This window comes from Diadema antillarum, unplaced genomic scaffold, assembly GCF_040938485.1.
Source record: "Diadema antillarum isolate AM-2024a unplaced genomic scaffold, OU_Dant_1.0 scf00000048, whole genome shotgun sequence".
NCBI lineage: Eukaryota > Metazoa > Echinodermata > Echinoidea > Diadematoida > Diadematidae > Diadema > Diadema antillarum.
The window spans coordinates 2,395-146,573 of NW_027270937.1; the positions used below are offsets into that span (position 1 = coordinate 2,395).

At 39.0% G+C, this 144,179-nt stretch overlaps 2 protein-coding genes across 2 annotated transcripts; both read left to right on the forward strand.

Annotated features, from left to right (window-relative positions):
• Positions 1-6,738: 6,738 nt before the first annotated feature.
• Positions 6,739-75,141, forward strand: LOC139715385 (uncharacterized; the record flags this gene model as incomplete). The annotated part of the gene is made up of 11 exons (XM_071626959.1): positions 6,739-6,969; positions 18,192-18,353; positions 23,816-23,902; positions 36,998-37,222; positions 47,780-48,016; positions 52,497-52,562; positions 55,321-55,501; positions 56,682-56,695; positions 59,004-59,369; positions 62,688-62,775; positions 71,644-75,141. Coding segments are annotated over 11 exons (2,166 nt in total), but the record flags the coding sequence as incomplete, so codon positions are not given.
• A 20,407-nt stretch (positions 75,142-95,548) lies between these two features.
• LOC139715428 (mediator of RNA polymerase II transcription subunit 14-like) lies at positions 95,549-143,481 on the forward strand. The gene is made up of 38 exons (XM_071627003.1): positions 95,549-95,643; positions 99,999-100,370; positions 101,193-101,219; positions 101,432-101,537; positions 102,433-102,527; positions 103,547-103,755; positions 104,597-104,637; positions 105,067-105,154; positions 105,665-105,693; positions 106,481-106,559; positions 108,830-108,873; positions 109,347-109,435; positions 110,350-110,497; positions 111,072-111,140; positions 112,554-112,596; positions 113,129-113,254; positions 114,019-114,097; positions 114,685-114,847; positions 115,459-115,687; positions 116,281-116,312; positions 117,815-117,946; positions 121,005-121,193; positions 123,159-123,207; positions 124,381-124,554; positions 128,451-128,536; positions 130,007-130,156; positions 130,543-130,753; positions 133,030-133,097; positions 133,447-133,773; positions 134,200-134,293; positions 135,157-135,360; positions 135,842-136,053; positions 137,015-137,056; positions 137,996-138,116; positions 139,218-139,279; positions 140,622-140,849; positions 141,625-141,820; positions 142,534-143,481. Exons 2-38 carry the CDS (start codon positions 100,006-100,008, stop codon positions 142,593-142,595), a joined length of 4,668 nt encoding a protein of 1,555 aa, XP_071483104.1. The 5' UTR covers positions 95,549-95,643; positions 99,999-100,005; the 3' UTR covers positions 142,596-143,481.
• The last annotated feature ends 698 nt before the right edge of the window (positions 143,482-144,179 follow it).

A 144,179-nucleotide genomic window follows, 5' to 3' on the forward strand; every position in this document is an offset into this window, starting at 1 on the left:
CATGCAGTTCTAAGGGCATTGGCCTCTAGATCACAGCTTTCTTCCTCAAATGCCACATAGTGAAACAATATTCTCTTCACAACATTTATTTCTCCCCACCCTGTGAATGCATTCGATTTGTTTGGACAATTATTGATTCAAAGATGTGCAGTGCTGTTAAGCTCTTCATTTTTTTTTTCTGGAAAATGACGCAGTTTGGTAATTCTGCTGCTCACTTAAAAAAGGCTGAACATTTTTTTTTTCCTCCTGGCTCCCGGAGTCAAAGGACCTTTGCATGTTTACTGGAATGTGCAAACGAGAAAGAAGGTAGGGAGGAAACAGATATTGTGCGTCGGCAATGATTTCAGCGCTTGGTTTACCGCAGAGCGCCGATCAAATTGAAAGTGGATACTGAATACACCAGGAAGGTTAAGTCCAGCTTTCTTTTTTCCTTTCCTTACTGGTCGCTATTTTTTCTTTTCCTTTTTTTTTTTGTAGCTGAAAAGAAAGTACCGAGAAACAAATAACACACAGAGTAGGAGTATAAAGCTTCCCTGCACCAAGTAATGCTATATGTTGTTGACAGTTCGCGGCCGTTATTGCCATGTGAGATTCTGAGGGCAGATTGCCAATTTGGGGAGCACGGACCGAGAAGGTAGAGAGAGGAGTGCAAAGGTTGTCAGACTGGGCGAGTGAAAGATTGCAGATGTAGACGGAAATCAAGCCTCGACATTGAAAGATACGCTCTGTCAAAATGTGCTCAAGATCTGCAACATTTTTTTTTCTCCCCCCCCCCTTTTTAAAGTCTTGATGTAGAAGCAAGGGTCCGCACTATTATGAATCTTTTGCTTTGTTGCTAGATTTAAGAATCTATGTAAGAAGATATGCTGCACCATGCTAAATGCTCAGTTGGCACTATAATCTAAAAACTTCTGTCAGATTTCTCTTAAGTGGAGAAATGTGGCAGCATCATTTTTAATCATTATTCTGTAATGAAACCTGGTCCCAGAAAGAGAGTGAGAGAGAAAACTCGCGCAGCTGAACAAACAGTGAAGAAAATTGTGAGTCACTGGTGTAGTGACAGAGAGCTTCTGGTATGCACTCCTTTAAACTTCAACACTCAAAACTAATGCCATGTCAAGTTCAAGCATTTGGGCCTGCCCCCTCTAATTGTGAACAGTATGTAACCCACAAGTTCGCCCGCAAAGAAATTGCTCCCCCCTCTTTTGTCTTTATAAGAAAGGAGGAGGTAAATGCATTGTATTGACAGTGCGGTCTGGAGATATTTTGTTGCACGTGGCATCCCAGACACAACCTATGGTGTGGTTTGAATGTAAGCTGTTTCAGGAAGGGGGGGGGGGGGGTAAGATACACCCTGTTTAGATTTATAGAATGAAAGAAGCAGAGCTATGTCGGTTTTTATGGTAGCCTTCACTCTTTTATTTTTAATGATGGATTCCCCAGGAGATGCCTGCCAATAATTAATAATCATCCATCATTCGCTGCACTCCCTCATTTATTCTGTCTTTATACGATGTGCTGGAAAACATACGACCTCGGGGATGTTTCTTGCTCAAAATTAATCGCAGGTTAGGCTGTTATAGAACTGATGTCACAGCCATGCAACCAATGAAGCCAGCAGACATTTTGCTAATTAGTAAATGCCTTTTTTAAAGGCCTAAATAGCTGTGAAAGGGTCATAGCTTCCTACAAAATAATATCGTAGTTGTTGTGCTTTGCTCTATTCTGTGTACATCTTTTTCTTTTGCATGCTTCTTTTATTGAAAGACCAAGCAAACAAAATAAAACAGACACACTATACTTCAGTGAAATAGATTATTGGTTTTAGGTGCCTTCCAGTGGCCCAGGTCGGATCTGTGCAATTTTTCAAGCGAACGTGACGTTATTCTGTAAAGTTAATCTGATGTCACACTATGTTCACTATGTGATTCATCTTTGAGTTACAGTTGGCCTATTTCTGTCATAGTTTTCACCCCCCACAGGGCTGTGTAAATCGAACCTGTACTGCTAGACCCCGCTGGGCAGCATTTTTTAGTCGGCTTGTGATTTGCACCATCGGTTAAGTCGTGGCTGGTGGTTTGATAGTCGTTACAGTAGTCATCATGTTAGGCCTTAACTGTTCTTCAAATGTCTTCACAAGCATTTTACTTAGTCATGAGTTTAAAGTTTAAGATCTGTAGATTGTGTGACGGTGCAGAAAAGATTATTTCTGCAAAGTCCGTCGGAAGACATTGGCTTGTATTTGTCAAGATTAAAGTAAATTCCTTCTGTGGAATATTTGGTAGCCAGATTTCTATATTATGTTTCCATTTACAAATCACTCTTCTTTTAGATCTGTGTAAAGCTCCTTCTATCGCATCTGCTTACTCTTGTTCATGCAAAACATTGATAAGGCTTCATTTCTCTTTCGTGTGGATGCAACATTCAATACATTTCGTCAGCTATTTCTCAAATCCCACAACTTTCCAATTGGGAATGTGCAAAACTCTTGGTAGGTGCCTAGATGCTTTATGTACGTGTATGTAACTCTATATGCACACATCACTGTGAAAGTGAATACGCCTTGAAACTAAAAGCTTTATATTGTGTTTCAACCCATTGAAGGCTAGCCCTTAGGAGGCCTATATATACTTGGGCAGGTGTAAATGAGAAATGCCTGTTACAGCAACATCAGCTTATCCTCAGTGGGTTAAGTGGTCAAACCATAATGGAGCTCACAAATGCGCACTTGAGAATCAAGCGAAACATGTTTGAGAAACACGTATGTGCTATGATTGGCTGAGTGTGATTTGAGGAATGTATTTGAGAAAAGCATAATTCATATGTCTGTTTTCATGTTTGCTTTCCCAATCTGGTTTACTGATGAGTTCTTAGCCAATGTAGAAGTATTTTGGGGCTCATAGTCAATGCATGCATTGGCAATAATTTCATGTGGATGATAAAAGGTAATAAAATGTGGGTCGGTGGGAATATACCTGACTCTTTGCTAAATTCAAATTTGATAAAATGCTTTGTAGTGAAGTGGAGTGGGGATAGTTAAAGGAAGTGAGATGAACTTGAGGATATACCAAGAAATGTGCACAGTGGAGTGGAATTTTTTTTTTTCTTTTTTTTTTTGGGGGGGGGGGGTTTGGTTTTTTTTGAGAGTTCATGCCACTTGCCGTGGTATGCAGGCATAGTGTGCTGACAAGAATGTGTCGGGAGCAATGCGCACATCGCACGGTGACTCGAGTGCTGCCTGTATACCAGCCGCTCCCTATTAGAACCTGTAAACAGGTAGTTCTGCTCGCGGCAGCGATCGCTCATTTCCCGTTTTTTGACTAACAACATTCCTGTTTGCTCAGTCGCGTCTGAAAACGTGAATATGCCCAAAGATATCGGGACATATTCACCTTCCTGATCATGTGCAAACACGAGAACTCACAGTCGCAAGCTATTCTTGAATCCCCCTTCACTGTCCCATACCCCCCATTTGACGTACGTGATATGTCTATAATCATGGATTCATCTTCACTCTCCCTTTATTTTATCACCGATCCTTTCTCTAATTTCTATTCTCTGAATATTTTCTGACCCTCTTTTTGTTTTTGATTTGTTTTTGTCTTTTTTCCCTCCCTGCTGGTGCGTTATTCTTGTATTTACCAAGCTTGTTGAAATCCCCCCTTGTACACACCGTCCACCTGCGTATATGCAAATGCACTCTTCAATTCTCGTCTGGGTCAAAGTCCGACTTCTATTTATTGCAGGTGGAAGAGCACACAATACAACCACGAAACACATTGAATATACCGTTGAGTCTATACAGAGCTGGCTTCTTCTTTTATTACAATCGTGATAAAATTGTGTAAACTTCATTGGATTGCATGTGACTTGAAAAGGAAAGATTTCCAGAAATTTGTCAAGCAACACAATGCAGGCTCGCCATTTTACTATCGAAAGTGAGGGTTTTGATAGAAGTGGGCATGATTTTATCAAGCATACAATTACAGTAATGAAAACATGCAGTGACATGGAATCCTTCTGATTTGATACTAGGTTGTAGAAGGTATTGGATTTCCTTCAAAACTACTTTGGCTATATAGGCACAAGTTATGCCTATATAGCCAAATATGCTTCTGCGATTATGAACAGATCAGTTAACTGAGAATAGCAGCTGTACACAAGAATATATATAGGCCTATGATATAATGTGTATTAAAGTCTGTATGACCTCAGGCACTAATTGGTATAACTTGCCAGGCATTTTCATTGGCATCCAGTCATGCAGAGTGATCTACTTACAAATGTTGTGCCAAACAAAGGTTGTGGAAAACTGGAATGAGTCTCATTGGTATCAAGACTCAAGATAGGCCCTGTTCTCGTAGGGTGATATTCTGTTGTTGAGAAATTGTGATATTTGAGCTTTCCAAACACACCACAATGAATGTTTGCGAAGTTGATTTGTGGCGGGATGCTGCTGCTGCAGTACGCTTCTGCAATGTGAAGCTGCTGCTTGCAACTCCATCTAGGACTTAAAAATAGTATGAGCAGTATAGCTGCATATATCTTTTGGTGCAATAGGGAGTAACCGCACATCAAGTGTAATTCATCATTTCATAAAAATTATGATTTTTCTGTGGTGAGCATATCAAATTGTAGGGCATCACAGGCAAATTCTCTGTAAAGCTTAAAAAAGGGTCTCTCCAGTTGGCCTGTTTTTAAGTCCCCCCCCCCCCCCCCCCCCCCCCCACTCCGGCAGTGTTTTGCATGCATTTGACACAGGTGCCTGGCAAACTTTCACCGCAATGTCAAGATTTTGTCTGATCTTCATGATTTTTCACCATCAGTGTGAATGGTCCTGGTCATGTTCCTTCAAGTGGATGGTTGGGGGTGGGGGGGTGGGGGTGGGGGTGGGGGAGGGGCTGATACCATTGATGGGGAGGGCAGACAAGGAGAAGTCCTCTCCAAAGCAAGAAGATCACTATCACACATGGACAGAACAGAGGTGGAGATTCATTAGAGTTGCCAGTGGCACAATGCCGTGTGCTCGCATGTTCCGACAGCAATGCTGGGTAAACATGGACAAAGCGACAAGCCGTCTGCTGACATCGTGTATCGTATAAAAGCTGAGAGTTCGTCTCATCGAAGATTTATGAAACGGGACTTTAGAATTCGGCGGACAACACGCCTTTATCGTGTCAGACCGAAAGAAAGAGAGGAGGAGTAGAAAATGTGACGATCAGACCAGCAAACGGCCTGTGTGTGTGCTGTGAACGTTGGTGTGCAGTCGAGGCACTGCCGTTCTCTCGGTCTCGTGTGCTTGCACAAACACTGACACACACACATACACAGTCAGACAGCGAAGAAAATAGTGCAGGACCCCCACATAAATTCAAGTAGGTGGTGCTGTGAGGAAAATTGCAAACCCATGATGGATTTCCCACACACTGTGGATCTGTTTTTCAGCCAGTAACAGTATTAGTCTTTGTGCATAAGGAGGTTTTCTTGTCTCTCTTGCTGCCTGAAATTCAGTCCTTGCGTATGCTGTAATAGCCGCAAGATGATCTTTTTGTTCACGTTATGTTGAGACATCACAATTTTGACAATCTCCAGAGACACCATACAGACGTTTATGCATCTTTTATTTCCTAGTACAGACCTTCCTATGTTGCCTAGAAGGAAGTGAGAAAAGAAATTCTCACAGCTTTCATGGTTTTCTCTCTCTCTCTCTCATTGTTGGATTAGAACTTCCACATTTTGTCAGTATTTTGATACAAAAGAAAACTCTTTCTTTTTTTTAGTACAACATACCCTTGAGATGCCTTTGTTGATCCTTTTCTTCCTACAACCAGGAATGCTTCTTGCCATTTTTTTTAGCAGTTAATCTTGTTCCCCAGTGCACATTGCCATCGGTTTTGTTGATCGATGTCTGCATCAGACTAAAAAAGCACTTAATGCCACCATTTTAGTGTGCTTTGCTCATCACATTCTTTAGAATGCTTGCACAAGTACCTTGTATCAAAGAGATATATTGTGTTCCAAAAGAGGATACATTTTGTTCAGGTCCATCATTACTCGTCATAATTGCAGCATCGCCAGCTGTTACCGTAAATGGATGGATATTACATTTCATTTTTTATGTTCCTTTACAGGGTATATCTAGTGGGAGAGGTTCTACTGCAAATTGTCTATGAATCTAAGGAACTGAGAATCTCCCATTCTATATTTGTCCCTTTATGGATGATTTCTTAATTTGATTTAGCTGGATTCTGTTGAGAATAAAATCAAATTATCTTGTGTATGATGATGTGTCTCTTGATTGAACAGTGTTTTTGTCATCCTGTTATTTTCCCTCGTGTTTGATGTTCCCACTTAATTTAACTTTCTTTTCTATCTTCTTTTTATCTGAATATCTCATCCATTTCTCCCTCATGGATTTCAGCTTAGGTATACAAAGAAAAGCTGAGCATCTCATCCCATCTGAGAGACTCAAAATGTGTGTCTTTACCCATTAGAGACTATAACCCTGAGTAAAGTTTAGCAGGTGTCTGTGGGAAATGTGTGTTGTAGCAAGATCAGCTCTTACTCCATGGGTTGACGAAGTCTTTCTATTGTTGGTGTATGTGTGTCCACAGATATAGGTGTGTGTTTTGCTTTACAAGTTGAAATTGATGCAATAATGATTCATCACATGTGCAACAGATGAGTAAACTGCCATTGTGCTAAATATCTTCATATCGTTTGCTTCAATTTCTGCAGGGTCGGTGTACCAGGGAAAACTGTAAGTACCTGCATCCACCCCCACACCTCAAGACACAGCTCGAGATCAACGGCCGCAACACGCTGGCCACCCAGAAGATGCTGCAGAACCTCCAGAATCAACAGCTCCAGCAGGTGGTGGGCATGCACAACATGGCAAACTTACAGCTTCAGCCCTCCCCTGCCAGCACCCTACTCCAGGGCAGCCCCACCTTGCCCACCGGACCTGGGGTGAGTCCCGCTCGGTCACTCACCTACCCACCACCACCACCCCTACCACTACACTACCACCATTGCCTCCACCACCACCACCACCCCCACCACCCATATTCCCTGTTGCCCACACCCACCCATAATGAGCAGCCCCACTTTTAGTTTTACCTGTCCCTGCCTAACCATACCATCCTAGGGGGCTCCCTGCTAAATATCGCCTTCCTTGGCTTGCCCATAAAAAATTCCCCTTTGGGTTCCGTCTATCTTTTCTGTTGGCTATATCCGTGTACAAAGTCCGTCTTTCTTTGACTCCCTGTGAATTGTGTTTATAATCCTCTTGTACTCAAAAGACAATACAAGTATCAGACACCTGTTCAGTGAAGGTTGAAAGGCATATCCAATCCTCGTCCAGCCCTCTGTAACCCTGCCCCCCATGCAACCTCCTCGTGGTGTGTCCTCCCTTACCCTCAGTCCTACTTATCGCTTTGCCCTTCATATCCAAACTCCATGAAAACATAGAACTTTTATTTTATATAGACCTGTATCTCTTTACCTCCCAGGAACTAAAGTACGACTGAAAGATAATTTGTTGTATTCAAGTATTAATTGTGCATGGCTATGCATGCCCTGGAATAGTCTGCTTGTGATACAGACAAATTTGTTGGCATTGTCCTAACCCCTCCTCCCTGATTCATTTTTTATTTAAGTTCATCTCAATAATTTACCTTTCTCTCAGCCAATCTCACTCAACCTTCACCATTCTTATTTAAAGCTCTACTACTTCCCACTCTAGTATATCATGAAGAGATACTTATTTTCTGGTAGCATCAAGATACATTATCCAAATATATGTATTTCTTTTCCAACCCTTACTAGTGGCAGAATTCAAACATATATATGCTTGATTTGGAATCAAACTTGTTCGTGGTGTTGATATTTTTTTTTCCTCATATTTACCAAGATTATTATGTGCCTCTTACTGTATGTTACATACAGATTTTGTTGAACATGTCCTGTACAAGTCTTTCAGTGTAACACAACTTTAATATCTATCCCTTGAAATTAGTAAAAGGATATAATGGCCAAGAGATCAGCTTTCTCTTTCATTTCTACTTGACAAACATTCTCCACCAGTACTGACCTTTCCTTATCCATTAGTTAACTTTGACCTGTCCATACTATAGAAAAGTCATTGCCCCTCAAAGAGGCTCTGCATATGATGGGACAGAAAACAGGGCCTCCCCTTCGAACCTCCTATTCTTCCCTCCTCCCTGTCCCTTCCCCTTTCCCCCATCTTGTGCCCCTTTTGACACCCCCTTAATTTATCTGCCCCTCCTCCTCCTCCCCCTCCTCTCCCCCCTGCTCCATTCTTCATCCCTCCATTACCCTTTCCCCATCACTATAAAATGTACTTATCATCCACCCAGCTCGCATGTCTTTTTGATTAAAACCACTTCCCTGATTGATGCTTTTACGTGCATTAGCTTATCAAAACAAAAACGATATGCATCGGCAAATTGTATTTGTTCTATCCCTTATGCATATGGAGTGGAATTGTGGTAAAAAAAGGAAAGCATTATTATTGCATTCTGTATCCTGTTACAAGCAGGCAAGCAAACAAGCGAGCCGCATAGTTTCTCGTGACGTGTTCAATATAACATGCGCAAATGCATATCTTTTGAAAGCTCTGTACTGCATCATGTGCATTTTAGCATTATGTTCCCGTAAAAAGTTTGCTGCATTTTCTTACTTGCATAAGCTGAAGTGGCAATATATTCTTTCATTTGTATTTTGGTATAAAAGCATGCTCCCAAGGTAGTAGCACTTGTCATACACTTCTTTTGCGAGCCAACCAACCCCCACCCCCTCTCCACCGCCATTGCTGATAAAATTCATAGAAGCATAGCATTGATATGTGCATTGATTGATTTGAAATGCAGAAAATAGCTCTCCTTAAGTTTATGAAGAAGCAACTGGCCACACATGCACTTGAAAGAATGAAATAAAAACAAAACAACCCACAAAACAAAACGAAACAACTTTATGCACAAATACAGCAACTCAAGTGCAACTCAATCTGTTAAAAAAACAAAAACCAAAAAATTGGTAATGGCCGCTTTAAGAAGCATTGCCTTCAAGATACAATGTTCCCCCTTAAAGTTATGCTAGGGACACCTCATTGTCAGCTAGAATGGGTCAATGTCGTTAAGTGCAGCAATGGGCATATACAGTGTATATATGCAATGTGTAATAGTGGGTTTGTTGTCTGTTTATGTGTGAGTATGGGAGTTTGTGTGATTTTAAATTTCTTCAGTAGAAGCATTCCTGTTCAAAGTTCTCTATAGTACATGTGTGATCGTTTGTTTTTGTCTTGTTTACATGTTTGTGAGACCTGTGTTGTGCATGCAGTATGTTGTTTGTTTATGTCTTTGGTTGTTTTATGAGATGGACTGTTACATTACAGAAAATGAGCTCACAAGTCATCGTTTTGTTCTTGTCACATATGATTTGTGGAGACTTGAATTTATAAAATTGAAGATTCAGTGTGCGGTTTCACCCATGAGGACTGTGTAGACGAAGTGACGTTTGTGTCGTGGTCTATCACAGTGTATGCATTTTAATTCAGAATATATTTGATCTTTCAAATTCTATAAAACATTTTCTGTATCCTATACCATGAGTACAATATTATGTCGTTTTATCTGATCAATGCAAACAAAGGGAAACTGACCAGAAATGTATATGATGCAAATGAAAAACTTAGCAAAGAAAATGGGATTCCATTGGGATCAGGATTTTTTAATCTACTTTGATCCATAAGATGCGAGCTTAAAAGCATCCACTTTGCATCTTAAATTGAAATTTCTCAGCGGAACATTTTCCTTGTTGTAAAATGACATATGTAATCATAGGGAAACATACAGAAATTTCCCATGACCATGATAATACATGAGATTATAACAAGATTTGTTACGAAGCAAGCCTTTTGAGCGTTAAAGATATCGTGTGGTGTAACCAACAGGTGCCTATAACACAAGCCTGCAAGTGCAGTACTGGTGCCCAGAACGTAGACCTTTTGAAAAACATACCAAGGAAGTAGCGAAGGCCTATATAGCCATCCATCATATTATGCTAATTGGTGTCAATAATACAGGAGGCAACTCTGAACCAGAGTGCATGTGATGATGGATTAAATCCATCCGTCACTCTTATCGTCTTCCTAGCTTTTCCTGTCATCCTCCTGTTTGCCAATTTTTCGCTACCACCCTCTCCCCGCGATCTCCTTGCCTGGCCTGTATGATCGTGCATCAAATTGGCAATGGCGTGACATCTGCCATTTGGAAATTGCATGTAGCATATCAGTGGGGCTCTGTTACCCTTGTTTGATTGTAGAGGAAACATTCTATTATGGCAACCTTTCGTCCCCCGTCAACTGAAAGGATGGAAATGGTGACATACGAGTGCCCCAATCAACTGCCCGAAAGTGGCGCTTGGCGTCAGGATTTGATAGCTTTTCATCGTCCGCCCCATCCCAATGCCCCCTCCCCCTCCCGTCATAATTTCATCCACAAAATTATGGCCTTGATTTATCGATCACCGTTTATGCTGCATTCCGCTTCAACTAGCTTCCTCTCACTGGAGAAACTGACATTTCACTTATGGCTGTCGGAATTTTTGATAGCATTTATTGTTAGGGTGGGGGTAGGGGGAAGGAACCTTTGCGAATTGTGGTTGCATCGTATAAATGTTGAGAAGTATACGTCAGATGAAGAAATGCTCACACAGTCCCCCCAGGAGAGTTTTAGTGGCAGAATTCTAGGAAGGCTTTTGAATGTCAATGCCTATTCTAATGGTGATGTAATGCACCCTTCAGTTTGCGGAGAGTGGCCGACAGTATATACATTTTTAGCAGTGGCTGCGGATGTCTTTGCCCTTGTGGATTATGCGGACAGCCTCGCCTGTGGAGATTTATTGAAATTGTTGCTGACCATGCGACATTGGAAACAGGGAAAGGAGAGTGTATGATGTCATCATTTTGCTTTGTGTTGCAGGGGGATAGGGTGCCATTCCAAATATAAACAAGCATTGATATCCCGTTAACTGCATACCAAGGCCCTGACAGCATTTTATAGCACATACAGCATACTCCCGGTCGGTCGTTACAGACCTACGTGATTCTGCAGGGAAGGGCTCTGTCTCTCTGAAAAGTGGAAACATCTCGTCACGTCCTTGGAGAGACTTTGAACGTCTCCCCGATATGCATATAAATATAATGTTTGCCCATCGATATGTATGTAGGCCTATTTAAACACTAGTGTCTCTACGATTGCTCTCTGGAACCTTACCGACTTTGATGTGTGCATATGTTTGCTGCCAAACTGTTGTCATGACACACTTTTCCATGCTACATACTGTTTGTGAAGAATTTGAAAGGATTTAACTCTGTCCTTCTTAATTTGAGATATTTGCGAGTGACGCTGCTAAGAAAAGGAAAATATATATTATTATTTGACTTTAGCCTATCTTGATATATAGGGAAAAACACCAAATGCAAAGCAAATGATATTAAGACTGATTTCTACCAAAAGAAAGGGCAATATTGAAAATAGGCATAGATTTGAATGTGTGAGTGTATTTTGTGTGTATGTGTTTACCATATGCTGACACACACGCTTAATACACCCTCTCATTCTCACAAAGACACATACGGAGAGTCGGACATGGGGAGCAAATGCAGAACCCATGAAAACATTTCAGGAGAAATTGAGCAGGCAATAACTCTTGAGACATTGAGATGTAAGACTCCCAACTCCCATCCACCACACATTACCCTCTCTCCAAATAAAATTCCTGGCCGTTTCCTCTTCAGAAGTAGGAGAAAATATGGTGGGGGGGGGGGGGTGGGGGGTGAGGGAGGGAAGTGAAGGGGGGACTTTCAAATATCAAAGACCCTGACAAGTTTATGATGTAGCGGTTTAGAGTATGATGTACTCCTCCGGTGCTTAGCTTGAGATGGAGGGGGGGGGGGGGGGGGGGAGAGGGGATGAAATTTCCACGGCAGACAAAGCGTTTGCAAGAGGGAGGATGGACGTGATATGAACAGTCGAGTAATGAAGGCAAATGTCAACCTTGCCATTTATAGAATATGCCGTGCACTATTGCGTTTAAAGCCCCCTCTCACGTATCTTGTTCTTTGCTATAGCATTTAGAATCAGCAACCTCTTACGCCTACATGAAATATTCTGCTACTTTTCTTCACTCTGAGGCCTTTCAAGCAATACTGAGTGTAAAGAGCCAATCGTATTCACAGAATAGTTGCTCCTTGCATTATCCATTAGAAGAAATCATAGGTGAATATAAACAAATTCATCTCCTATAGATGATTAACATAATGTTCTCTTACAGGCAGAAATGAGAAGCAGAGTGTAGTCACAGTGTTTTGGTTCATCATTAGAAACATTTATTTGTCACAGAGAGATTCTCACTGGACAATATTCATGTAATATTGATATGGTCATAGCCCCATTAGACACCATGTCTTATGTTAATCCAATCTTCTAGATAAGAACTATTCTGCCGTAATCATCGGCAGTATCCCACACTTCAATGCCCATATGTTGACCTGACTGTTTGCCGGAGACGTCCCAAGCAAATAGATTTATGGACAGCAGTGTGGATTCGGGAGAAAGAAATGCAATGCCCCTTTGTGCACTTAGCAAAACACCTTAGCATGCCCTTCATGTAGTGAGTCCGTCTGTTGACCATTCCAGCTTGAACTGGGCATGTTATGTAATATTTGCATGCCCTAGTAATATTGCTCAAAGGTCAGTTGCAATTGATGGGGTCAGAGTATAAATGACTGCAAGCCACTAACCTGTGATGAACTACCAAAACCAGTGTATGCTAAACATCCTTTTTAAAGGTAACCAAAAACAAAATACAGAATGCAAACAAACAAACAAGTATTGCCCCTTCCCATTACAATGCCACCTTTTTTGTTGTATACAAACAGTGGATGAGCATGCAAACATGGATCTTGCTTTGCAGAAAAGCATTACTGGTGTACTTCAGAAATACTCAATGATGCTACGTAGTATAGTTCATTCTCTCAAAGTAACTCGATTCAAAATGCACGCAGTGAATAACCTACAGCAAACATCAAATTGTGGTTTGTTTACACATGACACTGTCTGCAGAGAAAACATGCAAATTTCTTTTGCAAAAAATGCCGCTGAGATTCTTATTCATCGAGGGTGTCTGCAACAAGATGATTGTACCTCAAAGATTAAAGATCTAAAAAAGGTTGTTTTTATCTCTGAGAAAGGAACTGATCTTTACAGAGAGTTGGAAGGACACGGTTGGCAAACATATAAAAGAAAAGAAGTATAGAGGTAGAAATCAGAGGTAGATGTTGAAGTAATATTTCCCTACATTCCTGCGAGGATTTACGGTAGCTATTTAGTGATCAGTAGCAGATCCAGAGGGGGGCGCAGCATTCACTTGTCAAAGATCATATGCATTTTGATATGGTCATCCATTTTAATGACACAGTTCTGCAAACGAAGTAGTCTATGTGCATATGTCAGGCTCATATTGTATGGAAACTGTTTTGTGTACATATAATATACCAAATACATACATTGTACATGTGTTTGTGTGTGCATGTGCATATGCATGTGTGATTTGAATGCAGTCAGCTGTTATTTTCCAAGATAACATCTGTTCTCATATAAACACAGTGCAGTATGAATTGATAGTAATAATAGTAAATTCTGAAGTGAAATCTATAGTAAACTCCAGCAGGCATCTTCATGGAAGAAATTTCTCAGTTCAAAAAGGAAAGAAAAATATGCTGCAGTTTACAGTAAAAACATTTTTTTTTTTAAATGAAATGCATTTCACATGAAGTTAGTGGTAAGTAGTTAATCAATCCAGTATGTGTCAATTTTCCATACAAAAATGAATAAATAAACAAACAAACAAACAAATAAATAAACTCTACAACCTGATCCATTCAAAAACCATTTAAAAAAAAGTATGATTTTTTTTTTTTGTCTGTGTGGGCGAGACTACGACACCTCATACACATTATGGTGTGCAGCATATGTATACACACACACATACACACATACATACACACACATACACACACACACACACACATATATATATGTATGGATCTGTGTGTATGTATAGAATACATACATAGGCCTACTGTATATATTTTTATATCATATGTATGTATGTATGTATAATTCAGGCACAGACTGCTGTGCTGAGGTCACCCATATAGCACGATGTAAATTTTTCAATATCTCGTAATGCATTCTGTACCGTTGCCACTCGATGCATGAGGCCTACGGAGTCTGAGTAAATTACATCTCTATAAATGTCTTTCGATGACTGCAAGCCCAAAAGAAATGCAGACTGTGTAGCTTAAAGGTACCGATCAATGCTGAAATATTCAAAGTCTGAGCATCAAACCATTTTTCCCCCCCTCCAATGTGTTGTGGCTTTCTGAGGCTATGCTGTTGCTAATGTATGATTTGGATGGAAAGTGATAATGTTTGCTTGTAGACCTGAGATCTTTCAGGGAGAAAATATTTTGATGCTTTATTCAGCCATGTGCTTCAATCAGAGACGTGAAATGCTATATGGACTTAACCCATTGAAGACGAGTCCCGAGTATACTCGGGCAGGTGTCTATAGGAAATGCATGTTGTATAGGAAAATCATTTCGTCCTCAATGGAATAGTAGTTGAAAGTACTCATTCTTTTATGAGATATAAAAGGAGTCGAAACCTGGGAGGCTGGTAGGAAATATGCCTTTAGTTAGAAACAAAGACTTGTGGCCATCCGTTGTTGAAGCGGATATCACAAATGTGAAAGGAATATCTTTGTGGTATTGAAATTATAAAACCATAAACCAGGAAGCTTCATAATATACATATACCTTGTGTTGGAGAAATTAAATGACGTTTTGCAATCTGTGATAATTGGCTCGTGGATGAGACATTTAACCCGTTGAGGACGAGTCCCGAGTATACTCAGGCATGTGTCTATGAGAAATGTGTGTTGTAGCAAAATCAGTCCGTCCCCAACGGGTTGAATGTGTAGTTTGCTTCTGTCCAAAATGTATAGGAATATTAGTTACTTCTAGGAAAAAGTGTTGATGGTCAGCAAAGAAAAAAATAGAGACCTGTTTACTGTGTATTACAAGACTGTGCGCACACACACACACACACACACACACACACACATGAAAACTGTGCAAGATTTTTTTTCCTTTTTACGATACACAGATGTTCAATTTCACTTCTGTCATTCCTGACTGCAGCAAGCCACATCCATGGGTGAAATATATAAAGAAGACTGTTCAAATATAGCAGATGGATTCGGGGGGGTGGAGAGGAGGATGCTTGATTTCCCCCTTTAAAGCATAATTTGGGATGTTGGGGAGATACCACTATGGGCTCATTGGAGTTGATTACTGTGGAGGAGCAAAGATTCCCACTGTCCCCATGACCTTGAGTTCTGTTTTTAACGCAGATGATGCTCCCAACCTCCTCCGCTTGTGCCATCAGAAAATAAAAGGGGCGACCCTTAACAAAGGCAATGAGAAAGGCACCGGGCCTCTGGGCTGCTAGATTTCATTGCTCCCCAAGGTCAAATGGCGATAAAGGTATCGAGTGGTAGCGTGAGGAACCTATAGTTAGAATAAAGGGATGCTGTCGTTAATGATGTGGGAGCATTTTGCGTCGTCGCAAAACAATGCGCATCTGCTTGAGAGCACAAACGCGGAGATCCATACAGGGGGAGAAGCATAATAGTGGGTGGTATTTGAAGCGGATATCTTTGCAGACTCATGGACACGTCCAATTTATGTGAATTTATTGTGAGAGAGAGAAAAAAAGGGAGTGACATAGGGAATACGATGGGAAAATACCAGAAAAGTACACAGTTGAGAAAAAACACTGATGTTCCTTAAGAATTGAAAGAGACATGAGGATATACATTAATACACAGATGTAATACCTTTATGTAGACATCTGTGTGTGAGAGTGCATAAATATAGATATATATTTATAGGTTTATGACTACACACATGCACACAAACATATACACACACATGCATAATAGGTATGTGTGTATACATACACACCATTGATATCAATAGTATGAAGAGAAAAATGGAATTAGATACAACTTATCTTTCATTATAAGCAACTATTCAGTTCATTTAAGTTTAATAGACATATGCATCGTAAACAACTGAAATGAATGAGTGTATGAAGCAATTCGAGATGTACTGTGTTCATGCCAGACGATGGGGACCAATGGTCACAGCACAAAGCTTGAGTCTGGCGTGAATGTCATGCTAGACGGCCTAGCAAAGGTCTAGCACAACCGCCTAAATTTCTGTCCCGTTGATGAAATGTTACACTTAAATGCGACCCCGTATTGCTACACTTGTCCTGGAAGGGCTTTGTTTGTTTGTTTGTTTGTTTGTTGTTTTTTCTAAGGTGCAGTTTCAGTAGGCATTGAAAAATGCAGTGACTGTACATGTGATAAACGCAGATATTGAATTGTTTTCTGTTATGTGGCTGTGATTAGGGAACTTGTGAGACCATTTTCTGTAATTGCAAGTGTAGTTGATTTGTCTTTGTGTATCTGTTTGTCTGTGTGTCTCGCTTTGTATTTGTTGTCCTTGTGTGATTGTTTTGTATCAATGGTGTACATTTTTGTGTGAGTGGTAGCAGAGATGTAGTGTTCTAAAGCAGAGGTGTGGGGGGGGGGGGGGGGGGGGGGGGAAGAGGATGGTCCCCAGAGGGGGTGGTCCTTAGAGGGGGCGGTCCCTGGAGAGGGCAGGATATTACATCATTTCATTCCATTACTCCCATTGGCGGAATACCTGTGAGCGACAGCAAGCCTTTCCTCATTGTCAGGACTGGGCCGAATAAAAATTCCCGTAAATCGAAATTTCAGAACTAATTCTTGACAGATCAGCATTACATGTTGTGAATAGGAGTAATTCATTTTTCCTGCCATCAGCTACCCATACTGATAGGAATTAACTGCGGCGATAACTCTTTGTTTCCATTCATAATTTTCATTGTTTTAGACCTTCAATAACATCACTCTGCTTTTTACATTGCGTTTTGGTTCCAGCTCTGCAAAAAAATAAAAAAATAAATAAAAAGATGGTGTACAGACTTTCTGCGCATTTTCACTTCTTTTCTGTTTTTTTTTTTTACTAATGTTTTACCCTCCATACAAGTATGCATCAATGTTTTACTTTGCTCTTTTGTTTATATTTATAATTTACTGTTGCCTTTTTGTTTGTGTTTTCAAGGCATGTTCATGGCAGGAGATATATACATATGTTTATGTATTTGTATGAGAGTGTTGCTTGTTTTATTATCTTCCTGTCTCCAGAAAAATCAACTATGAAAGACCAATGTTAGGTGTTTGGATGATTCAAACAGGCTTTCTAGCCAAGCATTCATTCAAATTTGAATGATTGCATTTGCGATATTGTTTTCCTCTTCAAAGGGAGATGGGGCATAACAAATCAATATCCCTAAATATCTGTCATTCTTCCAGCTACTCCAAAATTCAAAAGCTGAAAAATACCCTTCCTGATTTGGATACAGCACCTATGAATTTACATGGAATGGTAATTGTGCAGCGATCCATCTGCATCCCAACGAAGCAAGTATGTCGGGCATAGTAACATACTTGTCCTACATGCGATGAACTTCTCTTGCAAATTATAGGCCTACACAGCAGATATATTAGCCAATCAAAGCTTATGTACCTCAATGAAGCAGTCAAACTTAAGGGCCTTGTTCCTGGACAAAAATTATCCAATCACATCTGACAAATATATGCAATGCACTGGCAACAAGCTGATATTTTCAAAGACAATTGTGCATCACCAAAATGGGTGGTAGTATTGTATCTTACTCTCATAGTACATATTTTGTGCAGTACGGTCGAAGATTCTTTTAATACTCATCAAAATTTATTCTTCAAATTCATGAAATACACTGGAGATATGGAGTAGTTTAAAGCAAATACAGACACATGTATGTGTGTATATATTCTGCTGCCCTATCTATTTGTCATTGATATGTAAATAGACATATGTATATATTTATGTATGTATGTATGTATCTATATCATATGTAGTTATATATTGAATGGCGCCCCCTTGTGTTCTCCCGACTTGATTTCAGAGCAACCCGGTTGTCATTCCCACCTCCCAGGTCTCGGGGAAGGACACGAACAGCGTGCCCACGGCTTCCGCCGCCTCTTTTTACCAGCATGCATCCCCGCAAATGTACTCTGGGCTTCAGATATTGACGCAACCGTCCTACTCCCTGCCTACTGTAGGGCAGGTAAGGCGCTCATGAGACGGGGCGGCAAGACACTTTTCCCCTCACCCCCAAAATACGATAAGAGGGAAAACGTATTCCTGTCGAAAAATGAAAGCTTTCAATGAGTGTTTTGTTCTCCCAAAGCCAACTTTTTTTAATCCATGCTAAAGCGCCTAGTAACCGAGAAAAAATATGTATTCTGTGATTTCATTCTCCCTTGTCATTGAACTGAATTGTAGTCCCATGTGTTGTTTTTTGTGCTGTTTTCTTCCCTGCAACAGTGCTGCAAGCAGAAGGTCTTGCTGTTGATAAGTCAACAACAACAACAACAACAATAAAAACTAGAACATGCTGGATTGTTGTTTTATGAAATATATTTTCGGGGGGAGTCTAAATGTAGTTGAGTATTGTTTAGAGTGCTTGTCCTGTGGAATGCAACTGAAACACATCATGGAAGACTGTTTGCAAATACTGTTTATTTAACTAATCATTTTCAATGCTGCATTGTATTCTGTTTGTTTTTCCCCCTTTTTCTTCTTATTTGCCTTCTTTGTAGAGTGAATTAGATGCACAACTTTGCTCTAATGTAATCCCAGCACCTCATTGCTCATTTTTTGTTTTTGTTTCCTGCATCGTATATGTATTCATTTGCATTGTCATCTATTCCCCTACACAACATGCACCATATCGTCCAGGGAGAAAATATGAAAATTAAGAGCACTTTAGAAGTGAAGACACTGCAAAAACCCCCGTGACATTGCCAGCACATTCCTCGAGAGACAAACAAAATGCATTGTTTTGCCACAGACATGGCAAGCAATCCGAGTAAAAAACACTATGGTTACCTACTGCTACCTCCCACCCACCCCCATCCCATCCCTACAGCCTGCAATATGAAATGATTGCTTCAAAATGATTATGCACCCTGCAAATTGTGCATTTTTGTCAGCATTGTGGCGTTATGTGGCACATGGGACAAGGTCTGGAATGCTAACACCCTGCTCCCAGCACCAACAAACTACCATTTGCTCTCTGCCCACCCCCTTTTTTCTCAACCAACCCCCCCCCCCACCCTTTGTCATGTATAAACTGTTATTAAAAACCATATAATCCCCTTTCCTCATTGTTCATTAAATTGCAGTTAAACATGTTGCTCAACATCCAGGCTGCAGTTTATCCTAGCCCAGCTCTGTCTCACCCCAAAAGGAAAGCCACCCTTGTCAGCCACACCAAACCTTGCCTGAAAGAGGCCATTACATAGATGCTCTTGTTTTTGTTTTTGTTTTCTCAAAGTCTTCTTTTAAATATCTCTGTTTCTTGTTATTACTGGGAAGCAGTGAACGTTGAGAAATCGCGTCTGCTCTCTTTGCATAGTCTGTTAACACTGGAGGTGCCTTTTGTAAAACTGTGCCTTACATTAGAAAAAAGCAGAGAGAATCTAAATGAAAAAGAAAGAGAAAGAAAAAATATGCTGCAATATTATAAGCATGAGGAAGGAAGAATGGAAATGTGCCACAAATAGTGAAAAAATAAACACGGCAGGAACGAACAATTTGAGAGATGTGCCGTACAATAAACAGAACCAAGACTGTTGGTTGATTTTGACATGCACCATTAGTAACCACTGTAACTGTTGATGGCAATTTGATTCAAAAAAATAAAAAAAGGCAGCACATTTCACAGAAATGTCCGATAAGCGCATTTCCCAAAACGGATTAAGGAAGCCAAGGAAAAGGGAGTTGAGATGTTCAATTGGATTAGGACAACAAAAGTAATTCAGCAGGATTCCTTTGCGTGAATGTAAAGTAATCTAAGCCTTTCAGAGGAAACTGGATGAGCTTTCTGCAAAAACCAGTAGGTTCAACAGGGTAAAACAGATGACAAACTTGCATGATTACTGGAGAGAGAGGGAATAGCTATATGTGGCTTCCATCTTCTTGAATTTTGATGGAAAAGTCCCATTTTCAAAGCCATGCTGTTCCTAAGCCAACCAATATGCCCCAGAGCAAGCAGATTTTGAGCAGTTTAGAAAGCAAGATGGTGAAAAATTTGAAAGCAATGGTGGTTTGTTCAGCAACTCTACATCAGCCCAATGTAATTGTGCCATTGCTTGCAGCAGTCTTGCCTGTATTCTACTCTCGACTAATTTTCTCTTATTTGACTCTATTGTTTCACGAATAAGAGCTGTCCAGTTTGCAGAAAGAAAGGGGAAAAAAAAACCATAATAAAAGAGGACTGAACAGGGCTACAGATATTGCCACAAATTACTCGCGCCAATTTGTTCCCTCTCCCGACGGTTTAATTTGCTCTCGTGATTACACATACATCCTTGTGAGGAAAATTGAAGAAAGCAGCTTAAATTTACATCCTATTTCTGCTGCCAGCTCCGGCGTGCAGATTCTTTCTTCTATTTGTTCTGTGTCTCTCGGCACCCAAGCCTTTCCTCGGGCATCGAGCCTCAATTCTCGCAGCGGTTTCCGAAATCGAGTTACGTCCGGCAAGCTGCCGGGCTTGGTTGTGCAATTTAACTCTTTTCCTCGCAAGAGAAAACAAGCCTTTTCAAGTAGTTTCATTTATTACATTCATTGGAGTCGAAAAAGACAGAAAGTCAACGGAAAACAAAGAAGCAAAAGGAAACCACTTGATCGGTAGTCACATGATAAACCGTACTCTTTCACAAAGTAGTGTTTGATATTCACATGTTTCCAGTGGCGTGATTACTGCATTGTTGGGAAAATGAGTGGAGACTTTAGGCCATTGAATACTGATACCAATATTCATGCTTTGTAAAACATATGGAACTGGCAGCTCACATAGCTTGGATGGAACTCTGTGTACTCTGCAAGGAAAAGGAATCAATTATGTGCCAATTGACAAAAGGCCAAAATATTTTCTAATTTCAAAAAAAAAAAAAATTAAATGAATTGAAGTCAAAGGTATTCAAGTTTGACATACATTGGAAGTTAACTGAAAGTGGGAGGGCATTACAGGACTATTTTCCTTCCAGAGGCCTGACAAAACAGGTGAATGCAGGTGAAAGAGAGATCAGTGATTTGTAAAAATTCTGTATGAACAGATAAATATATCTTTCCTTCGATATGCGCTTTGTCATAGCAACATTCATCCATGTAGACCAACAGCGGCTGCAAAGTGAGCAGAACCAACATTTTTGGGGGGATGTGAATTTGAGTCTCTTTGCTGAAGAAGAGAGATAACCCTTTCCCCTTCCCAATTTTCCCCTCTTGGCAAGAGTTTGGTGTGATTTTCATTCTGCGCCAAAAGAATTTGTTTGCGCATGCTCTGCGAGACAATTGCCACTTAAACCCGCAATGTCCAAAGCATTTTGTACCCTTGCCAAACAATAAATTGCAAAGTTATGTCATTTTTCTTTCGGCATTTTACGTCTGCACCATTCAGCATGAGAATGATAGCGGCATTTTTTTTTTCCCGTTCTTGCTGTTATATGTGCCTGCCCTCTAAAGTAGTATACTTGCCTAAACACGAGCACAGTTATTTGGCTGAACTCTGCCTGTTTTAGCATTACCCTTGCTCACTACAGTTAGGTTGCACTTCATCAGAATCATATGTACCATACATGTATGCATTTCATATCACATGGCTTTATGTCCATTTCCCTTCCATTGACTAGAAATCATTAAACTCTCAAGAATATCTCTTCTCTGCAGGTTTTTTTTTTTTTCATATGATTTATGTACATCACTTTCATCTGGTCACAATCCAAACAATAGTCCCAGGCCATGGTACAAAGTGAAAGGGCTTCAAGTGATGGTACCAACCAGTTTGACATTCAGTCTACTTGGATGAGATATATACACAGGAAACCCAACACCCAGCAACCCACTTCAGTGTGAAGTATGCATGGTATCTTCTTTTAAAAAGAAATTACATGATGAAACTGAAAATGATGGCTTTCCAAAAATGGAGGGAGACTGATACCACGAACTCACGCCATTGAAGTGAGAATCCTTTTCACAGTGAACGTGATGAAAGGATTTCCTTCAAGTCAAATGATCAAAGACTTCAGCTTAATCATCGATTTCCCCCTTGAAACAAGTACCATGCATAATATAGATGCTGAAGTTAATAGTGTCAGTCGGCATAAAAGTGAATCGAGTTTTGCAGCACTTGCCCATGGATATATTTTCTTACTGTAGAACAGTCGCATACAGTTCAAATTTGCTTTAAAGCATTATGAAAGCTTGAAAGGATAGTCAGTTTAATGGAAGTCATTATGACATTATGACACGTACCAGATCTACACGACATCGTTGACGGTCTGAGAAATTTTCATCAAGAAGTTCTTTAGGGTATTATCATGATTGCCATTGTTTTATTATCAGTATCGTTCACAACATAATCAGGATCTTACAATCATCTTTTTTTCTATGAGCTTGTCTCACTATTTCAGATGTTTCACTTGTCATAGGTATGTCAATTTATCATACATCTTTACTGTCATCATCATTATTATCATTTTTATCGTAAACACAATCATCATCATCATAATTGTCATCAGTTAAAAATCATATTCTTAAACAATACTATTTCCATGCTACCATGTACACTACCTTCATCATTGTTATCATCATCAACTTCGCCATAACCATTGTCATTTTTGGCAACATCATCATCATCATCATTATATTATCATCATCATCATTATATCATCATCATCATCATTATATCATCATCATCATCATCATCATCAGTAATATCAGCACTGCTACTACTACAACTACAACCATGAGAAACTTCATCTTTTTTCCTCTTCCTCTCAACTGACTCCTTGTGTCCTCTTCCCCTTCTGCCACCTCCTCCTCCTCCTCTTCTTCTTCTCTTACTCCTTCACTTCTTCCTCCTGTTCTTCCTCCTCCACATCATCATTATTGCCATATCATCATCATCATCATGATCATTATCATCATCTTCGTCATCATCATCATCATCATCATCATCATCATCATTATCATCGTCTTCATCATCATCGTCATCATCGTCATCATTATCATCATCGTCATCGTCATCATCACGGATGCATACAATATTGTAGATTGTCATATCCGTTGCCCAAGGCGTCCACAAGCAGCACCAAAAAACAGGATGCTTTTCACGAATTCTTCTTTCTAATAGTGCACCCCTGCTTAACCAATCAATGTACCTATCGCCTGGCAACTAACACTGCAACACGCAAACACCTACGTTGCTTGCCACGACCAATTTCTGCATTGCAGTATCATTTTCTGCCGTCTGCCATACCCTGTTTATTTTACGCAATGTACTGTGTCATTTTTTTGTTCAATTTCACATCATTTATTATTTCTAGTTTGGTCATCCATGTGTAATTTTATGTTGAAAAAAAGAAAAGAAAACAACAACTGCCAAAGATTATGCATCACTTTGTAGTTGTGGGGCTGATATTTCGGTCTACATGAATGTCATTTTGTCTCCCATGTTATATTCAGGGTGCATCCCCTTATCACACCAGTCAGGCATCAACAGATACCAACGCGGTGTACAGTCCTTATATCTTTCCTGTTGCAGTTACCATGGTGCGTACATCAACTAAAAAAAGAAAAACAAAAGAAATAAAATTGTTCCACACAAATTCAAAATTTCACAAAATAGTTTGCCTTTTGTATATTCCAGCAACTAGAATGAAAATTGCTTTGATTTATGCTAAAGCTTTGTAATTTAGTTGAAATCCCTAACTTTTTGGATTTTTTTTTTTCATTTTTCGAACAATTTTTAAAGTACTGCAGAGAAACAGCAATGTTAAAGCTCACATTTTCCTCTCATTCAATACGCAGTTAATCAATTTGTAACATGCGTTTGCATCGATACGCTAACTTACAGGTTCGAAGACTAACACTCCACGCTTTTGCAAGGCACAGGTTATGCATTTTTGCCCCCCTCGTTGATCTTACATTGAAGTTTAAACGTCGCCTCTCGTAAGAGGGTTTTGGTGAGCCAGCAGTGCCATGCAGGTTTAATTCTATGGATTCACACGTAAGTGCAGTGCAGGGGGGAACAGGTCTAAAGAAATAGTAGCCATGTGAAGGTCCCGATATCTAGTTGTTTGTCTCAAAGGCATGAATAGTTTGGTGGTCTGTATCTTACTTATAGGAATACAGAGAGCAACTGACAAAGTGTACCAAAAGCTTTGTAAAAGTCTGTATTTTGTTTTTGCCCAATTGTTCAATACCATGGTTGATTAAGGTTTTCAGAAATTTTCTGCATATACCTCAATTTGTCATAGGTAATGATAGGCTGCTCACACAGATAGGTATTGTTGGGACCATGAAAGGCTGCTCACACAGATAGGTATAGTTGGGACTGTGATCTGCATAATAATAAGACAAATTTATCTCTTACATTCCACATTTCTTCTTTTTTGATAAAGTAACTAATGCAGCTCAGCGTCATTTTTGTGCACTCTGTACCAAAAATTTCTCAGAGAAAGTGTCACTAATCACGTTAGTGGTCTAACGGAGTTACGGCCTTATGCAAGCAGCCGACCTGTTGGTGAAGGTCAATATGACAAAATTGAAGCGATCTATTTGCACACTGGGCTTGAAATTGACCCCTCCTATGTAGTGTAATGAAGCACTGTTCACAAAGCAATGTGAATCCACTGAAATGAGCTAATAGCCATGTAGAGGAAACGTGTGAGCTTTTACACTACTAAGCTGAGATCGAACATGAGATCAAAACACTTCACCAAAGAGAAGTGCTTAACATGTTTAGAAATGAAAAAGAAAAAGAACAACTTTTTGATCATCGAGTGGGCTGTCACTCGTTTTTTTCCATTGTATGAATTATGAAATGTTTCATTCTTTGCCCGGTACTTGAATATTGTTTAATGTAGAGACTTACAAAGCAAGTTATGGTTTCCACCGCAGATTGAAGTGTTCATCTACCGGGTATATGTTTTAATTGTATTTTCTAGTATTCAATATTTTGTACAGTTATGATGAGATGATATTCTAAACCATTTGTTAAGGAACTGAAGTTATGTAAGGATGTAACGATTACCATATGGCTTATTCCCTCAATTCCTGGAGTGCTGGTGAAAATTTATCTGCCGCCCATTTTAATTCCTCACCCATATTTTTTTTAATCCATTTTCCCCTGCTCTCATTAGTTGAAAAAAAAAAGAATCTGCATTTCATCTTAGCTTCAAGAGTATTGGTGCTATTTGTCAAAGCATTTATTTTATCGATGTTAAAGTCCCTTGCTGTGATTTATTTTGTTGGATTGGAGATTATCCTTTGTGCGGCCTACCCCCTCACGAGTATTCCAAGGGATCTCCGAACTGCATACTATGAAATTGTGGTTTTTCTTGAGTGCATCGTATCTGTTTACAATGTTGCATGAAAAAGAAAAGAAACATTAGTCCTGGCTGTTTACTGAAAACTGTTTGACTGGCTTATGCTTGTCATTTTTTTTCTTTGTCAAGTTTGTTTTTAATAGAAGATGCATGAAACTCCTAAGCAAAAAAGAAATGTCTACTGCATTGGTCCAATCCATGTGGGTTTTTGTTTTCTTCCGTTCATATGTTTTTCGTGATGGTATTCATATATTTTTTTTTAATGTTCTATAAAATCTGTTTACTTTTTTTTTCACTTTTGCCATTCATGGACATGTTTACAATGTATGAGAACTTGGCAGGAATTTGGTCGCTGATTTTGTAGGAAGCTTGGAGGCATTCGAGTGTGAGGAGGTGTGACTTCTTTCGGACGAGGCAGGAACTCTAAAAAGTTCAGGTTATTGGGCTGGATACACAGCTGTGCAAATGATGTTTGAGATAGAATGCCTGTTGGTCTTCAAGTTTGTCTGATGATGCTTTTGTGTATTTTGGTGGTCAGATGGTGATATTTTCATCACCATGACGTCTTTGGAAGCAAGAGGTTTGATGGAAGATGGAGACGATGTATATATAATGGGAGTATGGACATTGATGTCTTCCCGACATCATCCAACCGTAACTCTTTTCATGTTAAGAATATATTAAGTTGCTTTCTTCCAATGTCAGCCTGCACTCACTGTATGATGTAGTGAATTTGACACTTTGCAATGGGCTCAGATGAAATGAATGTGTGTTTTTTTTTCACAGATAATTCTGCAGAATAAGGTTACAATATAATTCTGCAGAGTAAGGTTAAAATAGTGTGATATTTGTCAGGTGAAAAAGGGTGGGGGAAAGGGGACTCATTTTTACTCAACCCCACTCCTATGAGATCGGCTGCAGGGGTTGAGTAATTTGGAAAGAAAGGGTCCAGGAGCTGAAATTTCTGTAATACAATGCTGAAATTTTTGTAATATAGAGTTGTTTCTTCTTCCCTTTTCTTTCTTTTTTCTTTTTTTTTTATTTAGCTGCTCAGAATGTAGTAGATGCCCCTTAATCAAAACGTGGGGAGGGGTATGAATGAAATGCTATTTTTGGCATGATGAGCCATTAACATCGGTAAAAATAAACCTCCTTCTCTTTGTCATTCAAAGCAAACTCAAACTAAGAAGAAACAAACGACAAAGACAAAATGCGGATGATAATAAATTCTCGAAAATGACGCAGTTCCTGTCCTTGGCATGGACGTAGAAAGGAAAAAGAAAAGAAAAACAGGATGGAGAATGAAAAGAAGAAAAAAAAACAAGAAAAAGGATGGAGAATTAGAGCATGACAAAAGGCATCATATTGCTTCTTCATACCTTTGGGGAAATCTCGAGTTTGGGACCAGCATACTTCATCACTGGGGCTAGACTATTTCCTCTGGGTTGTATTGGACAGGAAATGGTATTGTGAAAAGTGTTCATGTACAGCCCACAAAGATGGAAGGAACACTTTAAATGTCATTAGCAGAACCACCTTTTTCTTGTTGGAGCTCAGATTTCACTGGTGGTTGTCTTCTACCGCCTCCTGAAAGCTAAGTAAGAAGATGTAACTTGGTGGGTTTCCTTTGTTCTTGTTTCATTTTAAGCCTTTCTCTCTTCTTCTCACTGCTGAGGCTAATCCTTTAATTCATTGTAATAATGATAATAGTAATAATGATAATAATGAGAATAATAATAATAATAATAATAGTAATGATAATAATAATAATAATGATAATGCTAATAATGATAATAATAATAATAATAATGATGATAATAATAGTAATAATAACAACAACAATAATAATTGTTATTATAATCGTTATTGTTATTATCATTATCATTATTATTATCATTATCATCGTTATTGTTATCATTATTATTGTTATTATCATTATTATTGTTATTGATATTATTATTGTTATTATTATTATTCATTTATTTATTTATTTATTTATTTGGCCATACAATTGCAGTATAACATACATATATGTATATATACGGGTACATAAAATGTCAGGGAGTGACACATGGGCCAGGGCTCACAAAAGTAAAATTCTTTACTATTACCCGGGGGCATGTGAGCCCTCATGTATTGGTTAAAAACAAAACAAAAGGTAAATAAGTTGTTTAGTACATCATGGCGTAGAAGAGATCAATTTTGTAATTTTGATAAAATGTTCCCCCCCCAAAAAAAAAAAGGTAAAAAGGTACTGTATACACCACATATTTAACCAGTCTCATTGGACTTTCAGATAATTTTATGAGCACTTAAATTCTTGATTTCAGTGTTATTATGCCCCTTCTTCATGTACTGTGTTCTGCATACCAGTATGTGTACGTGTGCGTGTCGCATTCCTATCGGGATCGGACTTTATATTTTTGCATCTTCATATACATTCGCGAATAGCACCCGACTTGTGAAATTCATGACAATAAGAACTCTGTAAAACATATGGCGTATACAGCATTACGCCATTTTTGCCATTTGAGTGTATCCTATTAACCCGCTGAGGACGAGTCCCGAGAATACTCAGGCAGGTGTCTATGGGAAATGCGTGTTGTAGCAAAATCAGTCCGTCCTCAACGGGTTAAAACAGTTCCCTTTTGCTCCTTCGGCATATTTGTTCCTGTGACACTGACGTGAGAAGCAAAGCCTGGATACCCTGCGAAATAGAGAGATTTTCAATCGAAACTTGCGAGATGAGTAGACATAGATGAAAAAGTAACTATACTCCTCTGCCTGTCGGAATTTTGTGCATAGTGTGCAAAGTCTATTGGGAAATCGGGATCTTGTATGAGATGGGTTAAGACACGGTGGGAATTCCAAAACTCTTCTTGTGCACCTCATGCTAAAAATATGAGGTCGGAAGGTTTCACCTGTGATTAATGTGTTTGAGTGACAAATGCCAAGCAGTAGTATATCTACACTGTCCTCGTGCGACAACAATGGGGTTGCCAAGCAACAACGATCATTTTGAAACTGATTGTGTGAACCACCTGGTCAACTACTGCAGTCTCTGGCCCATTATGAATGCTTTACTTGCTGTATCTTTACAATATATTGGCTAGGTAGTTGCCTTACTCAGTGTGGTGGACATATTTTTGTTTTTTGTTGGGAGGGGGTGTTTTATTTTGGTTGTTTTATGTTCTAGTACCAGAGAGGTACCAGAGAGAAAGTCTCTTGTGGAAAGGCTCAAGAAAAGAACGATGATGGAAGAATATGAGCATCATAAAGTATATACCTGGCATTCCTGCAATAGATTCACTAGGAGCATCTAGGAGGGCTGGCTCACAGGCACCTACAGCAATGCTGTCTGTAGGGAAATAAAAGTGGGAAGGGCAAGAAGAAGAGGTGGAGGGGGGGGGGAATGGACTCCGGAGGTAATAGAAGTGTTCAAGATTATGTTGAATGGATGCGGGATTCTGTAGATAGCAGAGGCCTGAGGCAGACGGAGAGAGTGTAGGAATCCCCTCTTCTCTCCTCCACTATCATATCTGTCTATCTGTCCATCGTCCAAGGAGCATTCAAGTAGACTGGTTTACTAGTATTCATATATTTATTATGGATGTTTCTTCCATGTCGTAATGTCGTAACGAGCTATTCCATTCAAAACCTTTACCTCATAGAACATTTTCCAATACTTGGAATCCAGCTCCTTGGCCAAGCCTTCAGGTTGGCAAGAAGAACCATCGTCAGAAAGGCATACAGAAAGTTTGCATCTGTTAGTAAACTGCTGTATTAAAAGAAAGATTATGCAGAAGGGAGAGGAAACAACGTCTTAGAAGCAGATGATGTAATGAAAAATGAATGAATGAATAAATAGATGAATAGATGAATGAATGAATAAATAAGTAAATAAGTAAATAAAAAAATAAATACATTAAATAAATAAATAAATGAATAAATAAATGAATGAATAAATGAATAAATACATAAATACATAAATAAATTGATAAATAATGTTGTTCTGGTAATCTTGTCTTACCCCCCCCCCCCCCACCCCATATTTTTTTAATCTTTCTGGACTAGAAAATGTCCACTTTCAAATATGTCCAAGCAAGCATCATGATCACTATATCATCTATCTTCTGCTGGATTTTTTTTTTCCTCAATCCTTGAATCCATCAATTTCTGGAGGGAATAAACATCCACTTCCTCATTTTTGCTATTATTGCTATCAATTGGAAGAGAATAGGTCAATGACCCTTTTTGTGATAAAACAGAGTCCAGAAAATCCAGTCGAGGAGTGTAGTCAAAAGATTTATGGGAGTAATGAAATATGTTACTGGTTTCTTGCTACTACCATAGAGATTTGAAAAAATCAAATGAACTGCAGGAGACTGAAATGAAGATAGCTATTGATATCGGTATTCTTGAAATAACAAGGAAGCTGTTAATACTAATCTTTCCATTATATGCATGTTTTAGGGAATCTAACAATATCTTTTATGGTATAGTATTCATTTTCATTTAAAGAGAACATCAAATTATTCACAGCAGTTAATCTTAAAATACTAGACAAACAAAAAATGTACAGCTAGATAGCCGTACTCCACTAGTGTCAACTTGACATCACTGTTTTACAGAGGGGTCTAGGTTCAATAATGCAATAAAGATGAGCAATGCAAATGATGTAACAATTTTACCACAGAAAAAAAAAGATATGTCAAACTTACAACAGCAAGGTAGGGATGACATACCTTTAAAAAATATATTTAACATCAACATACAGAATTATTTGTGATTACAAAGCAGTCAGACATTCAAATCCTGGGAGAGTGAAAGTAGAAAACATTCCAAAACCTTTAACCTGTTTTCTCTTGTGGCTGTGGTAACTTTATTTGAAGAGGGGGACAAACAACCACGCTTTGTAAATGTTTACGCTAGAAATGGAAATGGCCCATTTTCCCCATTTTCTGTCACTCTGACCCTACCGCTCTTGACGTGTAGTTATGTTGATTTTTTTTTTTTTTAGAGGAAGAGAGCTAGAGCAATAGGAAAAATGAAAACAAAAAAATGAAAGAGAGAGAGGGAAAAACTAAGAGGCAACCGGAAATGTTTGTTGGCATTTCGGTTATGTTTGGAAATCCATCAGTTATGCTGTTCTCCTCAGCTATGGGAACCAATGTGTTGGATAGAGCATTTAGAGATCTTGGTCGGGAATGGGAGATTTATTTTGGAAGGATGTTGTCTTTTGGTACGGCTTCGGCAGAGGGAAGGTATGACTAGGTTGGGCTTCGAGTGTCGAGGAACGATGATATCACACAGCCGACGCATTCTGGAAACTCGACACCAAAGGTGCCGTGAATTCAGTCATTTTTCTCTGTGAAGATGGTTGACCTTCTTATTCATGTGATTTTTGCCTTTGTATTGAAAACAAGAAGGTGTGAACAAAATTATGAAAAAAAAAATTTGATTGTGTAAAATGAACACGCACATTAACTCGTTGAAGACGAGTCCCGAGTATACTCGGGCAGGTGTCTATGGGAAATGCGTGTTGTAGCAAAATCAGCCTGTCCTCAACGGGTTAAAGTGGTAGGAGGGGTGGCAAGGATGAAGGATGGTGGGGTTGGAGACAGACAGACAGAAGACAGGCAAACAGGCAGACATAGAAAAAGATAGACGAAAAAGAAGGAGAGGGTGGAGGAGAGATTAGAGATGGAGAGGTGGGGGAGGGGCTGGGGGATGAAGAAGAGAGTTTGAGAGACAGGGGAGAGTGCTGTAAGATGTGAGGTAGGATATAATGTTGGAGGAATCGGGGGTATAACCGGCGGGCAGTGCAGCTGTTTTAGCCACAGCTGAGGGATGCGTGATTGCAGTTTTTTTGGCCGCGAGCGCGGCAGCACTGGTCGGGAGGCGGGGTGTTTGTGTTCTGGCTTTCTCCCTGCCCCGTGGTGGATGGCGGAGGAGTAATAGATATATCGCCCGCGTCTGTGTCAACAGAAACCCAGACAATGCCAGTGTCGGGGTTTGTCAAACACGGGCCCGGCTCTCTAGCGGTAATCAGCAATGCTTGGCCGATGCCTTTCCCCCATCTCTCCCTCTCCTCTCCTCCCCTTTCCCTCTGCATATTTCACTGATCCTTCTCCTCCCCTTTCTTCTACAGGCATCATCGTTCCTCTTTCCATTTTGAAGATCATGTTATTTTCAAGCAGTTCGCTGCTCCTTGGATTGCAATCTCTAAAAGTCTTTCTCTCTCCTCCTCCTCCTCCTTTTTCTCTGACCCTCTGACATTCTCAAGTGTGTCCCATACTTAATGTTTCTTGCTGCCTTAAGTTGGCAAAGGCTATTGGATGCAGTCACTTTCAAAAGTTCATCTGTAGTTACCATGGCTACCTGTTATGTCAGTGTAAAATTCTAGTCCATATTCTCCTCCCTGTTTGGTTCTCTGATATTGGTCTCGATCCTTTCTCAGCGATGTTAGACGATTTTCCACATTCTTTTCTGTACTCTAGTGACCAAGCAGCAGTTGATTTTAAAGGTGCGGTGGCATGGGGATACCAAGGAATGAAAAGGCTGGCCCGGCTGGGATATATTCGAAAATCCCCTTAACAAATTGTGTTTTCAGCTTTATGACTGATCTCCACGTCAGTACACACACAGCTGAAGAAGCCGAACTGGAGTCGACTGCTGCTGATGAAGGTGCGCTTCCATGCACATATTCGCAGACTGGTGATACAGCACAAATAGGCCATCAGAGAAGTCTTGCATACACACAACAGATCAAGGCACCACATATTGATGTTCATGTCGGCAAGAGAAATTCATAACTGCATTACGCTAGGCACCGTATCGTGATAGTTCCACATTTGTAGATCTCATGTCTATGCACCTTTTCTTTTCTTTTTTTTTCTGTGAAAAAAGAAAAATGTTTTCCAATCACACAATATGCCTCGTTGATACCACTTGCTGACTATTGCTAGTCATCTGGGGCAAACCATGAGGGATCGGCATCATTCGCCCATTTTTTTTCTTTTGTGGGTGGGTATTTACAGGTGGAGTACTTCAGCAGTTTAGCACCCTGCTCTCTGCGATGAATGGATAATTCGGTTCTTTTCCATGTGCGAGGCGTGACTAACTCACACATGGGACCTCCATTTAGCGTCCTATGCGAGGGACAGAAAAACAGTTAAAATGACAGGGAGGGAATGTAAACTCATATAATTGTGCAAATAAACTCAAATTATCGACTTCCTCTGTGCAGCTCAGTGTATGGTCATATAAAATGTTCTGTGCAGCCCGCAAGTGGTTTTAGTGGGCGTCCTACCATTGACCAATACTCTGATCATACTGACTGGATCTGTGATGACAGCTTTCTCCCGCAGACAGCTGTTTAATCTAACCTTTCTACATCTTGCTTTGATAGCTGCCAATTAGAGGCACTGAATGGCCAAAGGCATTGAATATACTGGATTTGAGAGATTTGATAAAACTTTGGGAGCATGGCCTTTTCTCACATTTTTTTTTTTCATTTTTTTTGGTATTCAAAATACAGCAGTGTTGTGTGCAAATGTCATTGCAAAGTACCTTTGATCATCTGCTGCAAAATTAAGCAATTACTTCATGAACTGCATATTTTAAATTTCATGAATTTATAAACAAAAAAGTCTGCTTTTCCAGACTAGCGTACCCCCTAGCAAGTTTCCCCCATGAGAAATCTGTGAATGAGCTGTTACGGGGACAGGATGGCGCAAAAACAATTGACTGGGAAGGGAGCCAGCGCTGATGATGCGATACCAATGGTAACCAAATCAAAATTCTGATGAGGATCGCATCTGTTGCCGGGGCGGGGATAGTGCGCACAGTGGTTGCACGGTACAGGGATTCCCCATAATGCTAGTCTCCCTCATCAGCTGTTTCCAAGAATTTCATCACCAAGTGCGATATGCGGTGTAGTCCATTGCACCTGCTTTGCCAGTCATAATAATCGTCAAGAGATCAGACCCAAAACATTTGTTTTTCTTGGTATTGCGAGGAATTGTATCGTGATATGCAGCATGTCACTGCAGCATCCACTTTCAGGAAGTCCTCTCATATCCAACTTTTATGGGGTATATCAAGTGTTTTCTGCTATAGGCCTATATCTTCCAATAGGAGCACTCATTCAGACATGATATGAGTTATGTATCTTGGAATGGGCATACCCAATTGTAGATACAGATGAAGGGATACGCCAACAGAGAAGTCAGATGGGGAAATGATGTGGTAATCCATGACAATCTCACAGTCGTTTCATACGATATGTTTCTGGACCATAACTCTGCAACAAGATCAAGGCTGAGCTCAAATGTATTCGTTTACGTGTAGACATTTTCTCATTTCGTACCCACCACTAAATTTTGTGTTAAAACTATTACCTTCCAGGGAATTCAAATATTGCCTCCACTGCAGACTTAAAGAATCCTTCAGAAAAAAAAAAATCCAGAAAATAGCCTTGTCTGCCAGCTCCTCCGTGACATAATGAGAAGACCATACAGTGACATCAGTTGGTCATTATCGACATGAAGGGTGGTGCAGGAGACTATAGCTTTTGTGAAAGCGGTGTGCCTCATACAGTGACCAAAGTAAGGAAAGGGGGGATGATGGAGAAGATGTGAAACAGAGAAGGGGGTGAGAGAAAAGGGGGGGGGGGGGTTGAGAGATGGGGATGGACAATAAACTTGTAAATGAGAAAGTGGGGCCTTTTTTTGTGAATGAGAAACTAACAGGGCAGCTAAGCCCAAATCGAATCAGAGAGACGTAAATTGACACTGATAGTATTGTCTGTCTGTCTAAAGGAGAGACTGGTGTTTTTCCTCGAATTCTTGTGAACTTTATTGGCCATGTCCTCACACCATCCCCCATCCCTTCCCTTCTTTTTTGTTTTTCTCAATTTGGTTCTGATTACCGAGGGTATATTGGTTTGTTCCACCTCATGTACAGAGTGGCTGGTTGTTGGGTCTAGTTGATGCGGCTTGAATTCCATGCGTTGTTCAATTGCAATGTCAATAATGGAGAAGAGTGTCACAAGGCGGTGTGCAATCGCTGGATGGGATGATTTGGGAAGCTGGCTGACTGGTCCTTGGTTACATACATCCTCCATTGAGCCATCCATCCATGTATGCTCTATCCAGTGCGTGATGATGATGGTGGTGGGTGAGTGGCTGGCTGGCTGGTGCTCTGCGTCCCAACAAGAGAGGGCACTAGTGCAGACTGTGGTGCAGACTCTTCTATCTGCTCTGGATAGCCTTGTGTTAGGGGTGTCTACTGCTCTCCTTTCTCCCTCTGTCTCCCTCTTCCTCTCTCTCCCCTCTCTTCCTCTCTCTTTCTCTCTATATCTATCTATCTATCTATCTATCTATCTATCTATCTATCTATCTATATCTATCTATCTATCTATCTACCTATTTATCTATATCTATCTATCTATCTATCTATTTAACTTTCTATCCCTATCTATATCTACCATTCTATCTATCTATCTATCTATCTATCTATCTCTGTTTATTTATTTATTTATTTATTTATTTATCTATCTATCTATCTATCTATCTATCTATTTCTATTTATTTATCTATCTATCTATCTATCTATCTATCTATCTATCTATCTATCTATTTATCTATCTATCTATCTTTCTATCTATCTATCTATCTATCTATCCATCTATATTTCTCATTTTCTCCATGTGTATATATCTCTCAGTGCTCATTGGCTTCTACTCCCAGCAGTCTGGCAGCAAAATGTTGCATCTTTGTTTTCTTGCCTTCCATCACCGATCCTCTTGACTTTCTTCTGACCCAGGGAAGAAGAGAGACAATTTTTTTGTGTGAAAAAGCCTCCGATACAATTCATATTTTTCCCTAGCATCTCTCTTGGATATACTTACAAAGTTGTTTTATTGATATTTTTGGTTTCTTTTGCAGCTTACATATGAATTCCTTATTTGATGGTATGAAATTTGTAAATGTGGATTAGTTATTGTAGTTCCTTTGATTAGAAACCTCAAACCAACACATTTGTCGTAACACATTTATCATAAGTATTGTAGTTAAAGGGATGCTGATTGTTGTGAACAAAGATGATTGTATATTTTTTTTCATGTTATTTTCATGTTCTTCAATTTTCTCCCTTTTTCTCCAACTCTTCTTTCTATGACACCAAACAATGTTCACCGATTCCTTCATCCCCCTGTGACCTTGACAAATCAACATCACATGTCACTTGAACCACAATGCCTTGATCATCTTCTCCCACTAATCATTCATGATATTCCTTCTGATTCATTTCCTCTCAATCCGTCTTAATATTCATCTTCCCTTTTTCCACTTTCAATCCTCATTTTCCCTCCCCTCTTGATTGACTTATGCGTCATGGGGGAAATGCCTTGTCCGTTCTCTGTGTGGCTACAAATATTTGTGCCATACAATCCTCATTTCATCACTTTTTGTCATTTTCCTCATCATCATATTTCTGCATTCCATTTCATGTTTGTCTCTTTCTTCATCTCTTCCGTATGTGTTTGTGATATATCTTTTTTTTTGACAACATAAATCTTTGTCTGCACATTCCTATATATTTCCTCTATTCTCTCTGTGTTTCTATAACACTACCTCTATGCTAATTTTGCCTTTGTATACTCGGTTGTCTATTATGATATTATCTCCTTTCTCATAACTATCTACTATCTTTCTGTTCTAACATTTCTACCTGCATTGTGTCATTGTCACTTCCTTTTTTCCCCCACATCGTAAACTTTGATGTGTGCCCATCTGAATTTGCTCCACCCTCATTCATCCGCGTGAAAACTTGGAATGGTGCGCGTGCAATTGGCACGATCATTACATGTGGCCTTTCAAAATCTCACTTTTATTCTTCCCTCTTTATTTTGTAATAATTCTTTTTTCTGCCATCCTTGAATCATTTGTAACAACCACATTGTTTCTCTCTGTCCCTATCTGGCTTTCCACTTTGTCTGTCCTTCTAATAATCTGTCTAATCCACCTCCTTTGATTTTACTTCTCTTGAACTGCTCTCCTCATTTTTTTTCTTAAAAAACAACAACAACAAATTACTCCTCTTTATATACCAAACCCCTAAATGCCTACATACCTGCCTTTATCACACTTTAACAAAATCACACACCCTTCACATTATTCTCATATGTTGAAACATATCATCAAACACTCATAACCTTTCCCCCTCCCCCACCATACCTACACGTCACACAAACATACATGTGTGCAAACACGCATATTCACACATGCACATGCAAACACGTACTTCTTTACAGGCGCCTACAATGACGGGTGGCTCCCATTCCGCGGCGGGGACGTACAGCCCCTACATGATGCCTTTCTCCCAGTCGGGCGCCTTTACCGGCCTGGGCGGGGTCACCGCCAGCCCCATGGGTCTCATGCAGGACTTTGCGGGACTCCAGACGCCAGTTATACCGGGACACACGGGACCCAGTTTCCCCATCCTACCGACCATAAAACCAAAGAATGACAAGTTGGAGGTATTTTGCAAACAATGAGCGTAGTTGCAGTTTTCTTTGCCCAATGCATATTGTCCGCCCTCTGTGAATAGTGGGATTTACAGTACATGTAAGATACGTACGTTCATTCAGAGATAGATACTAAGAACTCCATGTTCCCATATTACACTTTTCAATGATTTTTTTTCCCGACAAAAACACATCATGTCTAGGAATGCAAGATTGTATTCTCTGTGCATTAATTCAAAATTTCATGTCAATTAATTCGATCTTCTTATCTATTGGAAAATGTGTTTACAGCCAAATTTTCATACTTCCTTTATGGGGGAGGGGAGTTAGCTTTCAAAATTTGTCTAACTTTATGCCTGTGCATATTACTAGAGGCACCATATCTCTTTCAGAAATATTATCAAGAATCATGTCGCTACAATGGTTGCAGAAAACCACTAGAAATAATTTATGTGAGGAGTACTGACTGAGGGATGAAAATTGCCGGTGTGCGTGCAACCACATTTGGAACAGACTGAATGTTCATTCAATTAGGCTTGCACTTGCTGCATCTAGATAGTTTTCCATTATTCCAAAGAGAGTATATTCCCAAGACCATTCATTTTATATATCTTCAAATTTCAAATATCAGTGCAGTGTAGATATCGATTGTGATGTCATAATGAAAATGGTGATTCACTTTGTGCAAACATAAACTGTAGAGTGCATGTTGCATTTTTTTTTTCTGAAAAAAAAAATGGACACCTTTGTGGGCAACTAAAAGTGAGCGAATAGCAGTTTGAGAAGCAATGGCTTGCCTGACGATGCAATCACAAGCACCATGCAGGGGTAGTAGCCAGCAAGGGGGGCGGTGTCATTAGATAAGAGAGGCTTTCATTGCCATTGCTCTTTCTTCTTCTGAAGCCTTGAAATCTCTCCTCCTTTTTTTTTGCAGTTTGTCGTGCATTCTAAATTTTGCAGTCCTTTTTCTTACCGCAAACACAGACAACCTTTTTTAAATACCTGCTTGTAAAAAAAAAAAGAAGAAAGAAAGTCCTTAATGTTTCTCTATGCAGATGGATGTTTTGATATTACTCCTACATGTTAAGAAACGAGACATACACACAGTTAGAATTTATTACAAGGCAAGAATTTTTCCTTGAAATGTGTGATTATTGTTTAAGAGTCTCTTTTGGATACTGAATTAAGTAGGCAGCAAAGCTTCGACAACAAAAGTCAACAGAAAAGCCATATATTTTATTTCAGAATGACATATGTTTCTCAAGATGTCCTAAAAATATCCAAATATATGTATATATTTTTCAAACTTATTTTTTGTACTTTCCAAATTTTTAAGAATAATTTTGGTTTATTGTACTTTGATATCATTGAAGATCCTCTTTTTGCAGGATACAGTAATTTAAGAGTAACAAACACATACAAAAAGACTGCATTTTAGACCATAGGGACCGGGGTTTGGTTTCATTTCACTTTCTCCCAGATGTGGTTGCATGTTACCTGCATTTTTCTTCATACTATGTACTGCACAAACCTTTTATTGACATTGTTGCAGTGGAATTACCCAGTGTAGCCAGCTTCTTAGCAGACTTGGTAGTTTATGCTTACAAATCAGCACAAAAATAAACAAACAAACAAAAATGTAACATTCATGCTTTTTTCCCCCTGGGTGAATTTTGGTAAGACTGTCTTTTATGCACTTTTGTCAAATGACCATTTTTCAAGTGATTTCATGTGTAGATATGTTTTGTTCTCTCGAGAATTGTATGTGATAGTAGATGCAGAAGCGTTTTCCGTAAATATTTGCTAATGCTAATATTTTGTGACCATATTCAAAAAGTATATGTACATATATATATTTATATATATAGTCATATCTGTATATATGGAATGATTATGCTTGAATGACAACACAGTGAATGTTAATATCTTTATTTTTCCTTTGAATTCATAACAGTCTCTACACACTTGTACATCTATCATTTTTCTCATATTTTTTTTTTCCTTTTTCATGACCTGTGTCTCACAAATTCACTTTTCGTGTTCTCACGCCTCCCTCTATCTATTTTCCCTCTCTTTCGGTGTCTTGCTCATGAAGCTAAGTACGACAAACTTTTCACACCATTGACCTCACCTAGATATTATTTGCACAGACAGTGTCAGAGACCTTCTTCCTTTTGTTGGACTGAATTCCTTCATGTCAGTCCCACCTACTCGACAGATTTTTGGACCCACTTTTAGCTTCCTGTTCCGAATGTGATATTTTTTCCTCTGTTTTTGTTTAAGTTGTTCTGACACTTAAAAGAATCCTGCTTTGATGCGGTGACATAGATGGAACAAGGAAGTGCTCCTAAATTTAAAAAACGTGCCGCAGTGGGAATGTGTGCCGGTCGTGGCGTTCAAAAGTACCCATTTCTTTAACACTCTGTCATATGATTATCATTACAGTGTGCAGGAAAAAGGAAAATACCCTTTCAGAAACAGAATTGTTAGGAATGCTGCATTTGCGGTTGTGTTTACATTTAATGCTTAAGAAAACAAAGTTTCCAAAAATGGGACTTCCCCCCAATCAAAAGTTTGGAAGAGTTGAAGCTGAAATTGGGAATCAATGAAGTTCTTGGAGCCCAGTAAAGTGACTGGGCAATCTTTTAAGGTCTTTTAAATCTGAACTATGGTTTCAATCCACTCAATGTGGAACACTTTTCAGGTCAAGTCTCTGTATATTAAGACTGCTGGCTAACAATTGGCCCACAGCTCAAATTTGACATGTAGCTGACTTCCTTTTCTTTTCTTTTTTTGTATGACAGTCTGAATGAAATCATCATCTACATTTAACCTGCTTTCAGATGAGCAGGCTGTAGTAGAGACTCTAAATCATCACAGCTTTAGATTCACAAAGGAGAGAGAAACTGGCTATTCTTGTATTGTTGACCAAAACTTGACACATTCACACTGGAGACAATAAGCATATCATGAATACTATTTTTGATACTAGGAAAAAGAAAACCAACAAGAGTCAAGTGGAAAGACTTTGTACAGATAGATATACAAGGTTGTACGCAGGAATGGGGGGGGGGGGGGGGGGGAGGTGGGAGGTTACCCCCATGGTTCCAGGCTCCCTTATTGCTGTCACGTTTTTGAAATTTCACTTTTCAATTTCATTTAAAATTTCTTCTGTCAATTATTCAAGGTGACCTTTCACTTCATTTCTTCTTCATTTTTTTATTTTTAATGTCTTTCAAACTATAGCATGCTCTCAGGGGGGTTATGGAACTATCCCTGTTGCCCCCCCCCCCCCCCTTTCTGCGTACGGTCCTGCAGATTCAACTGCCCTGTCATCTGACTGCACATTCCATAGTCAACATTTGTTTAAGTCGTCCTGTTGTTGTTGTTTTTTCTTTATGTCTTTGTGTATCTTCATCTCCTCATTTCCAGGAGATACAATCATCTTTTGCCCACTTCATATTTCACGGATGATTTTCACACTGTTGCTTAGCAACTGTGGCATATCATCTTTTCACGTATTCGTCAGAATTGAAAAACAGAAAGACAGTGAAATGCAAATGCAGTGAAATGCAAATGGTTAGGGGTTTTGGTGGTTGTTGTTGGGGTTTTTTTAAAGAAAAATGTGACCATGACACCAAATGACGTGATAGTGAGGGTTGGAGTTATGAAGTTTCAAATTCCAAGAAATGGTTTGTCATGTGAAATTCAGCATAAAAGTATAGTGTCTTTGGATGCACTTGTTATAAATCATTCCTTCCCATTCATAATCCCTGGATTGGTACATTCCTTATTATCACACCACCATTTCTCTCTGAATTAATGCCTTATGACCAAGGAATTCCTACAACATGCCTTTCATTCCTCATACCACGTACTGTACATTTGTACATCATCAAGGATGTCATGCAAGAAAGAGTTCATGCAAACTGAATCGGAAGCGAGATCATAAGAATGACCTAATTTGTGTGTTGAGATGTATATTTCTCATCGCATATACACAGCCCCTTGCCTAAACCACGTTTTGAGGAGAAAACCTCGTTATCATATTTGCCGTGCTTCACCAAACTGTTTTGAGCCACTTGTTCTGCCGAGTGTGACGTGGAAAGAAAGCGATTGAGACTTGCCCACACGGATAAAAATGTGTAGGATAAAATAACTGCTCAGACTCGAGAAATACCGCATACTAACATTGACGTACATACTAATATTGACTATACTTTCACGAAACAGACACACATACAAACACGCATGACTTTATATCAGATTAAATTTGTCCAATGCATCTGTCCCTCAGATAGATTCTCATTTTACATTCATCCGTGGTGAACATATACATTAACATTCAGCCGTGTCATTTGATGTGGCAGAAGGCAATAGAGACGCAAGATCCAACACTGTACATCTTCACTGAAGACGTTTCGTGTGCCGACAGTGTTTGTTATCAGAAAGCGAGATTTTAAAATAGACGTAGCATAGAGGGGAAAGGAAGGTGTGCAAAGCGTACTTGGGAACACCATAACACAGCTACCAGAATATGTAGATATCTTCAGCTACTTCTATTTGATTGCAAGCGAGGCATAGTATCAATACCTTTACATAAATCCAAAGTTTATACCTTCGTGATATGCTTGGTTAGATTCATTTGTGCATTTGTTCTCCTGGTGCAGAAATAAACAAAAAGAAAAAAGAAGAGAAGATACAAATGGATAGCAGGTATTGTCTAATCCTGATCTTCAGAGACCAGGGGAAACACTGGTCCCTGAGGCATAGCATATAGCAAAATTGCACCCGATAGTTTTTAAATGAGAGATGGTGAAAACTTTAAATGAGAGATGGTGAAAACAATTCAGGAAAACGCCATCATAAATAGAGCTTGACCTGGATACAGAAGTAATACTTCACAGGTGAATCACTTTCTGTATATTTTTTTTTTTTCATTGAAGTAGGGGTTTGTATAGTTCTTTTAATACATACTATGGGAAGTTTGTAAGACTGACCTGTATCTTTTCTGTAGACTGATAGCCAATGCAATGAGAGAAGATTCAACAGTTAATAGATGCTAACGAAACATTTATTTGGTGTGCGTCATGAAAACCCCGGGGGAGAGGGCTCGCATTTGTTCCAAGAAAATGCACGTGTATTCGTGAGGTCGTAGTGAAGAAGTTCTTCATTCAGACGGGACAAGGACGAAACAATAATGCATGATGATTGAAGACATGCCATTGCCGTGGCATTTTTTGTAAGTGAATTTCTACCCGGGAACTGAACACATTCCGGCAGTCACAGGGAGGAGCTACATAAACGCATCCAGCTATTGTACTTTTCTCTTGTTTCTACTCACTCCCAAAGAGCAGCAAACCTGAAGTTTTCCTTCATTACCCCCAAATTTTGGTTTGCAAATGTAGCCAGCCTTGATGGCAATTAGGGCCGTTTCTAAACCGTTTTGGATGCATTTAATCCCATCTCATGCCGGGCTGTGCACTTCTCTTCTGCAGCCAGTGGTGGTATAGTGGAAGAAGGATGAGGAGGAGGGGGAAGAGAAGAAGATAGCTTCTGTGATGCAGCTGATGAAGTCATTACCCATTTTGGACCAACTTTTGCTCTATTTAGCTGCATCTCCCTACATACACTCTCCTCCTCTCGACCTGCCAGTGCTGCTTCCTTTACCGATGGGAGTGATTAGGCATTATTGGTTATTTATTGCCGAAGGGTTATCTTCTGCCCCGGCTTCCTCTACCACACCCCGCCGGGCTGTTAAGTTTGAGCAGTACTCCAGGTCTGTCTCCACATCTGCCGTCGTATTCCGCTCGTTTATCCATTATAGCTGAAGTAGTAGGCTTCAAGTGCATTTACCCCATTCTGCCGGTACAGAGTGTACAATGCGGCTGTGGAGATTTGTGAAACAGTAGTGTAAACAACAACCATACTGAAACAGAAAGCCAGACAGACACACAGACAGACACACAGACACACACATACATGTACACGCAGATGGACATATATTTGTACAGCTGCTGATTGAACACTGGGCCAGGTAATGATTTCCATACCAGTCACATTGACAAGCTACGTTGTAGCATATCCCACACAAGACTGTGTGCAATCAGAAATACATCTTGTGCATGTGTACCCACTCTCCTACATTCTGATAAATACCAGTAGCAATACACATGTACAATACATAAAAAAATTGCCAATATCCATCTCATCTACTTCTCTGTGCGAAACAACAATACTTTGTAGGCATTTCTTCTACACAACCTCTAAAAGTTATTTCAGTCAAGTTTGTTGAAGGGAGGAAAGACAAACACAGGAAATTGATTCTAAGATATGAATTGATCATTTGCCAAATAGTCTTTGCTCTGTGCCTGCAAGGATTTTGATATTATTTCCTGGGATTTACCATTTTACCATTTTTGTTTCTTATCTTCTGTATACCTGTCTCTTACAGTGCAAAGACACGGGCATTATAATTTGTGGAGACATTTAACGAAAGGTGCATATGATCAGCCATCATGCAGAATAGTATGTCTCTGCTGTTTTGATATAAACGGTCTTGTGTTTATTGAAACGTACTGCTGCTTTATATGTTTATAAAGTCAAGAATAGATCATATCAAGGCTGTTAAAAGTGTACAATTTTGCATATTTTTGCTGTAGAAATATAAAAAAAAAAGAAACAAAGGTCTTTTGGGTGCTTTTTAGTGTGTACAAAAAAAAAGTGTTGAGCATTGTGCTTGCTAAATTATCAAATTTGGTCCCTTTTCTTGTACTGTGAGCTGCCAATACTATTATGGTATGTTTATGTTCCTATGAAAATAAAGAAGCCCCTCTGTGTACATGATATGCTGCCATGGCTACGAGCAGTTTAGCTTAGCCTCGTTTGCAAACCTTATTTGCATGATCAGCAGGAGACCACCTAACCCCCTCATTACCATCCGCTACCTGTTGGTACACGATGCAATGACATTTTTTTAAAGTCATGGTTTTGAGAGGGTTAAGATGCAAAAGAAAACAAAAAAATGTTTTATATATCGCAGCTTTCACTTCAACGCTCACGTGTCACCAGCTTAAACTCCCCATTTTCACTTTCTGTATCCAAATCACAGTGATAGTGTTGTGGTTTAGAGTTGACCGTCGGCCAACGAGTGGGAAACTGTTTTTAGACATTGTCAAGCGACTGTCTTGTAGAATCATTTTTTGTAAGCAGTGAGTTTAAAAGTCCTGAGAATCAAAACGGCAGTAACCCTTACTGGGAGAGACAATGTCGGGGAAGGGGAACAAAGCCATGAAGAAAAATTTAAAAGAAGGAAGTTAATGAAAATGGGGGGGGGGGGATTCTGAGGGCAGATAATCCTCACTACGGAATGATGTGAGGATTTGGAGATGCAATTTACCCCCTTACGATAAAAATTTCAGTATTTGGACAAGTTTTGGTCTGTACGACGATGGACATCTACGATTCTCATCTCATGATAAAATTTTAAAAATGGTTTTTATTCTGTAAATAACACCCAGTGGTAACAAAATGTACTTAAAAACTTTTCAGAGAATGTCAAGTAGGCCCATCACGTGTGGGGCATATGCTATAACAATATCCTCCAGAGCTCGGCCGAGCCACATTTTCGTCACGGAAAAGTAGCGAGAACCTGCTTTCATTTTCTCTTGTCATACTTTTCATTCTGTCATACATCCAAACCCTAGGAAAGTAATTCAGCAGCATAAATCTTATTGTGCATGTAAGCTATCGTCACGCCACATTTTTATTCCTGCGCTCCCGAAAGGGTTGCTAGCAGCATTACGAAAGAGTAGAATTTTAGTCGGAGCGTCGTATTTCCCCCACAAACACAGCACGTAGAGTTTTATGTGTTCTACAACAAGCAGAATGGCGAATAGATGGTACAACGGCATCTGCAGCAGTTGTTTGGGGAGGGGGAAAGGGAGGGAACTAGATGTGATCTGAGCTAGACAGGGATGTGATAGTCTGGGACTGAAGACATTTGATGGTTATACAACCGATTTTGCCATGATACTAAATCGCTGAATATAATTTGTTGAACTCTGTGACACTGATGTGCATTTTTCTTTTTTTGCTATCATGATGTTGCAGAGTGGTAGTTGGTTGCTTGTTGAGAGCCAGAGGCTGTGAAAAACAAAACAAAGAGTCTACTAAATCAACTACTTGATCGGTAAAATATAGCCTGTTACAGTTGCTCAGTAAAAATATAGAGTTCCTTAGACCAGCACTTGTGCCCAACCTTTCCAGAAAAGAAAGAAGGAAGCAAAAAAAAAAAAAAAAAAAAAAAATTACACATCTAAATCTGCCCATTGAAAGATATAATTTTTTTTCTGCTCTGGGTGCTGCCGCTTTCTATACACTGTTATGTCTGCATACTTTATTGTACATTCAATGTTCTTTTCTCTTTTTGTAGTACAATCGTTATGGCCGCATTAATGCCCCGTACAATGTCCTTATATCCATTGATATTCCAATTCCACAATTACGTTCTTGTCCTCAACAGAAATGAGGTTGACTTGATTGTATTGCAGATGTGATTTGATTTGGCAAAAAGGAGATTTCCCCTGTTCATTCCAAGAGTAGTTGATCCTCCTCTGTGTTGCAGAAGTACAGATGGGGGCGGAAGTTAGTTGCAGAAGGGCATGAAACTGAAGTTGATGATTTGTGGTGCATCTGTGCCTCAAAAAAACAAACAAAAAAAAAACAAAAAAAAAAACCCGGAAGGAATGATGGGATAGTCCTGAGGGCGTATTTTGGCAGCTTCTGCCCTCACCCTCCTTTTTTCTACCCACAAAGTCAGAGCAGGAGTGGAGATTACATTCTGTATTCAGAAAAAAAGACGGTGTTTTGCCTTATATATATATATACCACGAAAATCATTCGTAGTCTGGGGAAATAACAGGTGTCAGTTTGAAGGCTGTCAAATTTCAAGAAATGACACATTTATTCCTATAATTATTCGGTACCAATGAAAATAAATGGTGAAATATACTTGATATTGTGTACCACATAAATATCATCTTTAAAGATTGTGCAGTGTTGTGCACTCAATATTCTATTCACAGATTTACCTTCAAGTCAAAAAGTCCTCCGGAGTTGGAAAAAATACTTTAATGCAGCATAAAGGGGAAAAAAAGTCATAACTGAAGGATCCACTTTTGTGAATCATATCCCATATCGCAAAATTAATCCCAATTCATAATTTGTTAGACTGTTACTATGGAAAATACAAATTACCGCTTGCTATTTTGAGAGTTAATTTGTGAAAGTGAATCCTGAATTGAATGTTGTCCTTCACAATGTGCTGGAGTGTGCGTGGACGTACGAGTGTGAGTGGACGATGAAGTGTGCGCAGCGTGATGTACGAACAACTGACGCCGTGACGGTTTGTGTGCTGCTGCAGCTGTGCCCGTGCATTGTTTAATACACAGCTCTGTTGAGTCTCATGTTGTGTCGTCATTGTTGCACCGCTCGGTGGCAGTTCCTGAATTCTGGCCTTTTTAATTGGAGGTTTGATGCTTTGGCAGAGGGGGATATGTTTAGCAGGAGGTGATGGCATTTATCTGCTGGATTAATGCTCAAACTTATATCTCTTCTTTCCTTCCATTTTCTTATTGTTCTTTTGATGTCTTTGGCCATCTTTCTTTTGGAGATCTCTCCTTGTGCAACAGAGTGACAATCACGAGTAAATCCAAATTCAACTTCCTTTCCAAATCACTCTAGTGTATAATTGGCGACAGTGTCCAGAGTCATACCAAGTTGGTGAATGAACTCAGCGAATTTGTAAGTACCACCAGCTGCTAATTCTAATTGATATATTTTTTTCTTTTCATATGCTTTCAGCCATTTGACATATATAAAAGATGCATTAAGGTTATCTAAAACAGAAATTACACACTCAATATATTTTTGTGCTTTTGATGCTGTGTGTAAATTCAGCGTGAGCAAAAGTATCTCTTACTGTCAAGCATTGTATTTCAAAACTGCAAATCATTACCAAAGAGCTGTGTTCTTTTCTGTCTGTTCAAAGTAGTCCTGTGGACATATAGTGCTGTGTGATCAATTTTTCAGATTTTTCTGACAAGAAAAAAAAACCACCTGTGTATGCATCCGTGTATTGTCAAGTGGCTCTTTAAGCATGTTGTAGGGCATAACGTAGGTATCATGTAGTGTTAATCTTAATAGGATGGTTGCAGTGCTGAAAGTCATGTACATACATGTAGGGTATAACAGGCAAAACTAAAACCGCGCACGTTCAGACCACTTTTACCCGGTTCACGGGGGAGAAAGGGACGTCACAGATTTCTGTGTAGTCCCTGCCTTTCCCATTTTTTGTCCCACAAGCGATTCCCCCTTCCCCCCTTCCCTCACACCCCTGCTATGGACGAGTGCTGGGGTACAAGAGGACTGCGGGTGGAACGAATAAACGAGGAAAAATGAGAAGAAAACGGAGCTACGACAGCAGACGACTGGAGCCAGAAAAAGAAGTATTGAGAAAAAAAAAACCAAACGACACGCCTGTCCTCTACATTAATTCCCCTTCCTTAGGTGTGCAGGGAATTTCAACGTGGCAGCTGCTCGCGGGGTGAGGCCGAGTGCAAATTCGCGCACCCTGACGAGCATATCACGATAGACACGTCCGACAACACCGTAACCGTCTGCATGGACCACGTCAAGGGGCGATGCTCGCGAGAAAAATGCAAATATTTCCACCCACCGCTCCACCTACAGGCCAAAATCAAAGCTGCACAACAACAGGGCAACAACCCAAACTTGGCCGGTGTGGTAAGTCATCCAATTAGTATTTTACCAAAAAAAAAAGAAAAAAAGAAAGGCGGGCGCCCTTCCCCTTATCAAAAAAGTCATTTACCTCCCTTCCAACAAAACTAAAAAAAAAGTACAGTTAGAGCTGAAAGTTTGTTTTCTTGGAAAATATGATTTGACGCTACATGTATGTACATGCACTTGCAACCGTTCCTATAATTTACTTGTCTTAAATGCCTATTGTTTAGTACCATTTTTTTTAGCAGCTTGTCATCAAAAACCCTTATGTTCTGTCTTTTTTTGTTGTTGTTCATGTCCTTACAGTTCTCTGTCCTAAGCCCCCCAATGATCCTCTCACAAGTGTTCAGTGTATGAAAACTCTATGGCCAGCATTTGTTGTTTTTTTTTTTACCTGTATGTGCATGACTGCAGCCTTGTTATGCTGGTGAGATTCAACAATTTTATCAAGGAACTGTCCAGTCACCCATTAATACCTGTAATTTCATAGCTGTAGCTCCTCACTGTAACATCCAACTAAGATTAGGGAACTTGGACGATTGTTTCAACCAGGGTTAAAAAAAAACAAACCAAAAGCAATGTTGCTTCACTTGTAACAGATATTGTGTTGGCTTGCAATGTGAAACCGTTAGTCTTGAAAATCAGCTGTCATCTGCGCATTTACACCTTACCAAAAAAAAAAAGAGTTAATGAGTAGATTGCTCCTCACACACCCCTCTTGTAATAATGGAGAAGCCCAGTGGTGCCTCTTTTCAACCATTCAGTGCATGATAACTTACCAGACCATTCCATTTGCTGACATCACGAAGGGAAGCTGCATGTTGTTGCTTTACACCGGGGGACTCGAGTGCGAGCCCCCGAAAACGTGATCAGTTGTGACGGACAAAGTGGCGGATGGGTGTCGCTTCAGTTCAGCATCCATTCTCAATATTGCATGAGGAGTATCCCCACCCCACTAAAATGTAGATGGACAAATGATGAACTAGAGCACACATTAAATTTCCTCACATGAATGGACACATAAAATTAAACATAGTAAGAGGCAGCTGGTCTTTAAAGGTACTGTTTACCATTGGGAGCAGTCATTTAAAAGATGTTTGAGTTATCACATTTGATGCATATGTGTAGGTCAACTGTATCCAAAACATCCTACCTTATAAAAAATTTTGCAATAGAGCCTGAATAAAAGGAGATATCACTATTTTTCTCATCAAACCATAACTGTAGATGGTTCATTCAGGAAACAATTTTACTATACTTATTGTTCACATTTTGTATTTTAACAATACTTAACATTGATCATACTGATTAACTTTTTCACACTCGCTGTTTCTATCCCCAACTCACATTTTAGAACTATTTTGAAGCACTAAAGCTGGGTTTTTGTTTCTTCTGCAAATGGTAAACAATGCCTTTAAATACTGACCAACAAAAGATGACCAGTTTGTAAGTGCACTGACCTCTGGTAATATGGACTATAAGCTTTTTATTCTGTATTGACCAGTGATACTTCCTAGCAATACATCAGAATGCAGTGGCATCAGGAAAAACACGATGAATTCATCAGTGCAAGGAGATTCTTTAAAAAAGCAAGCAAGCACACAAACAATAAATTTTCACCTTTGCCCTTATGAAATATTCACACAAGGCAATCACTGAAAACATGTTTTTTTTTCATATCTCATGAACTGACCAAAAGTTTACACATCCATCTAAATACATCATGATGTCACACTAGAATGACAATATGTCTATTTGACTTACAGATATCTTTGTAGCTTTTTTCTGTTTTTTTTTTCCAACCGTAGCAGTCAACTGTTGTTGTTTTCTGTTATTGAATTAATGATGCACACGGGTAGCTTGTCGGGTTTTTAAGTGACAGGAATGTAATTTTCACTTTTGGAGTGGCAGTCGTCTGTAGCATAACATGACCCCTGTGTAGTTTGTATGACTGACAATGCGAAGCTGTGCTAATGATACATTGTCGAGTAGGACTTGCGTACTTAAGCCTTTGCATACAACTGTGCTGCTTTCCATTCACCGACGAAAAATTGTGCAAACTCTTGTAAAAAGCTGCAATGGATCTTGCTCCTACACACTTGTGTTTTCTTCTCTCATGGACAATAGTGGATTTGTTCTCTAACATGGGTTGTCAGGCAAAGTTTAACTAGATCTCATATGAAAAAAGGACTTCCGCTAACGGTTAGCACTAACCATACATGAAAATTTTAACATTCCCTTTGTAAGGATATGATTTGTGCCAAGCTCTGCTTATTTTCAGGGCTTTGAGTAATGGGAAATGATGATGTCCCTTTTCCACAAAATAAACCTCTTATTATCAAATCTTAATTTTTATACCTCGGTCCAGAAGATTGCTCAAGGCTTTTTTTTAAATCTTGGAAGGTATAAACATTCCAACACTCATAGTACATTCATGATAGCTTGATGTACAGAGAGTCTACTGTATTGTAATTTTGTGACTTACATTTTTCTAGATTTTTTTCTTTTTTTTTTTCCTCAGGCTAACCATTGGCTAACTGCATTTAATAGGCACTTGTCTTTGATCAACTTCTCTCATTTCCTTATGTGGCTACTCTTAAAGTCTGTGCCTCTGCTGGCCTTATGGACATCGGCGCTCGATTCCTAGATATTAAGGATGAAACGACCTGCAACCTGTTGTGTATTTCACTCTTACTTGCCCAGGTGTGAATTTTGTAGAGCTGACGAGAGTGTTGGGGCGCTAATCTGGTGTGTGAGAGAAGAGTTTACGTGGATGGCTAAACTCTCGTGAAGATTAACGTGACGCTTCTGGCGCACAAGATACATGTAGAGAGTGGTTAACAGATGACAAGGAGACAATGAATTTGAGAGAAACAAGCAACCCAAGCACGCAATAGCGTGTCGGGCATCCTTTCTAGTGCCCTCTGGAAATTGTATTTTCGTTTTTTTTTTGTTGCTTGTTTGTGCGAGCAAGTGCTGGAATACTGCAACATTGCCATTATTAAGCCTGCCCTGCCAGTAGGGCAGGATGTTACACACCTTAGTAAAGTGTTGCACACTGATATCTCTGAAGAGGTGATATGGTGTTTTGTTTGTTTGTTTGTTTGTTTGTATGCTCTGTTCTATTGCACATCTGTGTGCTTTCGAGACTTGGACACTTGAATGGCGCCCTCGCATGAGTAGCCGGTGTTGGGAAGTAAATTGTAGAGACCAGAGCAAGAGAGCCAGATTGAGAGAAAGTGACGTAATGCTGTAAAATACCTTTATTATTTTTCATTTTTTTGGCGTGATTTTATTGTTTAGACGAGGAGAACCACGTGTTTACCAAAATTCCCATCTTCTGTGCAAAGAAGATCATTCATATACTTAATTTTCTTTTTTTTTAAGGCTTGTCTAAATTTAGCACATTATTCAAGCTGTGTGACACAACTTGTCTATTACTGAAGGCATACACTGATGACTTTGATGGCATCACAGTCTTCCAGGGAATAATCACCTTGTGTTTTCAAATCACAGCATTTACATATATGTGTCTGTCTCTCTCTCCTTCTCTATCTCTTTATCTATCTGTCTAACTGTCTGTATATCTCTCCTTCTCTCTCTCTCTCTTTGTATTTGTTTGTATGGGACACCTTGAGTGATGTTTTCTGTTCTCATTCTTATTCATTATCACTATTTCAGCTCTCCATTGCTATGTTTCTCGTCATTTAGAAGTCTCTTCCTTTATTGTTTTTTTCACTCACAGATTTATTGAATCATAGTAACCACGTGCAGTCAGTGGCAATGAAAATGAAAATATATATATATTATATATATCTCCTTATACTATCATATAGGTGCACAGCTTTGTAGTGAGTGTGTGCAGTTTCATCGCACATGCTTTGGACAGTGTCGACTCTAGTTCTGTCTCCCACAGTTCTTTTTAGCTGTCTCTTTCTCCCTCCTTCTATCTATCTATCTATCTATCTATTTATCTATCTATCTATCTATCTTTATCTATCTTTATCTATCTGTCTATCTCTCTACATGTTTGTCTGTACACCCACATGACACAGGTAGCTACAAGTCTGAAGACTGTTATACAAATACATATTTCACAACATGCATGCACACACATGAACACACAAAGCCACGACAGTAACAAACAAACATACACATTTATGAAACGAGACACACAACATTACAGCCACCACCACCACTTCAGCCACCACCACAACCACAACCATCACCACCACCACCACCACCACCACCACTGAGCCCAGCAGGAAATTGATAGATGAGAACCGAACTGGAGCAGATACTTTTCTTGCATGAGAAGACATTTGTCACTGATCTCCACCCTTCTCGCTTCTTTTGTTTTTTTTCCGTCCACAATGCAATGCTGCTGTGCTTGCTGTTTATGTTATTGACTGCCTGTACCCATGGCCATTGCTACACTCTTCCCATTGGCCCAAAACCATCATGTGCTGCGCATACTAATAAGCTTCCGACCACGAACGAAAGTCAGAGCCTGAAACGTCCGCGGGAATCGTCCGATGACGCATTACTGGTACTTTTTTTCACTACTGTGTTTGTTCGTTTGCTTATGCATTATTCAAAGAAACTTTGAGGCATGAACCAGTTGTTTCTCTGTTGTACTCTTCTGTTTGTTAGATTGAATCAAAACACAACAAAAACACATCACCATCTAACTGAGGTGAATGTTAGACATTTTGACAAACTTTTTTGAATTAAAAAAGGGGAAAAAGTTGCTTGTTGTGTTCAATCTTTCTATCAAGATCACTATTATTATTTCCTTAACTATGAGCATGGTGAGAATTTGTGCCTTTCTTGTTAATTTTTTTGTGAATTTATCACGGTGATTGGTGCATTTATTATTTTTTCTCTCTTTTTTTTCTTCCATCCAACATATTGCACGCTTTGACCAAAATGTTGCCTGGGTATACTGTCCTTCCAAAATCCTCATGGTAGACACACATTGTTACCTTTTTTTGTCTTACAGAAAACATGCTGCGTAGACATGGGGAAAAATGAAAAGGAGGAGAAAATCCCCTGAAAATCATGTGTACACCAAAAGAAAAGTCACCAATTGCATATGTTCTAGAACCCAGTCCTGCAATAGAGAAATAAAAGTCAACATGTGCATGATACCCTAATTGGAACAGAAGTGATGCAAATGCTAAAAATCCATCGGTACCAAAATCCAGGCATTCTACCCAGTGATTTTCATGTAGATACGACATAATTGTAATAAGTTTCTTTATTTGTTTTGATGATTAAAACCCTGTTGAAAACCAAGGAAAAACAGTAATTTAGAGCAGTCAAACACATCAAAATCAATTAGAACGATTTTAGATGTAGGTTAACTGTATAAATGTCTCTGTAATCTATTGCATGCCTTCTAGATAAAACGCTGAAGTGCAGTTTTTCTCAAATTTCATTTTGATTTCCTTTCAAATGTCATAACCCTTTTTGAATGAATGCCCTTTCTAGTCTCTGAATGTATATTTGAGGGAAAGACAAAAGATAGATGTGTTACTTGGAATGCCTGTAGAAATACCAAATCCTCTCTGTTTTTTCGACATTTGCTTCGAGAATTCTTCCCACTCCAAACTTGAAAGAAGCCACACCCTGCCCAAAAGGCTAGTCTGTTCAAAAAATATCCACCATTCTGTCCTTGGATTTGAATAATGCTAATTTCTCCCCAATGTCCCCCCTTATTGCCACCAAAAAAAAAAGACATTGCCATTCCCACTTTCATTTTTCAACAAATTGCATGTTTTTTTAGATGGCTCGTTTGAATAAAAACAAAGTCATGTAGTTCAGCAAAAAAAAAAGAAGGAAATCATTGGGATGTTATATCAACTTGAAAATGCAGAAATGCCAAAAGCATACATTCATTTTTTTCTCCCCCGTTTCTTCTTTAAATAAAAGGGGTAGATTTAATTTAGATCACTGCCAAACCCCAGTGCTTTAGATGTAACCAAGAGTGCTCATCATTTTGCACAACACAAAAACCTTGTTCAGTAGCTTGGTGTGCCTGGATACTGTCTTTGCGCCATTTTCCCCCATGATACGCAGTTTTTAGAAGTACAAGAAATCAGTCTGAAGCTATTGTAATGCAAGTTTAGCAGGTCTTCTAACTAATTTATGCGACAAATTATTTGTATTGTTGTAAATCACCGTATTCAATTATTGTACATTTCCTGTGATGCAAGTACTTTTTTATGATAGATGGTAGTTCATGAATTTTGGTATGTTATTTATGCAAATTATCTCATTGTTTTTTTTCTCTTGTTTTTCCCTTCTTCCTCTTTGTTTCTCCCCATCTTTAACCACCTGACCTAATTTGTCCCATTCCCCTCCCCCTCCCTCTCTCTCACACCACCCTACCCCACCCCCCTCCCAAACAAAATTATCATCTTCCTCTGTTGCTTTACATTTACCGCTTATATTTTCTGCTGTGTGCAAAACATTACATGAATCTGATGAAATATCCGTCTCTCTCATTCTTAATTCTCTCTGTCGCACTCGCCGCTCTTGAACAAATCAATTTTTCCCCCTCCTCATCATGCTTGATTTTATCCCAACTTCCTTCACATTCTCTCATGCTCTCCTTTTTTTAAATTTCATTTTACCTGCTAAATTTGATATTTCTTTTCTTGCCACTTTTGGCCATCATTTGCCGCCCTTCCGAACCTCTCAACCCAACGCTGCCATTCCCCGCGTGGCTGAATTTGATTTATCTCTCTGCAACTCTGGCTTGCCGATAATTCAATCTTGCGCCAAAATGCCATCATCTATGTGCCGCCAATGTGTGTGTATATGCTGCCACACCTCTGCCTTTCTTTCCATCTCTTTGCTCTATAAATGTTGCCAATGCTTTCAAAAACTAACTGCTGATTTTTTTATTTTCCGCCTTGGCTTCTTATGCTGTCGCCTTGCTCCTGTACTTTTGATTTCGATGTTTCACGTGCATTGAAACCCATGCTGTCCCTTATTTACTTGCCCTGATATTTTCCCGTTTTTTTCATATCTCCCCAATTCTTTAATCTTAACAATTTGGATTTTAATACTTTTGATAATGACCAAATTTATCTTCCCTGTGAATTTCACAAACTTCAAATCTCTGTGAGCAATTCATAATCCCTTCTCCATATTTCCCCCCTAAATTGCCACTGCCTTTCTTCTTCTTACCTGACCTGCCAATTTTTACCCTTGGCTACCCCTCCTACCACCCTTCCCCCTGCTCCACCCACCCATTCTCCTCCTCCCGGGTTCCATTGTCTCTTTTCCCCCCCTCACAGAATTTGACGGGGCTGGTTCCCCCACCGACCAAGAAGAGCCACACCACGGCGGGCACCGTGGCCGGTCAGGGGACGGGGCCGATGATGAACCTGTTCCCACAACCCCCCATCCCCTACCACCACCACCTGAATCAGGCCATGCTCCACTCCCACCAACCGACACCAGTTGTGCCAACACCATGTGAGTATGGGTGACTACTCCCCTCCCCCCCCTTCTCCTCCCCAATGGTATGGGGGTGGGGTGGGGTGATGGTCCTCTCGCTCGCTCATTCCATTAAAGGGGTACTTGTCCTCATTTGCAAAAAAACTTCCCAAGTTCAACCAAACTTCATCCATGGACAGCCAAGATTGGCACATGGCAAATAAACTCAAAAGCCTTTTTTTTGGCTGGGAAGTGCAGAAATATTATTCAGTTTTCATTTCCTTTTTTCTTTGGTGTCTGTGACATGGAATTGTGTTGAATTTCTATTTGCTTGAATGCAGAAAACAAACCAGACCAAACCAAAGCAAACATGTTTGAAATGTTGTCTTGATGAAAATGGTAGCCTTGTCCTTCCATCAAACATAAAATTTGTTCACAAATCAAAATTTGTTTTATCTGTGAGGTTCAATGTTTTTCATGCCTGTGCTTTTTGTTGAAGCACCTTGACCACCGGCCTTAACTCCAATCCCAACGTTTTGCCAATGAGGGCTCTTTACCTTCTAATTGGAATGTGCACACTATCCCTTCATCCTAAATGTATCTGGTCCTGAAAAGCAATTAGAGATTAACTCTTTGATTTTTCACTTGTGGCCATGTCTGAAAGCACATGTAAAAGAAAAACATAGAAATTTCCTTTAGGTTGTAATGTATAAGAATGTGCCATCTGCAGCTTTCACTCTTTGGTGTTGAGTGTGAAATATATACAGGTTTGTAATATCAAACTATAATTGTGAGATGATTTGGTTTTGAGTGATGCAAGAACCTTGGGATAAGACCTCAGGCAACCTGTTAGAAACTTTCTAGAGATTCACTCATAAAGATGAAATGCAAGCTGGCATTATGCAAGGCAAGAAAAAAAAAAGGGAAAAAAGAGAGAGAGAGAAAGAGAAGACAGAGAAAATAAAATTACAAGAAGAGTATTAAACTTGGAATGTGAGAAAAGCTTAGGAGCAGCCTATGCTTATTTGTGGCTCTTTTCGTCTTTGCCTCCAGTCACTACACATGCAATGGCTATCTGCCTTTTTATACTCCATCAAACTGTTTTTGCGCGTCGAAAATTAAAGCACCCCACAAATGAATCTGGCAGTCCAAAGGTTTATTCGCACCCTGACAGCATTTGAATGCCCCCCTAGTCGCTTAATTGTTCTGACATGCTCAGATCTTGTGCAGAGAGTTTGGATGTTTGATGTTAAAGGGGAGAAAAAGAAGAAGAAAAGACTTTGATGAGAGGCTAGGGAGGATGAGGTATTGTGAATGCTGTTATGAAGTCATCTCAGAACATGGATGATAGAAGTGTATGACAAATAAGAATTTTGTGCTATCTACACCTAAATTTACTGAACTGGGCATAGCTTCACATGCATTGTAGGATATATGAAATATTTTTAGATGCTGATAGTACCTAAAGTATACATTGAACTCTTGGAAAGTCAGAAAAAATTGATCATGTTCGAGATGCGCAAAGTTTCTGGTGGTCTTATCATGGCCTCATGTCCAGTGTGCCAAACTTGGGACCTGCTGACCACAGTTTTACCCTGCAACATTCAAAATGGCTCTACACTAAGAATCAAAATCAGTTTGATTACGTCTTGCTCTGCTGTATGGCCTATCCTTATTCTGCCCCACCCCCCCCCACAAAAAAAAAAAAGATATAGATGATTTGCATAAATCATTCAAGCAGGCATGTCTCACCTGTGATAGATTTAAAGTCTTTTCCACCACCCTCTCTTCACATTTTCCCTGTGATTTTAAATTGATTATCATGAGTTTTCATCACTTGAAAATCATGCTTAATGTCGAGGAGGGTATCATTTGATTTGATATGATTTTGGTTTCCCATGGACCACCGGATGTGATGATATGGAGAAAAGTGATAGGACAAACCTTGCTGTTATTGTCAGGCCTGATGCACGTTGGGCAGTTTGTTACAAATTAGTGCAGAGACGGGACTGTAAATTTAAAACACGAAAAAGAAAGAAATTCATGTGTGGTAGCACCTCAGCCAAAGTATTTCAGGCAGTGTCACAGTTTGAAGAGGCAAATCTAAATGAAAATCGAAACTTTTTGTGACCATAAAGAATAGTTCCTTGAAGTGCAGTCAGAAGTAGTATGCTGTATTTGTAGTCTATGCATATTCAAACGTATGTGAATATATTTCTCATGACTATATCTTATCTGTTTTTCCTCCCACATTCCTCCCTCTCTCCCCTAAAATTAAACCTGACATGATTGGTCATTGGGCTCTGAATTCTCTCAATACATACCAAAAACTCCCATACATGAAATCGGAACCAAACGCAACTGCCCAATTGTTTTTCCAAATTCAAATGTACTCCTCACAATATTTTGGAAACTCATGCGCAACACATCACAAATATCCAATACCTCAAAACTTTGCATTACAAAAAATGTCATGGCTTTTCTTCTTCTTTTTTTTTTCCTTTTTGCAAACCGTATGCCTGTTCCAAATTGCACACTACGTTGATTATTCGATCATTACATGTTCTTTCCGCTGCTACATGGTGCTTGTACCGGTTGGAAACAAAATTTAAAAAAATACACCCAAAAACTGAATGCAACATTTCTGACAATGCGGATTGCTGGTAAATGCGCATGAAATGCGGACAATTAACATTCATTCTTTTTCTGCTCAATTGGGTTTTGCATTGCTCCAATCAATTTTGTATGGGGTCTTATGCATCTATTGGAAAAAAAATGGCAAAATGTTTAATTTATCATCGTGAAATCATCTTGTAAACCAAAAATTTGGTAATGGATTACACTCAATATTGCATCACCAAACTATTCCCCCCCCCCCCTTCCCCCATGACTGATTGCATATTACATGCGGGGCCTATTTCACCCCATTCCTCTTTTCTCTGTGCTCATGTATTCTTCTTCTCTTATGTTCACATACCTCCTCCTATTGCGGCTGTATGTCTGTCTTTCCCTGTCCGGTCCATCTCTGCCTCTTCTCTCTGCCCATCTTTGCTCATCTTTTCATCCACCTGTCTTTGAAATTGTACTTTTTTTCTCCCCTGGAATTGACACTACTTTCCCCCATTTCATCTTCTATTTCTCTCATCTGTTATTTTCACTGCTTATTATTCATTTTCTGTTGTGTCCATTCTAATTATATATTCTATTCCTTTTCTTTGTATTTCCTTTTCATACCCCTCCTTTTCTTCATTCATTCTTCCTCTTGACTTTAACATCCTTATATTTTCGTCTTACCCTCCTCCCCTCATCCCCCCTTTGTGAATTGGGCTCCGGGCGTGTAATTATGTAATGGCTGCCGCTACTCAACCAACCAACAAACAAACCAACCAACCAACCAATGACAAAATGGCTGCCATGTCTGTTGCTATCCCTGACATTGAAAAAAAATGAATAAACAAAAAACAAACAAACAAAACAAAACCCAAAATGTGTTTGCTACTTGTCTGGCCATCCGGCTGCCTGGTGCCTCTGCAACAAATAGGCTGTTGTTGTCATGCAAACCGCCCGCCGCCGCCTGCCGCCGCCTGAAAATGCCGCAACGCCGCAACCTGACGACCACCGCCCACTGGCTCACATGCAACCCACGGTTGGCGTCATCCTCCTCATCGCTGCATGGGCCAAAAAAAACGTGACCAAACCCACGCCAACCAACGCTGGCGCCCGCTGGCGAACGCCCACTGCCATGCCTGCCTCTGCCTCTGTCTCTGTGTGTGTTATGTGTGTGCGTTGTCCGGGTGGGGCCACAGTCCCAGTCATGCCTTCCATGGCCACGGTCCTCCTGGCCCCAGCTCCCGCTCTTTCGCCCCACACATTATGCCAACGCAGGTTACAAACTACCCGCCATCCAGTTGAGTATATGTTGTTTGTTATGTTTTATCTTTTTTTTGTTTGTTGAGCAATTAATCCATTGTTTTAGTTACTTTTTAATTGCTTTTGTTTTCTTTTGTCTAAACACAAGTTGTTGTTATTAATCTGTCATTGCATTGCAATCTCATCATCATATGTTTGTGTTGCTTTTATCGGACTATTTTTCTACTAAGTTGTTCATACTCTATTACCAAATTCCACCAAGGATAATGATAAAAATGGGAGTGAATTCAAACAACTTTGCAGTCTGCTTGTAGTGCATTTGACCGTTAAAGGGTGCAAATTTGGATACATTTTTACACTACACAGATTTTGATATTGTGCAAGAATAAGAAGACTTTTCTATACCACTGTCGTTTAAGAAAAATTTTATGGTTGAAATCAAAGTACATAGATGGTTGAAATGTGTGGGCATATTCATTTATTTACCATGGTATCACCAAACCAAACCAAATCAATCTAAGTTACATTTTTCAGTAAGGGGAGTTCAAAGTATATTTTGTGATATGATGTAATTTGGAAATATACTTCTTCACTTGCTTCAAGAACCCTTCACAGTCCTGATACCTGGTAGTTAGCTGAACACATTGATTCCACCATCTGCCCTTCTCTTTAAAGGGATGGTATAGATTTGGTTGAGATGGGAGATTCATTTTTTGAGATAATTTGAAACCACTTAAGAAATATTGAAGAACATACAATTCTAAGTGGAATTCAAAGTCTATTGTTGATAAAAATCAAGTTTGAAATGGCTAAGATATCCAAATAACAAAGTAAAACAAAGTAACCCTAATAAAAGATGGATTCTACTTTTTTTAGGACCTCTTTGTTATTCTGATATTTCAGCCATTTCAAAACCTCGATTTTATTCAAATAAACTTTGAATTTCTCTTAGAATATTGTATGTTCTTTCATATTTCATAAGAGGTTTCTCATTATATCACAAAAAAAAGTTGGAAACCTGAAGCCACATTTTAGCCAAAACTATACCTTCCCTTTAATGAGCAGAACACTTGTTTCAAGGGTATTGAAGGATACCATAGGTGGACAGTGATGTGAACATCAAGAGCTAACATTTAATTACCCTTTTCAATGCCCCCCCCCTCCAAAAAAAAAAAAGAGAACAAAATTGAGAAACAAATTGAAAGCAAACATATAAGTTTACTAAAGTATTCTAGATTTGGATTGATCCTTAATTCATTTTATTTTATCATTTCAACATATCTATATGCCATGCTCATAAAGGAGACCCCAATTCTAGAGCTGATATTTCATGACATTCCATGGTTCGGAGAAACATGATAATTTCATCCGATCTAACAGTACCTTCACTTGCCTTTTTACTACCATTGTGTAAAATCACTGTGGAAAAAAGATACTGGCACAAGCAGTTACCAATAGCACTAATATCACTTCAAAATCTTACTTATGTTTGTCATTGTGTAGGTTGTGGATTTGTTTTATTTGTACCAGTATCAAGTTTATTACTATAAATGGAATAGTTTGTTCATCTTTTCTTTTTCTTCATCCTATTTTTTGCATTTCATGAATTGCAACACTTTCATCCTGATAATGCACACTATCGTACTCATATCATTATCTTTCATTTCTGGCTGCTCATTTATAATCACATATAGATACGTCATATAAACCACTATCGAAAGCTGACTTGGACATGATCAATCGAGTCTAGTTTGTGGCACTGTAGATTTTATGTGATGGTAATAATATCATAGTTTGAGATGAGTGAAGGAGATGAGTAGTGTACTTTTTATGTGAATGATAATCTTAGAGGTTGGTATGACGTTTAAGGTGACAAGTCAGAAATTGTTCAGAATTATCAGAGCCACATATCATGACTGCACAGTTCACCTTCAAATAATTTTTAGCAGCTTGGGTCAAAATTCCTGTCATGTCTTCGTTGAATCTGGCCTGTCCCTTTATAAGTCCTGATTGTACTTTGATATTGTTGTGAAGAATAAATATGATTTGCAAATGCATATGTCCCGTCTGGGTAACTCACAAGTGTACGCAGATATGTGTATGTGTGACATTGTGTATGCACCAATTTTGACTCAGCAAATCTCTATTCAGCGGATTGCAGAGGAAGGAAATGTGTTTTGTAGTGTTATCATCAACAGTTTGATAATAAATGGTACAAAATCTTTAAATCTGTCAATCCCACAAGTGTAAGCAGAATGTTTGCATATTGTAGTTTTGCCCTTCCACTGTGGTAAGGCACATTTTGATATGAAGATATATCCGTAAGTGTGATTGTTAATCTGTTTATTGCTTCGACAAGGGATCACAGAGATTTTATGTTCCGACGTGATTGATAGCTAAATCTTTAGCATGTCTGGGGACCAAATTACAGTCATTGCTGCAGGATTTTCCTGAAATCCTTGAAAACAAATTTATCATGATTCAGTGCCCTTTCAGAGTCATTAAAATACATGTGTTTCTGTGTATATTTGTGAGGAAAGACAAGTATGTGATAGTTTATTTTGCAATGCATCTGTAATCCTGAAGGGATCATATGAAAACAGAGCTCCTGATGGCTCTGTTGTAAGTTTAAGCCCCAAAAGACATTTATAACACTCGAATATTTGCTTTATTTCTCTCTCATTCTCTGCCTATCTCTCTATCCTCTTCTTTCCCTTCATTTCTCTTCCATCCCAACCTACGATCATCTGTTTCATACATTCGTTCATTCCATTTCCCTCTCTCTCTCTCTGAATGGCTTGTCCTCTGCTCCCATCCTTCTCTTAACATTTTTTCCAAACATCTGTCATCTTTGTGTCTAATTGTTTGATATCTTTCATTTTATCCTCTTCCTCCTGATGGGGTTCTCATCCTATTTCTTTTTGACCTCTTGATTTTTCTCCTATATATTTCTCCTCATATGTTTCATGTGCTTTCTTTTCTTTTTCTTTTTGACTTGTATGATTTCTCACCCCCTGTTCATCCGATCAATTCTATCATTTCATAAATCCCTGTGTCTCACATTTATGTCTCATTTGTAATGTTTCCAAATCACCCTTTTCCCTTCTCTCATTTCATTTTTGTTTCCCCTCTGTCATCAACCACATCCTTTTGTTTTGCTTTCTCATCATTTTGTACCTCTCTCCGTATGTTGGACGCTATTTTCACTATCATTATTATAAACCTCCTCATCATTGTGTGCCCATTATCAATTCTTCTCCTCCTCCCCTTCCTCCTCCTCCTGTTCTTCCTTTTCCTCTTCTCCTTTTTTCTCTCTCTTTTCCTGTTTTTGCATTGACTCTTTGTTTTTAAGCAGCAGTCTAACGAGACCATTCCAGTGTGTAGGGACTTCAAGTCAGGCAGTTGTAAAAGACCAAGTTGCAAGTATGCCCACGTCACGGAAGGTAAGTTCTTGGTTCAAACCCCACAATCCCGCCACAGTCATTTACCCCCCTCCCCCTCCTCCAGCCCCCCACATCAGTACCAACACCCCAGTCAGTACCATCAAGCACTCCAGTTTCTCAATCTCTTTGCACCGTAGCATCGACATCCCATATCTACCCGAGGGTATCCCTTAAGGATTACTCCAGAGTAGCCTCACACAATGACAAAATGTAGTCATTCGTCACATTTTGGTGTCATCTTTTTTTTTGTCAATGCCTTTGGAAAAAGGGATAGATAACACTGGAAAGTTTGCCATACACAGTTTTCACCCAAAATGGTGTGTGTGAGAGAGCTCTCAGCGTCCATTATAACAAAGGCCAACTCCTACCTCAGGTGATGGATTACTCGTCTGGCAAACACCAAATGCAACACCGGAGAAATGTCTAGAAATACTGGCTTGAAAACTGGGCATTTTGTAAGCCTCGTTTTTGAGCAAACTTAAAAATTAGGAATGTGGCACCTCCTTAAAGTACTTTTTATATTGTTTCTATTTCAGTCCATAGCAGGAGATCGTTTTATGCCACATGACCAAAAAAAGAAAAGAAAAGAAGATCCACCTCTAGAAATGACCCCATCTTCTAATACCCACATAACACATTTTTTATTTGTCCGATTAAGGGAACCTTTGTACTACACTTCCTCTCATAAAGTATATTTGTTTTTATGTCACTTTCAACTTGTTACCTACTCTTTTCAGTGTACACGTAACTATATAATGTATGTACCAACCCACCACAAAATCGCTGAAAGGTTTGAGGAAGATAGATGAGATATAATCATTTCAGGGAAAGAAGTCAAAAGTCAATATGTGACATTCTGCACTGGGAGACCTGATTTGATATTGGTAGTTAAATCTCTTTCTTTTACGTTCATCCTGATGAAATTCGGACGCAAGACAATGCGGGAATTCTTCTCACACAAAAACGCTGAAGGCCAGTCCAGTGTAGTGCTACTAATTAATACTCGGATGCTCATTGCGGTTAGAGAGATGTTATTATTCAATGTGCGCACTGGCACTGGTCTGACGGTCCAGGAGCAGTAAACATCACTGTTGGACAAGTAACTTTTTTCAGGAATGGACCAGTAAAAAATTGAAAAACTGGGTACCTACTGGTCTGACAGACAGGTTGGACCAGTAGAAAGAAAAAATGGGTTAGTGTGCAGCCATGTTTGACTGGTTTTGCTTATTGTGGAGGCAACCAGTGGCAACACAGTTTGCCGAAATTTATAGTTATTATGTCGTAGAATGTGAAAAACACAAAATCATATTGTAATCCATGGACTTCAGAATAAATTTAACAAGTATCTTGTTTGTTGATATGTTTTTATACATGAATCTAATTTGATATGTCTTAAACCATCGATATTTTTGAAGAATAAACTAGTTAGAGAAGTTCAAATAAAACAAGTGACATTGAATTATGGAGTTTAGAATCACACATGTTGAAGACGTGGCAAAAGTCGTTTGTAACGAAGATATGAAACAGGATTACAGAGAAGGAAAGGTGGTCTTGTGGTGGGCAATTATGTCTTGTATTTTGTGAGTACACATTTTTCAGTCCATAAGTTGACACAAAACTGATTGTTTGTAATGTGGTTTATTTTCTGTCTCATTGTGTGTGTTTGTTGTATTTTGCCCTTGTATGTTCTTAGATTTCAAACAGTTTATGAGAAGGGCATTTTATTTTTAGTATGTTTATGTTCTTTAATTGCATGCCGCTGTACTCAGTTTCAAAGGAGGATTTAGTGTTCTTCATTTCTAACAAATTTAAGTTAGCATGTCTTTTAATCCAAATAATTTTCATCAAAACAATTAATATATTTTACCCATAATTTTCCTCTTCAAAACAGATCTTAATCTCACCATTGTTGGATGATTACAAATGTTATTCTTTTTATCCTCGGAAATCTCAACAGAGAATGAGCTGGTTTGCCAACTGTTGCGTCAGAAAATAATCTTACTAAACTCCCCCTTTTCCCCTCCTTTTTTTCCCTCTCCTTGCTCCGATCCTCACCTCTTCCCCAAACATCTTGCAAATCGAATTCTCCTTCCCCACCTTAGATTATGTGGAAATCATAGATGGGAAAGTGACATTGTGCCGCTATGCGGTGCAGAATAGGTGTACCAGGCAGCGGTGCAAATTCTATCACCCACCGACATCGTCGACGCTAGCAACGATGATGACACCGGTACCGCTGCCCACCATTCCGGCAACGGGCATCTCCAGTATTTGACAAGAGAGTGCGCTCTGCCCAGTCGCCAGGCCAAAAATGCGAGACCTGCTGATTTCATAGACATCACCGAGGCACCTTTGACAGAATACCAACATTTTCATGTAGATCCAATGTCATCTAAAAAGTTCAAGGGCCTGTTGTCTGATGTATTTGTTTTTATAGTATTACACATATTTTTCCTTTTTTTATTTTACTTACAAGGGGACATGCTGAATTTTTATCGTACATGTAGGATTCATACTGTGTAGTGTCAAGTGCAAAGTTATGGACTCCTTGGACTTTTTTCTTCTTTATTTATTTATTTTTTTTTTCGAATAATTTTTCATTCCAAGCAAACGTGAATAAGTGACTTGAGATGTGTCCAGGTGTTGCACGCCGGTCAGAGTGGTCGTGGCAAGAACCCAAATAGGCCAAGGTGGTGGTATGAGATAACCTACAAAAAGTGAATGCAGGAGACAAAAACGGTTTTGGAAATGAGAGAAAATGATCAAGTTGGTGTGGGAAAGTGATGAAGAGAAATGGCCAACCTTATTTTTGCAGGTTGGCCTCTCAAAGCATCGATGGGATTTTTTCTTTTTCTTTTTCTCTTTTTTCTTTAAAGATCTTTTATACACGCTTTTTATTTACTCATTATGTGGACGAGAGAAGAAAGAAATCTGGGGAAAAAGTGATGCACTTCTACTCAAAGCAGCTTTGGAGTGTCGATGTACTTCAAATGTCAAATCAAATGAAAAAAAAAGAGGGAGAAAAGAAATATAAGTGCAATTGTGAAAACCAAGTGCCAATGAATGTTATGGACACTAGAGAAGGAGTGACGAAGCAGAGGATTGTGACCAAGATGGTGAGGAGAGTCGGCCACGAGACGAGGCACAAAGGAACTTTACGAGTGCGGAGTTTGGGCAGGAGTTTCATCTTTCCTTTTTTTTTTCCTGGAGAAAAAAAAACAAAAACTGAAACGATGTTGCCGTCCACCTGATTGTCATTAAAAAGATGTGTTTTGTGCCAAATAATGGAGTGACCTCTCTGAGGATCAACTCCACCAGACTTTCAAAAGGGGAAAAAGAAAAAACCAACTACCAACACTTCTGCAACAAAGTATGCTTTGGGAAATGGACAGAAGAGCTCTGACTAAAGCGCTGTCTTCTTCTTTTCTTCGTTTTATAAGTATTATTATCATTTTTTTTTTGGTTGAGCGCACAAGCTCTGAAAACAATGAGGAACACACTTTCATCTGGGCAACAGACAGCTATTACAGCATCATAGTCATTCTGTGAAAGGCAAAAGGGACAGTAAAAAGCATCCACCACAAGGAGGTCCTCTGCAACGCGTCTTCTTTCTGTTCCGCGAAAAAGGCGCGAGATGCGACGAGGAAGAGAACGCTCCGAGAAGCACTGTTACCATGGTAACCTCTTATCATCACCACTTGGACCCATTCATTGGACAGGAAGCACAATACCAAAAAAAAATGTTGAACTATGACAAATCCATAGTATTGGTTCACACGTCTGTACAGCTGAAGGGGTTGATTCCTTAAAACCGTATGTGTAAGTTCGTCAAGTGTCTGGACATGTCACTTTAACACTCCTGTTTCTCAATTGTCATTGGATGTTTTTTGTACGCAACAAGCGATAATACCAAATGTAAAACCGTTGATGGAGACTCCCTCTCTCTCTCTCTCTCTCTCTCTCTCTCTCTCTGGTTAGTATTTAAAAGAAAAACAAAACAAACAAAGAACCACTCCAATTCATATGGTGCTTTTCTACTCGAGGGGGATAGCTGTCCCTTTGCAGAAACATGGGCTGGGAGAGTGACCTGCCAGTGTTGGAAACACTGTGTTGGAAACACTGGATCCACTGTGCTGAAATAAAGCCATTTCCTCTTTATACCAGCTGTGGATTTTCACCTCAAAAAGTTATCAAAAGCCAAACCTTGGGCCGGGATTAAACAGTACCAAATGTTGTCAGAGCTTCCATATACTAGAGAAAGAGAAAAAGTGATAGAGAAAGGGAGAGAGAGAGAAAGAGAGGAGAAGGGGGTTATGTATGATGGAGGATTAGAGTTTGATCCATAGTGGATAGGGCAGTTTAGAGACCAGTGCTCCAAAGTCAAACATATTTCACGGGCTGCGTAAAGGGGAAAACACAGAGTGAAAAGGTGGCGACTGGTATGATGTGTTCGGATACTGTAGGGAGAGAAATTCCTTCAAAAACCACCTATGAAATTGTCTATGAGTTTCCAGTCACATCGGATAATTGAAGTCTTAACTTCGCATACACCGTCACATTATACACACTCTTTCGTGTTTGTATGTCAAGTATCTTGTGGACTAGCCTAGATTTTTCTTTTTTCCGTGTACACTATACGAAACAAGGTATTATTACGATGTAAGTTGTATGTCGATGTATTATAGTCTTTTAGAACTCTTTTAAAGTGGGGAAAATATGAGATGTGGGATTTTTGTTTGTTAAAGTATGTAAACTCAATCCAACCAAAGGTTGATTATCACAACGAAAAGAGAAAAAAAAAAGAAAAAAAAACCTTTTATGTGTGTGAGACAGACTTTTTCATACTTTTTCGAAGTCTATTTGAAATTTAAATGTAATTGGAACATCAAAGAATGGTATTTATGCAAAAAACTATTGGAGTATTATGAATTTGTAATGTATGTCATCTTGAAACAGTAGCGCAAAATTCTTTCCGGCTTGCGCCATACTGCGGCATCAAATGCGTTGGAAGCTGTATGCAAACAGGAAAACAATACGATGTATAGCCCACAGCATACATATCTATCGGTCATATCTAAAGATATATTCATACCTGTATTCTAGACAGTGTGGTGTCTCTTTTTGTGGGTAGATCATAACGATGTAAGCTGCATGCTTCATAGGGGATTTAGGAGGAAGAGATGTCTCCTCAATTGAAATCACACCTCAAGCTGACTGCGGCTCAGGAGCATGCAGAACGTAGTTGTTTTGGGGTGGATATAGATGGCTAGTTTTCAAGCACGATGGAAGTGAAGACGGCTCATCGAACACAGTGGACCAATTTTGTTGAAAAAAAAAATTCATGTATTCAGTGACTGAGTTTTGTTTGGTTTTTCTGCATGTGATTTCGATTGAGGTTTTTCAGCGTATATTATTATGACTTGTACATTTGGTAGTGCTTCGATCAGTGCACATGTTCCATTCATGGGTTTCAGAGAAGAAAGTGAAGGGTTGAATATCATAAGTTTCATAGAAATTCATAGAATGCACTTTTTTGCAGACATCTTTTTCTCTCTGTTTTGCTGCTTGCATGGGCTTAAAATATCCTCACTTCTAATTTCTGCATGCTGTAGCAAGCAATTCAAAAGAATAAAAAAAAAAAAGAAATCATCCTTGTGTAGGATGAAGCACATTACATTACAATTTGCCAGACTGCTACACAGATGTGTCTCGAAAAGTCTATTCATTTGCGTTTTGCATGCAACAAAGTTAATGTGCCATAGTTTGACAGGAGGTAATGCTGAGAGGTATTACACTATTGTATGTGCAAGCAACATCATAGGATATATATAAATGAATACATATATTTGTCTGTACATTTTGTCATTACCAAACTGATATGGATGATCGTTTCATGCAGTTTATTTTTTTCTGATTTTGGTTAACGGTTTGAAATTGGGTTTGATTGGTGATGTTGCACTTGTACTGTTAAAAAAGAAAAAAGGTTCTTTCAGTTAAAAAAATGTGATTTGGCAGGAAGTCGAAGAGCCTTTTTTGTTGTGTAAAACATGCACTCTGAAATGACGACAAACATAAATGCTGCGTAGCGTAGACGAGAGTGGATGTTAGGCCAGGCGTGTTGAAGCTAGCGGGATACAAATGATGCCACAAGAATCCCCTTCCCCTCCTGCAGGGCCTATTTGTGTCTTCTGCCAGATCGTTTTCCCACATTACTGCAGTGATATTGACAGAGTTTTTGAATGGAAGCTATTGCAGCTTTCACTTTTTTTTAAAGGCATTACTGCAATGCAGCTTGTCTGGCTAAATGGCAAACCAAATTTGTCTAATACCCTTTGTCCTTTTGTGCTTTATTATGAGCGTTCCATTCTGGAACTGTTTGACTTTCAAAACTGATATACCTCTTTGCCAAATTTTGCCCTCCGTGATTTTGTTTCCATACCATGCATCTCTTGAAAAGACAGAGTGGTGATTGTTGGTCAGAAATATCTTTGAAATTTAATCATCTTCATCACAGATGAAGGCACCTGCTACCTTTAGGCTTCACTAGGTTGATTTTGGGCTCTGAGTCCCATTTTGCAATGTGCAGATGCGTAATATGTTCCCAATCTCGCTGAGGCTTGAACATACCACTGGTGCCACAGGCTGTTATGACAACCTGCAGCGCTGTCATGTGACGTTTGACGTCATGTGACGTGGTCATGTGACTATTCACAAAGGAAGAGAGGGGGATTACTGTGGCACCATGGGAAGGTTTTTGACAGGCCCACTGAACTGAAATACTATGTACATTGGATATTAGTGCACTGAAATATGGCTTCGTGGAGGCCATTCCCATTTGATGCCGCTGAAACTTTTCTAAATAGTTTACACCCTTCTAGAAAGTGCAACATGTAAGAGTGCATGCATGAGTGGTTTTTCTATACCTTTCCAAGAAAAATGGTGTACTAACTTAACTTTGCTCATAAAGAACTGATTGTACTCAAGAGATTCGTTAAAACTATCAATGTTTATTCATTTAAAAAAAAAAAGATATGTGCCAAATCTTCTTTTTTATGCCTCCGCCACGAAGTGGTGCCGGAGGCATTATTTTTAGTATTTTATGGGGGGAGAATGGATAACTTTGTTAAACCTCTTTTCCACTCCTATCCCTGACTATGTATGTTGAAATAAGTGAACTTGGAGGGGGGATACCAAGCAAACGTGATTGATCTTTGCACATGTAGAGAAAGAAATGTAGTGCATCATATAGCATAATTGGATATTATTCTTCCCATTCACGATACAAATGAATGTAAATTGTCATTACTTGGTTCATGATACTCAGTGAAATTTTCCAATTGATTTTGAAGTATTTTGTAAAAATTTTGCTCATGTATTGGATACAGGTTTGAGTTTCTCTGTTGCCAAATATCTTCTCTTTTTTTTTTTGTCGTACATCTTCCAACTGTGCAGCTGTTGTGACCTGTATTACAATCAACTATTATACTTCTTACAGTAGAATGATAAGAGTTTATTTCGTTGGACAGAATTATTGTGTCCTGATCCAGCATGCTGGATGGGATTTATATGCCATCATGGTGTATATCATTGTAGGGATATATTGATGTATTTTACAAGGGGGCATGAGGTTAGGCTGATACTTTCCAGTTCTCTGGTTGTTTTTCTTTTGCATTTGATAGCATCATCTTTTTTTCAATACTGAAAAAAACAAAAACATGCAGTGTTGTTCGGAAGCTTTGCACATTCTTTGATATCCCAGAATCCCCTCTCCATTCGGATATGTTTGTGTATGTATACATGTGTGTGAATTCTAATTACATCATGTGCACTACCAACCATAACATCCCTCCATTGTTTGTGCAGTCACCTTAATAACCGGCTGTAGAGCTCTGAAATTCGGCATCACATGTCTGTGTGTCCGTCTGTCTGTCTGTGTGTCACCATGTCTGTCTGTAACTATAGCTGCAATGCCTGTTCTGTTGTGTTGTGTTATTTTTAATGGTGGTTTTTTTTTGTGAGTTCTTTTTTTTTCTTTGGCTACCCCCTCCCTGTACTACAGAACCTTGATGTGAAAAGTGAATGAAGCATGTGCTTGAAAGGGTAGAGGGTTTTGGTAGCCAGTATCAGTAACAACATAATAATATCACCATCCCTTGTTTTTCCCCCCTTTTGTCTTTATGCTCATGTTGATTCTCACGTTATACCTTGAATTCCAAAGTCTCTTCTTACATCAGGAACTGAAGTATTCAATCTGAAGACTGTAACCCGCTTCTGGTGTAATTCCGAGACACTGAATTGATATACCTATTTATTCAAGTCTTATTCATGTACCTTTTTTTTCCCAGTGGAATGTGTAATCATTAATCAGTGTTTTACCTTTGTGAAGCAAATTTTTACATGAGTATTAGGCAACTTGTATTACTGGGTATGGGAGCCTGTGACCCCAAATGGCAGAACGCTTACTGAAAAGGCTTATTCAGCAGCAAAATACATGTTTTGTAGTTTTAGAGCTCATGAAAATGTATGTCATGTAGAATGAGTTACGCTTGCTTGATCATTAATCTGCATTATACTACAAAAAAAAATTGTAGTAATTCATTTCCCCCTTTTTTTGCTGCACTTCATCGCAAGCAGAGATTGAATATTCCATTATTTGCCTGATGGTGTAACCACTCTCTTTCTGCATGACTGTCCATAAAGAGGTGTCGGTATTTTTTGTTTGATGAAACCCAGACATCATCCCGCTCCTCCTGGCAAGAACATGGGGAATAGCAGGGGAAAAGAAAAGATTGATCGAGAATGAGAAGCTGGGTTAATGATAATGAGCTTGTTGCTTGACCACATCCAACTCCTCCTCCTCTCCCACAGATTATGTAGAGGTAGTGGACGGAAAGGTCACCATGTGTCGTGATGCGGTGCGGGGGAAATGCCTCCGGGCCACCTGCAAGTACTATCACGCCCCAGCCTCGGCTGCCGCCACTCATCCTACGCACGTTGCCACGGTTGCCTCCTCCGCCTCCTCTGCATCTTCTTCCTCCTCCTCCTCCTCCTCATCGGCAAACGCCGGCACGGCCGCCAATGCAAGCCTGCTCTTCACCGCTACCGCATCTGCCACCACTACCACCAGCACCAGTAGCACCGCCGCCGCCACCGCCCCATCAAATGCTAGCGCCGCTCCTGCTAGTGCTGTTGCCACTGCTGCTGTCTTGCCGCCACATCCACCAATACAGCCTCAACCCCCTATCCCCTTCTCAGCCACTGCAGCTGCAGTGTCCAATCCTTACCACCAACACCTTCACCATCACCACCAACATCCCGCATCCACATTCATGCCCATCGCCCTAAGCAATGGTTTCCCAGCACAGGTCTTGCCATGAAGCAAAAATAGAGTAATCAGTCTTGTCCCAGTAAACTGGGGAAGATATGAATCTATTCTGTATAGCAGCAACTCAAATTTCCCCGAGAATTTAATACACTTCATGATCTGGCTAAAACAATTCACGGCTTTCTGTGCATCAGAAAGAAGAGCACAATTTTCAAGTCACACACACATTTGATTCACTTTATTATCAGTTTTGTTTCAAGTTATTTTCTTCAGCAAATTTATTTTCTAACAACCTTCTGTCACCCACACATTTTTTATTAAGTTGACTATGATGTGATTTTTCCCCCCTCTATTAAACCTTCTTTAATACATAGTGAATATCTTGTATATTTAATGTAAACATTCTCTCAGAGGTCAAGTTGAGATAATACAAAATCCTTTTCATAGATTAATAGGCATTCAAGACAATGTTCAAAACAAGAATTTTGTTTGGGATAGGGTTTATTAATGGAAGATTTGGCAACATCATGTCACAAGAAAATTTGCCCACCATCATACCCCTTGCTCCTTGCTGTGCTCGGTCTCCCTTGATAATGGATGCTGTGGTATAGTTGTGTGATATGTTGGGAGCTATGGGATCAATATAGTGCCTGTTTCTGGCTGTAGAAAAAGTCTTAGTAGGGAAGCTCTCTCCTCAAGACAAAATGTCTGTTACTGAGGAAGAAAACAAAACAAATCATGAAGCAAGCTCATTTATGTGCTTTTGTAGTTTCTCAATCACAGCTCTTTGACGTGACTAAAATCAGATATTAGAGTTTATGAAACTCCTTCCCGTACCTCTATCCTCCCCCTTCTCTCTCTCTCTCTCTCTCTTCAGTCCGATGTGTTGTGTTTCATGCTGTATGTACACGTCTTCATTGTTTTGTCGATTTGCCTGGCAAACCTTGTATACATTATATAATAATCTATGCCCATTTACACCAACATGCTCCAGCTAAAACTGTGTTTCCATCATATGGGCTGGTAGATGGCTGTTGAAAGTAAGGCATGTGCCTGCGTGTATGTATCAAAATAGATTTGCACACATCAGCTCCCGGGGATGCAAGCGATTACATATTAATCATTGAAATGCATTAAAAAGGAAAAAATGCTTTGTCAGCTTTATTGGAATGCTGCTTGCTTGTTCAAAGTTTCCTTTGTTTTCTTGTTTTATTTTGTTCTTCTTTCTGTGTGAATCCATTCATTGTAGATGCACATTATGTACTTTAATGAGGTCAACTCTTATCAAAGTGTCTGAAAATGGGCGATGCCCTGGTAAAACTATGATAGATGTCAACTTCTCCCTTTTATTTTACAAAGGGGGAAATTAAAGTTTGCATTTGTGCAAGACCAGTAAGTGAATGACATTCTTATGTTTAAAGGTATACTTGTTTTTGTCGGCAAAGGCATGCAAATGACCCAAGTTTATGGCTTTGATTCACCATTAGTGGTGGCTGACCTTTGTAGTAACATTGTTGTCCCCTCATGTTGTAGGTGCTGATGCGCACACTGAGATTCCAGATGCCTGTTAACTTCCCCAGAATTTTCTTGGGGTTAGGTAGAGCTTGTTGCTCTCAGTAATACGTGTTTGAAAAGTTTACTTGATAATAGAGAGAAACGCTTGCATGGCCATTACAATGTTGAGCAAGCTTTGCTGCTTTTTTAAAAAAAATTACTTTTCTTTAATTTTTACCTCTTGAAAACTCCTGCTGGGGCACATGTGATGAGAATAAGATTGGGATGCAGCATGTCCAATGATGAGAAATATGCACCCACAATCCGTGTGCACCCAACCGGTCCTGTCATTGAGAACACGGGGATATCAGAATCTTGCAAGGAGTGGATTAAACGAGGAAGAAATGGCCTGGATGTCTGCATGCAATGTTTTTTACCTGAGCAACTCACAAGGGGTGTATATATAGCCATTGTAAAGATGGCAGCATACCTAGAACCCCGTGAAAGCCGACATCCAGGCCAGGTCGACAGTCTTGCCTTCAGCGTCAATCAAGTCATCATGACTTATTGCCTTCTTCATCTCACACTTTACTCAGAGATTACTGAAACGGATATCGATGCATCACACTCAAAAGAGATGTGAAAACCGAACTGATTTGCCAATTTATAATGCATCTCAGATAGATCTCAGATGAGTTAAGGTTTACTACAACACTTCATGAAAGTACAGCAAATTGTAAGGGTTCAGTGTTTTCATTTTTGTAAAATGCTGATAGAACTTTTGTGGTTTTTAGAAATGTCATGTAAATATTTGAAAAAAAAAAACTGTACATAAATTACCATTTAGCTCTCAGCATTTGATTTTAATCTCTTGAATGTCTGTAGTAGTGTCATTAAGTGTCGAAAGACAGCCACAGTTTTACAAGTAAATGAGATACTCAGCTCTAATACTTGCATGTACATATAAGCATAAAGAATTTGTTGAAACAAATTGTGTTCTGAGAACTTCATTCAGATTTCACATACAGGATAGCAAATCTGTCTCTACGCAACACATTTGTACCACTTCCGCTCATTTTCAGTGATTCTAATTTGAAGTGCTTCATTTCTTCACCACTTTGCCCTATGACTTCAACTAACAAGCACTAAGTTGTTGATTCAAAGATTTGCACATCTGAATATGATAGGCACAAAATCTGAATCAAACAAAAAACGAAAATTCTATAGCACTGTCATGACTGTACTTAACGAATCACTACTGCATATTTAGCACCTTCACAATCTTGCCAAAACAAAAAACAAAAAAATTGTCAAACAATGTGTACTGTGTTTTAATGCTGTATGACCTGAAATAGACAATGTGCTGCAAATTTAGCAGACATTATATTTTGCCTTCTATTAAAGCGAATAAGACAATTCTTTGAAAGGGTCAGCCCTGGAAAGTAGCGAGGAGGTTTGATGGGGAAAACTAAGGGTTGACGCAGTTTGTTTGGAGGAGCTTGACTTTAGCACTAGCATTGTTGTTTTCACTTTTTCTTTTCAGGGGGGGGGGGGATGGGTGCACGGGTGGCCAGGAGTGTTGAATGATACCCATGAAATTATCACTGCAGGACACTTTTGTGAAAATTGTCATTGTGTAGAGAGGAAATTGGTATCTCTGTTCCATCCATTGCTTTGGCAGGGAGTTAAACATATGTAGTGAACCACATGCAGTCATGTTGTACTTATCACAACTTTCCTTGCTCAAAGCCTAGCTAATGCTAAAGCCAAGCCTGCCTTTAACCTTGCATGAGAGCTGAGGAGAGAGAATCCCACAGAGTTTTGAGCGTAGAAAGGGTGGCTTGCGAGAATAAAGAGGAATGAGCTAATCTCCATTTTTAACAGGGATTGGTATGAGAAATAGGGCAGAAGTGCACCGCAAGAGGAGACATAGAGTTAGAAGTGGCTTCAGACGCATTGCTTCAAAGTGCCATTGCTTTATTGTGCCGTAGCAATAGCTAAAGTAACACCAAACTCCATCGTGTGCAGAAATATTGTGCTTAAGCGAGAAAAAATGAAAAAAAAAAACACAAAAAACCCCAAAAGCTGCTGCCTCTGCTCTTTAGACCCACAAGACTGCTTTAAAAATTAAATGTAGAATTAAACCAGAAAATGCTTTTTTAATATCTGCCTTTACTCATGACCCCTTCTCTGAGGCATTTCCCACCCCCAGCCGTACAAAAGAAGACACATAGGGGGGCTTTATAGGAAAGGTTACCAAAATCCGTCACCACTTGAAGGACGCCATCTTGTGAAAGTACAGGAGCGGGAAGAAGTCTGCGTGCATTTATCATGCTGCAAAACGCTAAACCTTCAATGATAATCGTGCACAAAAATTGAGATCCCATGTACATTTCATGCAGCTGATATGTTTGATTCTTGTGATACATAACTAATGCAAGTATCTCATTCCCGAGCTAACTCCCCAAGAACTACATCACCTTTGGGGTAATTTCGATAGGCCCATATTGGGAGTGTCAAAATAAAGCTGGAAATACAAGGGAGACCATTGAAACAAATCCTGTGGTACATACATTCATACACTATGTAGGCCTACCTTTTTTATGGTTCTTTCAAGAGAACATATATCACCTTTGTGGTTTAAAGAAGGGTCATTGTACTTTACAATTGAAAAGAACTGGAGATACGGAGAAGCAAATTATTTTATGCGGGTATAGGTTGTGTCATCCATCCCGTCCCATGTAGCCACTTCTGCTCGTGTTGACAGGTACAAGGAGTGCATGTGAGTGCATTGAGAACTGACACTGCTCTGTAGTAAAGCAGCTTGAGATATGCTCTGTTAATACAAAACTGGTCTTATTCGGGGGAAATGATTGCACAAGATATGGTGGTATGTACAAACTGCTGTCGGTATACGCGTGCCCGGGACTTGTAACATTATGATGATGACAATCTGTATTCATTGACTGTGCGTAGCAAGAGAACTATACCTTGTGCAAGCTGAGGCAAAAAAGAGCAATTCAGTTTTAATAGGGAACAGTGGAAGTCAATTTGGCATGTGCATTTTTTTATGTTGTAATAAAAAAATAGACAGGTTTGCAATGTGCAGTGTTATGTGTAGAAAAGTATGTAGGCCTATGGACATGAACAACTCATACCAAAGTACTAAGACATGAGTGAGTTAAAAAGATATTGATGGAAGGGAAAATAGAAACTGATTTTTTTTTATATAAATTGTCAAAAGGTGTTCAAACTGAAATTCTCAGTGTCTGAAATTGTAGTTTTTTAATGGATTAATTGTCCATTCAATAGGCTGTGATTCTATATTTTAAGTACTGTTAAAAACATGTTTGACATTTTATATTCTTTAAGAGAAAGAAAAATCAAAAACTAACTCAGATTTGGGGTTTTTTGTCATTGTTGCTGTGTAGATGTAGTTCATTCTTTCCAACATTGTACATTTTGTGAGATAAGTATTCTCATTTTGTAATCATATTTGTCATATTTTTAAAAGTATGTCAGAAGTATGAAAATTGAATATTTTTTTTTCTGTGCATGTGAGGTTCTGTTTGAAATTATTTCTCCCCATGTGTACAAGAAGCATTGAGTTTTACATGTTTTCCTCATTTGATTTTTACTTGTTTTCCTCTTTGATTTTATTCCCTGTTTTTTTAAATTGTATGTGAAGACACATAGCAGATGAAGTAACAAGTTTGTTTTTACAGTTTGTTTACAATTCATTTCTCATATATGCTGGTTAGGTGTAGCGATTTAAGTGCCTCTAGGGCAACGTAGTGTTAAATGTGTCTTGAGCAAGAACATTCTCTCAAAGAATGCATAGGCAACTCTCCTCCAAGAGCTTGATTGATAGATATATGCATTACCATGGCAACAAGTAATCAAGGGTCAGTAACCTGGAGACAGGCAACCATTGTGATGCAAACACCGAGGTCACACCCACAACTTCCCCCGAGACCAAACTTGCTACGAAACAAAACAAAAGTTGATGAATGGGATCCGCTTTTGAAGGCGAGCGATGGATCCGCATCATTGAATCTGTATTCTTATGTGGGGGAAAATGTTTCATTTTGTGAGCTAGCTTGCAAGAAAGAGTAATTTATTTGACTGTTGTTTTGGTAAGGCGAAGGAAGGAGTTGTGTACATGTTATGCATCTTAAGTATTATCACCTTGGCATTTGCATGGGGTTGTGTACCAGTATGTGAACATCGACCCCATCAGGAAGGGGCAGGAAAAAATGAAGTTGAAAAGTAACATTTGCCTAAGGGAGTGAGTTGTTAGATATTCTCGTAATATTGTATGCATTTAGTGTAAATTCTTTGGTTTTGTAGATAATTTTTACGATCGAGTGCTTATTATCCTGTCATGTTAGCTACAGACTTGTTGATGTATTGTACAATAATAAGATTTAAATGAGATGCACATTGATAATGTATTATTATGGTAGTTATTCTTGTAAGAATCATCTTTTAACACAAAAAGACAAAAAATTTCTATGAAATGTAGTTATGAAGTAACGTGTGGTGTTTCAATATGAATGTATTAAGACGAGTGAATAATCATGAGAAGTTAGTTGCGATTTTTACTGTCTGTCTCACGTAGGCAGGGAATGTGGAAATTCTGGAAAATACTATTCCGTGCAGAACCAAATATGTACATGTCAGATGAGAGAGCAGGAATTGGAGGGGGAAAAAATAGAAGGGGAAATTTGGATGAAACGCTAACCACTCAAAACCAAATGCTTGTGTGTAAATGGTTCATGTACATACATACATACAAGGTATTTGGTCGAATGCCAAGTTAGACTTTCATCCAAATTTTTAGACCGGACTGATTTTTTTCTCACCTTTCCTGAGGAAGACTACGAAATCTTCAGTATTGTCAACTGCTGCAAAGGTCCAAGACCTAAAAAAAAAGTCAATAGAAGAAAAAGTGTAGTTAGCAAGAAAAAAAAAAGTTTCAGAAAAGCACAAGCCTAGCTAATTGTGGGTATGGTTCTACGGGAGAAAAGTGCAGATTCCACCAAGAATTATTTTCATAATTTGAGTGGACGACAATCCCTTTTTTTCTTTTGTTTTCTGGACAGAGGATGCTCTGCCTCAGAATAGTTGCGAGTGAATGACAGTCCAATAAAAGCTTTGCTTCTAGCATGGGAAATGGTGGTTGAAACATTTGAAGGCAGGGAGTATACTTTTTGTTGAGGGGGGGGGGTGTCAGCATTCTCGCTTGCAATCAGAAGCTTTGAGACTTTACTGTTGTGTTGATTGACGTTTCGTGAAGTTTCGTATTGTGTGTAAAAACAGACATCTTCATGAATCAGGTCTCTTGTCATACTGCTCCATAAAAAACCATGTATGTCTCCTGTAAAGTTACACTTGAAATTCAGTTGAGAAAAATATGTGAATCTAAAATTGATATGGAAAAATGAAAATTATGGTATCAGTGGTATTTAAGGACCCTTATGGTGCATCCTTATTCTGCATTAATCTGTGCCTAAAAAAAGGAACAAAAGAAACTTTTCAAAAGACATAATGTATCTCTTGATATTGAAGTTAAGTCGAGTAATAACAATGTGAAACCCTTCTCTAATACAGCCTTGAATATTGAAACCTACCATGGAAAATATCAGCAATTTAAATTCCAGAGTGATTTGTGTAGGGTCTGTAGTGAGGTACATTTTGTGATACCCCTTTTAAAAAGGAAGTAGGCCTACATGTACATTTTAAAATCAGGATTTGTAGCCAAATATCACCTGAGATATTTCTAAATCTGTATTACTCCTGTGTACAAATGCATACAATGCTATACATAAATTCAAATGCTTACCTTTGAAGATATAATGAGATTAATGATGAGGGGTGTTTAAAAATTGACAGGTTAAATGGAATATTATGTAAAAAATGTCAAAAATTGGGGAAGGCCTGTTTTACATACAATGTATCAAATTATCAAAGGGAGAAACACTGATAGGAATAGGATTACAGATCAGATAACAGTACTACTTAGTGACTAATGATTGAGAAACAATAGGAGGAACATTTTATTATTCTGCAATTCTACACCCTGTTAGCCCAAATTGGATATCTACCATTGAAAAAAAGGAGAAGAGGACACAAGGCAAGAATCGCAATGTGATACCTTATATTCCATGACTTGCAAATCTCTATTGATGCACTTGATCAGATTTCTGGTTAAATGTAACAGCACAATCAGGTCATAGCCTGGGGAATTGACATTCTAATAGATGCAGGAGAGGGAAGTGTCGATATAGCACGAAGTATTCAAGCTGTACTTAACAACATGATGTCATAACTTTGAAAGGAGAAATAAAAATTTGCACCTATATAGCTATGTTTCTGGTAGAGCTCAGAGTCACTAGCAGAATTTGAGAAGGCGGCCGTATTTCATTTTGGCACTGATTCATGATCAGGTGCATCACCCTCCCCTATGATACCTAACACAGACTTTATGTAGTCTCAGCCTTCTTGTTGCTTATCCTTTCTTGGGATAAGGGCATTGACTACAGATCAAAATTTGAGGAGTATTATGACCTGCTCAATAATTACCTTATGAAATGACCTATGTGCTGTTGTACTCTCCTGATGTCTACAAGTGTTCGCATCTGTCAAAAGAAAAGATATAAAAAGTTTGTTGGATTGTTTCCACATTAACATTAACCTTGCGATAACCCAATGGACAATAGTTGATGCAGAAGCCTCAGCTGTCGACATGAGTACACAGCACCTGACCCTTGAAGATTTCGTTGGTTTCATATTCTCTTTCAGAAGTAAAGTCCATTGGAGTTTTGAAAGATTATTAGAAATGTTTGTCTAATACATGTAACAGAAAAACGAAAGTGATTGATCCCAGACCAAAGCCTGCTAGGGCATACAACTTGACTGATGAGCTAAGGCTTTAAGAAATTTGTTTGCCCATCCTTTCAAAGAAATGATGTCCAGTGCTGAGACCGTGCTGTTTCCTTTGCTGGATTTTTTTTTTTAACCAGTTGCTGTAGTATCAGCATAATGTGGTATGACTTGCTACAAATTGTTTCTTTCGTATTAAACCATCCAAACTACACATGTCATTTCTTATATGATTATAATGTAAATGAAGAGAGCAGTTCATCCCTGTTCAGAGATTATATTCAAATTCACTGTTTTAAATCATGTACTTAAATCTAAATTCCTGTTGGTTATCTCCTTTCTTTTCTCATTTTGAATATCAAAGTCTGTATAGTTGGGATTTCTTTTTTTACGATCATGTTCATATCCAAGAGTTACAAATTTGACAGAGATTTTGAGGATATATTTTTTGTGAGAACTTGCATGAGATTTTTTGTTTTTGTTTCAAATTTTGATTTCATCTCTCACATTTTTAACTGTATGAATCTGCATATCAATATGTCATTGTACTTGTACTTAATGAAAAGATAAAGCCAGTGTAATCAACTATATGTGACCTTATCCAGTAGGTATGGCTGTTCTTCTGAGAACTTCACATAGTGTAGTGCTGTATTGTCTTCTGTTAAGAAAACTATGTTGTCCGTATTTCTAAGCTGTTGTGATATATGATATACGAAATGTGATGCACATAAAGTAATCAATCATTTAAATGATTTATCGACTAGTAATCTTCACATACACCATACCCTCATAGATATTATAACAGGAAAGGAAATGTTTTAAAAACAGGTATTTTTTTTTGCTTTATAATGGTATCCATATGTCCTATGCTATTTACGCAATGAGACTTTAATATGGTTGGTGTGACAGTGTATTTGCCCCACACAATATGAAAGTGCACCATTTCAGAAAAGTTTCTGAGGCAACTCGTATCCAAGATTCATACTGAGGATGCAGTAGTCCATGTCATTTGTTCCACTGTTTTAGCTGCAACCACCATTTAGATGTACTCAGCATCTCTCAAGAGAGAAAAATGACGCTAGGAAAGTTGCAAATGCTGGATCTGCACTGCTTGCTGGCATCCTAATGCACGAAGCTTACTTCAGCGAAGAACTGCAGATGAAAGTTGTTCATGGTGTCGGTCAGCTGTATGTGAAAATAGTAAATGTGTAGCTATAGATATGAATTTTTGACGTTGTCAACAAACACCATGTAGGCTTCAGACAGTTTTAGTGTCAAACACACAATCGCTTGCTTGCTAAATTAAAAAAAAAAAAATCACAGGAATGAAAGAAAAAAAATAAATGGATAATTACACATTCTGCGCTTCTATACCTTTCAGGATTTGTAAATATTTGTGAAACATGTTGAAAACATTTTCACTCATGACAAATTGGAAGGCAAATATGCTCCACCAAGCAACACAAACTGCATGCCTGCTTTTTTATCTTCGGAATCAAACATGCAACACAAAAAGTGTTTTAGTATGCAAGGCAATTACTGGGACCTCTTTTGCGTGTGGCAGCATTTTTGTTATTCTTACAACCCCTTCCTTTCTGTGTCAATTGAGACCGCTTTGCCAAATACCAACTGAAAGAAATGAAGATTAAAAGTTAAATGAAGTGCTTGTGTGTGTTCGTGTCTTGCTGTGTCTTCACTTTAAACAAATTGTGGTTCTGAAATTTACTACCACATTAAAGACAATGATCAGAAAATATGACAAAGTCGATGTCCATTTTGTATTTTATTCCTTCTTCTGTTTTTTTTTTTTTTTGCTGTCTGTTGATGTGAATGGAATGGTGATGAGTGAAGCATATGAGTAAGAGTTTGCACACGTGTAATACAAGTATCATATGTAAAAAAAAATAGAATAAAATAAAAATTACAATGGGACCCTTTGCTACGATAACGTTAAAGATATTGAATCAATCCAACTACAATTGCAGGGTATGAAACTATAACTAATTACCCACATCTTACAGAAAACCCCATCTGATTTGCTTCAGTGGTCAAAGAGAAATGAGGATCTTTGTAGAGCATGTCAGGTATCTATTCCCTCTAAGTTCTGTCCATTGTGTTAACACATTAAAATTCAAGAGCATAAACAGACCCATTATATGCTTTACAATGATCCACATTTCTCTATGACCACTTAACCAAATTGAATGGGGTTTTCTGCAAAATATAGGCAAGATGTTATATTCCTAAAAATAGCATGCAGACGGTTTAACCATATTACTGAAAGTTATCAATGCGGAAATCCGATTGTAATTTTTTGAGGGGACATACTGTATATAGGCAGAATTCACAAGGTTCCACATCAGTGAGAGCTATGGAAGTTTTGTGTTAATATTTTGATCACCCAGTATTTTAGAGCAACTGCTACTGCAGTGGCAAGTGTCATGGTAATGACAAGAATATTCTACACACTTCCTCATTAGCTGTTCCTACAAGAAGTTGTCATTCTAGCTAGAAATGCCATTGTAATGTCTTTCATAAAATGAGACTCAATAGGCCTACCATGCTCAAACACCAAGACATCTAGCATGTAAATAAACATCAGAAAGACACATCACAAATCACTAGTCATAATTATACATGGCAGTATAGTAGGACTTACATGTAGTGTATCAAATTTTCATACAATAAGGTAGATAAACGCTGGTGAAATATAGGTGCAGGATTTCATAATATACATTTTTAATGTACAGTAGTGCCAATATACACTGTATGTACATAATTGTAAATGACGTACAAGGATGTCATAGAGTTAAAGGTATGGTGCACCTGCTTTCACGGGTACATGTAGTGGCTTTTTGCACGGATAGCATAACAAGTGAACATACAGACACTAAATCAAAAATGAGTTTTCATGAGGTGATTTTTGTGTAACTTGTGGCAGAGCTGACACGGGGCCATTTTTGTCTTGTTCGCATAGGCCCATTAGACTGCGACAAATATCATAATTTCACATCAAATTGTGCCACCACTATCGAACAGTAGCAAGCTATTAATAATCAGATAAACCAAGAAACAGTTCACCATAAGTATCATTGTCTTTGATGTCATGGATGGATCGTTTACTCTCAAAGTACATTAGGTACATTATTTTGTTTTAAGTTTCCTGTTAAAAACCTCAAAAGTCCAATGATCCAGCCCATCAATAGTGTACTTGCAGATCCAGATGTATGTAATTGTAGTATTTCATTCCATTTTAACCTCTTAAATCATAAAAAATCATGAATGTTAATGTTGCATTATGATTTCTTTCAATATCAATTCAATTGTGCTTAATTTCTATTCATCAAAAAGCAACACAAAATACAAAGTATATGTATACATTTAACAACTCATATTGTTAAAAATTCGTAAGAAATACAAAAGTTTAATACAAACCATCAAAAACAAATCGATAGAAACTGTATATTTTGCATTGGTTACAAAGAGCAAATTTATAGCCATGGAAAAGAGTTATCTATTGAAAAGCGGAACTTGTAAAATGTGGATCACTTGGGGAAAAATATCATAATAATAAAATCCAAATGTATCCAAATATGTCTGTTTATAGTTGTTTAAAGAGCATGTTATAACTAATATGTATTTTGTAGGCATCTATTCATGTATATATGTTATATATACTACATATACAATGTACATGTATACTCTTATTAATATCTATGTTGATATATATGTGTTATATACTATATATTAGCATATAATATTACATATATAATAGTTGTCAAGAACAACAGTGCATTCCACTCAAAAACACGCAGTTGATCACGCAGTTAACAAGAAGAGGGGAAAAAAGAAAGAAAGAAAAAGTAACATACATGAGCAGAAGACGCAATAGTGTAGCAGAACGAAAGAACACCGTGACACTGCAACACAACGCAAGGTCAAAGGTCAACGAGAACTGGGGACAGAGAAGCAAGGAAAAGAGGTATGCAAACGCCATTGATCGGCGCGCGGACAGTTGAAAATACATGAATACAAATTAGGTTACAAGTATTACATTTCAATTTTCTAGTCATGTATTGTATGTAGAAAACAGAAACTTTCTCAGTTTGTACCTAAAATTTAATGTCATGAACAGAGAAGATTTCAGTAAACTGTTCTCTAAACTCTTCCAAAATATGGGTCCACAGTGGCGGATCCAGAGGGGGCGCAACCGGCGCACGCCCCCCCCCCCTCCTTTATTTGTCGTTAAAAACAAAAGAAAAAAAAATGAAATGAAACCCGAAAGTGGCACCAGAAATATTCCCGGTATAAACAATGTATTTTGGGTATGTACAGTGATCATTATGGTGAGATGGAATTCATTTCAATTGATTGTCGCGTGAGATAGTTATGTACGTATGGATGAAATAAATCGTAATATATTTGGAATAAATCATTACAGCTATAAGTAACTATACGGTGAAATTAAAACAATCTATAATTTTGTGTTCAGAAAACAAAGTATCAGTACGTGTGCTCCGATAACAAAAACATTCAGAGCGCTATTTTTTGCAATTAAAGAAGTTTATCTAAAATATCTGTTACGTATTACCTTGAGCAAGTATTGCATAATCTAAATGCGTTATCAAGCTTGAATGAAGCGTCATTGATAAAGTGTGTGTGTGTGTGAGTGTGTGTGTGCGCGCGCGCGTGTTTATAGTCAGCCTATGTTGACGTGCAGAAATAAATTTAAAGTTCAATTAGTACAATTAGGATTCCTAAGGTTCGTTATTCCGAAAGTTTGTAGTTACAATTTAAAAGAAAATAAAAAACCCAACATAATAAGGTCCTAATCCGAAAAAGAAATAAGATACGCACTTGTTTGGTTTTTTTTTTTTCATTTTGGCCTTGTGATGAGATCACTTCTTACTTCCACGAGCTAGAATAAACGAACAGAAACAATTTGCTCCAAATGCACATACTTCACACATTTCAAAAGTCATAACCTTTTTCTTGAGTGATTGTATATGTATAATCTTATTATAAGTGTCACATATCTTATACCATTACAATAGTCATGATGTATAGACATCATATTTCTGTCTATCTTGTAATTACAGATATGATAGTAACCGATCCGTCACATCATCAGCTCCCATTCTTTGGAATAATTATGCGACCACCCAGTTCAAACCCCACAAAAATGTCGCAGATTTTGATTCTCTGTCATGAATCAAAATATGTCATCTTGCCACACGGGTTGACCGACTCAAATTTATCAAGTTTGTCTTACCTGCTGGAGAGGTTAATCTTTCCTTTACTTACTGTCAATATTTGGTTGCTTAAAACAAAATCGTAATCGAGATTTTCGTTTTTTTTTTCTAGACCATAATATTCCGGACAGGCGCTACTTTCACTGGAAAATAGAATATGATATTTCCATTGATACTTCTGCACAGCACTCTTAAGCGACTGATCCTTCAATTTAATTTTCTCCCCTTTCAGCGAAACTGCACCTCTTGAATGTCTCTTATTGCAATCAATTTTTGAATGGGTTAGAATGTTCTAATTCTAACAAGTTTTATCTCATTTTAAAGCTTCTTTTAAACCAGAAGAAAAGTGGAAATTCATTTTGGTCTACTTTTTGTGGGTATTAAGCTAGGCGATCGCATAATATGCATTTATGTATACGGGCCTCTTGACTATTCTTGATTACTCTTTGATTACACAGAACGGTCATCTTTATATGGCCGGGAGAGCTTTGCGGAAGTTTTGAAGTGTGGATATATAGGGCGGCCTTTTAGTATTTTACATGCCCAATATTGCACAGTAGGCTTATTTAAGTATCTTATGGAAAAGGTCCGATTTTACGGTAAAAGTGTAATTTATTGCACAGTATATGCCGTTCAATTTCAATTTTACTATCCGATTGAATTCTTAAATTCAATTCAATAATTCATTGATTGATATACAAAGTAACAATAATATGAACAGTGTATACATTGAATATCAATTTGATGTGAAAATCAAACTGCAGTACATGCATAGTGTATGACAATGATTGAATGATGCATGGTTATGGACACTACGGAACACAGCTTATTTTTGGGGTCCATTATAACAATGATGTCATCATGTACATAGCGATTAATACGTTTTAATCACACAGAGATAATTATATAAAAAAGGCTCACAACATAAACACTGAGGACGCAATGTAGACACTAGCTCTTTTCTTTTGATAATTAAAGAAATCCATATAAAGTTGAGAAGCTAGATTCCCTCTCATAAGATTCCTGCAAGTTTATAACAAATCAGGCCGTCTTAAAAATCCCCTTGCATCGCCTTTTGTTAGATGGAAATAAAGTAATTAAATTGAACTGCGTACCAAGGTTTCATACACAAAGATAAGAAAATAATGTTTTTGTCCACGATACAGTAACTACAATTTTCCCCTTTTATAATCATTGTTGATAGGCGCAATTCATGCATTCTTTCTAAAGACAGTGTAACCTTCTTCATGTGCTGACACATTTTACCCCAGCATCGGGGGAAGTTTATTCATAATTTTATGTTTATTGATTTCGTAAATTAAATGTATTGTGTTCATGTTTGCTGACTGCCAAAATTTACCAAAAATTGATAGAGAGTAAAGTTATTCTCAAAGAGAAAACGAAAAAAGTTGTTTCTATTTGTAAGATTGTTTTAAAAAATATATATAGAGAGATCCCCCTATATTCCCCCTGCCTACTGAAAGCAGTAAGCCAAATGCTCTTCCCTTTATAGAAAATGAAGATAAGCTGTGTGCCACGCATCACAGTGCACTACTGTATTCTCTGTTGTAATAGAAGGCTCTGTTGATAATGTTTCAACAGCGCCACCTTGTGGTACAATGTCATCAGCAGTGGAATAAAAATTTATTAAAGGGCTCACGTACGGGTAAATAATTCCCCATAAAGACGTGTGTTAAAATTAAAATTTTAAAAAATTCTGTAAAATAGCTGGGAGAAATGAGGTGCTTCATCTTCATTAACCTGGATAAGTGAGCTATACCCTGTCATCCATCAAGTTTCCAAGGCGGGTTCTCCAGCTCAAACTCTGTCCGCAAGGGTCCGCAAAGCCAGACCTTTACGAGTTCTTTTCACTCAAAAAAATCACCTATTTTCCGTACATGCACCCAATGAAATATATAGTCCCTTCAAATTCCATGAGATAAGCTTTCATCTTCAAACCAAAATGCAGTTTGTGAGGAATTCATACTCAATATCTGCAGCTATTCAGTTTTATGCCAAACTATTTTGGCATCTTTGGTACGAATTTGTGAAGGGGTCTGGGACATTCCATTTTATTTACAGGTGTGAGCCCTAAACCACACATTATAATGCTCTCTTGGAAATCTCAAGTTCTCAACTATATAGGCCTACTTGTGTGAAGTGTCCGACCTGAGATTTAAGCATTTATAAGCAAGAGTGAGCTAAGAAAGACCTAAGAAAACAGGTTGAATTCTCTTCACGAGTTTTCTTTCCATCGTTGTCTGTGTGTCAATCACAAGCATTATTGTTGTACATAGCAGTGATGGCTACGATACCGAAACTTGAAAGATTCATAACTTTTGATCGGATTTTTTCGATTTTCCTCAAACTTCAGTGTTCCACTGTAATATTTCGGCATTCATTCAGTCCACATAGTTAGATTTCATTCCCCTTTATAAATACATCACACATACAGCTACACTCGCCAATCACTGAGGTCAATGATTTGCTTGTCAGCAATTTTTTAATATATTTTTTTATTCTATTATTTGTTTTAGCTATACGTGAAAGAATTGTTATGTTGACTGCTGACCTATGTATCGCTGTTTGATAATTCATCACATCTGCTGTGATGACAAGTAAACCTGAATTGTGCAAACAGTAAACTAACTTTTATCCCGTTCGTTCATGATCAATATCAATTGTTGACGTAAATACGCAGTGTAAATCTATATAGCCTATATTATGTTTTAACCATATCAATACCATGAGAGTGAGTTTCGCACGCACGCTCATCCATCCAAACAGAAACACGCACGCACCCACGCACAAACACACACGCGATAAATACTTGGATTAGAGTTTTTAGCAAGGGAGCCAACAACAGGGAAAACAAATAGACATAAACAACAACAACAAATTTAGATTAGTAGCAGCTTTGAAATGAATTTCTTTCCATGATGCGAAAACCTATTTGCATGCTTGAAACTTTGATGCTGTTTTTTTTTAAATCCCCCCCCCCCCCAAGATCATGTTCTTTCTCTTGGGAAGAAATATTTAACTCTTTCAAATCAGTCTTTGCTACCATTTAAAAATGGTACCATGCTACCATTAAAAAATGCTACCATAATTTTTTTTTTCAATTAAACTGAAAAAAAAAAATGTTACACCTTTGGCAAAGATCCAACTGAAAATCGAGTTGGATATAGAATATGATGTGAAATAAAAATATCCCTGACTCTGAATTTTTCAGATAAATGTCCTTGGTTATTATCAATGCAGGTGTGCATAATATTATAAGCTTAACGTATATGGAAAATCACGCGGCGTAATCACGGTCTGCCTGTTGTATAGCTCATTAAACATAACTGAACTGAAAAATAATCGGGGTAAGTTGTGACACCTCGATAATACTGAACAACTTTAATCGGACAAGTTATGACTGTACGTTATGACAATGACCCATTAGGTCTACGTATTTAATAACTTTAAAAACGTGTGGTCAATGAAGATACCTCATTAACATCAGACGGTGCCATTCCCGCCGATAGACACCCCCAAAACACTTCTTTCAACCACGCACATCCTATTTATATATATATATCCACCATTAAATATTAAAGGAAAACATGGCCAAGAAATTCATATGGACTGTAGTGAAAACAGCAATATTAGTAGAACGCATCAATAAAAGTTTGAGGGAAATCGGGCAATATTCATTGACAAGTTATGCATTTTTAAATTTCCGGTGACGTCATTTGGATAGCAGCAAAAGAAAATATAAAGAAAATTCCACAAATTTTACTTCTCATGAAAAGTACACATTCCATCGACCTGTTACTGACTATGAAAGGTAATATCATTGTTCCCCCTTCTTCCTGAAAGAGACGTGTCAAGTGCAGCTGTACTTTCATTATGCTATAAAAGTGAAAATATGTTTAATATTCTTGATATTTTCTGTCTGTTGTTACCAACAATGACGTCATAAAGTGTAGTGGCCTCCTTATTCAGCGATGACGGCACCGAAACCTTAGGAATTCATAACTTTTGAATCAATCGCCCGATTTTCTTCAAAGTTCACTGATGTAGGCCTATTCTAATATTTCAATACATCAATTAATTGCTGCTTTCACTCAATCCTCATTTATTACAATATCGGGCTTTGGTTTCCTGTTTAACTGTAGAAGAATGATTTTAATGAAATAAAACAATATCGAGTATTTGAAAAATTTACTCAGAGGTGAAAATCGTGTTGTTGTTTTTTTAACCTAACTTTTTCGTGGGATCTTTATTCACGATCACTGCAGATTTCACACGCAGATAAACGTTTTTATATACCCTCTCTAAACTAATGTTTAGATTCATTGAGAGAATAACCATGTAACAAAGTACCCTGAAAACTACACCCGGTCCCCCCTAATGCCATCCTCAGCATACATGTCAGTATAACAATTGAAGGAATGTGTACTTTTCATTTTTGTTTAATGAAATTTTGTGGGAGTTTCCTATTTTCTATATAGGCCATATTATTGTTCCGGGTTATTGTCCTGCCATACACCTGAGGTGAATTCACGTATCTTAGTCTTCTCATCCAGCGATTGCCGTATACCGAGACCGGCAGAATCCATAACTTTTAAAAAGATTTTCCGATCTTCCTCAAACTTCACGCTTTTAATATTTATACATTCACTCAATCCACATGTTTATTTGGGTTTCAATTCTTTGAAAATCCCTCAATTTTATTCTACACCTTTAAGATGCATGCGATGGAGATCCTTCACTGCAAAAAGTCCGGTGTTAAATAGTGAACACCGAGCTGGTGTTAAATTTTCGGTGCTCATTTATGGTGTTAAATTAACACCTCCGGGTGTCATTTCCCAATTTTAAACTGTTTTTGAAGAGTTTCTTAGTAACTGCACTTCTTGTTGATTTTTAATTTAAACAAGACGATCAAGAATTTTACATTAAAATACTAGATTTTTGAAAAAATGTGAAAATAAATTTACACCAAAGTAACACCAGCTGGTGTGGTCTCTTATTGAAGTTGGACGGGTGTTAAACCATTGATATTAACACCAACAAATATCAAATCAACACCATGTGGTGTCATTTTTGAATTTACACCAGTACAGTGTCAAAATAACACCAGGTACAGTGTCAAATTAACACCACGAAGTGTCAGGTGAACACTTTTCAACACCATCACAGTGCATTTTTAACACCTGTGGGTGTGGTCCTTTATTGAAGTTTGATCGGTGTTAGATTTAACACCCGTGGTGTTAAATCTAACACCGATGTTTTTACAGTGTTTCTTCTTTTTTTTTCTTGACTAAACAGAATGATTGAACAGTTTGCTTCATAAGCAGGTACCGTTCATTGCGAGTGAAGAAGTGAAGAAATCCACTCAGAATAATTGTATCAATTTCATAAGAAAGAGAAAAAAAAATTCCTGCAGGACAGTGCATAAATAAATGATCAAATCAGATAAGAAATAAGGAACTTATGACATTATGAAATTTCGATCTTTTTTTTTTTCTTTTTTGAAAACACTTCTTGAACCGGCGTTATGAATATTCAAATCAACAAGACGATGATGTCATGCTCTCACAATTATTCATATCATAGGAGGCCTACAGAAATGACAAAAAATTCACATTTCATGGTAGCTGTTGTATAGGCCTGTGATAAAACTACAGCCTTCATATGCGCATAGAGACATTAATCTATTTTTGTGATATGCGCCACATAAATATGGTTTATTATTATTATTATTCAAACCACCAAAAATATTGAAAAGAACAAAATTTAGCTCTGATATATTTTGGTATGGGAATACACTTTTGTATTAGCTAATATTATATAATGTATATATATACATATATATATATATATATATATATACTAATATATATTTATATATATTCTAATCAAAATGTGAAAGTTCTGCGTCGGTGTGTAATAAATGGATATCAAGAGTAAAAACTTAGGAGCCAAATAAAAACACTGCAGGAGCAAAAAAAAAAAAAAAAAAAAAAATTGGCTCTTGCAGTGTTTGTATTTGACTCCTAAGTTTTTACTCTTGATGTATATGTTCCTGAATTTCATACATAGGCCTAAATGAAAAATTGTGAGGGTATAACAACATCAACCCGCTCATTTGAATGCTCATAAGGACTGGTCAAGAAATATTTTCCCCAAATTGTGAAATTTTAAAATGTCATATCTTCCATATTTCTGATCCAATTTTCGTCATTTTTGGAAGGTTCTGCAGGGATTTTGTTGTTGTTGTTGTTGTTGTTGCTCTTTCCTTTAACGTCGTGGAGTTAAGTTTTTTTTTGGGTGGACTGATCCTCTTTAAATCACAGAGAGAAGAATAATGTAGCGGCCCAGCTAGAAATGATATTAGCACAATTTGTAGCCCCTTCTGGTTCGGTGTAAAAATGGCAGAGGTAAAAATGGCAGAGGTAAAAATGGCAGAGGTAAAAATGGCAGGGGTAAAAATGGCAGAGGTAAAAATGGCAGAGGTAAAAATGGCAGAGGTAAAAATGGCAGAGGTAAAAATGGCAGGGGTAAAAATGGCAGGGGTAAAAATGGCAGAGGTAAAAATGGCAGAGGCAAAAATGGCAGAGGTAAAAATGGCAGGGGTAAAAATGGCAGGGGTAAAAATGGCAGGGGTAAAAATGGCAGGGGTAAAAATGGCAGGGGTAAAAATGGCAGGGGTAAAAATGGCAGGGGTAAAAATGGCAGGGGTAAAAATGGCAGGGGTAAAAATGGCAGAGGTAAAAATGGCAGAGGTAAAAATGGCAGAGGTAAAAATGGCAGGAGTAAAAATGGCAGAGGCAAAAATGGCAGAGGTAAAAATGGCAGGGGTAAAAATAGCAGAGGTAAATAATTATGTGGTAAAAATGTCAGAGGTAAAGTAGTCAGTGGTCGAAATGTCAGTGGTCAAAATGCTAGAGATAAAAATGCCATTGATAAAAATTTAGTCGTTGAAATGCAAGAGGACGAGGTAAAAGTGACAGAGATTTTTTTTTTCTTCATGTTTCTGACACCTTTCTCGCAATACGCGCCTTTCGTGCCTTCTCCTGAAATAAAGCACGGGGGAGACCGGGGAAAAATGGGACACGGGGAGAAATATGGGACACTCATGTAACTTGAAAAATGCTCGGCCAGTCAACAATCCAATTATATCAGTAAAAAGATGAGCGTCGGTACACCTGAAAATGGACATATTAAACACTATACAGCTCTACAGGTATCTTGTCAGTAAAATATCAAACTTACTTTAGATCTGGTAGGTCCTATACTATGTTAATACGTATTTTAAAGAGTGTGCACACTTCTGAAAATAAAATTGCTTCATAACAGACATGCAGGTATGAAAAATTGGCAGGGATCTTTTACTGTTTCTGTTACCACTGGGAGAAATTTAATAGGGCAGTGTTACATTTCTCCCCGCGGCACATGTAAAGAGAGTCTTGCAGAGCTTCAGCGATCCCTGTGTAAATTGAATCGCTATCATATGGTAGTCATAGGCGGTGATTTCAATCTACTTGGATGGGATTGGGTTGGATTTTCTTACTGTTGTTGTACAACGAGGGAACAACGTCATTTTCGGTGGCTGAATCTACCAATCTTTAGCAACACACCATGTTCATAACATAATGGAATCTGACTTTGGAGCAACAGCTAAATTTGAAAGGCATCAAACATTTACATTTTTTCGCCTGCGGATTCGTTCAACAATGATTGAAAGAAATCCCATGGCAAACTATCAGTTTTTACTCTCACTAGAACAGTTTATTGCTAAAGTTCGTCTCCAGTTTTAATAGGCATAAGTTTGTAAAGTGACCACAAAGTGTTCATTAAACTTCGAGATATTTGTTTTTGCGCCATGTGATACTTGAACAATGTAATGAAATATTTTGCAAGAGCTTATTTGTTTTTGCGCCATGTGATACTTGAACAATGTAATGAAATATTTTGCAAGACCTTACTTATGTCTGCCGATACATCTGCTGTAGTTTGTTTTTTTTTGCGTTTTGTATTTTTACTTCTATTATGTCGTGATCAGGCCTTGTGAGATAAATAGGCTCCTACGAAACCTGAATGTGAGAAAATGATATTGAACAGGTGAAAAATTAGCGGTTTGCTTCGACTATGTCTCCTTCACTTCTTTACACTAAACAGTTCGAAAAATGAAAAATAATGACAGTATACTAGCCTGGACGTGAGCGGAATTCGTTTGTGTAAGAGTGTGTATGTGAGAGTATGTATATCTGCGTATATGTTTATACCAAAAGTGGGTTCGTGTGTGTGTGTGTGTGTGTGTGTGTGTGTGTGTGTGTGTGATAACTTCATTGGGCGAAACAACGTAGGATTATACTGTTTAAGGGCTTTGCAGCATTGTTGGAACCCCCTTATAATGATAGATACTACTAATAATAGTAGTAGTAGTAGTAGTAATAATAATAATAATAATACTGAATAATAAATAATTTCCCATAGGCCTACTAGGCTCTTAGCTGGTTTATCATTTCTCAGGCTGCACACAGACAGATTACGCCACTGCACTTGAATCAAACTCAGAATAATGAGAGTGCTCTAATCTTTTGAAAACATAATTCAATCAATATTCTTCAAATCTGCAATTTGGATTTGATAATTCGATAAATACAGTATGCTCTGGCTAGATTATCATTCAAAACCTCTTCATACGTTTATATCTGACGAAATCGCACTCATTACTTCTGACATTTTACTTCTGCCATTTTTACCTCTGCCATTTTTACCTCTGCCATTTTTACCTCTGCCATTATTACCTCTGCCATTTTTACCTCTGCCATTTTTACCTCTGCCATTTTTACCCCTGCCATTTTTACCTATGCCATTTTTACCCCTGCCATTTTTACCTCTGCCATTATTACCTCTGCCATTTTTACCTCTGCCATTTTTACCTCTGCCATTTTTACCCCTGCCATTTTTACCCCTGCCATTTTTACCCATGCCATTTTTACCCCTGCCATTTTTACCCCTGCCATTTTTACCTCTGCCATTTTTACCTCTGCCATTTTTACCCCTGCTATTTTTACCTATGCCATTTTTACCCCTGCCATTTTTACCTATGCCATTATTACCTCTGCCATTTTTACCTCTGCCATTTTTACCTCTGCCATTTTTACCCCTGCCATTTTTACCTATGCCATTTTTACCCCTGCCATTTTTACCTATGCCATTTTTACCCCTGCCATTTTTACCCCTGCCATTTTTACCTCTGCCATTTTTACCTCTGCCATTTTTAACTCTGCCATTTTTACCCCTGCCATTTTTACCACTGCCATTTTTACCTCTGCCATTTTTACCTCTGCCATTTTTACCTCTGCCATTTTTACCCCTGCCATTTTTACCTCTGCCATTTTTACCCCTGTCATTTTTACCTCTGCCATTTTTACCCTGGCACCCCCCTTCTATGAGCCTTTGAAAGTGCTAGTACATGCTTTTGGTTCTGTAGTAAAATCCATGTTTTGAATGTTTATGTTTAACCTAGAGTATAATATACTGTGTGCACAGTATTATACTCTAGAGATGTTTGATGTAGCCCTACTGCTGCTGCTGCTGTACTCGTACATCACAAAATCTATATTGCCTTTAGATTAGCAACTCCGCTTTACTAGCTTTTTTTTCGGTGAAATGTTATTTCACGAACGAGGCTAGCTAGGCAAGTACAGTGCATGAGTGCATAGTATATCTGTGGTGCATACAGTACGTGACACACATGCACTCCATACATAGTGTACACGCACGTACACATATCAAATGAACACTACACATCACACACAAACGGGACGCTGTGAAACTACTTCGTCTGTGATACTTCGTCCGTGATGGCGGCCCACACATCGACGAAGAAATATCTGTAAAGTCATATTTGAGGTAAATAATGAACCATAGTCTTATACTTACAATCATTTTGGGCTTGTGTCTCGTCGTACACAATGTGAATCCTAATGTGAACATTCACTTCGATGATAGGAAGACAGCTACAGTGACGAAAGTTGATCGAAAGAGTGTACGAAAGAAGGGGGACCGTTCATAAACAACTGTCAACGGTCAACTGAGTCATAAAAAGTGTATTCACTACTGCACTGGAGTGTATGTTGAATGTAGTCCCTACAACAGTATGCATATGTGCAGTAGAAACAAATCTAACGTTAGGTTATCCTATTTTTACATGAATTGCTAATTAGAGTAGGATACTAGGTCCTAACTCAGTAGTATCAAGGAGGTACTAGTACCTCCTTGGTAGTATACAGTACAACAAGCATGCATGGTGGTGTTACCAGACAGCATAGTTGTGATAGTAATTCCGGAAGTGCACATTTCTGTGTAATGCCAATAAATAATGACATTCAAATACACAAACACACGTGTTTTAATGGGCGCTCTGCATCGGTTGATTAAAACTCGATTTTTGAAAAAAAAACAGATAGGCCCTAGGATTTTTTCTTCTTTTCATCATGGATAGTGGACATGTGTGTGTAACAAAAAATCACCGTGCAAAGTTGCGTCAATTTATACGTCAGATGTGAGATGAATAGAAGTGAATAGGGGGGCCTCATGAGGCATTCCCCCCGGGCCTCATGAGGCATGGGGGCGGTCCTCATGAGGCGGGGGGGCGGTCCTCATGGGGCGGGGCAGTCCTCGTACGCGGGAGCGGTCCTCATGAGCGGGTTTCCCGGACTGATACACAGCCCTGTCGCTGTACACAAGTGTTAAAGTCGACAGGGCTGTACGATGTGTGATACACATATCTACGAAACCCCATACACATATCTACTAAACCCCTCGAACACGGCCACACAACAACAAAACTGTTGAAAATTTGTAGATAATTGTACATTCTTATCACAAAATTTATGAATCACTCACGTGAATTGAGATGCTTGTTTGGACTATGGATATTATGAGCATGGTATTTCAGTCCATAGAGAGCCCTCACGCAACATACACTGAGCAAAAAGTCCTATCTTAACCCGGAATGCTGTGATCATCGCTGGACCATTCAAAATAAACCTTTCCCAGCTTTGAACGATGAAAATTGCGCTGCTAGAGTTTGTACGCCCGCGCAGTCGACAGCGCCCTCTTTGCCCAGTGCTGCACCGACATTTCGAATAATTTCTGCGATTTCTACGATTTCTGCGGTGTACATGATTAAAAAGGTGTAATTTTTGGTAAGTTGTAAATTGTGTATGTCAATATTAATACAGTTGAACCTCCCTTATCCGGCCTCCCTTTATCCGGATCTCTCTATTATACGGACGCAATCTCGCCATGATTTAAAAAAAAATATAATTACGGTAGGAAAGGGGGATTCCCAACTCCTTGAGAACTCCTACACAAACACACATGAATTACATATGCTTGATACATTTCTTAATAATTATTTAAGTAAATCATCCCAAGAATTTATAAAAGAAAATGATTTCATTCTTGCAAACACGAACCTCTAATTGGGGTCTGTTACTGAGTGTAACAATGAAAAGGTTGCAGTATACACATTACTACATGTGGTACTACACTGGGCTACATCAGTATAGTGAGGTGCGGCGTCTGGGGCCCGAATACCGTCACCCCGCTTAAAATTGTTTTAAGCGCACTAAGCAAAAATTTATGCCCGGGACTGTGTTCAGTACGCTTGAAACTTGGCAGGGCTACCACAACCAGGCAAATTTTGGTGAAAACCGAACAGTTTTTCGCGAAAATCTGAAATTTTTATCGGAATAGGAAACTACGTGTAAAGTATCACCACTGTCCCCGCACGCATCTTTTACGTGTATGTCTATGGGAGCATCACGGTCACCCGCACACGTCTTTTACGTGCTTTGTCTATGGGAGCGCAGGTGACGAGTTGCGGGCCCCTTCCCTAGCGCGCAACTTTTTCGCATCGTTCGCGTTTGACGACGATAGCTGCAAATTTTCGATATCGATCAGTGAGCTTGTGATTCCATTGGAAATTTCAGCATTTTTCCTGTATGTGAGATGAATTTCAAAGAATTTCAGTGGCGAAATGTGATTCAAATATGCGCAAACATTAACTATGACGAGGTGCGGGTCACCCAAGTATACATGTAGCATTGAGTCTCCCATATCCGGCCAAATCCCTTATCCGGATGAGCCCCGGTCCCGACTTGTCCGGATACGAGAGGTTCAACTGTAGCTGAAAATGGTAGCTAAAGAGATAAAGTTTTCAGCTTATGTAGTCTTAGTAACAAATATGGTGCAGTAAATTCAAAATCGAGTCAGCGCCCCGGAATCCTGAGATTACGTAGTGTCCACACCGTACAGCCCTGTCGCGACTTACACTTGTATGTACAGCGACAGGGCTGTGTATAGTTGCGCTTCACAGAGCGTTGTATGGACTGAAATCGCAAAAAGGCAGTGACAGTGTATACAACTAAGTTACACGTGTGTGTCTTTACCATCCAGCCACACGAGTGTGGTTGTAGCCATGGCCCGAGTCGCTGGATACAGCCACACTTGTACTCGTGCATACTGTAGAGATATCCACACTGACCACAGTACACAGAGACGTGCTGTGGAACCTGCCGCACCATTGGCTACATGAACTCCACACAACCAGCTTGCTCGCAAAGCGATGAAAGTTTTAATTTCATACCTTCTGGTGTTATTTTCTCACAAATACTTTTTTTTTGCTCCATTCTCATTGTATTTGGGCAATACGATGGGTTTAAAATCAATAGCAAAGTCACAATTGTCGCTAAATTGGGGGACTTATCGGATTAACATTGCTAGTGTTTGTGGTAGGCCCTACATCGTGACTTGGGGTCCTAGCGATCGCTCAAGCAAGTGCCGCTCTGGAAATAGCCTAGTTTTCCTTAACTTCTAAATTGCTGAATTTTCTTAAAAGGGTTTAAATTCATTCTTTTCATCTTATCTCATCGTTTTTTCCGTCTTGTTACAAACGTTCATCTGTTTTAATTATCAGTTTTCTGTCAAAGATCTTACTTCCATTCTGACTCTACAATCAATCAATCGTGCCCCAGCACAACCCCGCGTGCTCTGAGCGCGAGCACAAGGCTCGCAGCGCTGCTAGCTAGTGGCTGCGATCGCAAGTACTCGTTCACGTTCACATGTCTTGCTCACTCGCATGCAGCGTGAAGGCGAAGCCTCGATACAGCTACAGCCCAACAATGCATCCTGATCAATTGTATCTAAAGTCCCAAATCAAATGTAACTTTGCTATTGATTTTAAATTCATCTTATCGAATAAAGAAAATGAGAATAGAGTTAAAAAATGTTTAAAAAATAAAGTTGTTTAGATGGTGAAATAATATCAAATGAGGTACGTTATTTACTTCATCGCTTTACGGTGGTACACTGCGTGTTGATGTGGCCACACATAGGACCTACGCAATTGCGATATCAAGCTTCTCCGCGTGTGTGGATATGGTACAGTACACATGAGTGTGGCTGTATCCCGCGACTCGGGGGCCATGGCTACAACCACATTCCTGTGGCTAGATGGTAAAGACACGCGCCTGTGGTTGTATACACTGCCTTGCAAAAAAGCGACACAAAAATTTAAAAACGCTAGGAAATTCACATTTCACCTCAGATTTAGAAGGAGATGTCAATTTATCACAAGATTTTATCGCGTGAACTGTTCGAAATATTCAAGTTAGACATTTTACCATAAAATATGAAATTTGAGCCTCATTTGCCGATTTTTTCTATATGTCGTCCGCTCGGTAAGATGCAGTGAGAGTGTACAGTGAATCGCGGGTATGAATTGTGATTCTGGTACAAGGACAATATACGAAAGATGTCGATTATTTCATTACCAAAATTGTGTCTGGAATTAGCGATTTTACACTGCGCTACTTAAAGACAACTTTTTGGAGAGGGGTTTATTTGAAGTGTATTTTTCAAAATTCGGAATGAATACTTCTCATAATTTTGCTGAATTTGTAATTTTCAGGACTTTGTGAATAGCTGGTGCTATTTTTGGCCAAAATTTCATTCTCTGAGTAAGGAATATAGGAGCCACAAAAAAAAAAAAAAACGGGCGGTAATACAATCCACTCTCCCATGTAGACCGTACTCTGCATGTGTTCAAAAGTTTTGATGAATTAGGCTCACAAGTCGACTGCAAGTTTGTAGCATCACGCCATAGTGATGTTCCCATCTCAATTATGTGTTTAGTTTTTCTTTGTATTTTGTCTGAATGTTTGGTGCTTTATACCCCGGTATACCTTTTTCTGTCGTAGACAAATAATGTCACTGACACCTGGGGCAGTGGTGCACGGTCAAACAATACCCACCCAGGGCGCAGCAGCAGGTACAGCAGGGTTGCCCATGCCGGGAGTACAGAACCCCACCCCTGTGGCCGGGATGCCTGCAGTTCAGGGAGGAGGAGCAGGAGGGGCAGGAGGAGGAGGAGGAGGAGGAGGAGGAGGAGGAGGAGGGGGTGGAGGAGGAATGCAGCAGATGGTTGCTGTGCAACAGGGCCCAGCAGGTGGGACAGCGGCTGGAGGAGGTGGAGGAGGAGCAGGAGGAAATGGTGCCAGCATCTCCCTGGGTCTCTTGCTGGAGCACCTAGTGCAGAAGACTTACCACGAGTTGACTGTTTTGGCTGAATTGTGAGTTGCGACTGGTAGCATTTTCTCAGAGGCTCTCTCACTGTAGTAATTGCATGCAAAACGGGCAAAGGGTAGTCATGTGAGATTGAGTTAGACGCAAGTCCCATTGCATACAGGGCTTTTTGGAAATATCCCATTTTCTTTACTTACACCTTTGAGTTACTTCACTTTGCTACCAGCATTGACAGTAAATGTCACAAGTCAGGAGGTAGAGAGATCCACTTAGTCTCTGAATAGCACAGTCAGTAGATGTCTAATTTTGCTAATTTCTTGTTAAAGGTCCGGTTTACAATGTACCTTTGGGAGAAGTGATTTAAGAAATGTTCAAGATATCACGTTTGATGCATATGTTGTAGGTCTGTTGTGTCACAAAACATCCAGCCATATAACATTTTTGCAATAAAGCCTAAAATATATAAAGGATATATCAGTGTTTTTCTCAATAAACTGTAACGGTAGGCTGTTTAGTCTGGAAACATTCTTATTATAACTATTGTTCACATTTTAGAACTATTTTAAAGCATTAATGCTGGGTTTTTGTTAAAACTATTGTTCACATTTTGTGTATTTAACAACACTTAACATCGATTATGCGGATTCAAATTTTTACAGTGGTTGTTTCTATTGCTGACTCACATTTTAGAACTATTTTAAAGCACTAATGCTGGGTTTTTTCATCTGCAAATGGTAAATTATGCCTTTAATGCAGAGAGATATGTTTGTGCAATGATTTAATTCTCAAGACTGTATAATCTAGTAAATTTCTTGCCCTTCTGACAAAAATGTTTGTGTAACTAAATCCATGTATTCTTTATCTTTCAGACTACCAAGGAGACTGGACATGGAGAAGTGAGTACTCTGTATATGATCTTGTATTTGTGACAGTAACTAGCATGAATCAGTGATTGAGTCTGATACAGTCCCAGTTACAACTCACCAAATGCTGCCCTTTTTACTCCATATTTTTGTTAGTTTGGTATTGTAAAGTTTCTTTCTCATTTCCAGTGTGAAAGAGTCATTGGCATGATGCCATTTCCTGCCAATCATTTCTCTTGTTCTAGGAAAATTGAGATTGTCAAGTTTGCGCAGAGCACCAGACAGACCTTCATCAGACTTCTGGCCTTGGTAAAGTGGGCTGGGAGTGCAGCAAAAGTGGACAAATGTGCGGTATGTAAACACAAGTGTGCAGTGTTTGAACAGTACCACCCATAGTTGCTATAATAAAAGCATGTCAAGTAACTTATGGGTCCATACCATTTAACTGAAATCTTACTGGATATGGAAGTCATGTGAGAATATAGTGGCAAGCCAAGGGGAAGAGCTTCCTCGTTAAAAAGCTTGCTATGATCACAAGAAACCATGGCACATCATTTTATCTAATACAATCAGGTACAAAGTACAAAAGTTCCAGAGTTGATGCAACATTAAGAGTAGACTTGTAATAATAGCGGTCAAGATTTACGAGCTTGAAACTTTTGAGAGACTAGAGAGAATTACAATGTGTACATCTGTAGACCAGCTAGTTCACTGCTTATATCTTGTAGAGAAAGGCTTGATTTTTCATAGATGTTGAACTTGTTTTGATTTGATGTGAGATGCTGAAAGCATATTTGTGAAAATCAATATTTAGGTTCATTGAGTCTGATGTAGATATTGACTGGTAGAAGCCTTGCAATGTGATCTTATTTAGGATATCAATATACCTTTATGTTACTTCACATCTGATTTATTTTGCCCTGAACCAAGTCTGTGCGAATAGATTTTCACTCCATTTTGTGATCTCAAAAAGCTAGTTGTCTTTCATTGTTTGTAGTCGTTAGTTTTGTCCAGAAGAGATGGAGTCACATGATTTTTTTTTTTTTTTTTTTTTTGCGTATGGTGTTGGCAATCTTCCGGGGATTTATAATTTATCATCCCTAGATCAGGCTCGTAGGGATCCGGTAAAAGGGTAAATATTGTTCCAGTGAAAGTACTTTATATATTGTTCCAGTGAATGTACTTTATGATGTAATGCCAGTAGTGTTGTACTAGCGTGGATGTGTGTACATTGTTTGTTCTGTAGGCAATCTCATCCTTCCTGGACCAGCAGTCACTCCTCTTTGTGGACACAGCGGACATGTTGGCCAGGATGGCACGAGAGAACCTCCTTCATGCACGGTAAGTTAATGATCTCACCCTCTCCGTCTCTTCTTATGGTCCATGATTTTGTGCCAGGCAGAATGGTACAGTATACATCATATATTTTGCTGGGCTCTTGTTTTCGCCTTCACAAATTTCGCAAGTCAAGTGCAATTTGCAAATGTAAGAACATGCAGAAGTATTAACCCTGATCCCAACATGAAAATGATGTGCATGCGTACAAAGTTTGTGTACGTGTAGTATTGAATACGCAATATACAGTACAATTGTATGTGAACATGGTGCGTGGTAATACCTGTACTCCACAATCGCAAATCTAATCACTCACAAAGTTGTCAGAAGTCCTGACTCGCCAAAAAGTTTGACTTGCTAAGTACAAATGGCATATATTATGGTTTCCCAGCAATGTGGTTCATCTTGTTCATTTTGTTTTGTTGTTGCCTACCCCATGCAGCAACGTTGGCATTGTGCAGAGACATTTCAGCATTCAGTATCTAGCTGTCTCCATCCTATCTGGGTCTCATTGCATATGTCTGTATACTGTGTGTCTTTCTGTGTATCTGTCTGTCTATCTTTAAATCTATGATCTGTCTATCCATCCATTTTTCAGTCTACCTCGCCATCTATCTTTTCAATTTATATGCCCGCTTTATATGCCAACATGTGTAGCAAGCCTAATTTTTCACGTAACAAGACTTCTCAACAATTTCGTGAGTGGTTAAATTCATGATCGTGGAGTACGGCAATGGACAGAGAATATTATGTGTCATGTCCCATTCATGTCTTTATCTCAGTTAATATTTTCGCATGTTTAAAATTCACAAGTAGTACCCGACTCGCGAAAAGCAAAGATAAAAACCCTGCAAAATATATAGATATTGCAGTAACTGATTGTGACTGACTGAGAAAATGTCTGCAAGTCATATTTTTTTTTCCATGTGTACAGCATGTATAGTATTTCCTCAATGTTTAAACTGCGTAAAAGTCTATTCTTATGCAAATGCCCATGTCTTGGTCTTTGGTCTGCCGATCCGTAGGCTGCCCAACTTCTGTCTGCCTCATGCTGTGGATGTGCTGACGATGCGGCAGTACAAGCGCATGCCGGCTTGTATCAAGGAGCGCATCGTCCCGCCGGACCCGATCACCACGTCGGAGAAGGCCACGGTCCTCCACCGCCTCGACCAGATCATCCAGCACCGGCTGGTCACCAGCGAGCTCCCGCCCCAGCTGGCCAACTTGACCATCGGTGAGTCTGCTCGTTACTACGACCATTTCCTGGCTTACTTACGCCATGTATCAAACAATGTCCGTATTAAGTTAAAGGTTGGCAGTAGAAAGAGAAGAAATACCCTGAAACTCCAGCTTTGCATGTTTAATAGCAAAAAGATTCAACTCTTTGACAGTCATAATCACCTATTAGCATGGTACTCATAAAAATGTATGCTATTAAGCTTCATTTTAGTTATATAAACAGACAAAAAATTGAATAATCCCTGAATGGAGAAGAGACTGACTGTTTTGTAACTATGACCTGTTTAACCTTGATTTCACAACTGAGTTGGTAGCTTAACATCACAGAGCATAAATGTGAAATAGTTGCATAAGACACACCCAGTTGTAATATATTCATTGGGAAAGCATACCTTCAGTTTGTTATAGTTGTTGGTGTTGTTGTTGTTGTTGCAATTTTTCATTTCTTAAATGTCAAAATGTTGATCCCATTAGCATACTAGTATATGAAGGCAAAACAAATACCTACCAAAACCTCATACATAATAAAAGCACTGTAAAGAAGGCAACGAAAGTGTTAGAAAAAGATAGCAAAAGCAGAATTATCGTGACAAATATTGGGGGTATACTCTCTGCTTTTTAGGATTAAGGGGGTTTATTACAAAGGTTTGATGACTATTATTCAGTTGTGTTGTTTTCTACTTGATACTTTTCAACCAATATTCACTTATGGAGTCATTGTAACAATGTGAGAAGATGTGATTTATAGTCATATTTAGTTATGATTTTGTAAACTGATACTGACAACTGAATGTGAATTCAAATGATGGAAATTCAATTATGTTTTGTGTTCACAGAGGACGGACGAGTCAAGTTCCGAGTACCACAGGAATTTGAGGTAAGATGACCTGCATTGCCAGTCATATTTTCATTAAAGGAGAGGCGCTCACCTCATGCATTGACAGTTTATTGTTGCATGTTGTTACTTTTATTGTTGGTAGTTTAGCAGTGATGATGTAGGGCACTGCAGTTGTTTTGTTAAAGAGTTGAAGGTGAGGTCGTATTCAAAAAGTCACTATTTGTGCAGGAGCATGAGAAATTTTAGATATTACCTCATCAAATGTGATGTTGTTCTGGTATGCAGAGGCATATTGTTTGGCAGTGGGATGTTGCATATTGTGACTTGTCCTTTCTTTAAAGGAGGTATAGATTATGTATGACACAATAAAGTCTCTTTTGATTGGAATGTGGTAAATAAGTTGCTGAGTGTAAATGTTACAACCATGATTATCAGTACAAGTGTATTAACATTTCTTACCCTGACCAGGTGACGTTAACCCTGATGGAAGATAATCGCACCATTCCATGGAGGCTTCTCAACATTGAAATCTTGGTCCAAGATCCCGAGACTGGAGGTAAGTGTGAACAAGGGGTGGATGGATTTGTAGACCCTCCTTGCAGGAGAGTGCATATGTGATTAAAAGAAGAAGAAGAAGAAGAAAATACTTGTCCATGCTAGATATTGCAGGGATAAGTTCATTTCACAGGGTTTGCAAAATAATTGGTATTTTTTGCAATAATTTTGGACTGCAAAAAGATTTCATGTTGAAAATTTTTTGACTTCTGTCTTTCACACCTGGCATGGATTTTAAGACCCTATCTGCAAAAATGGGGTGGGGGTACCATTGTGGAGATATCACATATTGGTGACCAATCATGCCACACACACACACACACACACACACTCACAAAAGAGAATGGCCAAGGTCGGGTGGGGGGGAGGTGTAAATGTATCAGTGGGCTGTATGGCATTGTACGTAAATGTGTAAGATACTGTTTTGCTAAAAGAAAGAAAAATGCTTTTTTGAACTCAGTTGCATGTGTCTAACTTCAGTTCATTTCTCTGTTGTTTTCCAAATTGACAGATGGCAAGAGTCTTGTTCACCCACTTCAGGTAATGATCTTTATCTTATTCACATTTTCTACCATTAATATTTTTTGCTGTCTTACAATAAAATACTTTATTTCTAAATCTCCCTGGAGCTGCACCAGTGTAAAATACTACATGTATCTGCAGATGCAATGTAATCATTATAGCGCATGTGGTTGTTTTGATTAGAACAGTTTACAAGATTTGACTGGCACCTTCTGTTGCATTGAAGAATTTGGGTTATCCGAGTGAGAAGTAACGTAATTACAGCAGGAGAAATGGTGTGAATTGTTGGGTTACTCTTGTTAGCATGTCTGTTGAAGGTGAATTCTGGACCAGTCAAACATTAGCCTGAAAAGAAAAAGTAAAATTTTGGATGCACGCCAGTGAACATTTAATCGAAATCGGATAAGAATTAGGTAAGTTATGAAATTACCAAGTTTCACTAATTTCATGGACACTTTCTGAGCTGTCACTCAGTGTGAATATGCAATTAGTGAGTCAATGATGTCATATTGATGATGTTAATGTTGATGATGTCAAATATATATTGCTTGTACAATGTAGCTTCTTTTTTTCTCTCAATTAATGATGCAGTTCACCTGTAAGGAAGAAAAATGTGGTTGTTACACATAACTTTCTAGGAAATTTATAGTAGCTGTAAAGCAGGGTGTTTGGCCAGGTAATGTAGTTTAATACTGAAGGCAAGTAGCTGCTGTTGATATGGTTGATTGTATGCGATATGAGAGAGTGAGGGCTTGGAATATAAGGATACAACTGATTTTTTCCACTTCTTGCTGTTATCTTGCAGGTGAACTACATCCACCAGCTTGTTCAGTCCAGACTCTTTGGAGATAACAAACCTCTTGTGGACATGTACAATGTGCTCCGTATCCTTTTTCAAGATTCATCATGCTTTTGTCGTTGTTGTTCACTTACCCACATCCTTTTACAACATTTTAATTACATCTGCTACAGCGTAGGACATTCTGTGGTAGCCTCATATTGACACCTCTGCAGTATCATCAGGGATGTGAGGGTTCAGAGTTTAATCTGATTTCAGATTTTCATATTCTGCCTAAAAACCCACTTTCCAGACATTTTGGCAATTCAAATGCATTGAAATGTTCACAGTTTAATGCACTTCAGATCAGACTCTCTTTCATAAGTTTCAAATTAATTAAGATTTTTCCCGCCCTGCAAGTCCCATCACACCCCTGTGCTATGATGACAGTGTTGTGTTATGCCATCATATAAGAGCGTGCATGATTCTCAGTTGCAGCTCTCAAAAGGGAATACCTCCATATGGCGCAGTGATGTAGTTACTAATGCAGGTGTAGTCTCACTACAAGTTCCATCCTGATAATTGTTTCCATGATGAGAGACATCATATGTGACCGTGCATCACCAAACCAACAAAAAGTTGCACGCCCTGATTTTATGTGATGACTCAAAATAGGTAAAATGGGTCAATTTGGTCAATCTTGAGTTTTTAAAAAAAATATTTTCTTCTTATCTTCTTCTACATTGTTCTTCAGCTTGAGATCACAAAATGAATGGGAAATAGTGTTTTTAGCAATTTTTCTGGTACACTTTCTTGTAAAATGGTGCATTAGGTTTGTCTCAGAGGCCCTTTTTCATATCTTAAAAACCCTTCACACACTCTTCACTTTCAACTCTATTAACTTTTGAAAGGATGATGCTACTGCTTTGAAATTGGTATTATGGATAGAATGTGTTGATAGAGCAGGCTTGATTTCAGCTTAATCTGATAATCCCTGCATTTTTGTTGCTATGGAGTTTGACTTCCTGTTTTTTGTCCCATTCATGGCACAGGGCATGGCTTGGGAAGATTAAGCACTTGAATAGACCCTATACTTCACAGCCTCTTTTCTCAGTACACTTGCAAAGTGTGTGCTTTCTTTCCAATGTTTAGATTGGTTAGTAGAATCCATTTGAATTCAAGATATACATCATGTTAAAGCTTAAATTATGCTCTTTTAGAATCAGCTCTTAACTAAAAATTCATATCTGAAGACTTTTTTATTATGCCTCCGCAACGAAGTGGCCGGAGGCATTATGTTTTCGGGTCGTCCGTCCGTCTGTCCGTCCGTCCGTCCGTCCGTCCGTCCGTACGTCCGTACGTCCGTACGTCCGTCCGTCCCGTTTTGTTTTTGTCGATATCTCAAGAACCGTGTGGTGGTTTTACATCAAACTTGGTATGAGGGTATATCCTTGGGGGATAATACTTTGTGTGGATTTTAGGGTCACAGGGTCAAAGGTCAAAGGTCATTGCAGGTTATTTTGTGAAAAAAAAATTGAAATTTCATGTTTTTCTCCATATCTCGCAAATGGTTCAAGGTATCTTCATGGAACTTAGTATATACAATGTATGCTTGTACCGATGGGCAGTGATTATCTAGGGAAGTTGGGGGTCATGGGTCAAAGGTCAGGGGGTCAAAGGTCAAGGTCAACTCCTCAAAATATCACTACTTTCCTTAAAATGCAATATGCCTGAAGGTTGTTTTTTTTTTTAACTTGATGTATGGCATGTATTACCAAATATATATTTTTGGGGAAGTTTCTTGCCAAAAGGTCAAAGGTCAAAAGGTAAAAGGTCAAGTGAAAGTGCTAAATTGCACTTTTTCCTCCATATCTCGAAAGTAACTCAAGGTATCATCATGAAACTTACATATCTATGCATGTTCAACCTAACAGTGATTCTCTTTGGAACTGTGAGGTCAAAGGTCAAAGGCCAGGTTTAGATAATGCTATTTTCCCATTTGATACTGAAATTATACTTTTTCTCAATACCTTGACAATTACTCAATGCATAAACTTATAAAAGGGTCAAAAGTCAAGTAAAAATCATCAGTTCCCAAAATACCTGCACTCTGACATTTTAATCATTCATCCAATTGAACCTAGTTCTAGGAAAGTGAACATTCAGCACATTTGTGTCGAACTTGTCATTTTAATATTTTGCCAATTGTGTGAAACTGTCATCACACATTGTTAAGACATTGTACTATAGACCTATTAGGAGAACCATGCATTATGGCGGAGGCATATCAGTAGCCGTAGCGATATATCTAGTTGCTTCTGTGATGCAGTGTCACATATTGTAATCAAATCTTTTACCTTAACTAAACACTCTCAGATACATTTTGTCAGTCTTTGCAGCTGGAAGTGTTGTATTCACAGGTGAGAAAAGGAAAGAACTTTTGAAGAGCAAACAAAACTGATATGAGATGCATGTGCTGTCTTGAGAGTCAACATTTGATGGAGAAGTGTTGGATCTAAGTACATTGCATGGAAATTGATGCAGCCAGTGTTTAGATGGAACATATTTTATGTTTCTGACATTATGAGAGCCACAAAAATAAATTGTCCTGTTGAATTAAAAACTTTTTGTGTTTTATGAGGTCACGCAAAACAGCACTCTTGAAATTCTCTGCATTAAAGGTTGCGAGGGGTTTCCGGTGAATGTCTTTTGTTATTGGCTTGTTGAAACTGTATTGATATGTCTTCTTTTATTTTCCATTTTGAAGATTGCATTACCAGACATGTATAACAAATCTGGTCTGTAAGCTGTGTAGTCTAAATATGCACATCGCCATGGAAACAGCTCTTTTTTTGTGTGGTGTTGACGCAAGTTTTCTTGTGATTTGTCACAGGTGCAGCGACTGATCACGGAGAGGTGGGGGGAACATGTGATGATCGACAAATACACAGCTGGGGAAAGACTAGTCATCTCATATTGGAGGTAAAACTTCAAGAATTGGGTGATAGAGGGCGGATGAATTTATCAAAAGGATGTAAGTGGTAGTGGTAGTGGTCGTGGTAGTGGTAGTGAAAGTGGTAGCGGTAGTGGTGGTAGTAGTAGTGGTAGTGGTAGTGGAAGTGGTAATTGTAGCTGTAGTGGTAATTGTAGCTGTAATGGTAGCGGTAGCAGTAGTGGTGGTAGTTGTGTTAGTGGTAGTGGTGATGATGTTGGTGGTAGTGATGCTTGTTTTGGTGTGAGTAGTAGTGTTGTTTGTTGCAGCAATAGTGGTAGTGTTGGTGGTAGTGATGGTGGCATTAGTGGTGTTGGTGATAGTGCTGATAAATGTGATGGTGATGTTGGCGAAATACCCTGGAAGAAGATAGCCCTCTTTTGTTGCTTCTCTCTGATGTGTCACAAACCTCACAAAAAGTCTTGTGGGGCAAGTTCGTGATGGGTCTGAAAATATATAGTTTTGAGTCAACTTTTTCAATTTACAGGGTAGTATTTTTCTGAAGGAAATATCCTGCTTATGTAAAGCTGAAGTTTGAAAGCATAAAATGAGGATTAAACAAAAGGTGCATGCAAGAAGCAGGGGGTTAAGGTCAAGATGGGTTAAATGGTGGCTTCCTGAAGAAGTAAAGTTTTTTGCCATTGGTCTATTCAAGCTGTGGCCAATTAATTGTGCAATTTTAGCAGAAGACAATGATGAAGGTGATGACAATAACAATGGATTAATTGGATGTATCGACAGATTTACTCTGCTTTATGAATTTACCCTCTTCATTGCCTTCTTTACCCCATGGGAACAAAAAAAATGATTTTTATAACCATCACATTCTGTTCTTGATTATTATCATTTGCTAGTGGCTTTGTAACCTGCCTCTCCTTCCTTCAAACTCTCCTCCCCCTCCAAGATCCCAGAGTTTACATACGTCCAAGCAGCCAGAGTTCTACAAACTCTCGGTGACGATAGACGACGATGATGTGGCCAAGCCGCTCCAGGTCTTGCACGACCCCCCTCTGGAAATGGTAGATGCCAAGCAGGTCAACCAGGCCATCAGGGTAAGATGAATGTCGTAACAGAGAGGCTTTAACGTTCTGGCCTATCCATTTGTCTGCTTACACAGTCTTCCCAGCCCACAAGTACCTCACCCATTATCATCATGTGTATATAAAACAACAACAACAACAACACAGAGTTCAGTTGCATTATGCCCTGAATGATTAGGAACTTAGTCCCACCTATGCACATGGGAATTTTTGTGTACCGGTAGTTTCAAGAGGCGAAATATTCAGCCAAGTATGTGAGTAATTGCACTATTGTAAATGCCCTCAAAGGCTGCAGGCATGGTCTCGTGTGGGTGACCCCAAAGTATTTTAGATGTTTAATCAACTGTTGTGTTGGTTATGCAAGCAGATGGCAAAAACTCTTTTAACCCCAAATGTGCTGTTCATTATATGACAAGCTGTTATGCTTGCTTTCTTTCAGCCAGGTACATTAAAGCGGTAAAACTATCAAACTGCATGAGCAAGGTACATTCAGCTGTGAATCTATCAATTTGAATGCTCCCAAATACCATAGTATATATATATATATATATATATATATGCTTTCTTTTCTTCCTTCTGTTCACAGTGTGATCATCTGGCTGTGGAGAGGCTCCTTGTTGAGACTGTCTTAGTTCGTTCAAGAATGAAACTTATGGTGAGTGTCACGACAAAAGGGCACTAAAGACTCGTACAAAGCTCCTGATGAAAGACTGGTCATTAATGGCAGTATAAGGACCTTTTTTTTACCTCCATTATTGTAGGGCTCTGGGATTGCTCACATTATCACTAGAGGTAGTACAACTCAGTAGTTAGGACAAGCACTTGCGGTAAAAGAGCTTAAAGAGCAAGAACTCAAACTGCCCAAAATTCATTTGTATATGTTTGTATTAGAGAATGGAATAATTTGCCATTGAGAATTAGGTCAGCCTCATCACTATCCAACTTTAAACGTACATGTCGCATTTATCTTGAGGGAAATTTGTAAAACAAGAATGATCAGGGAAACTGAATTTAAAAGTATAGTAAAATAGAAAGTATCTTTCTGCAATTTCATGTAAATTATATGTGTGTGCTTGAGAGTTTTTGTGACACGTGTTTGTATGATTGAATGTGTGTGTGTGCGCGTGTGTGTGTGTGTGTGCTTGTGTTGCATCTGTCCTATGTAAATATGTTACTATTATACTTCTTGTTAATATGTTTAAAACTTTAGTATGTCTTGCTTTGTTTTATATGTTTATCCGGGGCCCCTTTTTTACAAGCTCTGCTTCTTTTGAGGTCCCAAACCATTCATTATTCTTAATGCTGTATCCTTTTGTAAAATGTCAAATGTTTAATGAATTGGTTAAATAAACTTGAACTTGAACTTGAGCAAGAATTTATTGTTAAATGTTGCCAAATTAGGACAGATAGGAATGTAATGTAAACTGTTGAGAAATTGAGTAGGAATCATTGTATTTGACAGTATGTGAAATATGTAGAGAAGTTTATTGTGTGTCAGATGCTTCTGTTAAAAGAGTAAATGTTGCCCTGCAGTCAAGTTGACTTTAATGAGAAGAATGAGGTCAAACAAACAGAATGGGGAAGTTTCAATGAAACTTGGACTAAAAATGAAAAAAAAAGAGAGAAGAAAACAGTGATGTTGATCCCAATCCATTTGCATATCAGACAAGGGGGAAACATTGGTTTGTATAATTATGCTATCATGAAAATATGATTAAATCATTTGTTTCGTCAATAATTCAATTCAGCAATTACCATATCATTCCCCTTCCCTTTACAATGTCATCATTTGCCAAGTCATGTTAGCTGCAAAACTAATCGATGTTAGGGATGTAAGCTCTTTATTGAATTTATGTCAGAGATATACTGTATGGTAGAGATTTGTGTGTAATTAAATGAAAAACTCTTAGGATGTGACATTATTATGATTTTGTTCATCACGATTTTGTTCTGTTTTTCAAAGCCCATTCATTTATGGAGTGGATTTTCACATGAATACGTGTCGTTTGGAATTATAGGAAACAAAACACCAAACTCATGTCACTTTCTGTTTGTCTGTTTTGTGCAGGAGCTTCAAGGACAACTTGAAAAAGATCTGCCTGGGTACAAATGTAAGTGTGTATGCTTTCAGAAAGAAAATAATGTGCCTCAGAAACTTTTGTTCCCTTGTGCAAGCTTAAAATCCATTTGCTTAGGTGGTAGTTTGGGCAGAAACACAGAACAGTTCTGTCTGAAGTGTGCAATGTATGAAATATTCCAAGGCACAGGGATTGAGTATGCTAGATAAATGTGCAAAGTTCCTAGAGCACCTTGCCATTGTCAATTCTCTTTGAGGGATATGTAAGTACATTCACATTGCTGCCCAGATAAAAGCATTGTAATGAGTCAAACATTAGGCAACTTTAATCAATGCCCTGTCTGTGACTTCAAGAATCAATTTCCAATTTGAGAAAGTGTACAAGTACAGTCTATGCAAACAAGAAATATACAGTAACAAGTCCAGAGAAACATGGATGAATGTTATGCTCAGTGATACGACAAACTGTAAATAAAAACCTCTCGGTTTGATGGTGTAAGATGAATTTGCAAAACTCCAAATGAATGTTAAATCTTCTTGCTTTTCGCTCTGTTGTTTAATATCAGGCCAAGTGTCTGGAACTCCTCCACTGCTCAAGATTCCCATAGTGAAGCCATGCAGTGACGATGAACAGCTGATTGTCTCGGTCGACATGCAGACTGGATTCTACAACCCCAGCACAGCCCACTGTGGTAAGAGTCTTGCCCTAGTTGTCTACTATAACAGTACTTGTCTTATGTAGTTTCGCACTTAAATAGGCATCGTCATACACTGCATATTGCATGCATGTCAAATTTTAGGGTCAATATATTTTTGATGGAAGAAAAACGTGGGGGCACTATGGCATAGTGGATAAGACTTGACTTTCAACCTATCAGAGTTCCCCAGTTTAAATCCTGCCAGGTGCTTACGTCCTTGGACAAGATTTTTTTACCCACCATGCCCCCTCTCAACCCAGGTGTATAAATGGGTACCTAGCAATGCAGGGGTACTAATAATAATGGCAGGGCCCTCCTGTAGAGCAGTGGCAAGACTCAAGAGGCTACCCTGAATGAAGAAGACCTTATTATCATTATAATTCTTTTGTCTTCAGAGGCCAATTATGCATGAAAGGGTTTGTGATCATTGTAGAAAAGTAGCAACTGCTGCAGTTTTCTAAGCGACAGCTGAAACACATCAGAGTAGTTAGTCTCTTGATGACTCAAGACTGCAAATATTGTACCTTCAAATGATCGTGAACCCCGTCATGAAATGAACCCAGTAATAGATCGAATGTACCAACAAAATGGAATATATACCAAAACTGCACAGTTTTGAACCACAGATGGTTTCTGTATTGAAGGAGAGCCACTTTATGGCCACGTTTTATGCTGATACTTGTTAGCATTGACGTAAGGTAGTTTTCCAACTGTTGCCAAACAAATCGTGATGTTGAATCTCTCATCTTTCTCAACAGAACCCTCTCTCATGGAAGAGATAGAGCAGAGCCTGAATCAGGACCGGAGCAAGTTGGAGCCACTCGTCACCAAGCTCAGGTGTGGAGGGGATGGGGTCCTTTTCAATGCAAATCGTCGGTTGAGAATGAGAAGGACGTAAATTTGTCTCGAACACTATGGCTTTAGTGGCAACTTAATGCTCGTATCATTCTCAGCTGACGAAATAGTTATTAATGGGTCTATATATGCTCTCAGAGAGACTTTCCTTGCACTCAGCGCTTTATAAATATATTCACTTTATGATAACATTACCATTGGTACTGTTTGTACCAACTTTTGTATGTGACTCTTCACCAGTCCTTTGTCCAAGTCCCCCCCCCCCTTTTTTTTTTTCTAGTGCTGAAGCATAGCTTAGTTTCTGTGAAATTCAAGCCGAGGTCTAGGTAAGAAGTAAGATGAAAAAAAAAATTTTTTTTGAAGATGTTATTCATGTCACAGTTTTACTGAGTCGGGAGGAAAGCAAGAAATGTACAATCAAGACTCTAAATTATTGAAAAATACTTTGCCACACTCTGGTTTTTGTATTATTTTGTTGCTAGTCTTGATTGCTAAATATGGCTCAATGTCAAGCTTTGAATTGAGTCGCGGTGAATTAACATGCGCCCATCACTGCCACCACCGTGCAGGATTATGCTGTTCCTTGGCCACTGCCGCTATTCGATCAGCACGCTCCCAGTGACGTTCATGAAAGAGCTCCCTCTGTTGCCCATGTCGCCGGACCACCCGATAAAGCGACTGCAGCCCAACTGTGTCTACCTGCGACTGACGCAGCACCCTCAGTACTACATGGTGAGTGTAACATGACCAAGTGATGACATGGGAATGTGTATGGACTTCTTTTTTAATTTTCCCTGAATTATGTTTGATGATACACTATACAGTGATTACAGTGGGTATCTCACTGGCTTGGAGACTAGCTAGGGACATTGTGACTCGAGTCTCGCTGGACGTGGAGTGGTAGCTGAGATATCTCTGTGACGTCTTCTGGAATCTAGCCTGGACCCCGTTTCATAAAACTTGTCGTCAATAACAAGTTACGATACTTGTTGCAAGCTAATGAAATCCTTGCATCTGATTGGCTGACGGCAAATTTGTCATAGAAATGTGGCAGTTGTTAATGATAACAAGTTTTATGAATCGGGACCCTGGTCTCCGGAGAGTAATGAGAGAATCCAACATGCAAAATTTTTTTTTTTTTTTTTTTACTCATTCCAGTCTCCGGCTGGTTATGTCTCTGTGATGTCTCCTTAGTCATGACTAAGTCGTGGAGACTAATTTTGTCTGCAAACTTGTGTACACTTTTGGCACTCCTGTGCATGCTAATAAGAAAACAAAGAGTGCAAACATGACTCGTATCAGTGCGTCTGATTGGCTACATTCTTGAACTCATTTTTACAAAGGTGGTTAGCTTTGCTATGGGCAAGGTGCAAGGGGGTTTCCAGTGTCGCTACCATCTCCTGCACTGCACCCCTGTACCCTTCAGCGAGGGCCAGTCCACGCCCCAGGGGGGCTCCACCCCTTCCAGCCAGAAGGAGAGCCCCGAGACAGCGGAGCGGTACCTCAGTCCCGACACCTTCATCGACCTGGACCACTCGGCCATCCTGCGGGGACCGGACACGAGGATTGAAAGTAGGTCCTCTCGGTGCTTGACATACATGCCCTTCTCAATACCAACACTCTAGATGAATGAAGCTCTGTAATCGATTCTTGCATAGGTACCAATTGATGCTGAGTGACCGAAAAGGTTGTGCAACATTCTGCAATCTGTTGTAGTTGTTGAAGGTAGTAGTGTAGGTCAATGTGCGATGTGGCTATGCAGGGATATTGAATAATGATTAGATACACGCTTTTTTTTTTACTCGATATTGGTGTACATGTGTATTTTAAAGGGGTGCTGCAGTCTTTCATTTTGTACCTTCATAAAGAGCCATTTCACCCGCCAAAGGACAACATTTGCCTTTCATTATGTCAGGATAGGGTACCTTTTCCTTTTAAGGCTATTAACATGTTGTCAATATGCTGTGCCCCAAGATACAGTGTAACTTCTTTCATATGTTTTGAAATATTATCTCATATTTGTGTGTGTGTGTGTGTGTGTGTGGCTGTTAATGCTCCAGTGTAAAAAGGAAGCTAATTATGTTTTTGCTCAAAGCTGCTTGTTGTCAGCAAAACAGAGGTCATTTATTATTTTTATGTATGTTTTAACTTGTTTTCTTCCCCAGACCTTGATGTAGATGATGAAAAGAAGCGGAAGGTACGTATGGCTATGGTAATTTCATGGAAAATATGAACTGCACAGATTGCAGGGAACAAAATTGAAAGGGGCAGAAAGTTGATGCTATGTATTACTGTAAAAGTGGTTTCTTTCGTGGTGGTTTTATTTTCGCTCTTTTCACGCTTTGAGGATGAACCGCGAATTTAACATCACGCGAAAAAGTTTTGAACTCGCCCCTTGTTACAACGCTATTGGGCACATGCACACACAAAGACTATGGGCATTGAGTGTATTGATGGTCCACACACAGCGATACCGCGCAAATGTAAATTTAACGTTAGTTACAAGCATGTTATAACAATGTTAGGCCTAAGTAAAATAGAGAGACAGGATTTCAGGTAAGCTTGCATTTGATTTTAATTTCTATTTAATAAATAAAAGAATAATTTGATTAAGTTATGTTAATAGTTTGGATTTTCATTTGCAAAATAAAAAAAAAACAGTCACAAAGTTTGCAGACCGCAAATTTAAACACGCGAAAAAGTCGGCACCAATGGAAACCGCGAAAGTTTCTGTACGCGAAAGAAACCACTTTTACAGTAAGTCAGAGAGCATCAGAGTGTTCATGCAGGCAGCAAATTGACCTAAAAGTCAGTCCATGGAGCGGTGTTCCTGCCTGATGCTCATCATCCAATGTCCACTTCTGTTTGTCCATCAACACTTCCAAAATTATTATTATTTTCTTGTTCTTGCAGTTATGTGATTGTAGAGTTTTTTTGGTTTGTATGTTTTGCAGCTTGAAATTGGTTAAAGATTTGCGCCCAGTGTATGCTTGAAATTTAGAATTGAAAAATGTTCATAATCCTTTTTGCTTAACACCTTATTTACATTCAACCTTTGTAGTGTTATTTGCCATTATACAAAACAATGTGTTTTTTTATGTCTTGAGTAATGCTGAGTTTGTAACTATTACATGATATCTTAGTCTGAGTTGGTTTTGTGCAGTGATTCTGGCTGCAAAATTTTCATGTATGTGGTCAGTAATATTCAGTATTGAATTTCCAGAATATATAGGACTGCTACTTGTAATATTTGCCTTTTTTTAATCACATGTAATTATGCTGCTATTTGGAACAGGGCATTATCAGTTATAATCTTACCCCCTACAGAAGAGATAATTTGACATTTCTACAGATGTGAAAAATATATTTAAACTTTAGAGGGGGTAAAATTCCCCCAGATGTTACACCAAGTAGTTATTATTAAAGCACTTTCAAGAGAAGTTATGCTTCAGGTTTTACGGCTTGAAAACGGGTTTAATGGAGATCATCGATTCATTAATGATCATTGGAGGAGGGCCCCCTCTCCATTGCTTGATGTGTCACATAATTTGGCTGCGTCATGCCAACAACAGCACAGATGCCCTGGTCATTGATTGTTAGTCGATCTTATCCAAAATCATGTGATGTGCTACAAAAGATCTCGTGAAAGTGCGTGGGAGCATGCAGTGTAATGGTTGCTTCTTTTCTTTCATCGGACAGCTGCATTCGTCATTCCCGGGAATGAAGAAGAAGAAGAAGCCGTCGACCCACTGCGAGTTCTTCAACTACACCCTATCTCACGTGGTTTCTCTCTGCAACATTCGAATACCGTTTGTCAAACTCTGCGAAGAGGTCAGTCAATCCCTGTGTCCTGCACATGTCACGGTATTGATTGAGTCATTCAAACATCGCTGTAGCAGCCCATGTTATATTTCATTTTATCTTCGGCATGTGTGGGATCAAATGAAATGTTTTCTCATTTCACATAATACCGGCTGGATTTCATAAACCTCTACGCTGATAGCACTGAATGCACCAGACTTGCGATTTTCACATTTGACAGTTTAGGCTTGAATTTGAAAAAAAAAAAAGAATTGGCTCACACACAAAAGAAATATAAATGGATAAGTACTTGTTATATCACATCACAGTGAAGCTGAGATCATGTAATACGATTTTTTTTTTTTCTTAGAGTATTTATGCAAGGGAATGATGACAAAGAAAGTAATAGCTTTTGCACACAGATTTTACTACTATGCATTGCTCATAGTTCATGTCCGCAAAGTTGATGGGCCAGTCTAGGGCTTCAGTGTTTGATGAAAGCACTGACTTACTTTTCAAACTGATTATTTCGTGTGGACTCTATGTCCTAAAGGTCCTGTTTACCTTTGGGAGCAGTGATTTAAAAAATGTTCATGATATCACTTTTGATGCATATGTGTAGGTCAGTTGTATCACAAAACATCCTACCATATAAAATTTTTGCGATAAAGCCTAAACTATAAGGAGATATCACTATTTTTCTCATTAAACCATAACTGTAGATGGTTTAGTCTGGAAACATTTTTAGGTGATACGCTATCAGCGTATCACCTATTGTGATTGTCAAAATTTCTCTTTTTTTTTATTCTTCTTTCTTTCTGCCACATTTTGTGTAGTCAATATCTCAACAATGACATTACGGAATGACATGACATTTTCAGTCAACATGTCTCATAACAATATCTGGGCACAATAAGGTTTTCATGACAGTAACATATCTATGACGTCATCTAGGCGCCATTTTGTGATTTTCGGACCTTGTCACATGATCGATCATAACTTCATAACTAGATATCATTTCTGTATCATTTTCGGTGGACATAAAGTTCAGGTCAGGCTCTATCTTACTTTTTAACGCTAGTTACCAAGGACATCATTACGCGCGCGTTTGCGCACGTCAAAATTTTAAAAGGCTCAAAACGACTTCCCAATGGGAAATCTCGAAGTTTCAGACAATTTTAAGCGTTTCAAACATTTTCTCGCGTGCGCGTCCGTCCGCGCAATTTCGCGCGCAGAGGGCGTAACCAACATGAAAATGCAATTTTTTTGACTGATTTATATTTCTGATACTTTGAGTAGCAATATCCATTGATTTCCGATCGATTTTGACCTATAACAAAGGAATGCACTGGCGTCAAAGTTGAAATTCCTCGCGCGCGTCTTTCTGCAAATATAGTGAAAAAACATGTTTTTGTTTATGTCGCCATAGCTCTTTAAAACGTCTGGTGACCCTATATTTCTATTGCATATTACAAAAGCATATGAATTGGAAATAACGTTTCAAGTACCAATATTGCCAGGAAAACTTATGACGTCATCATATCATCATCTGAAATCAAAAAAGTGGAATTATTTTTTTTGAGGTACTGTTTCTGACATTCATTTACTCGTATCTCTATTGTTTAAGCTTAATATTACCCCAAATTCAGATATGTCTTACTTTGAACATTTGCCTTTCAAGTCCATGTCATGGTTTTGAAATTTGATGACGTCATCATACTTTAAATTGTGATTAAAAGTAAAGACACAAAATCGGACAAGTTTACGTGTTATGTCTATGGGAGGTGATTTTTTTTAAAATCATGCATTGACTTGACAACGTTTAAGCACCTTTATCTCAGCTGATTTTGCTCCATTTCCTCTGAAACTTTAGTATGTTGTAGCTGAGACAATAAGCTGCAGTAATCATGTATTTTATTCTTTGAAATCTTCTCATCAGATTGACAATTTTGCAGTTTAAAACTGAAAATGAAAATGGAATGTGGACAAAACGATTCCTCATGTATCTTTCACATACATAAGTTTACGTTCCCCATATTTTCTCGTCGAGACGTATGGCCGAGTGGATAAAGGCGACGTCTCAGAGACTTGAGGTTGCGGGTTCGAACCCCACAAAATCACGAAACAAAATACTTAGCTATTTTACTTTTTTTTCTTCAATTTTGTATTACATATTCGTCCATGTAGAAATCACGTTCGTATATAAACGCACCTATACACACACACACACAGACACACACACACGCCATATCCCTCTTTTTTGTGTGTTGGAGACCACATTGCTTCGACTGCAGCAAAATTTTGCAGGTTGACTTTGTCAAACCGATCATAGTATGTAATGACGACGACTGAGGTGTTGTACTTTGAACAATTGTCTTTCAAGACGATGTCATTGTTTTGTAATTTGATGACGTCATTACACTGAAAATTGTGATTAAAGGCAAGGTATCAAAACCAGCCGATTATAGGTTTTATGTCTGCGGGACGTATTTTTCCCAAGTTGCCAGAAATGGCATAGCGACCTCAGTCGTTACAAGGCCGCTTTTCCGTCTAGCAATGCAATAGATGTTCACACGGCCACGTTAGTTGAGTGGGCATTGACTTTCCCCCTGTTATATCTATACATTGTTGTTTTTTTGTCTTACCATTTCCGTGGATGACCCGTGGCCGAGTGGTTACAGAAACGGTTTCGCATGCACGCTCAATATAACTTCAAGGTGCCTATATCACATTCTTTTCTTGTCGATCACAGATGACCGTCATCTGATGACCACAAGCGTATCACCTAACTCGTCCTCAATGTGACGAGTTTTCATGTCTCGTTATTATAACTATTGTTCATATTTTGTATATTTGACAATACTTGACATCGATTATACTGGTTCAAATTTTTACATTGGTTGTTTCTATCCCTCACTCACATTTTAGAACTATTTTGAAGCACTAATGCTGGGTTTTTGTTTCATCTGCAAATGGTAAATTATGCCTTTAAGAAGTGCTGTGGCCGTATGTATGTACACTTATATGTACAAGTCTGTCGGCTCCCGTACGTCCCTCAATCTGCCAGTTGGTCTCTTCTGTCTTGCAGCTGTCGCAGAATGGCCTGGCCCACCAGGGGGTGCAGGTGGAGGGGGAGGGGGTGGGGCTGGTGGTCAGGCTCTGCTCCCTGCCCCCCTGCAACAAGGTCTCGGCGGAGACCAGCCAGGCGCTACAGATGGCCCTGCTGGACTGCTCCATCCGTCTCCACCGCAACCAGCATGGCATGTGGCAGGTGCAGGTTAGTGTCAGTCCCCCATTGGTGAGGGGCAAGTGTGGCAGGAAACCTAGTGCCAGCTCTGGCTGGTAAAGATCAGCATTCACTTGCAATTTGTCAAATGGATATGGAGTAAAATTCCGGTGGAGATGCAGTGATGAAAGTTAATGTGAAAATTAAAAAAAAGAAGAAAAAGTTGTGATCCTACATCACAAAATCAGCAAAAAGTCGCCAGACATGGATTTTTAGTTAAGGTGGATTCTCAAAGAGCAGACTTTAATCTTTAAACTGATGTATAACTCAATTCAAATATACTCTATAAACTTATGTGAAAGAAGGCACACACTCAGGAAAAGTGTGTACTGAGAAAAGAGGCTCCTAAGTATGGGATGTATTCAAGCACTTAATCTTACCAAGCTGTGCTAGCTGTGCAATGAATGGGACAAAAGGTGGATGTAAACCACCTTAGCAACAACAATGAAGGGATTATCAAACTAAGCTGAAACTGAGTATGCTCTATTAACTCATTCTGTCCTTGGCTAATACCAACTTTCAAAGCAGTAGCACCATCCTTTAAAAGGTTCATAGAATTGAAAGTGAAGAGTGTGTAAAGGATTTTTAAGGACTGAAAAGGGGCCTCTAAAACATACATAGTTACAACATGTACACTATTCTACAAAGAAGTGTTCAAGAAAAACTGCTAAAAACACAACTTCCCATATGTTTTATGATCCCTAACTTGAAGAAAGTATGAAAAACTCCAGATTGACTTGTTACCTCCGCCAAGGGAGGAGGTTATGTTTTCGTTACTGTTGGTTTGTTTGTTAGTCAATTTGTCCATGTGCAAAATAACTCATAAAGTGGTTAACAGATTTGGATGAAACTTGCAGGAAAGGTTTAGAATGATACAAGTAACAGATGATTAAATTTTAGTAGTGATCTGAGAATTTTTGTGGAATTTATGAAGGATTTGTGATATTTTGGCAGGTAGGGTCAATGAACTTGGGAGTTCAGGCTGCATGTATTTGAGGTTTGCATGCGTGCACTAAAGTGCGTGCTCTAGTTTCTGCTAGGGCAAGGCGCACCGTGCAGCTGAGGGTTTATGACGTAACAAAGGCTTCTATATTGGGAAATCGGGCGACTTTCAGCACGCAATGCTATAAGTACGTATGGGTGGAAATCACTGATATCTCTATGGAAGAACAAGATCAGTGGTGGAAATGAGCTGCATGCCTGGCAGAGGTCTGCGCTCTCAGAGTGCCTCTCTAGTTTGATCTGTTTCACCAACTTTGAATCCTCATGTAAAATCAGGGCGTGAGACTTTTGTTGGTTTGTTATGCACGGTCACAATTGTACGTACATTTATTGTTATACTTAGGTTGCGTACAATCATGCAACAATGTTTAGTGGATTGGAGTTTCAGTTTCCTTGATTGCATTGAATATGATATGCATGCTGCCATTTATGTTGAATGAGCTGAATGTACTTCAGAAAGACAAAGCAATCATTAGATTACAGTTCTTCATGGACTGCACATATGATGCGTGGAACACTTGTGGAATCATGCGATTTAAAGAGCACTTCTTCGAGCCATTCAGCAATGATTAGTAATGGTGCTTTTCTACCCAATGTTAACCCATTGAAGACGAATCCCGGGTATACTCGGGCAAGGGTCTATGGGAAATGCGTGCTGTAGCAAAATTAACCCGTCGTTAACGGGTCAAATGTCACGTTTGTCATGCATCATGTTACATGTGGGGGTGGGCAGCAAGGCAGAACCATTATAGATCTATATCTGATGGTACTTGTGATCCCAGAATACAGGTTTAGCCATTTCCAAGAGTTGTAGGCTGTGTGTTCTTGAAATAAAGTAGTGTCAACAAATTTGGCTGATATTTCTGATTCAAGGCGCTTGGTTGACACTTCATTGGTTAGACTAGATCAGTTGGTAACATGAATGCTCTTTCTCTCTCCTAATATTCCCCTCAGCTTGTGTTTGCAAACTGTCCAGTACACAGCTGTGCTGCAAAGGAACAGGGTGAGACTTACATGTAGTTATTGGAAAAATCAACTGATGTGCAATGTCTGAAAGGGTGCTAGTTTTACTTGTAATCCATGGTAAATGCCTTATATATGTGTGTGTTTTATCTTTGGGAATGTAAAAAAGAAGTATGTTTTAGTGCACTGTTTATTGATATTTTTTCCTTATTTAAAGAAAAGAAGAATGTATTGATAACAATGAATTCCCATTGGACTTGCATGCATGTACAATTGTGTAGAGAGTGATGTATCATTTTAAAGTGATGTTTACCGCACATTTGGTGTGTGAAATGGTGAAATGACTGACAGAATCCTGAATATTGCATCAGAATTCAAAAATGAGCGTAGGGAACCCTTTCATTCACGACTGTGCAGCTTTTTTTGGAGTAATTATGGAAACACAGAGTGATGTAAGCAGGAATTGAGACATGCCCACTTGCCATTCCCCTTGGTGACAATGCTTTCTCTCAGACAAAGTAAATATGATAATAAGCTTGTCGAGCTTGGAGACGCACACACATCTCTGAAAAGAGTGTTGTGCCTTTATGAAAAGATGATTATGAGAGTAACCCTCAGGACATAAGGACGAGATTTACAAAATGTTGATAGTATCTCTGCAGTGAAGATAGGTGTTCCCTCGTCCCTATGTTACTCCTGTCTCTGTGTTTACTAGTACTTCACCATTTTAAAGGTGCATAGTCCCAGTAGTGTCGAGGGCGCTGTTGATGATACTGCCTATCACCGTTAGCATTGATACGAAGATTACCGAAGTTGAGCTGTCATTAAGAGTAAAGTGCGTAGGTGTTGCTAAGTAACGTTGCCTTCGTTGTCTTCTCTGCGCATCGCGCAGTCTGTAGTAATGCTAGGGTGCGTGCATATGTGCTTGTTCTTATGACATCACAAAAGAAGTTTGCTAAAGCTGTCATCTCCCTCAGCCGAATCACGAGCCGAACTGTGATCCGACCACTGACTACAGTGAATTGGACTTCTTTGGACCTGGGGGGAAGTGGGCCACAGCGTAAGCGCTAAAGAGGAGCCGATAGCGTAGGTCTCTATAGGAAAATTGCGCCGTGCGCCCGTGTACGCATTTGACTAAAACACCGGGACCATGCACCTTTAATAAGGATTGCCGTGGATCTATTTCTGTGTGATTATGGGTTCCCCTCTGCAGGCTCCACCCGGCTGGTGTACCTCTTCTACAAGGTGCTGGGTGCCCACTCTGTGGTGAAGCTGTTCCTCAGGGACTGGGACTCCATCGGTCGTCTCTACCAGCTAACCCTTGACCTTCCCATCTGGCTCCCTTACCTGACCCTCTCCCCTGCATCGCGCTCGGGTCTCATCATGGGTGAGCAGCCCCTTTGGGGGTCCATTTAACTGTCAAACCCTTTTTAAAGGGATGGTATAGTTTTGGTTGTGATGGTGGGAGAATTCAAATGTTCCAGTGTTAACTTTTTGTGAAAAAATGAGAAACCTCTGATATGAAATATGAAAGAGCATACAATTCTAAGAGCAATTCAAAGTTTATTTCATGGTGATTGTTGTTTTGGGTTTTTTTATGGTTGAGATATCCAAAAACAAAGAAATTGTTATAAAAGGTGGGACCTACTTCTAAATAGGACCACTTTGTTTTACTTTGTTTTTGGATATCTTGGCAATTTCAAAAGCGATTTTCATCAAATAAACGTTGAATTCTTCTTTGAATTGTATGCTCTTTATTATTTCGAAGTGGTTTCTAATTATCTTGCAAAAAGTTAACATTTGAATTCCCCATTTCAACCAAAACTGTACCATTCCTTTAAGGGAAAAGAAAAACTAGCCCCACCCCAATAACAGAATGGTTCTGTTATCTATTGTTTGACTTTTAATTTTTGTCAATTAGTTGGTTAGTTAGTGTGATGGATAAAGAGATAGGTAGATAGATAAGTAGGTGGATAGATGGATAGATGTAGATGACATTGATTGATAGAAAGATAGAGACATGTACAATTGTAGATGATAGAGATAGATTGAAGTATATGTTGTGCATTCTACTTTCATGGACAGTAACAATCCATCAAAGTGATCGAACAAGGAGTTGTATGTAAGAAAATCAGACCATAAAATAATTTGTCACCCTTTTTTTTTTCAGTCATCTGTAGCATAGTAATTGATGCATGTACAAGTACAACATTATCGCAGTGCTGACATTTCATGCACTTGAGGGACCAGCTTCACAGTCTGGGCCTCAGAGTCTGACCCTCAAACTTCCTAACCCAAATTTTTAATTGCCACAAGGGCTTGCTAGATAATCAGTTGATAAATCTGTTGTAAGTTTAATATTGTTATAGATAATTTATGAATAAGAAAGAAGATATTTGATTGGTATAGTAATGCCTTGTAAACCTGGGAAATGATAGTCTTGATAGGCCAATTTCTTCTGTGTCTGCACTTGGATACAAACTGGGTGTTCTGTCATTGGATGCTGGATTACTAGTATTATGTCAGTCTATGGGGAAACACAGTGTTGTACATGTAAATACAGTGCTCATTGGATGCACCCTGATGTTCGGGGGCTTTCATATCAGGCCTACGTAGAGTTGCATAGTGCTGTGTACCAACCACAGCAAGCTTATCCTACCCCACGCTGTGCCTACATCAGCCTCTGTAACAATATACCGCGGGATGCGAAGGGTTATCCAAGATGGAAACATACCTTCATATTGTGTAGGCACTGTTGATTTACAAGTATCAAACTGTAAGGGTCAATATACAAATGATGCACAGGACAGAGTGGATTGGTGAGAATTTGATGTGCGAGTTTAACTTTGGAACTATTTAGGTAGTTGATAGAGCCGGAGGGGGGGGGGGGGGGGGGGGCCTGAGAGGCCCCCCCTCCAGATCTCAGCCGTCGACCACGCGATCGCGACGAAAATTGGCACACACATTGCCTATGATGTAATCTAAAATACCATGAAGTTAATTTTTCAAAAAAATTATCATTTATGCTAAATTATGCTAATTTATGCATAACGATGCATGAAATCAGACTATTTGGTATAAATCACAAAATAAAGCTCAAAACAGGCACATTTTTTCTGTAAATATTCTTATTAGTGTCCTTAGCAAATGTAATTAAAAAAATTGTGATATCAGAAAAAATTCTTAAGTATTTTATTGTTTTTTGAATTTCTTATGTATTTCTTTGTTTTTTCGACTTTATGTTTTTCATTGTTTTTTCGATGAAATTTGTCCGTGACATCGCTCCAAACAAGAAAATATGTTATTCATTGATTTTGATCAATAAAACACCAAAATAATCATGCTTTTATGAAATTTGCCTGTAAGCACAGTTTGCATTGAAATTTTACACGAATTCACATTTTTGAGTAATTTTTGGTCTGACATGCATGAACATACATATGCGTAACTTGGAAACCGCGCGCCCGGGCGTCGCAAATTTGGTGTCAAAAGATGCGGGAGACTCGAAAGAAAAAAGTCATGAAACGTCGCGGCGATAGCTTTTTGCGATTGCGATACATCGCGCGAAACGTTGAGGGGGAGGCCTCGGAGGCCCCCCCCCCCCCCCCCCCCCCCCCCGGCCTAGTTATACCCCCGCCAAACGAAGTTTGAAGGGGGTATATAGGAATCAGCGGACGGTCGGGCGGGCGGTCGGGCGGGCGGTCGGGCGGGCGGTCGGGCGGGCGGTCGGGCGGGCGGTCGGGCGGGCGGTCGGGCGGTCGGTCGGTCGGGCGGTCGGGCGGTCGGTCCGTTGCAAATCTTGCGTCGCGAACTACTTCCTCAGTTTTCAACCGATTCCCATAAAACTTGGCACAGATGTGTGCCTTGGGTTGTAGATGTGCAAGACATATTTTTTGACAGTACCCAAAAGTACGTTGCCATGGTAACGGCATATTATGGGCAAAAATGGGTACAAATCTTGCGTCGCGAACTCCTCCCACAGTTTGTGATCAATTTTTATGAAATTAGGTACAGATGTTCATCTGAATATGTTAATGTGCAAGACACATATTTCCGCAGTGGCAAAAAGTGCGTTGCCATGGTAACGGCATGTTATTGGTAAAATATAGGGCAAAATGCTTCATGGCAAAACTGCTTCATCAGTGTTCTTCCAATTCTCATGGAATTCATATTGAATGTTTGTCTTAGGATATAGGTCAGCATGACACATTTCTTGACAGTGACAAAAAGTATGTTGCCATGGTAACAGCTCACATATTATGAGCCAAAATGATGAAAAATTTTGTGTTGCAAACTCCTTCCTCAGTTTTTGCCCAATTTCCATGAAACTTGGTACAGATGTGTGCCTTTGGTTGTAGATGTGCAAGACGCATTTTTTGACAGTACCCGAAAGTACGTTGCCATGGTAACGGCATATTAATGGCAGAAGATCAAGGAAAGATCTTGCGGATTTAAGTACTTCCTCAGTTTTTTGACCAAAGCTTATGAAATGTGGCACACACCTTGATCTTGGTGGGAAGATGTGGAAGACATATTTTTCAGACGTGTCGGAAGCTGCGTTGCCATGGCAACGGCATAAATGGCAGAAGATCAAGGAAAGATCTTGCGGATTGAACTACTTCCTCTGTATTCGACTGAAGCTCATGAAATGTGGCACACACATTGGTCTTGGTGGGAAGATGTGCAAGACATATTTTTTGGACGTGTCGGAAGCTGCGTTGCCATGGTAATGGCATATTAATGGCGGAAGATCAAGGAAAGATCTTGTGGATTGAACTACTTCCTCAGTTTTTGACAAAAGCTTATGAAATGTGGCACACACAATAGTCTTGGTGGGAAGATGTGCAAGACATATTTTTCGGACGTGTCGGAAGCTGCGTTGCCATGGTAACGGCTTTTAATGGCAGAAGATCAAGGAAAGATCATTCCTTGGGTAAGACTGTCGTCACGGGGCGGGGGTATTAATCACCTTAAGTGATATTTCTAGTTAGGGTTTTAGACTGTTCCAAAGTTAAACGAGAGCATCCAGTTCTCACTGACCTATCAAATTGGCCTGTGCATCATTCGTGTGATAAAATGGGGCAGTAAATTCACAAAATACAACCTTTTTCCCCATCATGTATCCGGTACACCTACAACACTATACAAGACTTGAGCCATGCGTTCGGATTTTACCAGACGCATTGCTCAGTAAAAATCAATACATGACAATTGACCAATCAGATTGCAGAGATATTAAAGCCCATTTTATGATATTGATTGATATCTGCCCTCCCCTTTCAGATCCTCCCTTCACCACACTAGTGGACGTCCAGTCGTTCACCTACCAGAGGATCACCATAGCCTACGGCAAAGACCGGTCCAGCACAGTATGTATACACTCTTGTTTACGCACAGAATGTAGTGGATGGTAAAATGGCACAGCACTGAATACCTTCCTCACCAACTGTCACTATGGGGGGATTTAAAGGGACTGTACAGTTCAGGTTGAGGTGAGGATTTAGCTTTTAACATTTTGCGAGATATTCAGAATCCACTCTATGAGATGTCAAAGAGTATGCAATTCTAAGGGGAATCAAAAGTTTATTTGATGAAAATCGTTTTTGAAATGGCTGAGATATCCATAAACAAGGTGAAACAAGGAGATGCTAATAAAAGGCGTGGCCTGTCGCCTTTTATTATTATCACTTTTTTGGATATCTCAGCCATTTGAAAACCAGTTTTCATCAAATAAACATTGAATCCCTATCAAAATTACATGCTCTTTCATATTTCATAAGAGGTTTCTCATTATCTCACTTAGGAATGTTATAAACCTGAATCCTCACCTCAAACAGCTCAACCAGTACTGTACAGTCCCTTTAAGTACAATGCATAGAGGATGTTTTCTTTATTGTATGCATACACATGAACACAAGCGCACCCAGACATGATCAGGTTGGACATGATTCCCATGGACTTATCTGAACTTTCTGGTCTTAGCAATAGTGAAGGAAAGGATTAGCGGTCCAATCCATTGCTGGAGTCAGACATTGTTTTGTGTGTGTATGGTACTCTCGCAAAGCATGGTTCTTCTAAATGCAATTCCATTCTATACTCAAGTTAACTACAGTATAAGATCGCATATGAACATGCATTGCAAAAAAAAAAAGTATATGAGTCACAACAACATGTACATATTAGCAGAGATGATCTCATCACCTCATAAGTATGACAGTGTGACCTGCCCACATGTTTTTACTAGTCTGCATGTGCGGTTGCAGTGGATATCCCTGTTTTTGTGAAAACGTGGGTTGCTTTCAAGTTCCACAACTTGCTTTTAAGTTCCACAACTTTTTTACTTCAAGTCCGAGTTAAATGAAACTTTAATCATGTGTATGTGTGCTCACTCATTTTGTGAAGGTGGACTTTGAAGTAAAGTGACCTTGCTCTTCAAGTAAGGTTTATCTCTAGTTACCAAAGAGCTAATGGACGGAAAAGAAAAACAGATTAATTTAACCCGTTGAGGATGGTGTGATTTTCCATTTCCCGTAGACACTTGCCCAACTTTACCCAGGACTCGTCCTCAACAGGTTTATATTATTACCAGGTGTTTTCATGACATACAGTATTGTATATGTTCCTAGCTTGTTTCTTGCATTTCACTAACAGTAAGACTGTAGTGAGTTGTGTTTTATAGCATATCAGGTTGGAGTATATACCCCTGTCTTTACCAAGTGAAAACATTACCTTGAACAAGAAGAGGGACCCATGCTCGACTGCCTTCATTAAAGTACCTAACGCAGGACAACAATCTTGATGCGATACCTCTCTGTGTCCCATTGCGTCTTCTTTCCCAGGTGACAGTGACGTGGGACCCAGAGGCCGCCAAGTTCAGCCTGGTCTTCGGTGCCGTCGGTTCCACCTCCACCGCCAACTGTCACACCATGGTGCAATCCTACCTTGAGGATGAGCTCAACGAGGAGCAGAGCCTTCCCAAACTCATCAAGGTCAGTTGACCTTAGATCCTCTTTTTAAAAACTTAAAAAAAAAAATCAAGTTTGAATCGGTGAGACAAGATGAGAGCTCTCAAAATGAGGTGTTGCTATAAGATGCTGGTGTAATACTTCTCTGTGCTCTATTCTCTCATCTATCAGTTGTATATTTGATTCTTTCTTTATTTTTCTTATAAATTTTGTTACATATTTCCCCTTTGGTCTGCACCATCATGTGATGTGTCTGTGTTTAACTCATTTTTTTTTTCACTTAATCTTCTTCTTCTTAAAAAAATAAAATAAAATAAAATCTATGTTATTCCTGTTACTCAATCTATAAACCTTATCCATCATTTTGTTGATGTCTGTCTGTCTGTGTGTGCCCTTTTGAATCTACCCAGAATCTGTGTGACAGCCAGGGGCCCCTCCACGCCATCTGCAAGCTGCCGCTCATCCCCTCCCTGGGTCTCCTGGCCCCCACCAACCAGGTGGCCGGCCCTATCCACAAGTTTGCCCTTCTGCCCCAGTCCAGCACCCACTACCATGTCATCTTCCACAACACCTACTGTCTGGACGTTCTCTGCAAGAGCAAGAACACAGTGGCCGTCCGTGGTGAGTCGTTGTCCCCCGGAGAGAGGGGTAATTTCTTTTGTGTCTGGTTTTCGATCTCTTCTCTTTGTCACATTTCGGCCCTGTCCTATCAAAGAGCAGCTAATGATCGTAACTTCAGTGTATACAAGGCAACTTGAGTATGGTTTGCCTAGCATCATTACCTCCGCCAAGGGAGGAGGTTATGTTTCTTTGGCGTTTGTTTGTTTGTCCGTGTGCAAAATAACTCAGAAAGTTGTGAATGGATTTGGATGAAACTTACAGGAAAGGTTGAGAATGACACAAGTAACAGATGATTAAATTTTGGTAGTGATCTGGCAATTTTTGTTGATTTTATGAAGATTTTCTGTATTTTAGCAGGCTGGGTCAATGAACTTGGGAGTTCAAGCTGCGTATTTTTGAGGTTTTCATACACGAAGAAGTGCATGCTGTAGTTTCTGCTAAGGCTTCTGATTGGGAAATCGGACGATTTTTCAGCATGCATAGTATGGGTGGAAATACTGATCTCTATTTGTGACCGTGCATCACAAAACGAACAAAAAGTCGCACACACTGATTTTGTGTGAGGACTGAAAATAGGTGAAATGTGTCAACCGAGCCTATCTTGACTTTTTCATATTTTCTGAAAGAGCAAGCCTTCTTCTACATTATGCTAAAATTTAGGATCATAAAACGGGCAAGAAAGTGTGTTTTTCAGCAGTTTATCTCGAACAGTTTTTTGGCAGAATAGTGTGATTAAGTGTGTCTTTAGGGTCCCCTTTTCATTCCTTAAATACCTTGTACACTCTCTTCACTTTCAACTCCTATAACTTTTGAAAGGATGAGGCTACTGCTTTGAAAGTTGGCATTAATTAAGGACAGAATGTGTTAATAAGGCATGCTCAATTTCAGTGTAGTCTGATAATCCCTTCATTGTTGTTACTCCAGTGGTTTACATCCTGTTTTTTGTCCCATTCATCACACAGCCAGCTCAGCTTGGTAAAGATTAAGCGCTTGAATGGACACTGTACTTCAGAGCCTCTTTTCTCAGTTCACACTTTTTCTGAGTGTGTGCTTTCTTTCCAATATTTAGATAGGTTAGGAGAGTCCATTTGGTTTGAGTTATACATCATTTTAAAGCTTAAAGCATGCTCTTTCACAGTATGCTCTTAACTATAATTTCATGTCTGGCGACTTTTTGTTTGTTTTGTGATGCAGGGTCACATATGTGACCGTGCACCTCAAAACGAACATAAAGTCGCACACACTGATTTTGCGTGAGGACTGAAAGTAAGTGAAATGGGTCAACCTAGCCGAACTTGACTTTTTCATATTTTCTGAAAGAGCGGGTCTTCTTTTACATTATGCTAAAATTTGGTATCATAAAACGGGCAGGAAAGTGTGTTTTTGAGCAGTTTATCTCCAACATTTTTGGTAGAATAGTGTGATTAGGTGTGTCTTTAGAATCCCTTTTTAATTTCTGAAAAACCTTGTCCACACTCTTCACTTTCAACTCTAATAACTTTTGAAAGGATAGTGCTACTGCTTTTAAAGTTGGCATTAATTATGGACAGAGTGTGTTAATGAGGCATGCTTAATTTCATTTTAATCTGATAATCCCTTCATTGTTGTTACTCTGGTGGTTTACTTCCTGTTTTTTGTCCCATTCATCACACAGCCAGCATGGTTTGGTAAAGATTAAGCGCTTGAATAGACACTGTACTTCAGAGCCTCTTTTCTCAGTTCACACTTTTCCTGAGTTTGTGCTTTCTTTCCAATATTTAGATAGGTTAGGAGAGTCCATTTGATTTGAGTTATACATCATTTTAAAGCTTAAAGTCTGCTCTTTCAGAATATGGTCTTAACTAAAAATTCATGTCTGGCGACTTTTTGTTTGTTTTGAGGTGCAGGGTCACATATGGAAGAACGAGGTCATTGGTAGAAATTAGCTGCTTGGCGAAGGTCTGCGCTCTCTGAGTGCTTCTCTAGTTTATATTGAATTGTCTATGATTTTGTCTGACCATGCATCACTATTGATTCAACAGGCCCTCTTACACAGTTACAATCGTAATTAGTAGTAAAGAAAACATAAAAGAAAAGAAAAAAGGATTGTGTAAATATGTAATTGTCTTATTAGTTGTAGTGAGGTGAATATAAGATTTCACTCAAATTGTAGTGGTGTTGGATATCCCACATTATTGTCAAGCAGGTTTTTGTTGCTGCAATGTTCATGTCATTTATTACCCACAGTGCTTTTATTTCATTTCATGATTGTTATTATTATTTTTTTTTTCACACAGATGGGTCATTCAGCTTGTTTGATGTGCGGAAGATTGTGGACAGTCTTTACCCTGTGCAGAATTTGAAGGTGAATACTAAGAATTTTGATTTTCTAAATTCATGTCAGCATCATATTTGTTATAATTATTTTTCTGTTGTGTTTTTTGTCCGCATTTAATTTGTCTCTTTATGTCTATTTTGTTTTCTTTGTTGTCTTTAGTGATATGAATGATGTTTAATGGAACCTCAAGTACACTAGATAATTATACATACTTAAACCCATGATATCAGTTTGTGGAACTATTGCACTAATAGGAGCTTACAGCATTGATTCTGTGACAACATTCATAGTCTGATTTTCAGTGTTAATTTTTGATCAGTGATAGTGTAATTGTCTGACGGTCATCTCGATTCTAACCTCCGCTGTTTCTCCCAAGGCTTTTCTGGAGCTGTTCATCGATGAGACGGTGTCCTATCATCACCAGCACCGCAATAGCCGCACCCTGCACGCCAATGAGGATGACGGCAACCCCCTCTCCCCCATCAACATGGACCCGGGCCCCACCCCACCCGACCCCTACCTTCCCAGTCAGGTGCCGTCGGCTTACCCACCTGGGGCCTCGCCGATGTCCCGAGCAGGGCTGGGTCAGGGCGGCACAGGAGGCTTTGCCTACCCCATGACTCCGCCCACAGCGCCCGGTGGACCGGGCAGCAGCAACCCGGCCACACCAGCCTCACCACACACCTCTGTCCTTTCCTCACAGGTAGGTTACATCTTTGCCATGTGTGTTACTATAAATGAAAGTATATCTGGATTAAAGTAAGAAATAGGTTAAGTGGAGAAGTGGTAGTGAAAATTAGGGGTTGTATCATTCTGATGAGGCGATAACACCAAAACTACATTCGATGAATCTCCTCTAAGGTATTTTGACAGGTATTTGGCTTGGTATAGCTTCTTTGTGATCGAATCGAAGATGCTTAATATTGAAACTTGCTTCTTCAGCATTTATTAATTCTTGACACTTCACCTTTAAAGTGAATACTAGTATGTTGGATAAAATGAGGTCAGAATGCATGCCAAAGTGTAAGAAAAAGAAAGCTGATACTTTTGTGCGCAGTTACAACTTTTTTATCTCTTCTCTATGTGTGTGTGTGTGTGTGTGTTCATTTGTTGACTACTACATGTGCAGTACACAATGTCTCCCGGTGCGTACCCACTTGCCTCGCCTCCATCCATCCCCGGACCTTCCCCATCGGCTGTCATGAAGGGGACCCCCTCACCAGGTATGCCAGCCTATTTCACTACTTGCCCTTTTCGGATGTAATTTACCAGTATCTTCTGGAAAGATATTGGCATTGCGTTTGTAAAAGTCAACATAAGTCTGTCGTCACCTAACGGTACTCCTGCACAAAAGTATTTTGCATTCTGTAAGACATTTGATGATATTATTTAAGCAAATGAGTGATTTTTTTTATTATCCTTTAATAGAAGGTAATCATATCACAGCACTCCCTTTGATAGACATAAGTTTAAGTTACAGCGCTGTGCACACAATATTTGTGATTTTGAAAAAAAATGCTGTCACCTTGTTCAGTTTAACGGCAGTATCTTTCAGTCTGTTTGTATGTGTGGACTATTTACATTGTATCTACTGTAAAACGTGATAAATTTAATCTTTGCTCTTATCAAAACTTAGTTAAAGGGTTAAATATGATGGACCAGTTGAAGCAAAGATGATAGAAACTCTGAAAGTGGTGAGGAGGAACATCAAACATTGATTGTACAGCCATTCTTTTATATGGAAGACCTCTCGAGAAAAGAAAGCATGTTTTAGGAATGAAAGGAATTCGTTTTGCAGAGATGATGTAGTTACAGTGGCTTTCTGTTTTCATGCTGTTCTCACTATGAATGAGATTGCCGTATGCTCAATCTGTATTACTGTGAATACTAAGAGAAAATTCATTGAGGGTAATGGCAAAAACAAAACGTCAGGAAGCACGTTTGTTGATTAAACTTGATACATAATTTTAGCATGACAGAAGGCAAGACTTCAGATGATGTCTGCAGATTGTCAGTCAAGGATCACTGTCCCCACTTGCTCTATGCCTTTTTCCCCTCACTTTCTGCCCATCCCCCTCCCTCTCAGGTCTGGCGGAAGGAGGTTCGCCCTTCACTGCCTCCATGGGTCTTGCCATGCCCTCGCCGGGCTCCCGCCAGTGGCCCGGCAGTCCCTCCATGCCGGGCCCCTCCCCCGTGCAGCGCTTTGGGATGGCCCAGTCGCCTGGCAGCATGGGTGCCACCACCCTCTCTCCGGGGAGTAGCGGCATGACGGGCCAGCAGGGACAAGTTGGTAAGATGATCAAGTTTGGCAGATCATCATGTGCAGGAGATGTATATGTGGCAGTTTTTCTGTGTGTCGTACCTTAATTGCCAGCTACTTTTTAATGATGATGTCTTACAGATGAAGGTAAATTTGTTGTCGTTTCAAGAAATTCATTTGGTGTAAAGAAAAATTGGATATAATGAATTGTGATAAGTGATGATGCTCTTAATAGTAACTATGACGATAAAGATGTTAATTATGTTATCAAATATGTAAATAACGATGATGATGATAATCGTAATGGTCTTATATTCAATAAGACTGGCCTCTTCAGTGCTAGCACTGCAATTCTAAATGGACCCGCCATCATTGCTGCTTCTGCAGCTTAATATCTAATCGTCACACAACGGTCAAGAGGTGACTTACATTATGTGCTAGTCTCACCTCACTCCACCGTAATTGTGTTATCCTTTCTACTTCTTTTCTTTTCTTTCCTTCTGTGTGGTAGTGCCACGTCCAGCCCGCATCATGCCCCATCGCAACCTGGCCACCTGCCTCCCCACCATCCTCTCCCACGATGCCCTCAACCGGATGTTCACCCCGGCCGCCATCCCGGGCACGCCCACCTCGGTGAGCACCTACCTCTGCGCTCCCATCGAGCGGTTCCTGGGCTCCACGTACCTCCAGCGCCACCTCAAGCGCGTGCTGACATCTGAACAGGTGATGACCATTTGCCTGCACAAGGAGCCAACGCAGAGCTAAAAATCAAAAGCTCTGCTTTGCTTTGCCCAACCATTACCATATGTGCCATATACTTTGCTAATGGGAACTTGTGAAAGAATTTTGCGAGGGGTTGAACTCACAAGTAAGAAGCACATTGACATAGTGAGAAAGAAGTATTGTATTTTTTCAGGAGAAAAGGCACAAACTTCCAACCTTGGAAACCATATCCAGTGTATCTTTGTCTTGGGAGGCTAAATCTTTGTGAGTTACTAATTTTGTGAATACACACCATCAAGTATATTGCATGTACAGTATTCAGTTAATATTCATCTGTGGGTAACAATTATCATTGTAGTGGGGACATTGGCCATTGTTTTTTCCTGTACATATCCTGTGTTTCTTTCCATAGCCAATATTCAGATATGCCATCCATAGCTGGCTCTTTCATTACTATTAGCAGCAACATAGGTCATACATTGACTCATAAATGTCAGCTCACACAAAGAATTTCGTAGGACATAACAAAAGGAACAACAGAGAAAACTCCAGATTTTTTTATGCCGCCACGGACCTAATTTTTAGGCCGAGGTTTTCTTTTTGTACAGACCAACATAGTTTGGTTACCAGTCTTTAGTAAAGTGATAAGTTGTGTCTTCTGTGATCAGTAAATCTTTATACAGAACATGGGGTCCATTTCATGAAGTCATCACATAAAAATCCTTACATAAAATCTCAGAGTAGTCGAAGTCAATCATATGTAGCTATACAGAGAAATAAAACTCACTTCATGAAGTCTCTCATAAGTGTGTCTTATGAGCAAAAAGTCTGTCATAAGACTTTCTTGAAACATGCTTACATTTATGGTTTTCAGGTGTGTTTAGATCACCTTGACTGAATACTTCTTGTGGTATACATGACATTGTTTACCCCCTTTCTTTATTTTTTTCCCTTTTTTCAGAATCAAACCATACCCCCTTCAGATCAAGGATTCCGGTCTAAAGTAAGTACCAGCTTTCTAAGTTGCTATACCCTCCTATTACTCTCCGTCAGTTTTTCATCTGGATGCTAAAGAAAGAGTCTCACGCCAAGAATAGAAAAATCATCAAGGAATGAACAAACAAACAAACAAACAAAACCAATCCCTTGCTTTCATGTTGCTGTGTGCATATAAAATGATGCAGTTTTGTCTGTTTTTGTGTTGTTAGCTTCTGTTATGGCTCTGTTAGACATCAGACCATTATTCAAGTCATATGCATCTTTGATCTTTGTATTAGTAACGAGCTTTTACTGAAGGGTGATATATTATGACATTGTGAACAAAATCAAGATTGCAGTTACATGTATGATTTGAATGATATAACATGCTCTTGTCCTGAGAAAACAAATGGAATGATTGACCTTTCATGATGGGGATTTCTTAAAGGACTGTTGAAGACTATTTTCTGTGCCAAATAAAGCTTCTTATAATCAGTGAAATGTCTCAAAGATTTCAACAGTCATACTCCCATTGCTATTTAGTGATTGCAAAACTCAGAGCTTTCTTCTCCTTGCACTTATTTGTAGAAGAAATAAAAATATCTTGATTGGTACCATCTCTCTGTGTCCCAGTGTCATAATGAATGCAATCTTGGCAACTTCAGCCCACTACCAACATAGAGGAACATGCACAAGTCTGTGGGGAGATTTTAGAATCTCGATCAGAAAGCTTGAAGTAAAACAACATGTGACATTCTTCGCAAAGAAGTTCTCTACTCTCTTTATTTGCATGCCCTTTTCTCAAGTCCTTACATGTAGCTTATCTGATTCAGAATAGATTGAGCAGAGAAGAAAGTTTAGGGACAAGGTATTATTCTGCCTAGTCTTTCACACAAGGTTGTGTACATGTGGGGATTGTAACATATCTTACACCCGCCTGTTCTCTTTCGGATTTTTTGTACAGCTGGCGATGCTTCCGCAGAGCGACCAGGGGGTGCAGTTCAAGAACAGCTCCCTTGAATTTCGTGTCTGGCTCAACCCAGCGCACATGCAACAGTTGCATCTACAGGTCAAACAGAGCCAAGGTAAAATAAAAAAAGGCATATCACCCTACACAAGATCGCTTGTGTGGGACTACCATCTTTGGCCAGTGTATCATGTGGCTGGAATGTTGTAACAGTTCACATGTACAAACAAGTAGACACAATAGGAAACACAGTCTTTATTATGTATACACCTAGAATAACAAAATATTGGTAACATATTGTGTTTGCATGAAGAAACATCTATTTTGCCTTAAGCACAGATGAGAGATGATTAAAATTATATCCTGTCTACTACAGGGGGTCTTTAATGACAGTTTCCTTGACAGAGTATGGCTGATTATTTGTATTAACCCGTGCTAGTTTCCTCGAGTAATTAGATTTTTGTTTTATTTGATACAAATCAGAAGTATTAAAAAAACCATTCATACATCACTGTAAGTTTGCCTTATGAAAGCATCTTAAAGGGATCGTATAGTTTTGATTGAGACCTAATTTTAGGTTTCTAACATTTTTTGGTGAGATAATGAGAAACCTCTTATGAAATATGAAAGAGAATGTAAATCCATGAGGAATTCAACGTTTATTTGATAAACATTGGTTTTGAAATGGCTGAGATATCCAAAATAGAGCGATTCTAATAAAGTGTGGGACCCACACTTTTTTACGATCGCTTTGTTTTTGGATGTTTCAGTCATTCCAAACCTGATTTTCATCAAATAAACTTTGCATTCCTCTTTGAATGGTATGCTCTGTACTATTTCATAAGTGTTTTCTCGATATCTCGCAAAAAGTTAAAAGCCCAATTCTCATCTCCACCAGTACTGTACTATCCCTTTAATAGTTCATGATGATTAGCTACTAGGACACTCTTATCCAAACAGTATGAAATATATGTATATTTTTAAAGCAAATATGTCACTGTAATATCATCGGCCGAGAATGAGAAGGGTATTAAGTTGCCATTAAACCTGTAGTGTTCGAGGCAATTTAACGTCCTTCTCATTCTCAGCCGACGATATATGCATGCCCTTGAACATTACCCTATTGCCCTATAATGAATTTAGATTATATGGAAATCCATTCATGAGCTTGAACAAGGAAATTTTATGAAATTGTTTATTCACTTTGCTTGTATTGCAGATGCTAAGGAGAGATGGAATCCAGAGGAGCTGCAGGTCATTGAGCGTTACTTTGAGAACAAGGTGAGAGCTTTGAACGTCATCTCGTCCTTTTTAGCTGATAAGTTGACTTCATTGCATGGGTCTGGCCCTATTGGCTGCCAGAAGTGGGTGCAGGAATCAAGAGAATCGTTCCAGTTAAAGGAAACCAAAGCCCAAATACACATGTGGATTAAGTGAAAGCAGCAATATTAGTAGAACACATCAGTGAAAGTTTGAAGAAATTCAGGCAATCCATTCAAAAGTTATGATTTTTTTTGTTTTTTTAAGTTTTGGTGCCATTACTGCTCGATGAGAAGACTACTTCACTTCATGATGTCACCTTTTTGATAATTGTTGATTACATGTTTGAATAGAGAAATATGTGATAGATTTTGTTTTCATTAATTTTGTACACGCATAGAGACTATCTTATGGTATTATGCGTTCTAGGAACTGACTATTATTATCATTATTATTATTATTATTATTGTTATTGTGGACAGCAATATAAAGAAATCTTGAAGAAAATGCAACATAGTTTCACTTTTCTATCATGATGAAAGAGCACTTGACTTGCCTCTTTCACAAAGCAGGAGGAATAATATTGCCCTTCACATATGTCCATAACAAGCTGATGGAATATGCGCTTTTCATGAAAAATTAGATTTTGTGGAATTCTCCTTTATTTTCTGTACATTGTTGTCCAAAATGACGTCATGAAGTGCAGAAGTCTCCTTTACCCAGCAATGATGGCACTGTAACTTAAAAAATTCATAACTTTTGAATCGATTGTTCGATTTTCCTCAAACTTTTAATGATGTGTTCTGTTAATATTATTGCTTTCACTCAATCCACATTGATATTTGGGCGTTGGTTTCCTTTAATCCTTTCAATGCCATTGACAGCCTTCGTCTGTCTCGAGTGGCAGTGGGCAGTTTGGGGCGACGGTCCTGTCAGGGGTAAACACGGCTATTTAAGGGATAAAAACTTGACCATGAAGAGAATACATCTTGACTTTCTGCTTGTTATTGTTGATGTTGGGTTTCTTCTTTTTTTATTTGAGGAAAAGGGGGTTTACTCCTTCCATATGACTGGTGCCTGCCACTCCTTCCATATGTCCTATCTCTGTCATGCTGAACTGGTTGCAGCATAGAAATAATGGAGAAGTTATGAGGGCTTTTACCCTCATCTTCTTTTCATTATAAATCATTTATACATGAAGTGATGGGAAGGAATGTAAGAAGATAAGAGGGTCCAGAAGACATCATGAATTACACAATTTTTCCTTTCTCTTCTTCCATTGCCCTCCACTCCCCATGTCTTTACTATCACATTTGCTTGACTGGTGCCTGCCACCCCTTACCCCTAAACCCTTCTCACACAGGTGGTGTGTCCGCCGTTCAAGCCCAAGGCCCTCACCTCCTTTGTGCGCATGCTGAGCGCCACGGCCGGTGTCTTCAAGGACCTCATCCAGCTGATGCACCTGGAGACCCAGCCAGACCCGTCCCTCAGGTGGTCCCTTCAGCTCTGCCTGACGGTGCCCCAGGGGTTCCAGACCTTCGCTGCTGCTGGCATCCCCGCCGTCGTCATCAAGTCTAAGATGCTACTTTTTGTAAGCTCCCTCTCACCTCCCACTCCGCACCCTTCCCCCCTCCCCTCATCCCCCATCCCCCCATCCCCCATTCCCCCATCCCAATCATGCAATAAACAGGGATGAATCCTATCTTTGGTGGTTCCATTTCATGTCAAAATGTTTACGAGTTGTAGCAGCACCGGATGGGAGAAGAACCTCTCGGTTTTCATGAGGTGTTTGTGTAGATAGTTACTAGTGTCAGAATTTGTAGTGATGTCTCTGAGATTGTTTTGCATTCCATATGGCCATGTAATACTGAACTTCATTCTTTTTCTAATATTTGGCATTTGTTCATGAACAGTTGGTGCATATTCCAATCACACTCAAATGAAAATTTTGTGAAGTGATGTAATTCATAGTATCATAGTGAAGTCAATTATTTTTTTGTGTCTACGTTCACAAGATTTAAAATGTGTGATGTGAAGAGTCATCCATTCAAAGTAACTGCAGCCAGTATCTCCTGAGAATTGTATCAGCATCTGCCATTACAAAGAATAAGCTCATCTTTCTTGCTTCAAAATATGGACAATATATGTCAGGCATCAGTAGATGGCAGTGTCATAACAGTTTGGTTGAACCATTAGAAAACCCCACCCCCTCAAAAAAAGAAAAAAGAAGAATAAATAAATAAAGAGATAGATAAAAACAATGAAGAAATAAATGAATTAATAGAAGTTGGAAATCTGTAAATTGTCGAGATATAAAGATACATGTTAATAAGATGCCCATGACCCTCATTCCACCACACACCCAGGTCCAGCTGAGCCGGCAGGCTGAGGTCGCTGGGCTGGTCGGCCAGGAGCACCAGTCCGTCATCGTACCCATCCTGTATGACATCCAGGCCAACTCCACCCAGCACATCTCCGACATTCGGGCCAACATGCCCACCAGCCAGAACGACACGATCATCGCTGGCATGCTGCGCCGATGGGCAGAGTTCCCCAATAACAGTGAGTTTTATGCTTTGTGTATTTGTTTTTGTGTGTGTGTGTGTGTGTGTGTGTATGTGTGCCGTTGTTTTTTGCTGAATGGAATGTAGACTTTCATGTGTATTCACAAGTGAATATAACAGTTTGTTGTCTTTGACACTTTTATAAAAAGTGAATCAGAAATTGTCAGACTTGCCTGATGCAGCTGTATGAAGATTTGATTTGATTTGATTTGATTTGATTTGATTTGATTTGATTTGATGTTCAAATGGATTTAAAAAAAAAGATGTTCAAATGGATAAAAAACGATTTAAGCATTCATTTTTTTTTTTTTTTTTTGGTCATTATGCTATTGGTAGATATAGGCAGAATGACAGGCCATGTCGTGGCATGTTATAATTTATGTAGTGCAAATAAAGTGTGAAAGCTTAAGAATGCAATTGGTAATGATTACTTTCTTTCTCATTTTATGCTTTTAAGCAAAAGGCATGCATTCACCCACCACAAGCGTGTTCTCTCTCACACACACACACACACACACACACACACAAAGATGTAACACCTACCAAGTGATGCATCTATAAGCAACAAGTTAGATGTTTACTCACAGGCAACACGCTATTAAATGTGCATTATTGTGAGATTATGTTTGTGTGCATGATATCGACTGCATGAGAAATGAGACTGAAATTTGATAGCGGTACTTTCGAAATTTCACTGTCTCCCCCCTTCAGATGAGTGCACCCTCTTCCCCTCGATTCGAGAGTTGATGTCCAACCTCATCCTGCCAGTTTGATGACAGGAGGCTGAAGTGACGGCCGGCCAGCCAAAGTGACCGGAGAAAGTCTTGTTTCCTCAGCCTTTCCACGCAGAAGAACTAGTAGAATAGACATAGAATTCTCGTCAGAAGATGAAATTCCCCTCTCCCGTCCTTTAATTTTGCCTTTCTGCAGAGGAAAATTTGTAGTACATAAAGTCAAATCTGCAAAGAGGGACCACTCAAGGGAAATGAAGGAAGTGGCCTTTGTAGGCAGATGGCCACAGTGGACAGGTTGGAGGCCAATGTGATTGTTGCATTAATATCTACATCACATATCTCACATGCTATCTACCCTGCACTCATTGATATGAAGGCCTCATGTTGCTAGGCCTCATTGTTGTTATCGCGAGAAATTAATGGATGTAAACAAAGTGCATTGTTTTACAATGTAGGTTTCACTCTCGGTCAACAATGTGGTTGTCCCTTAATAAATGGTCTTTCTATGAGGTGTAAAAACTCTGATGCGAGTACGGGGCCCAGCCTGTAGTCTGTGAGCTCTGCACGCAATGATTTGTGGCCCACGAAGGATGTAAAACAAGTAACCGCAATACACAAATGGTTGTGAAGACAGGTGTAAGTGGGATGTAGGTATGGATTTATGATCCTTTGTAAAACAAGTGCGCATTGCTTCTGCCCTTGCTGCACAGAGCTCCTTGTATTCACACATAGAGCATCCGTTGTTATTCCTTACATGCATCACAAATATGACTTGTGCGCGGTAAAATGTTTGCATTTTTCATCAGGGTTGCTACGAATATCGCATGTGGTGGTCTCAGAATGCCATTGTGAATGCATAGAGTGAATCAGTGAACATAGCATAATCACAATGGAACAGTAAATATGCTGCTCTTTTTTTTTCAGCCCCCCCCCCCCAATTCAGACTCAAAATAATGTTTAACTGATAGTAGCTATAGGAAAGGTTGTCAGTGCTCCTGTCTGCATTCATTTCAAGCTGCTTTCCAGTGGAAAGTAGGGTCTGAACAAGGAGTCTTTGCTCTATATATTTTGAATCGTCATAATAGATTGCCCAAGCATAATGACTTGATACTGGTGATATGGAGTGACCTAAGTTTTGATTCATCCAGGAAATGAGTTAGTTACACATATTTTATTAAGTTTTGTCAAGGGCTCTTCAGAACATGAAGACAGAAAGTAGAACATTCTCAAGGGGCTTTGTAACACAGTCTAAACATTGTGGTGTATGTCCTTTGCGTACCAGGGGATGAATTGCACAGACATGAATATTCGAGGAAAGAAAAATCCTTCACAAATGTGCGTGCCAACATTTGACATCTCGTGTCATGCGGTCAGGCAGGAGTCCAAGATATTCTCATGGTCAGACATACGGGTATTTAGTGGCAGCTGGAGTGAAAAAAAAACAATGATGATGATCAGTGCATGATTGGCGTACTTATGAGATGACATTGTCTCCTTTTTCTTTCATAACTGGCTTTGAAATTCCATGAAATTATCAGATATGGTACATCTTAACATTTCTGATTGCCACAAGAAATGTGTAATTGAAAAATTATGGTAAAGAATGGTAGAGCGAGGATTCTG

Excerpts from the sequence above, each read along its gene's own strand:
- LOC139715428 (XM_071627003.1), top strand. The coding sequence starts at position 100,006 with ATGTCACTGACACCTGGGGCAGTGGTGCACGGTCAAACAATACCCACC. Across the intron at positions 105,155-105,664 it reads CCAAGATCCCGAGACTGGAG|ATGGCAAGAGTCTTGTTCAC; the intron begins GTAAGTGTGAAC and ends CCAAATTGACAG. Across the intron at positions 136,054-137,014 it reads GCGTGCTGACATCTGAACAG|AATCAAACCATACCCCCTTC; the intron begins GTGATGACCATT and ends CCCTTTTTTCAG.